Source organism: Pongo abelii, chromosome 21 (genome assembly GCF_028885655.2).
Source record: "Pongo abelii isolate AG06213 chromosome 21, NHGRI_mPonAbe1-v2.0_pri, whole genome shotgun sequence".
Classification (NCBI taxonomy): domain Eukaryota; kingdom Metazoa; phylum Chordata; class Mammalia; order Primates; family Hominidae; genus Pongo; species Pongo abelii.
In genome coordinates, this window is record NC_072006.2 from 37962949 (window position 1) to 38106386 (window position 143438).

General features: G+C 47.1%; 1 protein-coding gene and 1 pseudogene across 1 annotated transcript; one reads left to right on the plus strand and one right to left on the minus strand.

Moving 5' to 3' along the window:
- The first annotated feature begins 15001 nt into the window (after nucleotides 1-15001).
- Nucleotides 15002-58426, plus strand: CHMP4B (charged multivesicular body protein 4B). The gene is made up of 5 exons (XM_024239003.3): nucleotides 15002-15348; nucleotides 52578-52755; nucleotides 55056-55170; nucleotides 56184-56310; nucleotides 57555-58426. Exons 1-5 carry the CDS (start codon nucleotides 15159-15161, stop codon nucleotides 57617-57619), a joined length of 675 nt encoding a protein of 224 aa, XP_024094771.1. The 5' UTR covers nucleotides 15002-15158; the 3' UTR covers nucleotides 57620-58426.
- A 53458-nt stretch (nucleotides 58427-111884) lies between these two features.
- On the minus strand, nucleotides 111885-129574 carry LOC100439563 (tropomyosin alpha-3 chain-like; annotated as a pseudogene).
- Nucleotides 129575-143438: the final 13864 nt, after the last annotated feature.

Sequence of the window (143438 nt, forward strand, 5' to 3'; positions counted from 1 at the left end):
GTCTGTTGTCCTCATTAGAAACAAAAGGTCCACAAAGACAACGACTTTTGTCTGTTTTGTTCCTGAAGTATCTACAGTGCTTAGACCTTCCCAGGAATTGTTCAATCAATATTTGTCAAATGAATAAACAACAGCACTTTGAGAGAAGAAGGCTCACTTTACCCACCTGCTCCTCTCACCCCAGGGAAGCCAAGGGAGAATCTGTCATGTAGACTGAGATATGACTGACCCAGAGTCCTGGGAAGTAATGTCTGATATAAAAGGATATCTTCCTTTGTTCAAAGAGGGAGCAGAGAATATCTGGGCCAAATGACTAAGGCAGATGGCTTGGAAGTCTCGGTCGACAGAGCAGGTGTCCCTGTGGCCCAGGAGAACTGGTTGGACTAGTTTTGTCTCCCTTGGGGAGGAAGGAGTGGAGGTGGCAGCTACTGGTGCTCCCAACCCCCAAGGCTGCCAGCAAGTGACCCCCCTTCCCCACACAAGGCTTTCAGGGCCCGAAGGGTGGTGATCAGGGAGGTGAGCAGGCTCCACCTAAGGATTGGCAGTGACCTCTTACTAGCTGAGGGTCCCTCAGGTAGGCTTAGGCACAGAACCCAGAGGCAGGAGGCCAAGGCCCAACTTTAGGGCCTTGGGTCCTTTGAAGAATCACAGAGAATAAACAGGCCCAGGGAGAGAAAAGGTCTTGTCCAAAGTCTCATCAAGGCAAGGCTGCTTCCCAGGCCACTGCTACCTCAGTCCACTTATTTATCGATCAAATATTTCTTGAGTACCTGCTACGTGCCAGGCACATAGTTCTTTGATGATACATCATGAGCAAAACAATCATTTGTGGAGATCCTTTGTGGAGGAAGCAGAAGATAAACAACAAAGTAAATAAGTAAGTTATAGATGTTAGGAGGTGACGAGTACTATAGAGAAGGAAAAAAAGTAGAGGTGAGTAGAGGTTTTGAAAGTTTGGGGGGTGCTGGTGTGTTTGAGGAAGAGTAGAGAGGCCAGTGTGATTGGAGTGAGGCACTGGAAAGGAGGAGGGCAAGGAGGTGACGGGAAAATCATGACATCATGTAGGGACTTGAGGGACGTTGAAAGGACTTTGGGTTTTACTTGAGGGATGTGGAGAGCCATTGGAGGATTGTGAGCATTCAGTGACTGGATCCGACATACATATATATGTCCAATGTCAAAACATATATACATATGTGTGTGTGTATATATATGTATATATGTGTGTATATATGTGTGTGTATATATGTCAGATGTCTCTCTCTATATATATATATATATATTTTTTTTTTAATTTTTTTTTTCCTGAGACAGAGTCTCTCTCTGTCACCCAGGCTGGAGTGCAGTGGCGTGATCTCGGCTCACTGCAACCTCCAACTCCCAGGTTCAAGCGATTCTCGTGCCCCTGCCTCCTGAGACTACAGGTGCTTGCCACCATGCCTGGCTAATTTTTGTATTTTTAGTAAAGATGGGGTTTCACCATGTTACTCAGGCTGGTCTTGAACTCCTGGCCTCAAATGATCCACCTGCCTTGGCCGGGATTATAGGGATGAGCCACTGTGCCCGGCCAAACACACATTTTTTAAAGGATACCTCTGCTTACCATGTAGAGAATGAGCTGGAAGGAATAAAGATGGAGACAGGAGGGCCAATGAGGAAGAGTATTAGGTTCCTCTTGCTTCTGTAATAAAGAATCAGAAACTTAGTGGCTTAAACCAACACAGATCGTATCACTCTGGAGGTCAGAAGTCTGATATGGTTCCCACTGGACTAATATGATATGGTTGGCAGGGCTGTGTCCTTCCAGAGGCTCTAGGGGAGAATCTGTTCCATTGTCTTTTCCGGTTTCTAGAAGCCACCTGCATTCCTTGGCTTGTGGCCCCTTTCTCCATTCAAAGGCAGAAGGGCAGCATCCTGCCAGTCTCTGACTCTGAAACCTCTTGCTTCTGTTTTGTGATTACATTGAGGCCAGCCAGATAATCCACAATAATCTCATCATTTCAAGCTCCTTAACACTTCTACAAAGTCCATTTAAGGTGAGATTCTGGGGATGAGGACATGGACGTCTTTGAAGGACCATTATCCTGCCCACCAGGAGGCTACTGCAATAGTGCAGGCAAGAGATGGTGGTGACTTTGACCAGAGTGACAGCAATGAAGATGGTAAGAAATGATAGGGTTCTGGATATATTTTGAGGATAGAGCCAACAGGATATTCTAAGGGATTGGATGTGGACTTTTCCTTCCTCGTGCAGGGAGACTTCTAGTCTACCTGTGCCTTGGGCCTGGGCCTGGGTGAGGATGAGGGTTTCCCTGGGGTAAAGTCCAGGGAGTCACAGTCATTGACTGGAGCCTGTATGGCCGTCTAGGGCCTGCTGCATGGCCTGCATGTGGTCAGACAAATGGGTATGGAGTAGGCCCTGTAACCCACCATTAGCACAAGTGTAGGGTCCTTTCTGGTCAATAATCTCACCCGCCTCCCCCTCACTCCTCACTTAACCCCTCAAGTTCTGCTGGGTTGGGCCTTTCCTGCCCCCGTCACTTACTTTGCCCCACTCCCCTGGGAGGTCAGACCTGCTCCCAGGCCCACCACGCTTTATTTATTTACCTGTTTGTATGTGTGAGTGTGTCTCTGTTCATTCATTATTTGCATGTAGGCAGAATAGCACAGTGGCTAAACTGGTTGCCTTTACCATAAGAATCCCAGCTCTGCCTCTTACAAGTGTGTGATCTTAGGCAAGCTGTCTAACCTCTGTTAATGTATAAAATGGGAACAATAAAGCCTACCTCATATAGTTGTTGTGTGGGCTAAATGAGGTAATGCATGTAAAATCCTCGGCTCAGTGTCTGGCTTAGCATAAAGTGCTGAATGAAGATTCTCTGTTATTTTCTCACGGTTCAAGTGCCAACCAGACCACTCAATAATGGTGTGATCTTCGGCAAGTTATTCAACCTCTCCAAGCTTCTGTTTCCTCAGCTGTAATCTGTAACTGCCTTATAGAACTGTAGTTGGATGATTAAATGAGATAATCTGGCTGGGCGTGATGGCTCACACCTGTAATCCCAGCACTTTGAGAGGCCAAGGGGGGAGAATTACTTGAGTCCAGGGGTTTGGGACCAGCTTGGGCAATATAGGGAGGCCCTGTCTCTACAAAAGATACAAAAATTAGCTGGGTGTGGTGGCACACACCTGTGGTCACAGCTACTCGGGAGGCTGAGGTGGGAGGATCGCTTGAGCCTGGGAGGCAGAGGTTGCAGTGAGCCATGATCGTGCCACTGCACTCCAGCCTGGGTGATGGAGTGAGACCCTGTCTCAAAAAATAAAGTAAAATAAAATAAAAATAAATAAATAAATGAGATATTCTATGTAAGCTGTCTGTCAGAGTGAGGGCTCCATGGATGTTAATGATTATTATTCCTGTTGTTATTATTTCAAAAATATCTGTTGAATACATATTCTGTGCTAACGCCTTTGTCTGTGTTGTCACTGAATCATCAGAATGGCCTGGTGAGGAATATAGTGTTATTTCTGTTTCACAGATAGGAAAAGCAAGGCAGGTAAAGCACATGGCTGAATGGCAGAGCCCCACTTCTGATCTAGGTCTGTGTGGTAGGCACCAAAACATGTTCCCTCTTCATTACTTCAACGCACTTTTAAAAATTGAGATAAGGGGCCGGGCGCAGTGGCCTGTAATCCCAGCACTTTGGGAGGCTGAGGCGGGCAGATCACAAGGTCAGGAGTTTGAGACCAGCCTGGCCAACATGGTGAAACCCTGTCACTACTAAAAATACAAAAATTAGCTGGGCGTGGTGGCGCATGCCTGTAATCCCAGCTACTCAGGAGGCTGAGGCAGGAGAACTGCTTGAACCAGGATTTGGGAACCGGAGGTTGCAGTGAGCCGAGATCGTGCCATTGCACTCCAGCCTGGGCAACAAGAGTGAAACCCTGTCTCAAAAAAAAAAAAAAAAAAAAAAAAAAAAAAAATTGAGATAAGGCCGGGGCGTGGTGGTTGTAGCCTGTAATCCAAAACTTTGGGAGACCAAGGTAGGCAGATCTCCTGAGGTCAGGAGTTCGAGACCAGCCTGGCCAAAATGGGGAAACCCTGTCTCCACTGAAAATACAAAAATTAGCCGGGTGTAGTGGTGGGCACTTGAAACCGGGTGGTGGAGGTTGCAGTGAGCCGAGATTGTGCCACTGCACTCCAGACTGGGCAACAAAGCGAGACTCTGTCTCAAACAATAAAAATAAAAATTGAGATAAAATTCACATGACATAAAATTCACCATTTTGGCCGGGTGCGGTGGCTGATGCCTGTAATCCCAGCACTTTGGGATGCTGAGGTGGGCGGATCACCTGAGGTCAGGAGTTCGAGACCACCCTGGCCAACATAGTGAAACCCCATCTCTACTAAAAATGCAAAAAATTAGCCAGGTGTGGTGGCAATACCTGTAATCTCAGCTACTCAGGAGGCTGAGGCAGGATAATTGCTTGAACCTGGGAGGCAGAGGTTGCAGTGAGCCAAGATTGCACCACTCCACTCCAGCCTGGGCAACAGAGTGAGACTCCATCTACCAAAAAAAAAAAAAAAAAAAATTCACCATTTTAACTAAAATATACAATTCAGCACTTTTTTAGTACATTCATAATATTGTGTAACCATCGCCACAATCTAGTTACATAACATTTTCATCATCCCAAAAAGAAACCCTGTACCCATTAAGCAGTCATTCTCCTTTTCCCCTCTCTCTGGACCCTGGCAACCACTAATCTGCTTTCTATCTCTATGGATTTGACTATTTTGGACATTTCATACAGGGTCAGCCTGGGTGACAGGGTCTCACTTTGTCACCCAGGCTGGAGTAGAGTGATGAAATCACAGCCCACTGCAGCCTCGAACTCCTGGGCTCAAGTGATCCTTCCACCTTAGCCTCCTGAGTAACTGAGACTACAGGCACACACCACCATGCCCAGCTAATTTTATTTATTATTATTTTTTTGTATAGCTGGGGTGTCACTATGTTACCTAGGCTGGTCTTGAACTCCTGGGCTCCTGCAATCCTCCTGCCTTGGCCTCCCAACGTGCTGGGATTACAGGCATGAGCCACAAGGCCTGGCCTCATACCTTTGCATTTGGATACCCAGCTGTCTTCGCACCATTTGTTGAAAAGACTATGCTTCCCCCATTTAATGGTCTCAGCACACTTGTTGAAAATCAATTGACTATAGATGTATAGGTTTATTTTTGTACTCTCAATTCTATTCAATTGATTGATAAACTTCTTTGATTATTGTAGCTTTGTAGTAATTTTTGAAATTAGGACATGTGAATCTTCCAACTTTATTTTTCTTTTTGAATATTGTTTTGACTATTCAGGGCCTCTTGCGATTCCATATGAGGTGTGGGATAAACGTCCATTTCTGCAAAAAATGCAGCTCAGATTTTGAAAGGCTTGTATTGAATCTGTTGAGCAATTTGGAGAGTGTTGCTATCTTAACAATTAAGTCCTCTAATCCATGGACATGGAACGTCTTTCCATTTATTTCGGTCTTCCTTAATTTCTTTCAACAAGGTTTGGTACTTTTCAGAGGACAAGCCTTTCCTTTCCGTGGTTAAATTTATTGCTAAATGTTTTATTATTTTTGATGCTATTGTAAATGGAAATGATTCTTAATATCATTTTCATGTTGCTCATTGCTAATGTACAGAAATACAACTGATTTTTGTGTGTTGATATTGTTGAACTATGCTGAACTCATTTTAGTTCTAATAGCTTTCTGTGTATTCTTTAGGTTTTTCTCTATATGAGATCATGTCATCTGCAAATAGAAATAGTTTTACCTCTGCTTTTCTAATCTGGATGCCTTTTATTTATTTTTCTTGCTTAATTGCCCTGGCAAGAACTTTCAGTACAATGTTGATTGGAAGTGATGAGAGTAGGCATCCTTATCTTATTCCTGATCTTAGGGGGAAAGCTTTCGGCCTTTGTCTTCACCATTAAGTGTGATGTTAGCTGTGGGTTTTGCACAGATGCCTTTTACCAGGTTGAGAAGTTCTCTTCTCTTTCTAGTTGGCTGAGTGTTTCAGGTTTTGTTTTTTTGTTTGTTTTTTGTTTAATCAGGAGAGGATGTTGGATGAACTCTTTTTTACAATTAAAAATAATCAAAGTCCTCTGTATTTAATTTGGTATAATTATGTGAGACCAAGTTTCATAATTAAGGTTTTATTTCATAATTTTTTTTTTTTGGGACGGAGTTTCACTCTTGTTGCCCAGACTGAGTGCGATGACGTGATCTCAGCTCACCGCAACCTCTGCCTCCCAGGTTCAAGCAATTCTCCTGCCTCAGCCTCCCGAGTAGCTGGGATTACAGGCATGCACCACCATGCCTGGCTAATTTTGTATTTTTAGTAGAGATGGGGTTTCTCCATGTTGAGGCTGGTCTCGAACTCCTGTCCTCAGGTGATCCGCCCATCTCGGCCTCCCAAAGTGCTGGGATTACAGGCGTGAGCCACCGTGCCTGGCCTCATTTCATAATTAATGTTTTCAAAGAAGGTTACAAATATATGGCTGGGTATCTTTAACCATGTGACTTTAGTCAATTCCTACTTCTTTGGGCCTCAGTTTCCTCAACTGTAAAATGGAGGTGGATAGTAATGCTTATTTCATGGGGCTTAGAGGGATGATGGAGATAAGATAGGATTTTTGTGTGCAAAGGCACTTTGCAAATAAAAGCTATTCTTCTGTTGCTGCTCTTATTAGAGATATTTTGTGTGTGTATTTTTTTTGTTGTTGTTCATTTTTTTTTTTTGAGAGAGGGTCTCCCTCTGTTGCCCGGGCTGGAGTGCATTGGCGTTATCATAGCTCATTGTAGCTTTGAACTCCTGGGCCCAAGCAATTTTTCCACCTCAGCTTCCCAAGTAGCCCAGACTACAGGCTTGCACCACCATGCCCAGCTAATTTTTAAATTTTTTTCTAGAGAAGAGATCTCACTATGTTGCCCAGGATGGTGTTGAACTGTGGCCTCAAGCAATCTTCCCACCTTGGTTTCCCAAAGTGCTGAGATTACAGGCATGAGCCGCCATGCCCAGCTAGAGATGTTATTTATTTATTTATTTATTTACTTATTTACTTATTTTTGAGATGGAGTCTTGCTATGTCACCCCGGCTGGAGTGCAGTGGCATGATCTCGGCTCACTGCAACCTCCACTTCCTGGGTTCAAGCGATTCTCCTTGAATATTGTTTTGACTATTCAGGGCCTCCTGAGTGGCTGGGATTACAGGTGTGCACCACCATGCTTGGCTTATTTTTGCATTTTTTTAGCAGACTCGGGGTTTCACCATGTTGGCCAGGCTGGTCTCGAACTCCTGAGCTCACGTGATCCACCCACCTTGGCCTCTCAAAGTGCTAGGATTACAGGCATGAGCCACCACGCCCAGCCTAGAGATGTTTTTTTAAATTGTAATATAACATGTTTAATAAGGTACATAAGATATGTAAAGGGCACTCATCTTAAGTATAAAAACTGATTAATTTGTATACAGCCACGTGAACACCTCTGGATCCTGCTATTGAACCTGTTAGCACCTCGTAAGGGTCCTCTTCCTGGTCTGTACCTCCCTGGAGGTAACCATTATTCTGATTCCTAACACCATAGATTAGTTTTGCCTGTTTTTGAGCTTCATATATGTGGAGTCATACAGGCTTTTGTATCTGGTTTCTTTCACTCAGCATAATATCTGTGAGTCATCCAAATTCTTGCATGTACCAGTGGCTCATTCTTTTTCACACAGTTTTGAATAAGTTAAACGAGTTGGTCAAAGTTTGAAAAGGCTGTGCATTTGTCTGAGACACCAGAAAAATACAGACCAGCAAAGCCCAGGGCTCTCCAGTATTGAGCCAGTCCACTCTGTGAATCTCTATTTATGGCAGCTGAATTCTCAGCCAGGATGGCAGCTACTTTGCCCTTGTGTCACCACTCCCCATCCCATACCCTGGGTAGACATCACAAATCCATCTTGAGCACTTTTTTTTCTTTTTTTGCGACAGTGTCTCACTCTGTCACCCAGGCTGGAGTGCAGTTGCATGTTCACAGCTCACTGCAGCCTCAACCTCCTGGGCTCAAGTGATCCTCCTGCCTCAGCCTCTCGAATAACTGGGACCATAGGTGTGTGCCACCATGCCCAGGTAATTTTTAATTATTTCTTGAGACTGAGTCTCCCTATATTGCCCAGGCTGGTCTCAAACTCCTGGGTTCAAGCAATCTTCCCATCTTTGCCTCCCAAAGTGCTGAGATTACAGGTGTGAGTAGCCATGCCAGGCCAATCTTGGCACTTTTTTTTACAAGAACTTCTGATGCAGCCTCAAAATTCTTTTCAACCCAGCGGTCCAAGTGGCCAACACTAATTGGTTGTAGTTGGTACTTGATATAGTTTGGCTGTGTCCCCACTCAAATCTCATCTTGAATTATATCTCCCATAATTCCCATTGTTGTGGGAGGGACCTGGTAGGAGACAATTAAATCATGGCAGCGGTTTCTCCCATACTGTTCTTGTGGTAGTGAATAAGTCTCATGAGACCTGGTGGTTTTATAAGGAGAAATCCCTTTCTCTTGGCTCTCATTGTGTCTTTGCCTGTTGCCATCCATATAAGACGGGACTTACTCTTCCTTGCCTTCTGCCATGATTGTGAGGCTTCCCCCATATGGAACTCTAAGTCCAATTAAACCTCTTTCTTTTGTAGATTGCCCAGTCTTGGGTATGCCTTTATCAGCAGCATGAAAACAGACTAATACAGTACTCAAGATTAAATCTGAGGTTTCTGCTGTCATATCCCCAAGATATTTTTCTGGGCTCCCAGAGTTAGAACATGAGGGGCTCTGTTATCACCCTCAGTTTACCCCACAGCTGTATGAAACTGATGGTGGTGAGGTCCACAGCATCTTCCTGTTCATATATCCTTTGGGTAATGGCTCCAACCCAGCAAGTGTTTTGCTACCTATGTGCCTGGGAGCAACTTGACTTAGATAAGAGGTGACGAGGCAGACTGCTTAGATGTGGAGGGGCTGCTGCACCCATGAGGTGGCTTGACTGAAGCCTCTTTGTTTTTCTCTTTTACTTTGCTAAAACATTGCAATGTCTCAATTACAGAACAAACACAAATGTGACTTAATGTTTAACAATTCATACTCCTGTGAATTCTTAACAGTTCTAACATGTCTCTCACATTTGAAAAACTTATTCCAACCACGAAATTGGGTGAAATGAACTCTACCATCCTCTGGGAATGGCTGCCTGTTTGTGCAGGGTTGGACGTTGTGGCTGATTAAAACAACAACAACATCCAACTCATGGCTTTTGTCCAAATGTAAATCATAGTCTGAGCGAGGAGATAAGACTCACATATAAACTAATAGAGGAAAAGTGCAGCTAAGCTCTCATTTATTTGAAACTCTGATCCTGAGCAACTTCACATATTTGAAAAGTACAGGAAGGAATAAAAAATACCTTTGAGAAGCTGTATTTTTCTTCATGGGAGAGCATTTCAGCTCCTCATTTAGAATTGGTTTATTCTTTGTTGTTGTTGTTGTTTTTTTTTTGAGACGGAATCTCGCTTTGTCACCCAGGCTGGAGTGCAGTGGCGTGATCTCGGCTCACTGCAAGCTCTGCCTCCTGGGTTCAGGCCATTCTCCTGCCTCAGCCTCCCGAGTAGCTGGGACTACAGGTGCCTGCAATCACGCCTGGCTAATTTTTTTGTAGTTTTAGTAGAGACGGGGTTTCACCCTGTTAGCCAGGATGGTCTCAATCTCCTGACCTCGTGATCCACCCATCTCGGCCTGCCAAAGTGCTGGGATTACAGGCGTGAGCCACTCCGCCCGGCTATTCTTTGTTTTCATGCAAGGTTAACACATGCAAAAGATTGGAAGCAGCAAACTAGAATGGCAGGCTTGGGGCAACTACTGGCTACTAACAGCAGCCTCACTGCTAATGGATGGAGAAATGATTTTTTTCCCCCTTTTTATCCACCACTAAGAGTCTAGAGAAGTGATGCTTGACACCAAAGACAATGGAAAAACAATGAAATGTGGTACCACAATTAGCTGCGTCTATTTATTGCAGGGGCAAAAAAGTCCTCAATGCTTCTGCTACTTTTGAAAGTTCTGAGTCTCTCCCTGGTTCAATTCTTATTGCCTATAAAGATGACAGAATACCTAAGAATAAAATACACATTTTTGAGCATCTGCTAGGTGCCAAGTCTATGCTAAGTAAGTACTTTACATTCTATATCTCACATAAGCTTGAGGTGGTCCTGTTATGATCATCTCCAGTTTACACTTGCAGGAAAGCAGGCACAGAGAGTAGGGGAAATAACTTGCCCAAGTAAGCAGTCAAGGCTGGGTTTTGAACCTTTGCTATCAAAGTTCAGTGCCAAGGCTCTTAGCTTCTGCTAGGTTTCAAAGGATCTGTTAGGTGGATGAAGAGTAGAAAGACATTGCAGGTAGAGGGAAGAACATTTGCAAAGACAGGGCTAGTCAGTCAGTCACTTGATTTCTCTGAATCTTGGTTTACTCCCCTATAAAACAGGAACAGTATTATCTGTCATAGGCTGCTTATGATAATTAAATGTGATTTTTTTTTCTTTTTTTTTGGAGACGGAGTCTTGCTCTGTCACCTAGGCTGGAGTGCAGTGGCGCAATCTCGGCTCACTGCAAACTCCGCCTCTGGGGTTCAAGTGATTCTCCTGCCTCAGCCTCCCAAGTCACTGGGATTACAGGCACGTACCACCATGCCTGGCTAATTTTTGTATTTTTAGAGAGACAGGGTTTCACCATGTTGGCCAGGCTGGTCTCGAACTCCTGACCTCATGATCCATCTGCCTTGGCCTCCCAAAGTGCTGGGATTACAGGCGTGAGCCACTGCGCCTGGCCAAATGTGATATTATATGTACAGCACTTTGCACAGTGCCAGAATGTGCATCGATGGTGCAATCACAGAATGTGCGTCAATGTTAATTATTGTTGTTTTTCAAATATAATAGTTCTCCTTTATCCTCGGGTGTACCTGCAAGTGGATGCCTGAAAACATAAATAGTACTGAACTTTATATATACTGTGTTTTTCCTATATATATACATCTATGATAAAGTTTAATTTATAAATTAGGCACAGTAAGAGATTAATAACAACTATTAATAAAATGGGACAATTATAACAATATACTGTATTCAGTTTTGTGAATGTGGTCTCTCTCTCAAAATGTCTTACTGTACTGTATTCACCCTTCTTGAGATTATGTGCGATGACAAAATGCCTATGTGATGAGATGAAGTGAGGTGAATGACACAGGCATTATGAGGTAGTGTTAGGCTACTACTGACCGTCTGAGATGTCAGGAGGACCATCTGCTTTGGGTGATCCTGGATCATTGAGCTATGACGATGTCAGTGGTTGGATATCAGGATCAGACGATGTGAACCGATGATTGGGGGTCCTTGGATAATTGTGTTTTTGCCAAAAACTTTTGGAAGAACATTATTACTGGAAGTTGTCTCTTTCTTTCTTTTTCTGAGACAGCATCTCGCTCTGTTGCCCAGGTTTCAGTGCAGTGGTGTGATCATGGCTCACTGCAGCCTCAACCTCCTGGGCTCAGGTGATCCTCCCTCCTCAGCCTCCTGAGTAGCTGGGATTGCAGGTGTGTGCCACCACACCCAGCTGGTTTTTTGCATTTTTTGTAGAGATGAGGTTTCACCATGTTGCCCAGGCTGGTCTCAAACTCGTGAGCTCAAGTGACCCGCCTACTTCAGCATCCCAAAATGCTGAGATTACAAGCGTGAGCCACTGCACCTGGCCATCTCTTTCTATTTAATTCTTTTTTTTTTTTTTAAACAGAGTCTCTGTCGCCCAGGCTGGAGTGCAGTGGCGCAATCTCAGCTCACTGCAACCTCTGCCTCTTGGGTTCAAGCAATTCTCCTGCCTTAGCCTCCCAAGTAGCTAGGATTACAGGTGCACGCCACCATGCCTGGGTGAATTTTTGTATTTTTAGTAGAGACAGGATTTCACCACGATGGCCAGGCTGGTCTCAAACTCCGGGCCTCAAGTGATCTGCCCCCCCGCTTCCCAAAGTGCTAGGATTACAGGTGTTAGCCACCATACCTGGCCTCTTTCTTTTTAATTCATAGAAGTGTGGCTGCAGAAGTTGTAATCCTTTGGTGACCACACGAGTGATTTTAATGCTGTGTTCTCTCTGAGGATTGTATTCCATAATTTTGTCCTTTAATGTCTGTGCAATTTGAAACACTCGGCAAATTTTGGTAACACCCATATTGCTGGTTCTGTTTCCGTTTCTCCTTCATTTTCCTCTTTCTCTCTAGATGACTTGACGAGTTCTTCCAATTCCACATTTGTTAACACTTCCCAGTGGCCTTCAATATGATCTTCCACTTCTTCATCAAGCATGTCCCCAAATCCTTCTCCACCAACTTGTCTTGCTGTAGCCTCTCCAGTAATATTTATTTATTTATTTGAGACAGGGTCTCACTCTGTCACCCAGGCTGGAGTGCAGTGGTGAGATCACAGCTCACTGCAGTTTCAAACTCCCAGGCTCAGATGATCTTCATGGCCCAGTCTCCTGAGTAGCTGGGACTATAGGCCTGTGCCATCACGCCCAGCTAAATTTTGTATTTTTTGTAGGGACAGGGTTTCGCCATGTTGCCCAGGCTGGCCTCAACTCCCGGGCTCAAGCAATGCACCTGCCTTGGTCTCCCAAAATGCTGGAATTACAGGCGTGAGTCACCGCACCCAACCTCCAGTAACTTTTTTTTTTTTTTTTTGACACGGAGTCTCACTCTGTTGCCCAGGCTGGAGTGCAGTGGTGCCATCTCGGCTCACTGCCAGCTCTGCCTCCTGGGTTCACACCATTCTCCTGTCTCAGCCTCCCGAGTAGCTGGGACTACAGACGCCTGCCACCACGCCCGGCTAATTTTTTTTGTATTTTTAGTAGAGACGGGGTTTCACCGTGTTAGCCAGGATGATCTTGATCTCCTGATCCTGTGATCCGCCCGCCTCGGCCTCCCAAAGTGCTGGGATTACAGGCATGAGCCACCGCGCCCGGCCTTTTTTTTTTTTTTTTTTTTTTTTTGAGACGGAGTCTCTCTCTGTCGCCCAGGCTGGAGTGCAGTGGCGTGATCTCGGCTTACTGCAAGCTCTACCTCCCAGGTTCACGCCATTCTCCTGCCTCAGCCTCCCGAGTAGCTGGGACTACAGGCACCCGCTGCCACCATGCCAGGCTAATTTTTTGTATTTTTAGTAGAAACGGGGTTTCACCGTGTTAGCCAGGATGGTCTCGATCTCCTGACCTCGTGATCTGCCCGCCTCGGCCTCCCAAAGTGCTGGGATTACAGGCGTGAGCCACTGCGCCCAGCTCTAGTAATTTTTTTTTTTCTTTTTGAGAGAGAATTTTGCTCTTGTCGCCCAGGCTGGAGTGCAATAGCGCAATTTCAGTTCACTGCAACCTCTGCCTCTCAGGTTCAAGCGATGCTCCTGCCTCAGCCTCCCAAGTAGCTGGGATTACAGGTGTGCGCCACCAAGCCCAGCAAATTTTTTTTTGTATTTTTAGTAGAGATGGGGTTTCACCATGTTGGCCAGGCTGGTCTCAAGCTGCTGACCTCAGGTGATCCACCCACCTAGGCCTGCCAGATTGCTGGGATTACAGGTGTGAGCCACTGTGCCCAGCCCATCCAGTAATTTTTATATTTTGCAGTCTAAACCTATTCCTAAGTCAGTGCAACCATCCATTACTTTCAGTAAGTGGCTTGGTGCCACTTGTTTTAGGAGATTCCTTGCTGAAGCCTTTATACAGGCTCAGTGCTTTCTGGGGTAACAGGTTGCTGTCAGTTGGAACACATTTTTTGTTCGTGTCTTCCACCTATAAGCTTAATGCTTTTTCTTTTCTTTTTTTAAAAAAATTATTTTCTTTTTTTCCCCTGTAAGTAAGGATACAACTTAATGCCTTTTGTATCTTAACTAAGCACTTATCACACACTGTGGCTGTAACTTTTGCAGTTTGAGGTACGATAGCAAAACCAGCATGAATTTCTTTTTCCTCTTTCACAATTCTAGGGCTAGAACATTCGTTCTTACTGCAGACCTCAGTAAGCTCAGCATACGATTTTTTTCTTAAGCTGAGAACTTCCACCTTTACATTTAAAGGAAGCACTTTACAGCTTCATTTTGGCATATGCAAACTGCCAGCATTACTGCTCTTGCACTTTGGGGCCATTATAGTAAAATGAGGGTTACTCGAACCAAAGCACTGCAACACCGTGACCGTCCATCTGATAACTCCTAAGCTGGTAAGTAACTAACAGATGGTAGTGGTATGTTGGACAAAGGGATGATTCACATCGCAGGTGGGATGGAACAGGATAGCACGAGATTTCATTAGGCCAATGGAAATTAAAAACTTATGAACTGTTTATTTCTGGAATTTTCTATTTAATACTGTCAGACCTTAGCTGGCCAAGCGAAACTGCTCAAAGTAAAATCGCAGATACGGGGAAGAATACCGTACTTAACTGGAGAAGATACTGCTTTGCTTCTGTGACCACAGAATTGACAGGTTGAAATTGGAAACAACTGTTGCCTTCACGTTTTTAAGACAACTTCACATGAATATACATGTAAAGTTCAAGCATGGCGGTATCCCATACTAGCAATAAATTTTTGAGCAGTGTTGCACACTTACTGTCATTTCTCTTACTGTTCTACCACTCCTACAGAGCGCAGGCCAAGGAGACTACATTTCCCAGCATGCCACACGCCCTTTGACCCCAGCTGCAGCAAAAATACGCGCCGGGGAGCGCCTGAAGGCGGAAGACTACAGCTTCCCGGCATGCAGAGCGCTTCCTTCCATTAAATTTGAGGCGCGGCCGGCGCGTTGCCCACCGGGAGTTGTAGTCAGTGGCGCGTTGCCCTGACGCCGGCCGGGCCGGGCGTGGGGGCCTGTGGGAGGTGGCGCGGCCGGGCCCAGCTGCGGGGCGGAGGCGGAGGCGGAGGAGAGGCCTGCTGCGGCAGGGAGCGGCGGGACTGGGAGCGGGCGCCGGAGCCAAGCCGAGCCGAGCCGAGCCGGAGCGGGCGGCGAAGGCCGGCGCGGCGAGCAGCAACCATGTCGGTGTTCGGGAAGCTGTTCGGGGCTGGAGGGGGTAAGGCCGGCAAGGGCGGCCCGACCCCCCAGGAGGCCATCCAGCGGCTGCGGGACACGGAAGAGATGTTAAGCAAGAAACAGGAGTTCCTGGAGAAGAAAATCGAGCAGGAGCTGACGGCCGCCAAGAAGCACGGCACCAAAAACAAGCGCGGTGAGGCTGCCCGGCCCCTTCAGACTTGCCACGAGCTCCCCCCAGGCTCCCCGGGCCCGGACTTCACCTTCGTCAGACTCGCCTCGGGGTCTGGTCTGACCCTGGAACTCTCCGGGTCAGACTTCTTGCCGGGTCTGGGACCCCCTCCCCGACTCCCTTCAATGTCTCCCCGATCCCTGGACTTTTCCATCGTCAGACTTATTTTGCCCTCTCCCCTCAGCCTCTCCACCCCGCCAGGCCCCTTCAGACCCCAATCTGACAGCACTTTTCCTCCGCCCTCACTCTGTCCCTTTCTCTTCCGCCTTTTCCTTCTCGCCTCACCCACCTGCCTAGCTACTGCCCCTGCCTCCTCCTCGGCTCATTTCTGCCCCCATCCTAGCATTTCTGTGCTTCCTGGTCCTACCTGTGCCCTCTCCCGACTCCTCGGTGGAATCTGTGAGCTGCCCTTGGCCTCTCCCCCATCCTCTTAACTCAGAATTCTCGTTGAAAAGCCTCCTTGCTGGAGAGAAAAGGGGACTGGGGGAGAGGAGACCCCCTGATTCCTGCTCTATTCACTTGCTGAGTGAACTTGAGCAAGTTGTTTTCCCTTTGGGGCCTCAGTTTCCCCATCCGTCAGCCAGGGTTCGGCCTCTGTTGAGGCCTAAGGTGTTTCCCAGCGTTGTGATTCACTTTTTGTTGCCTCATAGCTTGGCCTTACCAAAGTTTCCCGTGGTGCAAGCCTTCACCCCGTGACTCACCGCTTCCCCATCCCTCTGAACCAGAAATAGAGACTCCCGACTGCTCCCCAGTCCCCACTACTAGGATTCAGGGCCCCAGTATTGAATCTTGAGGCACTGCTTGTTTTACTTCCTGTTGTCGTATGGCTTTCTGGGCATTCTAAGTGCTTTGTGTTTTTCTTAAGTGAGATGAATGTGAAAATGCTTTAAAACTGTAAAGCAGTTTAGAAATGTTTGCTTTTTCTTGTTATGGCCATGTGAGAGTGAATCACAGAACGACATCCCTTCCCCTTGAGAAGGGTTTAGGATTGTGGTAATTCACTCAGAAGTCTGCTAGTGACTAGCAGTGTGACCTTGAGCTAATTTACCTTTCTGAGAGGAAAATCATGGATTTACAGTGCTCAGCACATAGTAGGGGCTAAGTCGATGTTTTCTCCATCCTAATAGGAGAACAAAATAGCCTATCTGGAGGATGCTTCTCTGCTGATAGTCAACAGATATTCTGGAAATTCTTTTTAGTGCCTGCTGCATGCGCTGTATTCATAGGGGTGAACAAAACACAGCCTCAACCCTAATGGGAGAGAAGACAGAAACAGGAAAATAAATGAAGAAAATATTGTCCGGGGGTGATAAGTACTAAACACACAAAAAGATGGTCTGATAGGGAGTGGTGGAGTGGGAGGGATGCCACTTTAGATAGAATGGTCAGGGAAGGCGTCTTTGAAAAGGTAAAGTTTGAACTGAGTCTGGAGAAGGAACCAGCTCTGTAAAAAAAAAAAAGGGGAGGAGCCTTCCCAGCATGGAAAGCCGCATGGGAAAAGGCTCGGAGGTTGGCAGGTTGTAAGAAACCGAAGAGAGAGACCCCTGTGTCCAGAATGTAGTGCTTGGAGGGAGAGTGGTATGGAATAAAGGGGGCGGGGCTTGGACTTTGAACTTGTTGGTGAAGAGTTTGGATTTTATTCCAAGTGGGTGGAAAGCTTTTGGAGGGTATTTTGCTGGAACGTGTCGTTATTGACAGAGTTTTTAAAACATCATCTGGCTGCTCTTTGGAGAGTGGGTGGGGGATGAGGGTGGGAGCAGGGAGAACAGTGAGGAGGCAGCTGCAGTGGTCCATTTGTGGCCTGAACTCCAGGTTAGTTGTGGAGATGGGAACAGGGTTATATTTTGCTGTCTCTAGCTTTTTCCTCTGATGACTCCCCCTCAGTCCAGATCCTCTGTTTATGGTCATCAGAATCAGTGTTTTTAGCTTTCTGCATTTTGGAATGCAGGAGGACGGTGTCAGTTTACCATTTTCCTCTGATCTTTTGGTCTGGAGCTAGCTTAGTTTCCGGAGTTTGTTTTTTTTTTTTTTGAGACGGAGTCTCGCTCTGTTGCCCAGGCTGGAGTGCAGTGGCACGATCTCAGCTCACTGCAACCTCTGCCTCCCGGGTTCAAATGATTCTCCTGCCTCAGCCTCCTGAGTAGCTCGGATTACGGGTGCACGCCACCATGCCTGGCTAATTTCTGTATTTTTAGTAGAGATGGGGTTTCACCATGTTGGTCAGGCTGGTCTCGAACACCTGACCTCATGATCTGCCTGCCTCGGCCTCCCAAAGTGCTGGGATTATGGGCATGAGCCATCGCACCCAGCCGTTTCTGCAGTTTTGGCGATCGAATTGACTTTCAAGGGGCTGCAGGAGAGCTCGCCAGCCAACTGTGGAGGACCAATCTCAGTTGTCAGACTTGCTGATGAAAGCAGGCTGTCTTCCTGAGTTTGCTTGAGAGGGTGGGAGCTATTGTAACCTACCCTTCTTTTTAGCATCCTCTAGGAGGAAGGTCTTGGTGTGGGGAGGTGAACACTACCACATTACCATTCAGTTAGTCTACTTATTCACCTGCCACTATGCTGGGACCTTGAGAGTCAGAGATGAAAATACACTGTGTCAGCCCTTCAGGAACTCAGAATTGGAAGTGTGGGGTGGGAGTGTATGTGCGTGTGAGAGAGCAGGAAATGATTATAACAGTGCAGAAACACGAGTGTGTACATGGGCTGAGGCTGCAGAGGAGGCGGCACCTGTTCGGGGGGAAAGGATGAAGACTTGGCAGAGGAAGGAGAACATGAGGTGGGTCAGCAAGGAGTTGGGTGTGTTTGGGAGGCAGTGACAGTGTCGCCTCTGGAGTCTGTGGGTGGGACAGGAGATAACACTGAGAGTGGCCTGTAGTCTTTGGACTTTGACCTGGAAGTGGTGAGGAGCCCTTAGCTGTCCTTTATTTTTATTTATTCATTCACTTTAAGCAACAGGGTCGCGCTGACATCCAGGCCGAAGTGCAGTGGTGCAGTTATAGTTCACTGCAGCCTGGAACTCCTGGGCTCAAGTGATCCTCTCACTTCAGCCTCCTGAGTAGGTAGGACTTCAGGCACATGCCTAGCTAATTCAAAACTTTTTTTTTGTAGGGACAAGGTCTCGCTGTGTTGCCCAGGCTGGTCTCAAACTCCTGGCCTCAAGGGATTCTCCCGTATTAGCCTCCCAAAGTGTTGAGATTACAGCCACTGTGCTCAGCCCTTGGCTGTCTTTTAAAGCAGAGAGTCATCATATCTGTTTGGAATTTTGAAAGAGCACTCTAGCAGCAGCTTAAAGGAAGAAGTGTAGACTGACCAGGAAGGGACTGGAGGCAAGAATCCCATCAGGGGCAAGGATAGTGCCTTTCAGACCTGGGTTTGAGCTGCAGCTTCATCATTTCCTTGCTGGGTCCCTGGGGCAGGTTACTCTGTACCTCAGATTCCTCCTCTACAAATCAGGGTACTAGTATCTGCCTGATTGGATGAAAATATGTTATGCATGCAAAGCTCCTAGAACAATGCCTGCCATATGGTAAGTGACCGATAAATGCTTGCCATTATCATTATTACAAGGAGACTTGCAATTCTTCAGGTGAGAACAAAGGGCCTAGTGTAGAAGCATGGGAAACTGGAAGAGAAATAATACATGTCTGAGACTTTTCTGAAGGAGAATCAAAAGAGACTTGGTGATTTGTTGTAATTGTGGGAGTGGGCAGGACGAAGGAGAGAGGGGAGTGGAGGATGATTCCCTAGTTTATAGCTTGGGCAGCTGGTTGGATGGTGATGGCATTCATGAAGTTGGGAAACAGGAGAAGGAGCGGGTACTTCATAATTGTATAGTCCTTGTAGGTTTGGAAAACCCCTCAGCATCCCCTGAGACTGTGAGGTCCACGAAGTAAGATGTGATAGTCACATTCATCACTGTGTCCCCACCACCTAGCACAGTGCTTTGCACGTGGTTAATGGTCAGCATTTGTTAAATGAAAAAAACAATCTTGTGGGTAAGTTCTGTTATTCCCATTGTATGAGAGAGGAAAATGAGGCTCACGACGGGACGAACTCAACTCAAAGACCAGTTCTGTTGACTGTGGGCATCTTGTGTTGTTTACTCCCGTGATGACCAAGGGTGTCATCATGACCATCACCATGTTCATGAAACACTCAGTTCATTCAACACCCACCTGTGCAAGGTGTGGTGCTGAGTAGGGGAAAAAGAAGTGAAGCAGAAACAGGCCATTCCCTGCTGGGTGTGTAGCCAAATGTAGATGCTATCTTTGAGGCATACACATTGGAAAGATGAAACAAACTTCAGAAGCTTTGAAACAGACCTCAGAAGCTTGAGTAGAGTATTTGCACTGTGTAGGTGTGTCCCAGGTAGTGGTTCCAGTGAGGAGCCTAGAGCAAAATTTGGATTGCATGTTTTTTCCAAATTTCATTTCTTTTTTTTTAGTCATATATTCATTCTTAAGCACATAGCAGGCCCTTACTGTATCCTAGGCCCCATTCTTGGTGCTGAGAATGTAGATGTGAACCAGGTGTGGTCTCTGCCATCCAAGGGACTTAAATATCATCATTTATGAAATAATATTCATCTCACATGGCTATGATAGGATTAACTAAGATAATATATGAAAGAGTGTGGCAAATTGTGGATATTGAGTAAGTGTACTTTTCTTTTCTGATGAAGTTATTGTTGATCAGACTTCTTTGGTTTAGTCGTCTCTTTCATTGAGAACCGGATGGAAACCAAGATCAGAGTTTAGGTGAACTGACAAAAATCACCCAAAGCTAGGTCTTTTTTGGTACCTTTCTAAACAATGCCCTTTGGTTTTCTCCCTAAGAAAGGTGATCCTACTTTTCTGGAGAACATGTGGGAAAAAAAAGAAAAGAAAAAAATGGAAGATGATCAGATATCAAAGGTTCTTTTCTTTTTAAGTCTTGGTAACTAGCTAAGGAAATACCTACTCTAGATGGTTCAGATTTCCCTTTTTTTCCTGTTTTAGTAAAGATGAAAACAGTTGTGGACAAGATCATAGTTTAACAAGAGAATTGTATAAGATTAGGAAACGGAGAGTGGCATCTAAAACACCCTACACTGGTACATTTCTGTGGATTTATGGATGCAAATCAGTTCATTTACAGGTTAATTTAGGTTTAGCTGAGAATGTCTGATGGATGCATAGAGGCCAGGAGCTCACAAGAGATATATGTTCATTAAGTTCTGCTCATTGCTGGAGTGAGGGTGGTTTTCTCATGTTTAGTAAAGTCTCTCTCAAACATGAGCATATGTGAAGACACCGTAATAAGTTAAGTTTATAGTGAACGTGGCTCTTTGGTTCTCTGGAATCAAGATCTCAGGTTGAAAAGCACAGTGTCTCAATGGTGCATGTGCCAGCAGTATCTCTTATCCCAGAGGCCCAGGGATAGAAAACTCGAAATCTACCCAGGGAAGTGAGCAGTGGGAATTTCCCTCAGTGACGCTTAAGTTTCTTGTTTGGAAAAATGGTTGACTAGATTGAGTTTGGTTTACTTCTTAAGACAGATGGAGTACCAGAGGCCCTATGTGTTGGCTATCCAAACATGCTGGGGCCTTTAATTCAAATGACAAAATCCTGATTTTGCCCCATTTGGCAGGGAGATTAGATATTTTTAATTGCCTGCCAGAGTAGGTTTATAATGTGATTTGTAACTCAAGATAGATTTTGTTTGGAAGTTTAACTAAACGTGAAGACCTGTGAGCAGGACTGTTTTGCCTGGAGAAACCTTGAGTTGTCCAGAGTTGGGTTTGAGTGTGGAGCGAGGTCTTGGAGAGCATCCTATGAAGATGTGTGCGAGCCAGCCATCTCTGAGGCGTAAAGCCAGGACCTAATTTGTTTACAGTGGTCCAGAGCCTTGACATGAAGCCAGAGCCCACCAGGAGGAGGGGCAGAGCTCTTGGGGCCTTGAAGAATTTCTTATGAAAACTTAGTCTTATTGCTCAGAATTATTTTGGGTTGTGCCACTGTCTTTAAGAGTGTGTGAGAGAGGATATTAGAAAACAACTTTAGTTGGTCATTTTGCAGATGGATGATTATATTTAGAAGGGGAAAATCTGAGCATAGCAATGGGAAACTACAGATCTAGCTGGTTATAGTACTGGCCTGTTTTTAAGCTGTTTGGCTCAAGTCAGCAATCATTTATTACGTTTCTTCTAGGAGGAAGGTGTGGTGATGTGGGCAAAAGATTCCCAGTTTGAATGCAGCTTTACCTTTCAACAGTAGTACCTTGGCAGTTACTTATTTTCTCTGAGTCTCAATTCCCCCTTGTGTGAAAAGGGAAATACTACCAATACTTACTTGTTAAGGCTCTTATGAGGATGTGGAATAAGTTGATGTATGTAGAGTGCCTCCCAGAATGCCTGGCAAATAGGCGAGATGAAACTGTTTCCTTGGCTTCCCAGAGATAGTCTTAGGGACAGTAAGGCTATAAAGATGGATAAGACACTGCCTTCTCCCCACAAGGGCCCACACAGTTCATCGAGGAAGACATACAGGTAAAAGTAACTATGAGAAAAGGCAAACCCCAAGTTTACAAATGAAGTGTTAGAGGAAAATACAGCAGGAAGAGTTTAATTCATCTCTGAGGTAGCAGGTTCATCTCACCAACCACCCATCCAATGCCCAGATTCCCTCTGTGGCATCCTGCCAAGTGATTAACCTCTGATTGAACCCCTCTGTTGACAGGATTTGTATTAGGTGCCCTATCCTCCCACACTACAGCATAGTCTGTCTCTGGACAGCTCCGACTGTAAAATCACCTTTCTTATTTGGGACTGATATCTGTCTTTCTATAGTACCTACCTCTGCTACAGGTTGGGATGATAGCTCCATAGGGAAGCAGCCTGGGCTGGTGAAAAGAATGTAGGATTTGGGGACAGAAGGGTTGGGGCAGATCTCGGGTTTGACACTAGACATTTGTGAACCAGAAAACGGGTTGTGATTTCTGCCTCTTGGGGCCACAGAGAGCAGGTCTGATCCCGCTTCTACATGACAGATCAAGGAAGATTGTACTTATGTCTCAAGCCTGCACTTCTCTAGGACAGCCATTCTACATTTCATTGACTGTCCATTTTCTGGTGCTTCTGTTCCTTCCTTTTTACCCTCCTTTGGATGTGCTGCTGTTCACCAGTGTTGCTCTTTTTTTTTTTTTTTTTTTGGAGATGGAGTTTTGCTCTGTTGCCCAGGCTGGAGTGCAGTGGCGCCATCTCATCTCACTGCAACCTCCGCCTCCCAGGTTCAAGTGAGTATCCTGCCTCAGCCTCCCGAGTAGCTGGAATTACAGGCATGTGCCACCAAGCCCAGCTAATTTTTTTTGTATTTTCAGTAGAGATAAGGTTTCACCATGTTAGCCAGGCTGGTCTTGAACTCCTGACCTCAAGTAATTCGCCCGCCTCGGCCTTCCAAAGTGCTGGGATTACAGGTGTGAGCCACCGCGCCTGGCCAGTGTTGCTCTTAAGGTGTGGAGTGGACAGAGCTGAATAATCTGAATATTCTAGCCAAAGTCTGAGCAGCACAACCCCAGAACAGGCAGGGCCGAGCCGTTTTAGGAACTAGTTTGGTTACGTGTGCTCTTTAACCCTGATACTTCCGGTATCACTGAGACAGGAAAAAGTGATCGTATTTTCCTGTGGCATATTCATTAGTAAAGAGATGAGCATCTAGGAACCCCTAAAGTTTGTTTGGTCCTTCTTAAGGAGTCTTAGCTGAAGGATTGAATGATTTAAGTTCTTAACAAGAGCATCTGCTGGCTTGATTCCCTGACAGCTGATATTTCTAGCTCTACCTCCTCCCTCTTCCTTTATAGGGCAAAGCTGGCTTGGAGGGCTTATTTGAGTGATGGAGGAAAGCTATACATCCCTCTGGTTGTGGTTGTTTAGCTCAAAAGGTCAGTGATGTGGTATAGTGGAAAAGGTGCTAGCTTTGGGGTAAGAAGGCCTGAGTTCACATTCCACCTCTGCCACGTGCTAGTTTGGTAACCCAGGGTAAGCCACCTCATGTCTCTGAACAACAGCTTCTTTAGCTACAAAAATGGAATACAGAATTGACTACACAGCTTTCTGCTCAAAGTGTGGGCTATGGAGACATCTGGGAAATTGTTAGAAATGTGAACTCTGGCCGGGCACGGTGGCTCACGCCTGTAATCCCAGCACTTTGGGAGGCCAAGGCGGGCAGATCACGAGGTCAGGAGATCAGACCATCCTGGCTAACATGGTGAAACCCCATCTCTACTAAAAATACAAAAAAAAAAAACAAAAACAACAAAATCAGCCGGGCGTGGCGGCTGGCGGCTGTAGTCCCTGCTACTCAGGAGGCTGAGGCAGGAGAATGGTGTGAACCCGGGAGCCAGAGCTTGCAGTGAGCCAAGATAGCGCCACTGTACTCCAGCCTGGGCGACAGAGTGAGACTCTGTCTCAAAAAAAAAAAAAAAAAAAAAAGAAATGTGGACTCTTAGGCCCCATCCTGACCTACTGAAGCAGAACCTGCATTTTATGAGATCCTCAGGTGGTTTGTATGCCCATCAAAGTTTGAGAGATTTTAAAACAGATCTGGATATTTTGCACTTCGGGGACTCTGATGTTGAGATCCCTAATCTTTGATCTTAATGCTGTATAGGTACACATTTGCATTTAATTTCAGTTGATCCATTTTCAAAGATGGTAGCTGGAAACTTGCTTCATTCATGAATCTATTTGATAGATAAGTATGTAGTAATTTGAGCTGTATGCCAGATACTGTCCTAGTTGCTGGGTAAATGCAGATAAAGACAGGTCATTGCCTCTGAGGTGCTTATAATCTAGCCAAGTGACACAAGTAAACAGATAACCAGGGTACAGTGTGATTTGTTCTAGAAGCATACTTAGGATTCAGTTTGTGACATGCAGTAGAGGGAACTGGAACAACTTCATTGTGGGGGGTGGGGGACTTCAATTTATGTTTTATCGAATAGTTATTTTGGGGAGTAATGGAATGTTAGAGCAGAAAGGAACTCAAAATGTATGAGTGCTTGAAACTTTGAATTAATAGGAAAAGTTTTTTGAGAAAGAAAAACCAGGAACTTGGAACTATTTGCAGTACTTTTAAAAAGTACTTTATTTGAATCAGAAGCCTCTTAGCGGGGACATGAGAATGGCTCAGTGTTTAACTTGGTCATAAAATAATTAGCTTTGGAATACTAAATTTAAAGTATAGTCTATTCTGATAATTAATTTGCTTAATTATTCAGCTAATGATTCAGTTAAAATTATAATTGTCTTCCTACGAAAGGAAGTAGAAACCAAGAAACCTGAGTAGTGGATTCTCTACTGTCTGCATAAGCAATCATTATAAATTCCTGGTTTGGCTGGGTTCGGTGGCTCACGCCTGTAATCCCAGCACTTTGGGAGGATGAGGTGGGCGGATTACCTGAGGTCAAGAGTTCGAGACTAGCCTGGCCAACAAGGCGAAACCCCATCTCTACTAAAAATACAAAAATTAGCCAGGCATGGTGGTGGGCACCTGTAATCCCAGCTACTTGAGAGGCTGAAGCAGGAGAATCGCTTGAACCATGGAAGTGGAGGTTGCAGTGAGCCAAGATCACACCACTGCATTCCAGCCTGGGTGACAGAGCAAGACTCCATCTCAAAAAACAAAAACAAAAACAAAAACATTCCTGGTTTGTAGTCTTTATAATATCTAATAGTTGTATAAATAAAAATAAGACTTTACACGTGTGTAGCCCAATCACTATTCCCTGCAGAGGTTTGGAGAGGAGTTGCTACCCAGACTAGGATTTACTCTGTGACTCCTCCAGTAGGGTGAGGAATTTGATCAGCATGGTGTGTCCCAGAGTTCCCTGGACTTGGAGACATTGACTGACAAGGCTGACATTTAAAACTCAGATTAGGCTGGGTATGGTGACTCACATCTGTAATCCCAGCACTTTGGAAGGTGAGGTGGAAGGATAACTTGAGGCTAGGAGTTTGAGACCAATATGGGCATCAAAGTGAGATCCCATCTCTATTTTTAAAAAAAAGTTAAAAATAAAAGCCCAGATTATTGCTAGTTTCTGTCTTTTCTTTTCTTTTTCTCTCTTTTTTTTTTTTGGCAGTCTTGCTGTCGCCCAGGCTGTAGTACAGTAGCAAGACCTTGGCTCACTGTAACCTCCACCTTCTGGGCTGAAGACATCCTCCCCCCTCAGCCTCCTGAGTAGCTGGGACTGCAAGTGTGCACCACCATGCCCAGCTAAATTTTTGTATTTTTTTTTTTTTTGTAGAGACGGGGTTTTGCCATGTTGCCCAGGCTGGTCTCAAACTCCTGAGCTCAAGCCATCCACCCACCTTGGCCTCCTAAGATTTTGGGATTACAGGTGTGAGCCGCTGCATGCGGCCTATTGCTATTTTGTTTATTTATTAATTTTTTTTTGAGACTACTGAGGTCTCGCCCTATTGCCTAGGCTGGAGTGCAGTGGTGTGATCTTGGCTTACTGCAACCTCCACCTCCCGGATTTAAACGATTCTCCTGCCTCAACCTCGTTAAGTAGCTGGGATTACAGGCACGTGCCACCACACCCAGCTAATTTTGTATTTTTAGTAGAGACGGGGGTTTCACCATGTTGGCCAGGCTGGTTTTGAACTCCTGACCTCAGGTGATCCACCTGCCTTGGCCTCCCAAAGTGCTGGGATTATAGGTGTGAGCCACCGTGCCCAGCCTACTCTCTTAATTCTCTATCAGGTGAACTAGTTGATTTCACCTCTCCAAAGCATGTTCTCCCTTTAGAATTTTGCACATAGGCAGCGTGTCATCATAGATTGCTTGGCAAGTCTGGAGGTGGGACTTTGGGTGTCAAGTTGTAATGGGCTCCGATAGCCTTCTGTGGCCTTGTCTAAGGAGGAAACTGATATCAGCCTGGCATTCAGCTTGCTGCTCCTAGCTGACAGGGCTGCAGGGCTCACAGCTGCGGACAGCCCTCCTCATGCTTAGATTTTAGAGGTAATTTTGGAGGTGTAAAGGACACAGCAATATAGGCCCAGACCCAGTTAAATAATTTTCTTTCTTTTTTTTTGAGACAGAGTCTCATTCTGTCACCCAGGCTGGAGTGCAGTGGCGCGATCTCGGCTCACGGCAAGCTCCGCCTCCCGGGTTCATGCCATTCTCCTGCCTCAGCCTCTTGAGTAGCTGGGACTACAGGCGCCCACCACCACACTGGGCTAATTTTTTGTATTTTTAGTAGAGATGGGGTTTCACTGTGTTAGCCAGAATAGTCTTGATCTCCTGACCTTGTGATCCACCCGCCTCAGCCTCCCAAAGTGCTGGGATTACAGGCATGAGCCACCGCGCCGGGCCCAGTTAAGTAATTTTCATCATGCTTAAAAACATTGTATTTCAAAGAAAAAATTTTTTTTTTCAGAAAAAGTATCCCCAGGAAATTAAAACATTTCCCCTATCTTTGGGAAATGCCATATACTTTACAAACTTGATCATGTTTGGTCTTTTCAGCAACTCCATGTGTGAGTGGTATTATCCTATTTTAGAGATGAGAAAGTCGAGGTTCAGATTATACGAGTCACTGGGCAGATCTAGCTCTGTGACTTGGGGATCCTGAGGTGGGCTGTATCACAGTGGATTTTCTGGTGTGTTTGATATTCCATAGGATCTCAACTCTGTCGCCCAGGTTGGAGTGCAGTGGTGTGATCATGGCTCACTGCAGCCTGGACATCCTGGGCTCAAGTGATCCTCCCACCTCAGCCTCCTGAGTAGCTGGAACTATAGGCATGTACCACCAAGCTTGGCTAATATTTTATTTTATTTTTCAGACAGAGTCTCGCTCTGTTGCCTAGGCTGGAGTGCAGTGGCACAATCTAGGCTCATTGCAACCTCTGCCTCCCAGATTCAAGGGATTCTCCTGTCTCAGCCTCCCGAGTATCTGGGATTATCGGCGTGTGCCACCACAGCCAGCTAATTTTTGTTTAGCCATAGGGTAAAGCCAATAGGGTTTCACCATATTGGTCAGGCTGGTCTCGAACTCCTGACCTCAGGTGATCCACCCACCTTGGCTTCCCAAAGTGTTGGGATTACAGGTGTGAGCCACCGCACCCAGCCTAATTTTTTATTTTTTATAGAGATGGGAGTGTCACTATGTTGGCCAGGCTGTTCTTGAACTCCTGGGCTCAAGCAGTCTTCCCACCTCAGCCTCCCAAAGAGTTGGGATTACAAGGATGAGTCACCACACCCGGCCCCAGATTGCTATAATCCTTGAGTGCTCATAATTTATCAATAGACAGAATCTTGTTATTGGAAATCAATTTTGATAATATTCCCTGTACAATATGACCACCTATCCTTATTCTGCAGAGGAATACTTCACAGTGTTTTATGGCTTCCAAAGAACTTTCACATACATAATCTGTTTTGAAACTCAGAGAAGCCATATGTAGGGCAGATTATGGTTTTTAGCCCCACTTTTTCCCCTTTTTTAGAGGAAGAAACTAAGGCTCAAAACAATTAAATGGTGTCCTTAGAGGCAGAGTCAAGGCTAGAGCCCTTCTTGAGGCTCCAAGTCTAGTGCGTTTCTGCCACTCTGTGCATCCACCCTGGCTCCTTCCTGTTAATGATGCATTTCAGATTCACCCCAGCTTCAGCAAGGCTGTGTCAGTAGTGGGTGTGGTCAGGTTGAGGAGGACAAGGTTGGGGTTGGGGTGTGGGGGTCCCAAGAGTGACTGGATTGTGTTATACACAGTGGGACTAGTGCCAAGGAGATGACTAAGAGGAGACTGTTCTTACATTCTGGAATGGTTTGAGAGCCTTTATTCACTCGTCTTCATTCATTCAATTTGCTACAACATCACCATTGTGCATTTCCCTGCCAGGTTTCTATCTTTTCCCGCAAAAAGCTCATTTTCTGTGTGGCCTCTAGAGTAGGGTTTCTCAACCTTGACTATTGACATTTTGGACTGGATAATTTTTTTGTTGTGTGGGACTGTCTTGTGTATTGTAGGATGTTCAGCAGAAGCTTTGGCCTCTACCTACTAGATGTTCTTAATACCTCCCGCATCCAGTTGTGACAACAAAAATGTCTCCAAATATTGCTGATGTCCCCGAAAGGGTGGGGGGAGGGTGGCAGAAGCTCCTAGGTTGAGACCCATGGCTCTAGGGCTTGTCAAGCCACTGCAAATAGAGCTCTAGAGTGTCAGAGGCTGATCTAAGGATAAGGGGGTCATAAAGAGCAGGGCTGGGTGGAGCGTGCTAGGTACTTTTCATTTTACCCTTTTGTTGTTCTGCTGGGGAAACCAAGGTCTAGAGACTTAGCCCAGGGCCACCTGGCTCTGCTTTCTGGAGGTCTGGCTAGGACTGGGACCTAGACCTGAATCCCTCCCACCCAGGAGTCTTTGATCAACCCATAGTCCCTAGTCTTTTCAGGTTGAAGAACTCTTTTCTAATTTCAAAAAATATCAAGAATGGGTGTATGATAATAGTTGTACTTTTAATACCCATTAATTGAGAAGATCAGATATTAATACAAAATTCCCTTCAACCGATATTCACTATATACCCACCGTCTTTCTTCTCTAGGACTGTGTCTGCGTAAATGGTAGATGGTCACATGGTAGTTGTTTTTATTATTGTGTGATATATTCATCATTTAGTGCATAGGCAGGGCACAGTTGGGCACATTCACAGAGTGCTGGAGTGACACTGAACCCCGTGAGCTCACAGCCCATAGGTTGGGAACTGATTGACACATTATAACAGGAGACTTGAGAGAACAGCAGGCCTGAAACTCTGGGCTTTTCCTGAAACCATGAGTTGTCTTCACACTTGAGATGGAAATCTCCACACTCTGGAAATAAAAAGCCAACAGGCTACCCAGAGTGCTCAGTGCTGCTCTCTCAACAGCTATACGCTAGGGCATTTGTGATAAAAGAAGAGGCATTTGGCTGGAAACAAGCTTTAAGTTTCTAGCATTAGTTGGTAAATGGTGCATGGGTCTAAGGGGGGTTTAAAATAATGGACTTGAACTTGGGAATCTGTGTTTGCAGAGCCTCTCATCTCAAAGCACTGAGCTTCTCTGATAAGAACCATTATTCTTATTTCAGAGGTAAGAGACAGAGAGGCCAAGCCCACACAAAGGGTCTCTGAAAAAGAGCCAGCTCCTCCCAGGTTTAGGAGCTTGGACCCCTGGTTGGCATCTTAGGGTGGAGCTGTTTGTTTTTATCAGGTGATGGTGGGAAAAGGAAAAAAGGCTGTTAAGTTCCACCCAGTTTGGCAAATATTTTGAGTGTTTACTGTGAAAGACTCAATTTGAAGGGACCGTGTGGGTCATAGTTCTCACCCTCCAGGAACTCCCTGTCTGGTGAGGGCTGTAGAGAAAGACAGTGCATAACTGTCTGTAAAATAAGGCACACCTACCATTGGTATTGAGTCAAAGTATGGTAGGAGAAGGAAGGAGGAAGAAGTGAATTCCAGCTGGGAGACTCTAGGGTAGCGCCAGGGGGATGGCAGGGATTCTGAGCTGGGACTTGATGAATGGGATTTGGGAAGGAGGAGGCCGGTAGGACCATTCGAGGCAGAGGGGACTGTGGGACCCAAGGTACAGAGACTAGCATATGCTGTGTTTGTATGTGGGAGGGTTGAGGGGTTATGGGATATAGATGAGGGGTAGTGGTGGCTCAGGTGGGGTGAGAGTATGGGTTGCGGCCTCCCTGAGGAGCCCTGGATGCCAAGCTGAGGAATCTGTGTTAGTTTGAATTTAGTGAGACACATACCAAATGGACATTTTCTGTCTCTAGAGAGCAGTTTGCTGGGACCAGCAGCCATCTCCCTACAGCACCCAGGTGAAGTTTCCCATTGGTTAGGCTGTCTGTCCATTACTGCTTGAGGGAACGAGATGTGTCTGGGGGCTGTTCCCTTATAAGGAGGTCCATCGATCACTACCCTTTCTCTTGTTTGTTCTCCTGGTTCCCCTTCTGCTTTATTTGAAGTCCAGCCATTCTGGGCAGCTTGGTAGAGGCAGAACAGCAATTTTTCTGTTTTCAGAGTATCTCAGGTTGCATGCCAAAGGTAAGCAGGCAAATCCTCTTTGCTTAAACTAGCTTGACCCAGCCTCATTTATTAATCAGGTCCTTGGCTAATATTGTGCATTTCACTCCCAGCTGGCTAGCTGGCTAACTCAATTAGTTGTGATCTTTGGGATTGTTTAATCTTCCTTTCTTGTTTATCTTTGGTTTAAGAGAAAACTAGTTATTCTTTTTAGTTGATGACAGTGACGTGTATTTCTGAGGCCATACATTTCAAGTTCGGCCCAGACTTGATCTACTGTCCCATTCCCAAAACTCTGAGTATGAACTCTTACCCTCCTCCCCCTTTCCTGAGCTCCTGGCCTCCTGTTAGCTGTCCTACCCCTGGATGCCCCCTCCATCGCTCAGATTGGTCTGGCAGACCCCTAAGACTTTGAGACGCTGCACACTAGTTCAGACTCTGTCACTGTATATCTTTGGACAAGTAAGGGCCTTTCTACCTCTGGGCCTTTGTTTTGTCAACAACAAAATGGGAAGATGGATTAAATGAGTGCTAAGATTTCTCTGCTGTAACATTCTCTTAGTCAACAAGTGCCACATTACAGTAACCTTACCCTCCAGACAGCCAGGTGTTGCTCCAAGCAGTTTCACTGCATAAAAAGATGGAGTAGCTCAGTCTTCATCTTATCTGTTAACAGCTTAGGTACCTGCCTGCTTATTGTAAAAGTTGAGGTCAGCCACAGGCTGTTTTGTAGAAGGTACTGGTCGTTTTTCTGTTTTGATTCCTTGGATCAGAGGCCAGAACTGAATAATGGTTTTTAGCTGCTCCCCTGATCCTGCATCCAGGCAAGCAGCGCAGATGCTGGAGGGCATCTTTTCTGGTACCTGAGCCTTGTTTGGATCAGTAGCCTGCCTCCGACTTTACAGCCAGCCTTTTGGCAAATCAGAGGCGCAGATTTCTGTTGGGGCTCAGCAGGTTCAAGCCCTACTGGACAAACCCCCAGCAGTGACCAGTTAAGCACACTGGGGTAAGACTTGTGATAGGACTTGACTTCCTCACTGACCCACCTTTGGGGCCACAGGATGTAGGGGATTTGTCTCCTGTGTGAGGATCGTGAAGAAAGGAACCAGCTGCTGAGGGCTGGCCTGACTTGAGTCATTTTAATTCAATCTGCTTTTTAGGATGGCGATCGAAGAGAAAATCAGTGGTCCTGGTGGTTTCAGAAAGAAAAGCGGGCTTTTCTGCAAAGGCCTCATGCTTAGCATAGGTCCTGGCTCCATCATGAGCAGCTAAGCCTCTTAGGAATATGGTAAGCATTTACCCACCTGGTTCTAAATTAGGCTCTTTAAAACCTCAAGTCTCCACTAGTGACATTAAAACAGCCCTCTCCCTTTTATTAACCTTCACAGTACATTCCTGTCTCTTAAGCAGTTGTGGAAAATCAAACTTTAGCACTCATCTTGTCCATACAGAGGGAAATCCCGGGCCCAGAGAGGTTAGGTGACCTGTTAAAAGTAATACAGCTCATTGAAGGGAAAGCTGGGACTGGAACTCATGACTCCTATCTCCTCATTACAGTGAATTCTGCTGTAGCCTCACCTGATTCTCAACAGACGCTGTGGTAAATGTGGCCAACCCTGCCAGAATAGTTTTGAAAATAAAGTTAAAGTGCCATGCAGACCAAATGTCCAACAATGATAGACTGGATTAAGAAAATGTGGCACATATACACCATGGAATACTATGCAGCCATAAAAAATGATGAGTTCATGTCCTTTGTAGGGACATGGATGAAATTGGAAATCATAATTCTCAGTAAACTATCGCAAGAACAAAAAACCAAACACCGCATATTCTCACTCATAGGTGGGAACTGAACAATGAGAACACATGGACACAGGAAGGGGAACATCACACTTCGGGGACTGTTGTGGGGTGGGGGGAGGGGGGAGGGATAGCATTGGGAGATATACCTAATGCTAGATGACGAGTTGGTGGGTGCAGCGCACCAGCATGGCACATGTATACATATGTAACTTACCTGCACGTTGCGCACATGTACCATAGAGCCTAAAGTATAATAATAATAATAATAAAAAGAAAAAAAAAAAAAAGTGCCATGCAGAAAGCCAGCTGACAGGAGAGATGGAGCAAACAGTTGCTATTTTAGGAGGTTGTTTTCTTTTGAATTATAACTGGCAGTCAGTGGTTAGGCGGGCGGGCACAGTTTGTGGTGGAGGATCACAAACTACAGGGTCTTGTTGCGCCTACATTTCTGACTCTCTGTGTGACCAGGCTGAACAAGGCACCGTCTTTCCCTGCATCAGAGTTTCCTCCATGCAAGGGATCAGAATAATTCCTACTTTTGGCTCATTTTACAGGACTCTGGGGAGGGTTAGGAAGTCTATAAAGAGACCTAAGAAAAAGTTGGTATATAAATAGTAATTTTTGGTGGTGCTTGTCTTTTTTTTTTCTTTTTCATTGAGGTATAACGTATAGTAAAGCAGATAAGTCTCAGGTGACATCTGAATGAGTTTTTTAAATGTATACACTTGTGTAACGACCACACAGATCAAGATATGAGAACATTCCAGCACTCAGCAGTCTGGAGGATTTATAGAAGTTTAGGACTTGAGAAGAGAGCAATATTTGTTTATTCTGGCCCCTTTTAGAATGTCAGAGGCCATTTATCCTTCTGTTACTCATTCAACATGTTTCCCAAACACCTTGTAGTACAGGGCACGGTGCTAGGTATTGCTGGGAGTACAGAAATGAAGAATTGTTGGCCTCTGTCTTGGGCTCACAGCCCATTAGGGATTATGACTTGAATCCAAGGGAGAAAGCGAGAAGAGCTGTGAGGAAGCTTGGAGGAGAGAGGCTGCTTCTTGCTGGGAGAGAGGAAGGTGTGTGGTATTTATGTAGACACAGAATCTTGCCCAGTTCTCTCTGTTTATAAACATAGGAAATGGACCAGATTATGAACTTCAGCCCCTTCTCAGCCAGTTCTTTGCATTCTCAGACCACGTTGGGTACTTGGAGAGGTGCAGGCCCAGCCGAGGATGCCCATCTGTGGTGTTTGCTCAGCTTTGCCTTTCCCTTGGGAAGCAGAAACAAACTCAGGCAAAAATAAGAGACACTTACCTCCCTTTCTTTGGCCCCTAGGCTCTAAGGAACTGATTTCCCTTCTGTATTGGGTCTTAAGGTTATGAGGCCACAAATCTGTGAATTAATTTTAGCCTGAATTTCTTTCTTTGCCCTCTTTGGTTGAGTAATTAAAAATTTCAATTTCTTATATGAAACCAGACCCCAGAAAGACGTTCCTGATCATTTTCATGTATGAGAAATAAGTTTTAGATTTTCTTTTAATTGGCTAATATACGCACATACAGCTCTGTGGTTGGTAGGAAAGGAGGAGGCTGTATCCAGAGTAGACACATGGTGATCCCTTTCCTTAAAGAGAGTCTCCGGAGATAGTTTAAGACCAGTGCCTAATGTAGGGTCAGCCTGAAGAGATAACACCACAGAACATCTGAGCATTATAGAGCCACATCTTGGTACATGTGTAGACAGTAGATAGGAAGGGAAGAAGGGCAGATGGCTCTGCCTGGATGAACCTTGTTCACGTTCTGATGAGTTACTGGGTCTTGGAAATATAAACGACTTGAGAGATCATCTGGGCCCATTCCCCCACTCCCATTTTACAAATGAGGAAACAGACTTTGATTTGACCAGATCTGACTGGCAGCAGAGCTGGAACCAGAACCAGGTCTCATGTGTGGTGGAGAATGAAGACATTCTGGTGGAGTGCTCAGCAGGATGTGGAAGGAAGCTTGGCTGGGAGAGGGTGGTGGTGAAGAGGAGGATGAAAGGAGTGGCAGAAGCATTTGATGGTTCCCTCAGCATATGGAGCCAGGAAAAGCAAGGCGCTGAGGTGGGAGAGACACTGAGGCTGTTAATCATCTTAGGGGAGGGACCTGAAAGCCCTACAGCAAGAGGGTATGGGGGATACCGTGGCCAGGCTGAAAGATTTTGAATGGCTTTGGCATCTATAGTGCGTATCTTCCTTGTATTGGTTAGCTTGGGCTGCCATAACAAAATACCATAGACTGGGTGGTTTAAGCAACAGAAATTTATTTTCTCAGTTCTGGAGACTCAGTTGATGGTCAAGGTGCTGGGTAATTCCGTTTCTGGTGAGAGCTCTCTTCCCGGCTGGAAGACAGCTGCCTTCTTGCTGTGTCCTCATATGGCCTTTCTGTGGAGTGTGTGTTGTGCATTGTGGGGAGTGGATAGAGAGCGGGGGCATCTCCCTATAAGGCTAACAGTCCTGTCAGATTAGGGCCCCACCCTTGTGATGTCAGTTAGCCTTAATGACCTCCAAAAGGCCCCATCTCCAAATGCAGCCACACTGGGGCCAGGGCTTCAGCATATGAATTCTGGGGGGATTACAGGTCATTGCATAGCACTCCTTAGCTTTTTGTTTTCTGATTGACTACTTTAGGACCCGTGTGGTATTGTTTTTCTTGGTAGGAAGGCTGCTTTCTGACATTCCTTTCTTTACATTATTTTCTAAACAATCAGATTATAATCTAGCACTGCGAATTAATTGTTCAAAGGAACAGAGTTTTTGTTTTTTTTTTTATTTTTTTGAGACAGGGTCTTGCTCTGTCACTCAGGCTGGAATACACTGGCATGAAAATGGCTCATTGCAGCCTGGACCTCCACAGCTCAAGGGATCCTCCCATCTCAGCCTCCCAAGTAGCTGAGACTACCTATGCTCAGCTAATTTTTTTTTTTTTTTTTTTTCAGACAGCTTTGTCGCAAGACTCAGGCTGGAGTACAGTGGCGTAATCTTGGCTCGCTGCAACCTCCACCTCCTGGGTTCAAGCGATTCTCCTGCCTCAGCCTCCCGAGTAGCTGGGATTACAGGCACGTACCACCACGCCTGGCTATTTTTAGTGGAGACGGGGTTTCACCATGTTGGCCAGGCTGGTCTCGAACTCCTGACCTCAAGTGATCCGCCCACCTCGGCCTCCCAAAGTGCTGGGATTACAGGCATGAGCCACTGCGCCCGGCCGCCCAGCTAAGTTTTGAAAGTTTCTGTGGAGATGAGATTTCGCTATGTTGGCCAGGCTGGTCTTAAACTCCTGACCTCAAGTGATCCGTCCGCCTTGGCCTCCCAAAGTGCTGGGATTACAGGTGTTAGCCACCGTGCCCAGCTGCCCAGCTAAGTTTTAAAAATTTCTGTGGAGATGAGGTTTCGCTATGTTGCCCAGGCTGGTGGTCTTGAACTCCTGGCCTCAAGTGATCCTCCTGCCTTGGCCTCCCAAGGCGCTAGGATTACAGGCATGAGCCACTGCACGTGGCCTCAGAGATTGTGTTCTCTCAGTGTTTCAGTGTCTGGTAATTCTGTGCAGTTTGGAGTTCGTTCTTTAATTTTATTATTTTCACATATACAGTTGTGAGCAGGGAAGATCGGGTAACAAACCCATGAACCAGACTGTTTTTGTTTTTTAATTGTGGTAAGGTATACATAACATTACAGGTGTGAGCCACCGTGTCTGACCTGTGCCCCATTTTTTAAGGACAAGGCAAGACTACCTTTTCCCAAAAGAGAATCAGCTTCCTGTGCCCTTTACCCCTTGCTGCCTTTTGGGCAAGGAAAATCATTTGTCTGCAACCCCCTCATCGCGTCTCTCTTGATTCCAAAAGCATAAAAGGCTGGTTGGGTTTTCCCTCTTGCCTTGCTTTTCTAACAAGCGTGCACATTGGAAGTATTTTTCTGCCGGCATTTCACTCTCTTCCCAACTTCCTCACAAACATCCCCAGCCCCCATACCTCCGTTGTCATCTCGGTTGCCAGGGTGCTCTCATGCTTGCTCAGGCAGAAGGAGGCCCTTGTTGGCATGGATTCAGCTGGAAGCAGAGGAAGAAAAGCCAGTCGGAAAAGAAAGAGTGCATCCCAGCCTGGGAACGGAAACCCAAAGCAGGCTGTTTCCCCTCTGTCCCAGCCAAGAACCTGGTCACCTCTCAGCAAGCCTGGCTAAGAGCATCCAGCCTGGGACCTGGCGGGTGGGGGAGGAGCTCAATCAGTGCCTTCCTTCCACCCGAGGGCCACACCAAAGCGCCAGTGCCAGTCATAGTCAGGTTGTTCTTAGTAAATGATTTGCTTCTTTAAATATAACTGCCTTTCCATGTCTGGGGATGAGGAATAAATGGGCTGTTGTTTTTGTTTGTTTTGATTAGGTAGTCATGTAAATGGTACATAATTTTAAAAGTGCCTTCGTTGCCTCAGTCACTCCCTTCCCAGAAATGACCAATTACAAGGCCCTGAGATAGTCTCTGCAATTAAAAACATATACTATACCTGTATATTCTCCTGAGACACGCCCATGTATGAATGGTACTAATTAGATTACCTTTGAATCCTGTGCTCTTTATGGTTTTACAATAAATGATTTTTTTTTTTTTTTTTTTTTAAAGAGACAGAGTCTCGTTCTGTTGCCCAGGCTGGAGTGCATTGGAGCAATCATAGCTCACTGTAACCTCAAACTCCTGGGCTCAAGCAATCCTCTCGCCTCAGCCTCCCAAATAGCTATGACTACAGGTGTGCACCACCATGCCCGGCTAATTAAAAAAAAATTTTTTTCTTTGTAGAGACAGGGTCTTACTATGTTGCCTAGGCTGATCTCAAACTCCTGGCCTCAAGCAAACCTCCTGCTTTGGCCTCCCAAAGTGCTGGGATTGTAGGTGTGAGCCACCACGGCCAGCCAGAAATGATTTAGATTTGACCCACTCTGAAGTCCCTGAACTCCGTCTTCCTCATATGGATTTAGAGAATGTTAATTCAAACTTCAGGTGCTAACTTGAATTTTGAAGCCCATGGCCACACAGGAAGATCTGGGAGAATAGTTTCTCCCTCCCTGCCTTATCTTCTCTTCCCTGAGTTACTAGTCTCTCTGAGAAATGGCATCTCCACCACCTGGTTGCCCCAGCCAGGAACTTGGAACATATTCCTGACTCAGTCTCCATTTCCTTCTGTTGTACATTCAAACAGGTGATACAGGCCCATGGTCTTCCCTCTTGGTATCTCTCAAGTTCACCCTCTCCTGGGCAGCCCCTCTGCTGTGGCCTCAGTTCAGGCTCTTGAAATCCACACCCTCTGGATTATTGCAGTGGTTGCCAGCCCCTTCTCCCCACAGCAGCCAGAGGGATCTTTCTGAAATGTAAATCTGATCACGTTCCTGTCCTGCTTTGAATCTTTCAATGGCTTCCTGCTAACCCTGGGATAGATTCCAGCAGCTCCTTAACAAGACATCCAAGTCTGTCCTTGAGTTTCTCTCTTTAGCTTTTATCTTTCCTTGTTCCCTCCCCTATTTTCTCATGCCTCTCTTTTCCTGCTGCTTGGACATATTCCTCTGGGCTGTCTCCTACCATCCTTTAAAATGCATGATAACCCCAAAGGTTAATTTCCCCCCCCAGGCATCCACAGTACGTGTCCTGTGCTGACCTCTGTCATTATATTACATTGTCCATATCTGCTGGCCTGTGAATTTCTTCAGCCCTGGGACTGTATCATTTTTGTCCCTAGTTCCCTAGCAGGGTATCATGAGCAAAGTGTAATTCCTGGTACAGTAGAATGAGCAAAGGAATTGCCTGTTTCATCTAAGCTGTTGCATCCTTTGTAGTATTGGTATGAAGTTGCTTCATCTTTTCTAGTATTGTCATGAAGTTGTTCATAATATCCCCTTTTTATCCTTTTAATTTTCCTGGAGTCTGTAGTGATATCACATCTGTCATTCTCGATACCAGTAATCTTTTTTTCCTGGTCAGTCTGGCTAGAAGTTCAATCTTGTTGAACTTCTCAAAGAGCCAGAATTTTATTTCATTGACCTTCTTTCTCTTTTGTTTCTTTTTTGTCTTTTATTGATTTTTCACTTTGATCTTTATTCCTTTTCTTCTGCTTACTTTGGATTTTGTTTGCCCTTTATTTGTATTTTTATTTTTTTTTGGAGACAGGTTATCACTCTCTCACCTAGGCTGGAGTGCAGTGGCACAATCATAGCTTACTGCAGCCTCAAACTCCTGGGCTCAAGTGATCTTCCTTGCCTCAGCTTCCCAAGTAGCTGGGACAGTACAGGTGCCCGCCACCGGCTAATTTTTGAAAAAAATTTTTAATAGAAATAAGGTCTTGCCACGTTGCTCAATCCCAAGCTGGTCTTTTTCTAGCTTGTTAAGGTGGAAGCTGAGGTCCATTTGAGATTGTTCTTTTCTAGTGTAGGCTTTTAGTTCCCTTAAGGTACCACATTGGTGGCATCCCACAAATTTTGATATGTTGTGTTTTTATTTTCATTCAGTTCAAAATACTTTCTGATTTCCCATTTCATTTCTTCTTTGACCTATGGCTTATTTAGAAGTATATTATTTAGTTTCTAAATGTGTGGGGTTAAATTTAACAGATTTTCTGTTCGTGATTCCTAATTTATTTTATTTATTTATTTTTTTTTGAGATGGAGTCTCGCTCTGTCGCCCAACCTGGGGTGCAGTGACGTGTTCTCGGCTCACTGCAATAACCTCCACCTCCTGGGTTCAAGCGATTCTCCTGCCTCAGCCTCCCGTGTAACTAGGACTACAGGCACATGCCACCACGCCCGGCTAATTTTTGTAGTAGAGACGAGGCTTCACCGTGTTGGCCAGGCTGGTCTTGAACTCCTGACCTCAAGGGATCCGCCCGCCTTGGCCTCCCAAAGTGCTGGGATTACAAGCATGAGCCATCGTACCTGGCCTATGATTCCTAATTATTAAATTCCGTCCCAGGTGATAGAATTAATGAGATTCTTTAAAAATATTGCTCCACTGTCTTCTTGCTAGCATTGTTTTCTATGAGAAATCTTTGTCATCTTTATTTCAGTATATGTAATGTGTATTTTTTTCTTTGTCTGCTCGTAAGATTTTATTACTGATTTTGAGCACTTTTAATATGATGTGCTTTGGTATATGTGGTCTTCTTCATGTTTCTTAAGCTCCAGGGTCATTGAGCTTCTTGTATCTGTGGGTTTAAAGTTTTCATCAAAGTGGAAAATTTTTGGCTGTTATTTCTTGAAATATTTATTCACCTGCCCTCCTCCTTTGGGGACTCCAGTTACATGTATATAGGTTACTTGAAGTTATCCCACACCTCACTGCTGCTCTGCTGATGTTTAAAATTCTTTTTTGTCTCTGTATTTCATTTTGGATAGTTTTTATTGCTATTCAAGTTTACAAATCTTTTCATCAATGAAGTGTCTGATCTGCTGTTAATCCATGTAATAATTTTAATCTCTAGAAGCTCGATGTAGGTGTTTAAAAAATTTATCTTAGTCTATTTGTGTTGCTATTAAAGAAATACCAGAGGCTGGGGTATGTATAAAGAAAAGAGGTTTATTTGGCTTACAGTTCTGCAGGCTGTATGAGAAGCATGGTGCCAGCATCTGCTGCTGGCGAGGGCTCAGGCTGCATCCACTCATGGTGGAAGGTGAAGGGGAGCTTAGGTGAGAGGAGCTTAGAGAGAGGAGGAGGTGCCAGGTTCTTTTTAACAACCAGCTCTTTCGGGAACTGAGTAAGAACTCACTTACTCCTGGAGAATGGCATTAAGCCATTCCTGAGGGATCCGCCCCCATGATCCAGATGCCTCTCACTAGGCCCCACCTCCGACATTGGTGGTGAAATATCGACATGAGACTTGGCGGGGCCAAACAAACCGTATCCAAACCATAGCAAATATCTTCCCTGTTTCTCCTTCGCTTTTTAAGCATATAGACTATAGTTATAACTGTTTTAATCTCTTTGCTAATTTTGACATCTGTGTTAGTTTGGGTTACTTGCAATTTGTTGATTTTACTCTGCATCATGGGTGTTATTTACCCATTTCTTTGCATAAATGGTAGATTTTGATTAGATGTCAAATGTAAATTTTGCCTTGTTGGGTACTGAATATTTCTGTCATCCTATATTCTTTATGTTTTGGGGCCACAAGTTTTTGGTAACAGTTTGCCTTTTGGGTCTTGGGTCTAAGAATTATTAGGCAGGCCCAGAGCAGTGTTTATCTAGTATAGGGCTAGTTAATCCCTACTATTAAGACAAGGCCCTCCTGAAGGCCCTCCAAGAAGAATTATGAGGCTTTTCTAATCTAGCTGAGGAAGAGGCATTATGACTGGCCCCATGTGAGTATTTAATATTATTTATTCTCTGTTATCCTTTTGAGTGGTTCTTTCCCTGGCCTTAGATAGCTTTTTCATACAGGGGTGCTGATCAGTATTCTGCTGAATACTTGAGGAGGACCCTCCGTGGCTCTCCAGGGTTTTCTGTCTCCATGCAGCTCTCTCCTCAGGTACTCTCATGAACTCCAGCTGCGTTGGTCTCCCCAGACTCTCAGCTCTATCTCATTAATTCAGGAAGTTGCTGGGCTCTGCCTGGGTTTTCCTTGCCTGCTCCTTGGCCTGGAAACTCTCAGCAATCAACTGGGTGTGATCGTAGGGTTCAACTTGGATCACTGTCCTTTTTTGCTTGATGTCCAGTGTCTCAAAAACTGTTAATTCATTTCTCGTGGGCTACGGATAAATCTAGTCCCTGCCATTCTGTCTTGGCTAGAAGCAGAAGGAAGAGTCTGGATTTGAATCCTGACTCTGCTGGTTGGTTATTCACAAGCTTTGAGATAATCTCTCTGGGCTTCAAGTCTCTTCATCTGTAAAATTGGCGAGTAAGACGAATTCCTTATTGTCAGGATTAAATACAAGAATAAAATACGAGGCTCAGAACAGGTGTTAGTTCATGTGAGAAAGGAAGAACTGGCTGGGCGCAGTGGCTCACTCCTGTTATCCCAGCACTTTAGGAGGCCAAGGTGGATTGGATTGCTTGAGCTCAGGAGTTGGAGACCAGCCTGGGCTACAGCTATTTGGGAGGCTGAGATGGAAGGATCATTTGAGCCTGGGAGGTAGAGGTTGCAGTGCACTGAGATTGTGCCACTGCACTCCAGCCTGGGCAATAGAGCAAGACCCTGTCTTACAAAAACAAAAAAAACAGAAGAACCCAGGATCAAGATTTTTAAGATTTGAGCTTCAACCATTAGGAATTGAGAAGAGGGAAGGACCTAGGAAAAAAAAAACCTCAAGAAGGAATGGCCTCTGGGGCAAGGGAACCAGGCTAGGGGATCCCTCAAGGCTGACAAGAGAGAGGAATTTCAGACAGAGGAGGGAGGCAGTGCCAGAACTTGTAAGGAGACGGAGGGTGAAGGTGTCTGTGTTCACATTCTAACTATAGTTACCTTTGCTTCCTGAGTGACATTGTGGCTCACATTGGATCTGAGTGCTACTTCCTCTGCCCAGTTGAAGCAGCTTAATTCAGAGGCTAAAGGGAGTTTCTGATCATTCTAACTCAGTTTGTGAAGCCAGTTAAAATAAGAAAGACTCCTTATTTCATTGGGCAGGAAAAACTTGATTATGTGAAGCAGTCAGGAAATGGAGCATATGGATGTTAATTACATTTTCTGGATCACACAAGATCAACCAGAAAGAGCCTTCTGTGTTTGTTTCAATCCTGTTACTGGAAACCTCAGAACTATATGGGTTCACCTATTGTTAGAGCTCGAGGAAGACCTAGAGAGAGCACCTAATCCGCCCTTCCTGTGTCCTTGATGAGGAGTCTGAGGCCCTAGGAAATGAGGGGACTTGCCCAGTGACATACTTTAGTCATGGCAGAGTTGGAACTAGAAGCCAGATTCGGGATCACAGGACCCGTGTTGCAGGTTGTGTCTAGATACAAGTCTCCTGTTCGGGGCACCTGGCTTGGATTCCTCCTTGTCAAGTACCTTTAACTTTGTTACTTTGAGCAGGTTGTTGAACCTTTATGATATCAGTTGCCTGTCTTTAACTTGAACACAGCCTTAACTGCCTGAAGGCAAGGGATTATATCAGATAACTCCTAGCAGTTTCCTCCGGACGTAAGATTAGTGTCAGGTGTTACAGGGATTGGTCAGGACATGTAAATGAGTAATGTGTCCAGGTAGAAGTTGGTGGGCAGTGGTGGGCTCTGAGATGGACTGGAAAGTATGTGCCCCTTCCAAAAGGGATGGCTGCCGCTCTGCTCTAGTGGATCGTTGCTAGGTGGCAGTGTGGGCTCAGTGTTGCCAGATACTCCATCTTTACAAAAGGAAGCCAAAAATCTGGATTTTTATGTGCAATATGTAATATTCAAATTTACGTATTAAGACATGACTTAAGACATGGGACAAATGAAGACATATCTGTGGGCTGCATGGGCGCTCAGTTTTAGCCTCTGATCGCTGTTTAAATGAAATTCTGCAGCCTGGCTGGTGTCTAGGAAAGAACTTTGGCCTTGGATTGCAGGGCACAGGCTGAGTGACTATGGCCCTCACTAACCAGGGGGAGGTCAGTTTCCTTCCCAGTATCCTGGTTTCCCCCTCCTGGCTCTGAGTTATCTTGATCACCAAGAGCTACCCCAGGGCTGCCTGCTGGGTCTAGGAAGTGAAACCCCTTCTCTTCCTGATCAGCTGCCCTTTGGGGAGCAGGAGGAGGCAGTCCAGATAGGCCTTGCACCATTCCCTTTGGTGACCCTGACTCCCGTGGCCATTTCTCTCCTTCCTTATGCCCTGGGCCACGCCTGCTGACCCAGTCTGGAATAATCTGCTGCTTACTTTGGGTCTCTGCTACTTCCCTCCAGGTATAGTCACAGGGGAGGTCCTAGGCTCATTGTCCCTAATCAATAATGCCCTGACCCTTTGGTTTTAGGGTTCTAGCAATTCCAGTGTGGGTTGACACAGGAAAAAAGTGGGCAAGTGACAGAGGTTCTTGTAGCTTTGGTCCCTGGGCCCTCCAGAATGTGGAGGAAAGGCTCTCTTAGGACCTGGGAAAAGATCTGGAAGCTATTATAGGGTGAGAGGACGGGGGCACCCACAAGTGAGGAAATGGCAGGGTCAAGTTGGGCGTTATGGAGAGCCCCTCCCTTCTCCCTGTCCCAGTGCTGTTAGAGGCACAAAGATGGAGGTTCCACCCTGGAGGAGCTTATGGTTTAGGGTAGACGTGAAGGAAGAAGACATTTATTCTTTAAAACAGGAAAAAAGCTCACAGCAAACTTTCCAGCTATGTAGAGTCATCGACCTAAGTGTAGAGAGGATGGTAATAATGGTTAGATTTTTATCCCATGTGCTTTTAACCAATTTAAAATCTACTAGAAAAAAAATTTTTTTCCAGGTAGAGGTTTTTGCTGCATACCGTCTGGACTGTCGCTAGTGGACAATTTGTGGGCAGAACAGGCAGCCCGCTGAATGCCTTTGGTGCCAGACTGCTGCTAACTTGTGGGGTCCATGGGGAGGGGAAGGCCTTCAGGGCTTTCAGATCCCCAGGCTCAGGCAGAAGCAGGCCCAGATGCCTGCTTGGTGCGGGGTAGACGCTCTTCAGCAAAGAAAGAACATGCCCTTTGCAGATAGGCAGCTTGGCTTTAATCCCAGGCCTGCCACTGCCTAACTGTCTGACTTGGGCAGGTGATAAACTCTTTGAGCCTCAATACTCTGACCTTTCAAGTGGGACAGTAATAGTACCTACCTCATAGATAGGTTGTTGGGAAGAACTAGTGAGCATGGAAAGTATCAATTTTTTATTGCCATGAAAGCACCAATCATGGCACCCAGGAAGCTTCTCATAAATGTTAGCTGCTGTTATATATTAACTTTTTCTCCACCATGCCATAACTGCATACTCTTTCTTAGACATACTGGGCTAGGAAAGGGGACGGGACACCACCGTGTGGTGGCGGGCGCCTGTAATCCTAGCTCCTTGGGAGGCTGAGGCAGGAGAATTACTTGAACCCGGGAGGCGGAGGTTGCAGTGAGCGGAGATCGCGCCACTGCACTCTAGCCTGGGTGACAGTGTGAGACTCCATCTCAAAAAAAAAAAAAAAAAAAAAGGTGGGGGGGGACAGACAGGGACAAGAAGATGCAGAGATCCCCAGAGACAATGCTGGACACAGGCAAGGAAAGAGAGGTGGGGGGGAAACAGGCAAGACAGAGGAGAGAATGCTCACATTCATCAAGTGTTTGCATAGTGATTATCTTTCTCGTCTGTCCTTAGGGTCGTGGTTTCACCCCCATCTTGCATCTGACAAACATGTTGAGAGATGTGAAATAACTTACCTGACACCCACCTTCAGGGCTGGGATTCTGGCCTGGTCTACTGGTACCAAGCCTCATATTCTTTTCTTTGTGCCCCAGTGCTGGCCGGCATCAGCCAAGGGCAGGGGTTGATGAAGCTGGCGTTGGCCAAATGATCAGGTGGTTTTAAATTGGTTTCTCCCAAGCTGTGTTTTACAGATGTCGGTGTGTGTCTTATTGGTTTTTCTTGTCTTTTCTTTCTCTTTCTTTTTTTTGGTGAGCCAGTTAGGTGTCGGTGTTTTCTTCCTATCAAAATAGGATCTGGGAAGTCCTGCAGTAAATAATACCAGTGACCAACATCTACATGTCATGCCCTGTGCCAGGTGCTTTACATACATACTTCATTTTAATCCTCACAATAACCCTATGAGGTGCATGTTGTTATCATGAGGGTTATTAGTGAGATTAAGTAATCTACTTGATGGTGGAGGTGAAACTCGAAGCTGGACAACTGGATTCCCTAAATGACCGTTGTAACTTGATGTGACCCAGCATTTCCTAAGCTTGTTTGACTGCAGAGTGTGTTTTATCATGCCTTTTACGGAACACACTTTGTTTGTATTGTTTAAATGATTTGGAGTGTTTGATATTCTGTTAGGTTGTTAGTTGTGGGGCTTATTTCTTTCATCTTTGTCCCTTTCAAACAGATAAGGGACTTCTTTCTTTCTGTCTAGAATTTTCCCTTGCAGTGAGTACTGTACTCCCTATGTGTTTGCTGATGAAGTCAGCAGGGTTTCAGACTCCGATTTCCTGGTCATACACAAGTACTTATTTTACCATCTCTAAATGGAGTGCATTAGCTCCAGGCCACGGAGAGCAAATTAGAGGAACAGGGAGATACATCACAGAGAAGGAGGCTGCTCTGGAAAAAGCTGTCTGCACCTCTAGCCTGAACTCTCCAGCTGTGTGGGAATAAATACAGCAATGTCAGGGACAGCGTTCCAAGGCTTTTGCAGGATGAGGCACTTGTCCTGCAGGTGAGCCTGTGACACTGTCAGAGCAATGATGGACACAAAACAGCCTCTGTCTGGGCTTCCAATGTTCATTTTGTGCATTTTGGTTTCTGATAACTTTGTTTGCCCATGCTGTCCCAGGCACCCTCACACAGCGTAGAGAAATGAGAGCCTAGCCCTGCCCTGCCTTCTGAAACTGCAGGTGTATCAACAGCACTCATTAGGGGAAGGTATTCTTCAGCCAGCCCGATTAGCACCTCTTTCCCATTCTTTTTTTCCCCCCTTCTATCTGGGGACTTAGGAGAGCAAACCAGGTAGCTTTTTGGTTCTTTCATGTGTCAGCATGAGCTTTAAAATGGAGTTTATCAAGGGCAGGGTTTGGAAACTGGATGGAAGAACATTAGGCAGACTGTTTTCCTTATGGCACGGGGAACTGCTGATTTATTTGTAGCAACTAAATTTGGAGACAACAGACTTGAGGTGGTGGAAAGAGTCCTGGGCTGGAGACCTGGGTTCTAGTCTTGGTTCTTTCTCTGTCTCACTGTGCACTGCGGGGTCCTGGCAAGCTGTGCCACCTGTTCTGGACATCATTTTTCTCAGTTATCCAATGAGGGGTTAGTCTTCGTTATCTCCAAGAGCTCCTCAAGCTCCCTCTATTCTTGATGCCATGATCGTAACTCTTACTTAGTCAAAGTTTGGTGGGATCTCTAATGCCATGTGGTACGAGGATGGTCACTGATAACCATCTTTACAGGAGAATGGGTTTCTTTGACATTGGTGGTTAACTGTGTTGTTTTGACTTTGTGTCATCCGAGATCAGACAAGATTGGGCATGTTCAGGGTGGTATGGCCGTAGACTTGACTTTGAGTCTTTTCTTGCCCATACACACAGGGCAGATGACAGATCACAGATGATACCCCCATCACTTCCTCCGTCCAGCAGAGCAACCAGTGGCTTGGGGGCCAGGCATAGTTCTGGCTAAGGGCACCCTGAATATCTGAGTTTATTCACTGGCAGAATGAGCCAGGAGGGGCTATCTGAGCGATTGCTGGAGGCAGGCAAAGTGGGGCCCCCTCAGCCTTGCTCGGCTCCCTGCCTGCCAGTAGCCCTACTGGGACCAGGCTGCTGAGGGTTCTTCAGAACGCTCACTTAGGCTGGAGTCCTGGTGTTGCATTTGTGTGTAAGTGTCCTCAGGACCTCAGGAGTGTGTTCATTTGCTTTGCTCTTCACGCTGAGAGTGGGAAACCAGCAGCCCTCTTCCCTCCCAGCCCTGTACCTTCTGTTAGATGACTTCAAATGTAGACTCTGGGGTCTTCAAAAGGACTGTAGACACTGCCGTTCGTTTAGTGAGAGCATATTATTGGGCCCTCCTTCCCTCCATGCCTGAATTTCTCTATACTAGTAATGAGTGTATAGTTATGACTTCTTGGCATCTATTGAGGTGCCCTGGGCTATTTGCCCCTATACTGAATGCCCCCAGATCTGGGACAGGCAGACTTGCCATCCTCAGCAGCTTTTCAGAGAAGTTGTGTTTGACTAGGAGAAAGGAACATCCTGTCTAGTTGTATTGAACGGATGTGTTCTCTGAAAATGGTTTCTGTAATCACTAACTGTTGCCTCACAGAAAGGGTTTCCATCCTGGGTGAACATTTTTTTGACTGGTCTCTGCTTCTTACGGTATCTGTTCTGTATCCTTTCTCTTAAATAGCTGTTTGGAGGGGCTAATGAAGCAACTGTCTGGAGACCAATGTTTATTTCAACATGGTTGGAGTTGTTTTTGCTTCAGCTTTCACAGCCAATAAAGCTGGTTATTAGATTCTGTAATTGCTGCTGTAATTACTCTCTTGGAACTGGCAAAGGCATAATTAAATATGGAGATTCCAAGGACTGTTTTTTCCCATCTAAAAGCCACCTCTTAAACTTCTATTGGCCTGGGTTAGATTTCAATTGTTAAAGCCATTGTGTTTATAAATGACGCTGGGGGTTCTCTGGCAGAAAATGGGTTTCTTTAGACACCTCTTTTTCGAATATTTGATTTAGATGAACAGCTTCTCTTTAACTCGGTACTTGTTTTTTAATCTAACCATCAGGAATCTGGAGAAGTTAAGGCAAAACACTAAGAACCAGTATATATTTAATATTTATGAAAATATTGGGTTGGTTACAGATAGAAGCAAATTTCTGTGGTCAGAAATGAGGTTGGCATGGAGGAAGTTTTACTAAGTGTAATAGTATTCAAGAAGAATGGCGTTTTACTTGTGGAAGCACTCTAATACCTCTGAGCCTTTAGTTTGCCCTGTTACACCTCACCACCGGAGCCATGCATTTGTAAGACATAGGAGATGGTTCAAGTGCTGTGAATATTTGTCTACATCTGTTTCTGCAGCCCAGATGCTGACCCCATGTCTATTTTCAAGGTAACTTTACTCATGAAGCATGTTTAGGTGTTTCTGTGGGGGAAAATTAATCATGTAGCCTTTCTCTTTGGAGTTCTCAACTAGTTGAGAAACACAGACAGCAGATGGATTTAGATAAGAAAAATCGACATCCTGGAGAGTTCACTGCATAGAGGGGAAGAGGCTGTGTGAACCCTGCAGGCAGGAAGGGGAGTCCTGGGGGGATACCCTGGGACTGTCCCTCATACTGTTTGCTCAGGTCCTGTCCCCAGTATGAGAGAGCACACCTTACAGCCGGGTGCTTATGGGAAGTCCCTGTTTTATGGGCCAGGAGGAATGCAGTGGAAGGATGCTGTCAAATGATTGTTCTAGCCTGTGTTCCAGTAAGACGTCAATTCTGTGGGTCAGAGGTGCACGGGAGATAAAATATGGGTGGATCCCCCATGAAGAACCCTGGATAGAATACATGAAAACCTTGTAAGACAAATGAAATTGGAGGTTCAATTTAGTAGATACTAAGCACTTACTGTGTATCAGTCATTGTGCTGGATTGCTGATCTGCAAAGATGAATAATATCAGCATTATTTCATTTGGGGTGGGGATGGGCTGTTGGTTTCCTCCCTGGTATATTTGCGTATTTGTTTCCAGATCATTTATTTGGGGGATTTTAGAAGTGGGAGGTGGAGGTCAGAGGAAGTTAGGATTGGCATACAAGGAGTCACTGCCAATGGAAAATGTATTGGAGAAAAAGCAGTTCTAAATCTATGATGTTAATAGGGAAATAACTTTGGTTTTAAATATAAGAATGTAGCTGACTGTATAAAATCAGTTTCATAAGCATTTTACCAAGCTCCTGCTACACTCGGGACGCTGAAAAGCAAGGCAGCTCTGTCAAAGAGTGTTTGCTCTTTTCCTTTTTTTGAGACGGAGTCTCGCTCTGTCGCCCAGGCTGGAGTGCAGTGTCGTGATCTCGGTTCTCTACAAGCTCTGTCTCCCGGGCTCACGCCATTCTCCTGCCTCAGCCTCCCAAGTGGCTCGGACCACAGGCACCTGCCACCACACCTGGCTAATTTTTTTGTATTTTTAGTAGAGATGGGGTTTCACCGTGTTAGCCAGGATGGTCTCGATCTCCTGACCTTGTGATCCACCCACCTTGGCCCCTCAAAGTGCTGGGACTACAGGCGTGAGCCACCGCGCCCGGCCGAGTGTTTGCTCTTATGAACAGTCTCAGAGTCACTTGCTGTCGTTCTGAGCCCGTGAGGAAGAGCATAGAGCTGTGAGTTACACAGACTACTCCCCTCCTCGCTTGGCACAAGGATGACTTGGGTGAGCTGCATCACCTTTCTGATCCCCAGCCTCCTTGTTCATTTGGGATCTCTGGATGATTAAATGAAATAGGAGGCGGATGGGACTGCTGTTGCTTGTTCACCATCACGCAGCAGGCTCTTGGAAGGCCTTGGTGAATCTTTTTTTTTTCCCGCTCCCGAGATGGAGTCTTGCTCTGTTGCCCAGGCTAGAGTTCAGTGGCATGGTCTCAGCTCACTGCAGCCTCCACCTCCTGAGTTCAAGCAATTCTCCTGCTTCAGCCTCCCAAGTAGCTGGGACTACAGGTGCGTGCCACCATGTTTTTGTATTTTTAGTAGATATGGGGTTTCACCATGGTGGCCAGGCTGGTCTTGAACTCCTGACCTCAGGTGATCCACCCACCTCGGCCTCCCAAAGTGGTGGGATTACAGGCGTGAGCCAGCGTGCCTGGTCTGGAAGGCCTTGGTGAATCTTAATGATGGGCTGGGCTGTGGGTGATGGAGCTGGCTGGAGGGGAGTTGGGAAAGGGGCACCTGTGGGACATTGGCACTTGATCTTGGAAGGATTCACAATCACTTGGTGATTAGAGTATGTCTAGGGTATGGCTTTTGTGGAAAAGGAACACAGCACCAAGGAAGTCACAGGAAGCAGGCCAGCAGCCCCACGCCCTGGGGCACTTACAGGACTCTCCCAGGACCTCTTCCCTCTGACATTACTGATGGCAAAGGCGGTTCTGTAGACCTTGTGCTAGGGCTCCTGGGACTTGGGCTTGTAGAGAGAATTCTAACGTCTTGCCTCTGCAGGACCTGGCAGGCCATATTAAACCATATGGCAAAGGGAGCTACTGAGGATTTTTCAGCAAAGGAATGGTTGGATTTGCATTCCCTCTTCTGTGTTCCCACAGTCCCCATGTCACTTCCTGCAGGACTGGACGATCCCACCAGGGCAGTATCCTACCTTTTTCATTAAGTTGGGGGACATAACGTAATGGCAGGGCAGGGACTTTCGGGTTCCATACCTGGTTTAAGTCCCCTCTCTGCCAGTTACCTGGACTGAGTCACAGGGCATCTCTGAACCTCAGTTTCCTCATCAACTAACCTTATCATCTAACCTTAAAGGGTCGCTATTTTGAGGCCCTTATGAAGTGAGCATGACTTAGTGCTAACAGAAGGTGAGAGTGAAGGTCTCGAGGATCCCCTGGTGTGACTGCAGGATGGGTTTCTTGAAGTCTTGGGCCATTCCGGCCTACATCAGAATCAAGGGAGATGACGGATTCAGTGGCTTTTCAGATTTTAATGAGGCACATTTCATTGTTGTTCAGATGTTTTACGAGTTCTCTTTATGTGTATATGTATGTATTTTGGTCAGCATTTGTTGGAAAGACTGGCTGGGAGAATTTTTCTGCTGCTTTTGGAGGAACTGTGTGCTATACGCAGGCCAAGCCGTTTTCCCTTGGCAAATGGTCCTTAGGACGGAATCCCAGGCCAACAGGGGGTGTGAGTAGAAGGAGCATGGGACCTATTCATGTGACATATGGAGAAACCACAGCCTCATGGGGGAGGGGGTTTTGACCTCCAGTCTGCAGGAGATGGCTGTGGTCCAGAACTCCAGGACACGGGGGAGTGTGCGTGCTGAGTGCATGTGTGTGTGAGGCTAGTGCTCCTGACCCAGTCCAGTCCAGCTCAGCCATTTCTTCTGACAGAGTCTGTGCTAAGCCTCCTTCCTAGCTTTTGATGCCTATTGCAGGGGAGCAAAAAATAGTTCCCTTCTAGTTTCTTTGGCTGGGCTACAAACTAAATTGATATAAGACAGATTAACAAGAGAAAAACCATATTTAGTTACATATGTACATGTGGAAATCCCACAAAATATGAGACTTGAAGAAGAGTCAGATGCTTGAAGCTTATATAGCATCCTGAGCTACAGAAAAGAATAGGGGCTTGGGGGTTGTTGTGGGGGACACAACTTATGGGAGGGTGAAGGGAAGAATTACTGTATGGTGAATAAAGGATGTGTTGTTATGCAGATACAAGGTCTCTTAGGTAATAAAAGTTGTCTGGAGCAGCCCTCTTCCTGGCACAGATACTTTTAGTAATGTAGATTTTCTTCTTAAATGTACTGTTTTTTTTTTTTAAACAAAAGGACAGCTTTTTGAGCTACTCTAGTTTCTTAGAATAACCAGCTCAAAATATGCCAAAGAAGTATATTTTGGGGGAGTGGTATATTCTGGTCTCCTACAGTCATATTTTGGGGTGGTGTGTCCTGTGCCCCAACATCATCTAAGATGTGTGCTAAAGATATTTTTCAGTGTGAAGAGTGGAACTGAGACCGTGAGGGGAAGGAAATCTGGGTTTCAAGTTGGGAGATGTGGTTTTGGTCCCAGTTGTGCCACAGATTCACCTTGGTCCAATTGCTTGCCTTGTCTGGACCTTAACATGAGATGATCTCCATGGTCTCAGCGTGCTAGGAAGCCAAGGTAGATGATGCCACTGACCCAGCCAAATGGCCAGACTCTAGGTTTGGCTGTGGCAAGGAGTTCTGTCTGGCTTGTTAGTTTAGTCTTGTTTTCGATGATGGAGGATGCTGTAGTAGCCATCTTCAGACATGGGGCTTCTTGCTTTTGAATACATTTCCAGAAGGAAATTAAAATTAGTGGGTCAGAGGGTAAGAACATCGTGATGGTTGTTGCTGTGTGTTGCCGTGTTACTTTTTGGAAGCATTGTAACAATTTACAGAGTTGTTGGCTATGAGTGAAATAGCATTTTTAACCCAAACTGATCTAGTATTTGGTGTAGTCATTATATTTATGATTTCTGTAATTTAGTTGGCATAAAATAGTACTTTAAAGTTGCTTTATAATAATGAGAGCTGCTTTTTTTGAGGGGCATTTGACGAATGTGCCAGGTGTTTACATACAGTATGTCATCTGCTGCTCACACTGACCCCATCTGGGAAGCCAAGTAGCTCACCTGAGTCTGTGAGCTGGGCTTTGACCCTAAGGGAGTTTGACCCCAGAGCATCTTCTTCCTCGGGTGGCCTGTCCATGCTTTGACTTGTGTGTGTGCGTGGTTACCCGAGGGTTGAACTTTGGCTTGTGTGCTTGTTTACTGGCCGTGTTTTGAGGTATGTGAATTTTATGTTTTTGTAGAAAATTGAATGTGCTCTTTGTGTAGAATTTATGAACCCTCTGCTATAGTGGAAGCAGCAACAGAGGTGCTTCCAGTAGAGTTGGGGAAAAGACTCAGTGACACTAGAACCTCACCCTGTGCCGGGACTCTCTGAAACCCTGTTTTCTCCCTCATGCAGCGGCCCTCCAGGCACTGAAGCGTAAGAAGAGGTATGAGAAGCAGCTGGCGCAGATCGACGGCACATTATCAACCATCGAGTTCCAGCGGGAGGCCCTGGAGAATGCCAACACCAACACCGAGGTGCTCAAGAACATGGGCTATGCCGCCAAGGCCATGAAGGCGGCCCATGACAACATGTATGTGTCCACCCGCCCCTGCGCCACAGGGCAGTGCTAGTCCCGGAATGCCTCGTACCCAGGCCATGGCCTTGGGTAGACGGATCCCTTGACTTACCTATTTGAGCCCCTGAGTTTGTTTTAATTCTCATTCTTTTTTGGAACTCCGAAAATGGATGATGTGCCTTTGGAAGCAGACCTCATGGGATGCAAAAATACTTTCTGAATAATTCAGGGTTATTGTGATGAGCATAGTTTCAAGCTGGAAAGGCCTTTAGAAGGTCCTCTTGTCCAGACCTGTGAATGTGAAGGTGGGGAAGCTGTGTCCCAGAGAGGGAAGCTGATTTGCCCTGTGTGACATGGGAGCTTGGCTAGAACTGGGATTAGAATCGGTGCCTATGATTTTTCCCTGATGCTGTCAGGGGCCCTGAAACGTGTGGTTCATCCAAGGGCTTTGGATCTCTCTGTTCCTATGTCTGCTTTTGATGGCGTTTTCTGCCTCCTCCCTTGCTCTCTGGCTGTAGCTGTCATATTGATAGTGATCTTGCCCTCAGCAGTCCTTCTTCCCCTGTATGGCTACCTCTCATGGCAGTGACCTAAGAAACTAGATAACCAAGCTTGTTACAGTTGTAACTAAAGGCCAAGGTAAGGAGGCTCCAAATGAAGTCCTCTCTCATGAATACAATCCGCATTTGGGCTGGGCGAGGTGGCTCATGCCTATAATTCCAGCACTTTGGGAGGCTGAGGCAGGCAGATCACCTGAGGTCAGGAGTTCGAGACCAGCCTGGCCAACATAGTTGAAACCCCATCTCTACTAAAAATACAAAAATTAGCTGGGTGTCGTGGCATGCGCCTGTAATCCCAGCTACTGGAGGCTGAGGCAGGAGAATCGTTTGAACCCAGGAAGCGGAAGTTGCAGTGAGCCAAAATTGCGCCACTGCACTCCAGCCTGGGCGACAGAGTGAGACTCCATCTCAATTAAAAAAAAAAAAAAAAATTCAGAAAATCTGTATTTGTTGTAGTGCTCAGATTTGGCAGCATATATTTGGGGGTGCTAGGAGCCTTTTTTGCTTCCTTTTGGGTACTCAGCTGTGCTGTCCAATGGGTGGGAAAATGCACCCTCTGGGCTTGCCATCTATTTTTGTAAATAAAGTTTTATTATTTGAGACAAGGTCTTGCTGTGTCTGTCACCTGGGCTGGAATGCTGTGGCCCAATCCTAGCTCACTGCACCCTCAAAATCCTGGGCTCAAGCCATCCTCCCACTTCAGCCTCCTGAGTAGCTAGGACTACAGGTGTGTGACATCATGCCTGGCTAATTTTTAAAATTTTTTGTAGGGATGGGGTCTCACTGTGTTGCCCAGACTGGTCTCAAACTTCTGGCCTCAAGTGATCCTCCCTCCTGGGCCTCTCAAAGTTTTGGGATTACAGGTGTGAGTCACTGTGCCTGGCCTTAAAAGTTTTGTTGAAATACAGTCATGCCCCTTAATTTACATATTGTCTGTGGCAGCTTTTGTGCTACGTAGCAGGGTTAAGTATTTGCAACAGAGACTGGCCATAAATTCTAAAGTATTTACTATCTGGCCCTTTTCAGAAAAAGCTTGCTGATCTTGCTTTAGAAATGTGAGGTTGCAGGAGAAGTAGCCTTCAAATAAATGAGGTTTTGTCTGAGGGTGGATGTTCATTGGACCGAGCTGCTTGAATGAGAACCATATATGCTTCATTTCTGTGTTCTCCTAGAAACCTAGCAGAGTGCAGCTCATTAAATACTGTGCAAATGTTGACATATATGTGTATATATTGGCTTGAGTAAATATAGGTTTATATGATTGTCAGCGTGTAGAAGAAAATTCTGCATATTTGCAGAATTTGCCTTTCCTTTGGGGTCCTAGAGGATCCATAGGTGGACTGAGTAGATGGAAGGCCCATTAGACGGCATGGCTGTCTTCTGTGATTTGTGCTTTTACTTCCCCCTGTACAGAGTTACCCCTCGACTTGAAAAAGAGCTATTGGCCCAGGAGTTAAAGCCCTGCGGTCTTATCTGATACCTTTACTAATTTGCATGTAGGACCTTGATAGTGCCACCTGTAGGGTGTTGGACTGGGTAGTGTCTTAAAGACATTCCCGTCCCCTTGAGTCTATGATTCTCTATTTTAAAGGGGAGGAGGCAATAATGCCAAGTAACCCCTCACAGGGAGTCATTGCAGGGGGTGTGGCTGGGAAGCTGATTGTGTGGGGCCCAGTTTCTGCTCCTGCTTTGCCTTGCAGGCACTCTTTACGCAGCCTAATCAATTGATATGATACCTGTCCATTGCATTTGCAGGGACATCGATAAAGTTGATGAGTTAATGCAGGACATTGCTGACCAGCAAGAACTTGCGGAAGAGATTTCAACAGCAATTTCAAAACCTGTAGGGTTTGGAGAAGAGTTTGATGAGGTGAGTAGTTTTGTACAGATCCCATAAGCTTCCCAAATGACACCCTGAGGCTGTCCCTTGATGTGCTCTTGAAGGCTCTCAGCAGGGAGCATTTGGACTTGGACAGAGACAGGGCATGGTGTTAACCCTCCCTGAATTCTACATTTTGAGGGACACTTTCCCTATTTGGGGTAGAAGCTTAGGTAGGGTAAAGGAACATTCGTCAGGACCCTTCAGCAGGTTTCAGGTCACTAACTAATTTGAACAAGTAGCTAGCCTGCACCTTTCCAGGGTGGGGCCTGGCACAGAGCTGGGCAGCAGAGATGACCATGCCCTGGAGAAGTTCACAGGATTTGCCCTGAGACAGCTCCAGCATGAGGGAAAGGTAGAGCAAGGAGGGGGCACTTACCCCTGACCCGGGGTATCTGTCTGGATCTCGGCCACCTGCCAGTTTCTTCTGTAGCAATTTGGGACCTTGAGTCTCTTAGGTTTTTAAAATACGGTACCAGCCCCTGTTGAAGGTACTTCACTGTGTGCTAGATTTGTGTCTCCTGAAGGTCAGGTCCTTTCTGCTGGACCTTTCTTTGTGCTTTCTGACCCCCGCTGTGTAACTGAGAAAACAGCCTACAGCTCTTACCTTTGGCTCTCAACACCAGGGTTTTCATGTTTTCACACTGGAGTTTGATGGATGAATCGAGTTCATTTCAAATCAGCAAACATTTCTGAGCATTCACTCGTGTGCCCAGCTCTGAGCCAAAGAAATAGGAAGGCAAAGATATGATCCCCTCTCCCAGATGCTTACAATCTAGTGCAGGACACCAGAGGTCTACATCAGTGATGTGCAGCAGTGATACGTTCCCCAGTAGAAGCTGCTTTAGGATATTTGAATCACAGGGTCTGGAACCTGGAGTTCACCTCCCTGCAGACCTTCTCAGAGGGGTGTGTGTCTCCATGAGCATTAATTAGGTAGGAGGCATGACCGCGGGGGCTGGGATTCCCAGGGAGGGCACTCACTTTGTGTTTCCTTTTACTAGGATGAGCTCATGGCGGAATTAGAAGAACTAGAACAGGAGGAACTAGACAAGAATTTGCTGGAAATCAGTGGACCCGAAACAGTCCCTCTACCAAATGTTCCCTCTATAGCCCTACCATCAAAACCCGGTGAGTGCTTCTAGAGTCATGATACACCCATGAGGTCATGTGGCGGGTGATCTTGTGGTCAGTTGGCTTTGGTTTGTGTCCTGAGCTTGCCCAAGATTGAGAACCAGACAGGATCCATTGTAGTGGCCACAGAGGCCATGTCACCTGGCTTTTTCTGGTTTCTCTCTGGAGCAGGGTTTCTTAATCTTGACACTATGGACATGGCCGGATACCTCTCTGGGCCGAGAGATGGAGGGTGGGGGCGGGGTTGTCTGGTGCACTGTGGATGTCCAGCACCATCCCTGGCCTCTGCTAGATGCCAGTAGCAACCGCCCTGAGTTATGTCAACCGAAAATGTCTTTAGACATGGCCAAATGTCCCTTGGTAGGGGTTGGGAGGATCACCCCCAGTTGACAGCCTCTTTTGTAGAATGATTTTTCCTATTTCACTAAAGAAGAGAAAGTTCCAGGCACTGTGAGAACGTGTGAGAGCGTGAGTCCAGGACAGCTCTTTCCCCCTCTCTAGCATCCTGTGCTGTGCACACCTGCAAAAGCCCTGGCCCCTAGAGGCAGCCCCTGGGGGAAGGAAACAGCTTTGACTCCTTTAGAGACCTGATTCTATAAAACCTTCGTTTCCTCCCTTCAATTCTTCCCTTCTCCCATCCCCTCGCACAATATTTCACCCCCAGGTAGAAGTAATCCACACAGAACTTCCAGAAAAAGTGAGGCAATTTGATGTGGCATGAGAGAGAACCCTGGGGGCAGTGCATGACCAGCTGTGGTCACCTCCCTCTCCCGTGTATAAAGAGGAAACGGCCCCCTCAAGTAGAGTCAGCTGCCTGGAGTCCTGTGTAGGCAGAGGCCGTCAGGCAAGCCTCCTGGAGCTGTGTGGCCGTGGGTCAAGCCACTTGAGGTGGAGTTGGCAAGGATTAGATCTCTTGTGGGGTTCTTCCCACTGTCCTCCCACTTTGGAGGCTCTGGGACCGAAGCCTCGTGGGAATCCTGAGGGCCTCTGTGTACAATCCTTGTTTGGTCTGGGCCTGCTGGAGGCGGAGGGTGGGTGCTGCCAAACTGTGCTTGGTTTTCCAGAGTTGTATGTTGCAGCTTTCAGGCACCAAGGAGCAGTCTGCCTACAGCCTGGAGAGGAGGCTGGCCACAGGGCAGGGCTGTTTGACAGACACCATGGAGCACAGGCAGCCCTCATTTCCGGCCAGAACATGTTGAACGCACCAGTCATCCTAAATAGCCTTTTCTGTCTTCACACAGCCAAGAAGAAAGAAGAGGAGGATGACGACATGAAGGAATTGGAGAACTGGGCTGGATCCATGTAACGGGTCCAGCACGGGCTGGGCCCAGACAGACTGTGGTGGCCTGCGCAGCGAGCAGGCGTGTGCGTGTGCGGGGCAGGCAGGATGTGGTGCAGGCAGGTTCCATCGCTCTAGACTCTCACTCCAAAGCAGTAGGGCCGTGTTGCTGCTGACTCTCTGCATAGCATGGTCTGCACCTGGGGGGACGGGGGGGAGGGAGGGGGGCGGGTGGGGTGGGAAGTGCCTGCTGTTTATAATGTTGAATTTCTGTAAAATAAACGGTATTTGCAAATCCAACATTGAGCTTCTGGACTATGCTGACTCCACTGCTGAATCCTCAATGGAAAGGGTCAACCGGTTGCAGTTGAAATGACCTGAAATGTAGCCTCTGTCCTTGTAAGTCAGTTGACTTGCCGCACATCTCTTTGTGTACTTGTATGGTACTGGCAGAAAAGTCATTTTTCAAAAGCCATAGGCTTTTCCTTGCCCTTAGCTGTAATAATGCATCTGATTTTGATTTCCTCCAGAGCTGTGTTTCTGTCCATCACCTGTGTATTGGCCCTGTGTTTACCAGTCTGGCCCACTCCTCACCCCCTTGCTCCCCTGGTCTTCTGGAGTTTGTGACATTGATTTGAAATGGATGGTGTTCTCTTGAGAGCAAGTGAGATTGTTAGAATTAAGTTCCAGCTATACAGTTTTCTAACATAGCTATAAGGTCCTTGTTGCTGTTTGTGATAACTGATAGATAACTCATTGGAAACATGTGCATACATTTATATTCAGATGAAATTATGGTTTGCACTGTCTATTAAATATCTCGATTAATTTTCATACTTTGCTGTTGTGTTTAATCTATCATTTGCCTCGGGAGCTGACCCTTTCCAGACCAGCAAGGTGTACAGTGGAGTCTGGAAGCATGGAAGACTTAACCATGACATGCGTCAACAGTTTGAACCAAAGAGCAGAGGTTGTCTCACTAGAAGTCTGTTCAAGTTCTAGATTGGCCCTCACCTTGCCTGGGGACTCTTTGGGTACAGTTCAGGGTGAGTTGGTTCTTGGGCACTCCAGGTTCTTCCCTGTTTCTTCTCTGCCCGTGTTGATGGGCAGTGCCAGCAGGAGCCTTACCGTTGGAAGCCATGGTGCTCCCATCAGACAAGGCTCATCGGGAACATTGAAGAAATGGCCTTTCCCATGGGAGGAAGTTTAGGGCAGTGACTGAGAATCTAGGACACAGAGGTCACCTCAGGATTGCTGAGACTCAACATACGACTCTGGTCCAGCCCCTTCCACTCTGTCCCCTTTTCTTTGGTCTTGTATCCCCTTGAGAGTGTGATGCATGCTGCGGACCCTCTTCAGAAAGGTAGATCTCTACATATTTATCCTTAATTTTGCATGCAAATTTGCAGTATTGAGAGGACATCCCTGTCCTCCTGTGCTCGCTCCCAACCTTTTAAAGTAAAACCAACCTGAGTTCATAATGAGACACTATCATTGCTCACCGGGTGCCCTGGGGCAAGTTGCCTACCCTCCCTGGGGCTCCTGTTCTCACCTGGAAAGCAAGGGGACGGGAGCAGATCAGTCCTGAGGTCCTGTCTGTGTGGAGCGGCTCATGCCCTGTCCCTCACCCCTCCTTGCGTCATCCCAGGGCTGCCACACTTAGAACTGGGAGGGACTTGAAGACAGTGGCTTAAAAATTCCTCACTTGTGTGGAGTTTGGGTCTGGCTAGTCTCAGAAGTTCTTTCACCTCAAGACAAATCTAGTGGCAGTGCTTGCTGGCAGCTTCCACCCCCTCAGTCTGCAGTTGGTGTGGCCTCTGGGTATCACTGGTGTGGGAGACCCAGTGGACTTTCTTTTTTTTTTGAGACGGAGTCTCGCTCTGTCGCCCAGGCTGAGATCGCGCTCACTGAAAGCTCTTCCTCCCGGGTTCACGCCATTCTCCTGCCTCAGCCTCCCGAGTAGCTGGGACAACAGGCGCCCACCCCCATGCCCGGCTGATTTTTTGTATTTTTAGTAGAGACGGGGTTTCACTATGTTAGGATGGTCTTGATCTCCTGACCTCATGATCCGCCCACCTCAGCCTCCCAAAGTGCTGAGATTACAGGCGTGAGCCACTGCGCCCGGCCCCCAGTGGACTTTCTTAAGCTCTTCTCATCAGCTGTTACAGGGCGTCTTGCCCTAGGTCTGTGTGAGGGGAACTTGCAGACTCAACCCTCCAGCTCTGGTGAACCCAGAAGCCAGGTCCAGGGCAGGCCTTGTGACTCCTCTGAGCAATAGCTGCTTATTTCTACTGAATGTGGGTCTTGTGCCAGGGCCTGTGGGGTACAGTGTTCAGTAATACCCAGCCCCTCTCCTGTTCTCAAGAGGTTCTTGGGGCCAGAGAGAGAAGTTACTGAGTCAGGATTCCTTGGCTACAAGCAACAGAAGCCTCAACCCACTGGTATAGGCAATGGAGACATTTACTTATTTACGAAAACTTAGTCAACAAATATTTATTGAGCACCTACTGTGTGCTAAGTACTGTTCAAGGCGCCAGGAGTACAGGCATCAGAGTCCCTGCCCTCAAGGTGGTTACAGTCTAAAAATCTCAGGACAAGAAGTCTTGGTGGTGGGGCGAGGGGGCAGTTCTGGGTTTGGGGTAGTGGCTGAACCATGTCCTCAAGGACCAGATTCTTTGCATCCTTCTGCTCTGGCATCCTGCACACATAGAGGCTTTTTCCTTTTTTTTGAGACAGGGTCTCACTTTGTCACCCAGGCTTGGGTACAGTGCTATAATCATGGCTTACTGCAGCCTCAAACTTCTGGGCTCAAGCAATCCTCCCACCTCAGCCTCCTGAGTAGCTGGCACATGCCACTACTCCCAGCTAATTTTAAAGTTTTCTGTAGAGAGGGAGTCTCACGATGTTGCCCAGGCTGATCTCGGACTCCTGGGCTCAAGCGATGCTCCCACCTTGGCCTCCCAAGGTGCTGGGTTTACAGGAGTGAGCTACCACACCTGGCCGGAAGGCTTGCCGTCTCTTGGTTGTAAGATGGCCCTTCCTCACATGCCCAGTGTCAAGAAGCAGCAGGCCCAGCACCCACCAGCTTTTCCTTCACCTGAGCCCATGTTAACAGGCCAGGTTTCCCCAGAGTCATCTCACAACTGGTCCCTTATGCCTCATGGACCATAACTGTCACATCGCCACTTCTTGCTGCAAGGGAGTCTGGAATGTTTGTACAGGACGAAAGGGACAAATAGGGCTCTCCCGTAGGGCTAGGGGTGGAGCCTCCCTTCCCTGCATATATTAATGCCCACTAAGTTGATGCTGGATAGAATTGGGCTTCTGGTAACAAGGAAGAAGGAGGGATAGTTGCCGAGTAGGTGGCACCGACAGTGTCCACCATGGAGGCAGAACCAAGAACATAAGACAGGTATGTAGTTGGTGCTACCAGTTTCTTCCAAAAAGTGGATCTGATCGTGACACTTGGTCCTTTCGAATCCCTCAGTCTGCCTCCATCCTCTCCTGTTCTGGGCAGAATAAGGTGCGTCACCATTATCCAAGGAGCTTGTGAAAAATCCCGAGCTGGGTGGAGACTCAAGAATTGCATTTTCACTGCTAGGTGTGCGGTGGCTCATGCCTGTAATCCTAGCACTTTGGGAGGCTGAGGCAGGTGGATCACTTGAGGCCAGGAGTTCGAGACCAGCCTGGCCAACATGGTGAAACCTCGTCTCTACTGAAAGTACAAAAATTAGCCGGGCGTGGTGGCACATGCCTGTAATCCCAGCTACTCGGGAGGCTGAGGCAGAAGGATTGCTTGAACCTGGGAAGCAGAGGTTGCAGTGAGCTGAGATTGCACCACTGCACTCCAGCCTGGGCAACAGAGTGAGACTGTCTCAAAAACAAAAATTGCATTTTCACAGACTCCTGAGGTAATTCTGATGTAGGTGGGCTGGAGCCCACACTCAAACACTCAACGTTGACAGGATCAAGTCCTCAGAATGGCTAACTTGACCTCATGACCTGGCCCCCATTTTCATCTCCCTTTGAACCTCAGATCCTGTTACCCAGACTTCCCTGTCTCCTGGAGCATGTGCTCTGGCCCTGTGGCCCTCCCCTCCTGGACACAGCCCTCTCTGTCCTGCAAGAGCTGCTGCTTCCTCCTCTGCTGCCCACCTCTCAGTGCTGTCTCTTCATCATTTCCCACTCCCTTACCAGATGGCGAGGTCACTGTACTTCCTGGCCCCTAGGTCCACCTGGCACAGATCAGGTACGAAGACATTTATGTGAACACCGGTGTGGTGGAAAGTCAGAGGGAAGTACTGTCGCCAGGGTGTGCCAGGAGGAGGTGGGATCTGACCTTGCACGTGAAGGAGCAGATTTTCCACGTATGCCTGTGAGGGGCGGAGCACTGTAGACCAAGGGAACCTGCTGAGGGAGACATGGCAGGGAGGCCAGGGGCTGCCTTGGGAGGAGTTGGCTGGGGGAAGGGGCTTGCTTGGAGTGGGTGGGAGGTAGAACTGGAGAGGGTGGCTGGAGCTAGATGGGATGAAGGGCATGAGACTAAGGCAATTGCAGGCAGGAAAGGACGAGAGGAAAGGGAAGGAAGAAGGAAAGAAGGAACAGAAAACAAAGAAAGGGAGAAAGGAAATCAGGTTCTCAGGCAATAATTTGGGGCCAGGAGAGGATAGAGACGAAGCTTCTAAGGTTGCCTTCCATTTCCCTCAGTGATGTGGAGACAGCTTTGCAGCAGCTGCGATCCTGTGGAGTCAAACCCCACTGCTCCAAGTAGAGATAACACCGGGCAGGTGCGTGGCCAGGCCACCTCAGCAGCCTGTAACGTGGACACACCAACTTCAGTTAAAACAACAAATGTATTTTCTCACAGTTCAAGGGATCAGAAGTCCAAAATGCTGGTATCAGCAGAGCGTCTGGTGGAGGAGGATCCTCCTTGGCCCTTGTGGCTTCTGGTAGCTCCCAGCATTCTTGGGTGCTCCTTGGCCGGCTGCTGCACTGTCCCAAGCTCTGCCTCCACCTCCACGTGGCCTTCTCTGTGTCGTTTTCTGTCTCTTATAAGGATGCCTGTCATTGCATTTGGAGCTGACTCTAATCTAATATGATCTCATTGTGATCCTCAGCATAGTTACATCGGCAAAGACCCCATTTCCAAATAAGGTCCCATTCTGAGAGTTCGGGTGGATGTGAATTTTGGGGGACATTATTCAACCCACTCTAGCTGTGAGCTGGGGGCCTATAATCCCGCAGCGGGGTGGAGAGAGCTCAGTTGGGGAGACACAGGAAGCACAGGTCTCGCGAGCCCCATGTGCTGGATGTGAAGCCCAAGGCTCAGAGAAGCTCCAGGGCCCACTGCTAGTCAGTGACAGTGAAGAAGCCATGGGTTCCTTAGCCTGTGAAGGCTATTCATTCATTCTACAAACATGTTTTGGGTACTTCTATGCCAGCTGTCTGGAAGCTCACAGTTTGGTGGGAAAATTAGAAAGGCCGTAGCCATCCACTTCTTCATCATCATCACCACCACAGGCTGGGTCCTCTGTGTAGTGAGTCCCACTGGGAAGAGGGCTCCTGGCTCAGGAGGGTTTGTGGGAGGAGGTGCTATCTCAGCCAAGATCGGAGGCTGATGAGGTCTCAGCAGGGGAAAAGATATAACAATAGAGAGGTCGGAGGGTCACGTTCAATGCCTGTGCAAGAAAGGCCTGGAGCCACCCTTGGCCTGCTTGTGAACTCAAGATGAACCATGACACACAGTCACCAGACCTGCAGTAAACATTTACGAAATGAATTACAGATGAGGAGGCCGAGGCGCCAAGGTGCTTCCAAGTGTCACAGCCAAGTACCAGCAGAGCAAATTCATGAACCCAGTTCCCCTGTCTCCCCATCCACGTCTCTTCCGGTCTGGCCTGGGCACCCCGCTTCAGAAACTGCTTCCTTCCTTCCTGCTCAGCTGTATGCTGGCCTTGCCCAGACCACAGAGGAGCCAGGTGGAGCTGGGTTAGACATGCAAGACTTTGGGTCTTGCAGCTGAGACTGTGCACCAATCCCAGGCTAGATTTCCACGAGGCACTGGCTAAACTGGTGCAAATTCCCGCAGAGTAGCTCTGAGGGAGAAGCAGAGGAGGATCCCCCTTCAGAGTGGAAACATTTAGGGAACATAAACGAAGAACAGACAATCTGTACCTTCTCACTGAACCCACACAAGAACTATTTCAGGGCAGAACCATTCGTTACCCCATTTTGCAGCAGAGAAAGCCCAGGCTCAGAGAGAGAAAGTGATTTGTCCAAGACCACAGTTGTGGAGTCACAAGAATCCAGTCACACACATACCTCCTCCCCAGGCCTTCCCTGTCGCTGTGGTGGGGGAGGAGCTGGATCACAGAGATGCATCCCTGACTCCCTTAGAAGGTGTTGACCCTGAATGTGACCAAACCCTGGGATTTTAGAGGCCAACCCTCTCCCACGGCCACTTCCTACTGACAGTGAAAAGGCCACAGGCAACAGGACCTGGGATCACCCAGGGTGACCTGGAATGGAACGGCAGGGTCAGCCATGCAGAAGAGTTGGGTCTCCTGTCTTTTCCACAAGGGGCTGATGAGGGGATCCGCTCTGGAGCTAGGTCTCCCTTCCCACCCTGAGGACCTGTCTGTTTTCACCCAGACAATCTCACTGATTGTCTGACAAAGTAAAGAAGCAAATGAATTACTTATTCTATGAAAGCCATTCATTCAACAATTTTTTTTTTTGAGATGGAGTCTTGCTCTGTTGCCCAGGCTGGAGTGCAGTGGCACAATCTTGGCTTACTACAACCTCCGCCTCCCGAGTTTCAAGCGATTCTCCTGCCTCAGCCTCCCGAGTAGCTGGGATTACAGGTGTGCACCACCACACCGAGCTAATCTTTTTTGTAGTTTTAGTAGAGACGGGGGTTTCACCATGTTGGCCAGGCTGGTCTCAAACTCCTGACCTCAGGTGATCCACCCACCTTGGCCTTCCAAAGTGCTGGGATTACAGGCGTGAGCCACTGCACCCAGCCAAACAAATGTATTTTGGTTGGGCCTGGTGGCTTACGCCTGTAATCCCAGCACTTTGGGAGGCTGAGCTAGGAGGATTGCTTGGGCCCAAGAGTGTGAGATCACCTTAGGCTACATAGCAAAATCCTGTCTCTACAAGAAATAAAAAATTAGCCAAGTGTGGTGGTACGTGCTTGTGGTCCCAGCTACTCAGGAGGCTGAGGCAGGAGGGTTGCTTGAGCCCAGGAGGTTGAGGCTGCAGTGTGGCATGATCACAGCACTGCACTCCAGCCTGGGTGACAAAGCAAGACCTTGTCTCAGAAAAACAAAACAAAACAAAACAAGTGAACAAAATAAACAAAAAAAAATTTTGAGTACTTCTATGCCCGCTCTCACAAAGCTCCTTGTTTGGTAGGAAAATTCCTTCTCTCCCTCCTCAGCTTGGGCGCCTGTGTAGGGACACTTGGTTCCCTCATACAAAGCGTGGACAGACATCACGGTACATACTCATTGCTGTTTCGCTTCTCCATTGCTGCAAGAAACCCGCCCCCGAAACTTAGTTGTGAAAAGCAACTATTTTATTTTATATTTTATTTTATTTTTTGAGATAGAGTTTCACTCTGTCTCCCAGGCTGGAGTGCAATGGCACAATATCGGCTCACTGCAACCTCCGCCTCCTGGGTTCAAGTGATTCTCATGCTTCAGCCTCCAGAGCAGCTGGGACTACAGGTGTGTGCCACCATGCCCGGCTAATTTTTGTATTTTAAGTAGAGACGGAGTTTTGTCATGTTGAGCAGGCTGGTCTTAAACTCCTGATCTCAGGTGATCTGCTCGCCTCGGCCTCCGAAAGTGTTGGGATTACAGGCGTGAGCCCCCACACTCGGCGCAACTATGTTATTATGCTCACAGATTCTGTGGTCAGAAATTTGGAAAGAGCCAGTGGGATGATTTGCCTCTGCTCTGTGATAACCGGGGCCGCACCTGGGAAGACCTGAAGACTGAAATGACCTCCATGGCTGGAGGCTGGAATTATCTGGGGACCTCTCCATTCAGTGGTGTGCTATGTGTGGTAGTTGATGCTGGTTGTTGACTGGGACGTCCCCTGGGGCTGTCAGCAGGAACCTGAGACCTCTTCATGTGACTTGGGCTTCTTACGGCATGGAGACTTCAGTGTAGCCAGAGCTCAGGGCTCTAAAAGTGATTGTCTCAGCTAACAAGGTGGAAGATGCGTCATCTTTTGTGACCTAGACTTAGAAGTCATGCAGAATCACTTCACTGCATTTTACTGGTTATTAGTGAGTTGCAAACCCACGCAGGATTCTAGGGGAGGGGAATTAGGCTCCATCTGTTGATGGGGACATGGCTAGTTCTAAAAGAGCTTGGGGGACAGGAGATATTACTGGGGCTGTCTTTGGGAGCTAAAGTCTGCTATGATAGCTAACACAGAGCACTTAGTATATGCCAGGTATTGAATGAACTCATCTGGTCTCTGAACCCCTATCAAAAGAATATTTGTGAGTATATACCATATTTATTTATTAATAACATATAAATGTACCACTGTACTAATATATGGTGTAATAATACACAACTCCTTGAAGTTTTAAAAGGCTAGGATAGAAAAAATTATAATAAAAAATTTCAGTGTTTTCTTTCTGTATTCCTAAAGAGTTAAAGGATTTTTTTATTTTTTTTATTTTTTTTTGAGACGGAGTCTCGCTCTGTCGCCCAGGCTGGAGTGCAGTGGCAAGATCTCGGCTCACTGCAAGCTCCGCCTCCCGGGCTCATTCCATTCTCCCACCTCAGCCTCCCGAGTAGCTGGGACCACAGGCGACCACCACCACGCCCGGCTAACTTTTTGTATTTTTTTAGTAGAGACGGGATTTCACCATGTTAGCCAGGATGGTCTCGATCTCGATCTCCTGACGTCGTGATCAGCCCACCTCGGCCTCCCAAAGTGCTGGGATTATAGGCGCGAGCCACCGCGCCCGGCTGGCTTGTGTTTATTTAAGGAATGGAAGCGTTCACTCAAGCCAGACTTCAGGGGCAATTGTACATTGGGAATCTCCAAGGGACATCTCCCAAACTACCTGACCAGGGTGTGGGTTCCGCCGAATATCTTTTGGGAAACTCTGTGCGGGGGTCCCTAGAGCGTGTGGCTCCTCCCCATGCCTCCTCCCGGGTTTGAGGGGCCGACGCGGCAGCGCGCCCAAGGGCCTGCAGGTGGCGCCATGTTCCAGGCTGTGAGGCCCCGCTCCCGCCGAACCGCGGGGAGACAGTGGTCCTCCCGGGTGGTCTGCGCCTGGCCCAGGGAGGGGCCTAGAGGAGGCGGTGGAGTGGGGTGGGGAGGGGTGTCTGCTTAGCATCAGAGGCTGCTCCCTTGCCCTCCCTCGCTTTCTCCTCTCTCCATGCTTCCCACTCCCCCCACTGCCCCCCTCACTTCTTCGTCCCTCGCCTGCCCGCAGGGACACCCCCATGGGTAGGGAGAGGGCTGTGTCCTAGCTCCTGCCAGGGTCTGGAGGCCGAGAGTCTAGGGTGTAGGAGAAGGGGGCCAAGCCAGCCAGGAGGTGGGGCCATTGTAACAACAATCATAGCAATAGTCACTATGTACGGAGGCCCACTCTGCCGTGCGGGGGTGGGGGGCTGCAGTTGTGCGCTGCTAGCTCATCTTCTAGGCGATCTCCCTGTTCCAGGTCCCTGTGCTGCCCCCAGGAGTCCAGCAAAGCAGGACAGCTCTGTGGACATGGATACCTGTGTGTCCCCCACACCCGGCCCTGCATCTGGCTTAGCCGGAAGGTAACCCGCTCGTGGGAGGGTGGGAGTGGGTCCCAGGCTGGGGACTTCAGTTGTTGCCCTGGAGCTGGTTCTCCAAGAGCACAGACCCCAAACCACTGGCCTCTACTTCCCTGATGAGCTCCCCACCCCCATACCTTAGGCAAATTTCCTTTTCCAACCCCACTCCACCAATTTCCTCTGCCTCCTCCTTCTGTGAGGTTTGTGGGCCCAGTGTGGCCTCAGGGGGCTGAGGGGATCTCATGGAGTTGAGCTTCACCTTGCCCAGCGCCCAGCGAGGCCTGGGGAGGGGTGCCTCCTCACTGGCCTGCCTGCTGTTTCCCTGACCTCCTACAGACCATTCTCCACTCAGCAACCAGGGGTTGCTCTGGGCTGGATCTTGTCACTCCCACACCTGCCGTTTGTCCTTGAGAGCAAGGGCAAGGCTCCTCTGCCTGGCCTGGTTCGAGACACTGGGCTCCCCAGTTACATATCCTTATAGCTCCACACACATGTGTTCCTGCCTGGCTCTCTTCCCTGTAGAAACTACATTTCCTTGTATGATCTCTCCCTTTATACCACCAGCAGTGTAGTCCTGTGCTCAGCACCACTACAGGCCTGCACTTAGTAGATACTCAGTACGTGCTAAATTGAACAAAATGAATTAATTGATGAAAAGGACAATTGGATCAGGATAGGGCTGTTCCAAATGTTTTCTGGCAACAGGCTCATTTCATCAAATGAGATCTTACAGGGAAGCCCATGATATGAAACAGAAAAGGGCCGCTGCTTTGCCTGCAGTGGGAGGAGGGACCAGACACCTGACTCCAGAGGCCACGCAGTCACTGACTCTGCAGAACCTGGTTTGGTGGCACCAACATTGCCACTTTCCTTTGTTCTTCCTGCATTTAACCTTAGCCGACCCCTCCTGGCTGACATTGACGATCTGGTTTCTGTTCGTATTAGCCGCACCGGGAACTTTAGCTGTCACGTTGGCTGTACATGCGGATGATGCTCCTGTCTTCCCTTTTCCCTGTACCTGCGGATCGCTCGGCCATCGCTTGGCTCTGAGAACAGAGGCTGGGCTGAGCCACGGGCAAAGGATTTGATGTCCTTTGGGGAGGGGTGCTAATGGTGAGCACAGGGGCAGGGCTGCAGTCCCACCCCCCCACCGCCACCAGCACAGCCAGCCTCCCCCACTCCCATCCACTTTGGTCAAATGACCTTCCATGGCCAGGGGTGAGGTGCTCCCTCTCACTGACCTCTAACCTCGCTTGAACACCCACCAGCATTTATTGAGCGCCTGCTGGGTGCCAGCATGTTGCCAAGAGCTCCCTGGGTTTTATTTCCATGGGTCCTCATGACAACTCTTAGGAATGGCTGTTATCATGTTCCCCATTGTACAGATGAGAAAATGGAGGCTCACAGAGGGAGAGGACTTGACCAAGGCCACACAGTGGATGATTCAAACTTCCGACCTACCCTGGCCCATAATGGGCAGCCGAGCCAGAGACCAGTACTTTATGGATGAGAGGGGAAAGAGGAACCAGGACTTCATGCTGCTTCTGGTGGCCTGGCTGCATCCCCCGACCCTGGGACGCACTCCTGGCTCTTACCTGGGAGGCAGCATAGCAGGTGGCATTGGAAGCAGAGGGGCCTGAGCTAGAATCTGAGCTCTGTCGCTGACCAGTTTGGTGACCCAGTTATGTGGGGGTCTCACCAGCCTCACTCTCCTGCCTGAGCAAGGGAAGCAGAGATGTCAGTACCCGCCTGCCTGGGTGGGGGTAGGGGCAGGTGAAGGAGAGGTTGTCTTGGCACACGGCACATCCGAACACTCGCTGGAGTGGCTATGAGGGGTCCTCATGCTTTACCCACCCTGGGCCCATCTTAGAATGAAAGAAAATGGAACCCCCAAGGAGGTCTCTTCCTTGTCCTTCCTCAGTGCATCTCAGAGTGGGACCCTGAGGGGACCCTCTTCTTGGGGCTGTCCTGGGCTGGGCATCCTCCCCTCCCTTCTCCTGATGTGAAAACTCCCAGGGTGGGTGCCACACGAGGAGGGCCAAGGTGCTGTGTTCTAGTCCTTGCCTGGCCACCGGCTAGTGCCTAGACCCTCTCTGGACCTCAGTTTCCCCACCTCCAGCATGGGTCTCCTGCAGAGCCCGTGAGGCAGCAGAGGATGGATTTGAGCCCGGCTGTGTGCAGTCGGGGCACCTCCCATACGCGAGGGGCTCCTGGGGTTGCTGTGACAAATGACCATGAACTGAGTGGCTGAAAACAAGACACGCATTCACTCACAGCTGAGGTCAGCAGTCTCGTATCAAGGTGTCAGAAGGGCCAGGCTCCTGCAGACGCTCTGGGGGAGAGCCCTGCCCTGCCTTCTCTGGAAAAGATGCAGCGATCCCTGGCCTTCCTGGGCTTGTGGCCTCCGATCTCTGCTCTGTCTTCAGGTCTCCTCTGTGTGTCTTCTACTGTCTCTTATAAGGACACTTGTCATTGGATTTAGGGCCCACTAGGGTAATCCAGGATGATATCATCTTAAGATCCCTAACTTAATTATATCTGCAAAGACTGTTTTCCTAAATAAGGTCATATTCACAGCTTCCAGGGATTTGGATGTGGGCATATCTTTGGGAGCTATGACAGTTAGCCTCACCTCACAGGCTCGCTACCAGAGAAGGGCAAGTGAGGACCAGTGGATTCCTCTAAGGACCTTGGACAGTGCCGCATACAGTAAGCTCAACAAATGTGAACCCCAAGAAAGAGACATGGAGGCACAGGGAGGAAAAGATCATGGAAGAACTTGCCCTGACAGTGCTGAGACCCCTTCCCCCCAGCTTTGGGCCTTGTCTCTGGGGGTGGGCCAAGCCGGACCCCTCCAGGCCAGGGCGGCAGCACACACAGCCAGCCCTGCATCTCTGCATCCCATTCTGGCAGAGCACTACCCAGAAACATATTTTACCCATAAACGGGCCAATTAAGAAGGCAAATGTTTTCAAACAGGAGGATTTATTGGCATAGAATGTGCCATCCCTCTAAGCAAGAGGAGTGGGGGTGTGTGCGGAGCCATCTGGAGGGGAGTTGTTTATCATATTTATTTAGTTACAAGTTGCTGGTTTAGAACTGGCAGAGCTTTGTGAGGTGGGAGCGCAGATCCCTGGGAGGGCACAGGCTCGGGTGGCTTTGTGTACAGGGGTATGCCCTTGTCTGTGCAGACACGTATGTCTTTGTGCCTGAGCATATGTGACCGTGCGCCTACATGTGGGAGTTTGCCTGCCTATGCGTGTGCATACCCTTTATTGGGTCTGCTCTCTGCGTGTGCACACATCTGCCTCTGTGTGTAGAGGGGCATGCACACACGAGTATCAGCGGGCCTAGAGATGTCCTGGTGCATGCGTGTGCACATGCGTGTTTGTGTGCATGTGTGTGCAATTCTTCTTTGTATGTGGATACAGGCGTGGCCTTGTGTACACTTGCCTGGGACAGATCCTACCTTACCCGATTTGACTTCCAGGCAGTCTTGGACATCTCTGAGAGTTTCTTCCCTGGCAATTTCCCACATCATCCTCTTTCTTTGATCCCTTTCTCTTCCCTGTGTGTCTTCTCTTCTCTCTCTAGACCAGGGGACACCAGTAGGTCACGTGAATGAGAGAAGAAGGTCTGGCCTGGGCTAGGCCTTTGACGCAGACTCATTGTGTGTGGCAAAGGCAAAGGACTTGTCTTGGCCTCTGCAAACATATATGCTCTCCTATTTTACCTAAACACGTGGCTCTGACTCTCTGAGACTACTCTGTTTCCCAGCATTTGATAGAGATATGGGACAAAGAATCATTACAAGTGCAGAATCATTACAAGTGCTGTGATCACCAACAAGAACTACTTAGCCTGTGGTTCTGGGAGGCAATAGAGAAGGGTGGGGGCTGTGGTGAACAGGAGAGTGCGTGCCCCTGTCTAAGGGACAGCCAATCCTCGGTGATGGTTGCTTTGAGAGATTTCCAGCCTCCGTTGCCAGGTCTTCTGAGTTTCTAAGAAAAACCAGAGATTTGTATTTTTAAGAGAGTGTGCTTGATTTTTAAACATTGGCTGAAAGATTTTTGAAACATTGCAGGCCAGATGGAACTTGTGTGCAGGATGAATGAACAGGGTGCTCATCTGCAGCCTCCTCCATGCTCCATGTGCACCCCTCTGATCTGTGGCTGTAGGGATCATTGTCAAGCTCGTGACCAACATCTGTGCCTCGATTTTGAGTCTAGACCTACTATAAGTCAGATACTGTCATCCTGGGCTCATGTCTTGTGAGCACAATGAACCCAGCATGTCCACGAAGCAATGCAGCATCTTTCCTCCATCAGTGCCTCCCTTGAGTCCCCGAATCAGAGGCAGCCCCGCCATCAGCTCTGGAGACGGAATCTGGGTGTCATCCTTGGGTCCTCACTGCCCCTCAGCCTCCGTGGGCATTGAATCAGTCACCCAGTCCTGCTGGCTTTGCCTCCAGCACACATCTCTACAGCCTCCGTCATCTCTCTCTTGAATGACAGTGACAGCCCACTCCAGCTTCTCCAGGCTTCTAGTTGTGCCTCCCTGCTCCTTCCCTGTCCACCTCTCCAGCCTTGTCCTTCCCTCTCCCTGCTGGCACTTTAAGCTTCAGCAACACCAGACTGCTTTTGTTCTATTTATTGCCTCTTGCCTTTGCAATGACGTCCCCTCTTCATGGAATGCCTTTCCAGACCTTTCCACTTCCCCCGACTAACTCCTCTTTATCCTTTGAGATCCCATAGGAAGCTCCCTCTACAAAAGGGCGATAAATAAATCTCATCTGGCAAGGTTGTTCTCAGACTGCATGAGGTCCTTTCTGGCACAGTGCCCAGCACACAGTAGGTGCTCACTTGATGTGCGTGCCTCCCCATCCGCTGGCCTCCCCTGCCTGCCACTCTCTCTGGAGGGAGGACCGTGGGCACTGACTGGGCCCTGAGGGATGAGACAGAGTGGCCCCCAGACAGGTGATCTCACAGCCTTCCCCAGGCCTGGACCCGGTGACTCTCAAATGACATCAGCCACAGAACTTCACCAGCAGGTCAGGTGGGCTTTTCCTATCAGCCCTCTCCTGTTAAATAGGCATTTTGATATTTTCACTGGACGTACATTAGTCACGGAGAATTCTGATTTGCACAGCCTGTGTTTTAAAGTGTGATGTTCTAGGCTGTAAAGATAATCAGCTCTCATAAGAGATGGTTTCCCTGGTGCCAGGGGTGGGGGACTGGGGTGGCGACAATGTGATTGGAACTCTAAATGTCTAAAGTGACTGTCTGAAGTCCCCTGAGCCACAATTCAATCAGCCTCTCCAAACGAGAAATTCAACAGTGAGTGTTAAAAAAACGGTGGAGGATGAAAATGGAAAAAAAAAAACAACACTCAAAATGGAATTAAGTTTTGGGGGCATTGGATGGAAGTTTTAAAAATGAACAGTCACAGTCCCCCAAAAGGTGCATCTTCTCCAGCGCGGCAGAAGCAGGGAAGGGTTTGCTTTCTAGGATTCTGGAAGAACTTTCAAAGTTTCTTCTTCCTTTTTTCCACCTCCCTTCCTTCCTCCCTCCTTTATTCTCTTCCTTCCACAGATGTTTCCTGATCACCTACTGTGTACCGGGCACCATGCTGGGCACTGCAGACCTAACAACGGACAAGGCAGATGTTGTTCCTGCTCTTGCAGAGTTTATAACCCTCCCCTACTGTTAGGCCTGAGGGTCGTTTCCAGTTTTTCATGGTTGCAGATAATGGGGCAATGAACATTTTTGCACACATACCAGGATGAGGCATGGAATGAAGTTTTCTGTTGCCCCAGAAATGGTGCCTGAGGCCAAGCTACAGACAAAGGCATCAAGTACCCCATGTTATTTTTTTATTTTATTTTATTTTTGAGACAGAGTCTCGCTCTGTCATTCAGACTGGAGTGCAGTGGCACCATCTCGGCTCACTGCAACCTCCGCCTCCCAGATTCAAGTGATTCTCCTGGCTCAGCCTCCCGAGTAGCTGGGATTACAGGTGTGTGCCACCATGCCTGGCTAATTTTTTTTTTTTTTTTTTTAGTAGCCACGGGGGTTTCACCATGTTGGCCAGGCTGGTCTCGAACTCCTGACCTCAAGTGATTTACCTGCCTCCTAAAGTGCTGGGATTATAGGGGTAAGCCACCGCACCTGGCCAAGTCCCCCGCATTCTAAAGAGCACAGATAAAACTGAGGCCAGACACACCTTTCAGGGCTTATACAGTCCAGCCAGTTCGGTTATCCCCAGCGTCCCCTGGCTCCCCTGGCTCCTCGCCTCATTCTGCTCCATAAGCAGGAAACTGACAAGAGACGGAGAGAGGGGAATTACTGGATCGTAAGTTGTCATCCCTGGGAGGGGGTCAGTTATTGTCCCCTCCCTGTGGGAGAGGAGAGGGGATCTCTAAAGGGACCCCTTGCAGAGATGGGGGGGTGCAGACAGGCATCTTGGGCCACGTTAGAAGGTCTGTGTCTGCTTAGACAGTGGCCCAGCCCGTGCCCTGGGACGTCTGTGAGATTGGACTAGGTACTGGTGGGCAGGGAGGGGATGCATGGAGGAGGCTGTGGCCAAGTCGACCCAGAGAACAAGGCTGGCTGGGACTGTATGCCAGGGCAAGGACTCAAGGGGCAGCAGGGGGCTGGGTGTGATGCCTCACGCCTGTAATCCCAGCACTTTAGGAGGCTGAGGCAGCCCGATCACCTGAGGTCAGGCGTTCAAGGCCAGACTGGCCAACAGGGTAAAATCCCGACTCTACTAAAAATACAAAAACTAGCTTGGCATGGTGGCGAGAGCCTGTAATCCCAGCTGCTTGGGAGGGTGAGGCAGGAGAATCACTTGAACCTGGGAGGCAGAGGTTGCAGTGAGCCGAGATGGCGCCACTACACTCCAGCCTGGGTGACAAAGCGAGACTCTGTCTCAAAAAAAAAAAAAAAAAAAAAAAGACAGGGGTGCAGCAGGAGGTCTGGGGTGGCTGCGTGGGGTGCGAGTTGAGGGGTGGGAGAAGCAGGGCCATGGTGGTGGTCTCATGTCAGGGACCCTGAGGACACAGAGGCCCCAGGGCACAGCTGGGGGGCATCCTGCACACCGTCTTCCCTCACTTGGCCTCGGCTCCTGGACACTGTCTCTGTCTACCCTCTCTTGCTCCTCTACACTTGCCAGGCCAGGCCAGGGGCTGCCTCTGGGTTCTCGAGGCCCCAGGGTTCCTGCTGCCTCAGCACAGCCCTGGCCTGTCACTGCCAGGTCCATGTCCATCTCTGGTTGATAGCAGGGGCTTTGTCTCTTTCACTGCTGTATCCCCCGAGCCTGGCACAAGGCTGGTAAACAGCAGGCGCTTGCTATGTGTTTGTGATGAGACCTTTGTTGGAGGAGCACTGAGCTGAGGGGAAGGTCAGCTCAGGGTCCCCCGGCTGCAGGATACTGTCCTCTGTAGAGGGGAGGGCCGGCTCAGGGTCCCCAGGTTGCAGGATGCCATCCTAGGCAGAGGGGAGGGTGGGCTCAGCGTCCCCAGGCTGCAGGATGGGGTCCTCTGCAGAGGGGAGAGCGGCCTCAGGGTCCCCGGGCTGCAGGGCGCCATCCTCTGCCAGCTCTTTATTGTCCCTCCTCTTTATGCCCTGCCTTGGTCTGGCTTTCACTTTACAACCAAATAAATTAATCTTCATCCTCATAGAGAGTTTTCCTCTGGGCAGTGCTCCGAGGAATTGGAAATGCTCCCAGCCTAGGTTTATGGCAAAGGAGCTGCCGGGAGGAGATTTCTTAAGGCTGGTTGGGTGACCCCAGGCCTTCACCAATGCTGGGCTCTCTGCCAGCTGTGTGGGCTGAATACATCCTCCACCTATGAGGCCTGACCGAAACCCCACCTCCCCCAGGAAGCTGTTCTTGATCTCCCAGCTGTGTCGGGGGTTCTTCTATCCAGTCCTGTAAGCACCCTTCATCCCGGCATCATCAAAACAGGATTTTAGTTGTCCATGTCTGTCTTTTTCATTAGACCAGGCACTCCCTGAGGGCAGGGACTCAGCGCTGTGTCCCCAGCACACATCAGGTGCTCATCACGTGTTTTCGAAGGCGGTTGATTGCTTGAACCAGGCTAGAAGGTGATGTACAGAGTGTCTAGAAATGAGTTAGGTGTGAGGTTGAGATGAGGTAGGGCACATGAGGTGGAGAAATAAAGAGAGGGAAGGGCAGGCCAGGGAGAGGGCGTGGTGCGAGCAGAGGCACCGCAGCAGGACATAGCCTGGCGTTGCGGGGCTCTCAAACAGTGAGGCTGCCGGCTGAGCCCAAGCTCCAGGCATGGGGCGGTAAGCAAAGAGATGGTAACTAGGGTTAGCGCGGCAGAGTAGGTGACAGACTCAACTGAGGTCCTAGAGGTGAAATCCATGGGGGTGGTTATTGGAGTAGGGGGGTGGCCGGGATGGCACTCAGTACCCTGGCTCACAACTGGGTGGCTGGTGGAGACACAGAGGAGGAGTTGGGGGTGGGGGTGGGGAGCAGCTGTGCTCAATGTTGGGCCCTCCGAGTGGGACATGGGGCATCGGGGGAGATGCCCAGGAGGCCCTGTGATCTGGAGAAAGGTCCAGGCTGGAGAAGGAGCAAGGACACGGCTGGCAAGGGGGCGCCCGAGGCCGTGGAGTGGACAGAAGCCGAGGAGGAGGGGGACTTCACCCCGAGCTTACAGCTCCTTGCATAACTTAATTGCCAGTATGATTAAACATGTAAATATTTATTTAAAAATAAATACATTTAAAAACTTAAAATTTGGATTCAGGAACATTTTAAAGAAAAAGCACAGACGGCCAGGCGGGGTGGCTCATGCCTGTAATCCCAGCACTTTGGGAGGCCGAGGCAGGCAGATCATGAGGTGAGGAGATCGAGACCATCTTGGCTAATACGCTGAAACTGCATCTCTACTAAAAATACAAAAAATTAGCCGGGCGTGGTGGCAGCCGCCTGTAGTCCCAGCTAATCGAGAGGCTGAGGCAGGAGAATGGCGTGAACCTGGGAAGCGGAGCTTGCAGTGAGCCGAGATCATGCCACTGCACTCCAGCCTGGGCGGTAGAGCAAGACTCTGTCTCAAAAAAAAAAAAAAAAAAAAAAAAAAGAAAGAAAAAGTACAGACATAATAGTGAATTGCACATTGCCTTTCCCAAATATGCTCACATTATGTTCTGAAAAGTTCCCTCTGCTCCCTGCCCACTCCATCCCACTCCCCAGGGAGTAACTGATGCTTCTTTTCAGTGTGGTCCAAAGGGCTTGTCAAGGTTTTGCTGTCAAGTGAGTGATGTAAACTGTCCCCTCCACTAGCCCCAGGAGGCGTCTGTAGTGTTCACTGCTCACTGGCATGTTTCAGGATAAACTCTTTTGTGGAAACAAGAAAAGGAGAAAAGGAGCTTGGGCCTGTGTTGCTGGGAGTTCACTTGGGAGCCCCTGGAGCTAGAGAAGGTGGGACAAACTGATATCACACAACCCTCCTCAGAGGGGTGTCCTATTGTTCCCATTTTACAGAGTTGGCGACTGAGGCTCAGAGAGGTGACTCTCCTAAGGCCATGGAACTGATGAGTGGCCGAGCTTGGATTCAAACCCAGGTCTGCCCAGCTTCAAAGCCCAGGCTTTTGCTCATATTTTTAGGAGAAGACACAGACCAAGTTTGTTTTACGTCAGGATTCAGAGATTCAGGATCCTGGAGCTCTAGAGACCATTTGACAGATGGAGAGACTGAGACAGAATCAGGACTAGAACCCAGGCCTACTGCCCCTGAGTCTGAAGTTTTGACTGTCAGCAATCATTCAGGGCGAAGGGATCTTGCAGGAAAGATGACAACTTGATGGGGCCAGAGTTCAGAGGTGTGTGCAAATGGGAGGTTCAGAAGCTTCCCTGGAGGCTGCAGCCAATTCCCCCCACCTCTCCCCTCCATCCCCCACATAACACACTTGGCCCCCTGTGAACCCACAGTTCCTGCTCAGAGCAGGCGGCCAAAGCAGTGTCTTTGCTGCAAGCGAGGGGCTGAGCTGTTCAATGAAGAATCATGTCCTTCGTCTTGTCCCCTGCATTTTACACCACCATGTAAAATTTTCCAGTAATTCCTCGGAATAAAATGTAGTGGCTGTTAATTTTTGACGCCTGGGAAGTAGCCAGCTGAATGCCTTTTTATGCCTGAAACTATTTTCTACCATTAGGAGAGTGTAATAAAACGTTTTCTTTCTTTGATTTTATTTTTTAATTAGATGAGAGGGTTTAGGCAACTCTGCTGTCAAAGCTGTGGCTGGCAGCTGGGAGCCCAGGACGTGGCAGAGGAAGGACACGAACACCTTCACTCTCAAATACCTTCCCCACAGCCAGGCCTTGCCTCTGAGCCAACCAGGGGGGCCAAGGTCTGGCCCAAATCATAAAAAACCCCGAATCTTCATTGCTTTTCCAGAAAGGCTGTTTGCGAGAAGTAGCATGCTTCTGCGAGAAGTTTCTGTCCTGGGCTTTGGCTTCATACAGACGTGTGAAATTCCTCCTCTATGTCTCTGGGTCGAAGTCTTGGATCCTCAGCTTAATAGCTGAGGGACTTTGAGCGAGTCCCTTCCCCTCTCTGGGTTTCTTCTCTGTAAAAGCTCCCAGGGTTGTTGACTAAGGAGATATTGATTAAAGGAGAAATGGGTGTCAAGCATCTAGGCCACAGTAGATACCCTGGAAACAATGATAATGGGGGAATGTGTTTAAGAGGCAGGAAAGGGCCGGGCATGGTGACTTATGCCTATAATTCCAGTGCTCTGGGAGGCTGACACAGGAGGATCACTTGAGGCTAGGAATTCATAGACCAGCCTGGGCAACATAGTGAGATCCTACTCTAATTTTCTTTTTTTTTTTTCTTTTTTTTTTTTTTTGGGGACAGGGCCTCACTCTGTCATCCAGGCTGGAGTGCAGTGACATGATCTCAGCTCACTGCAATCTCCACCTCCCAGGTTCAAGTGATCCTCCCACATCAGCCTCTCAAGTAGCAGGGACCACAGGTATGCACCACCACATCTGGCTAATTTTTTCTATTTTTTGTAGAGATGGGGTTTCACCATGTTGCCCAGGCTGATCTTGAACTCCTGAGCTCAGGTTGATCCACCCACTTAGCTCTCCCAAAGGGCTGGGATTACAGGTGTGAGCCACTGTGCCTGGCCTACAAAATAAAAAAAAAAAATTAACTGGGCATGGTAGTGCACCCCTATAGTCCCAACAACTTGGGAGGCTGAGGTGGGAGGATGGCTTGAGCCCAGGAGTCAAGGCTGCAGTGAGTTATAATTGTGCCACTGCACTACAGCCTGGGTAACAGAGTGAGACCCTGTCTACAAAAAAAAAAAAAAAGGAAGTGAGAAGACTTCAGGCTTCTTCATGTTCCTTGATGGGGTTGTGGTGGGGCTGGGAGGAGCTGGGTCTAGGCTGGCAGGTGCAGGCAGAGAGTGAGGGGAAGGCTGGGCGCAGCCTCACCTGCCTGCAAGAGGAGACATGTGGGGGCAGGTCCTGCTTTGCCACTGGCACTTCCTCCTTTCAGGAGTGTGTGTTCCTCCTCTCTTCTGAGGGAACCGTCCCTGGCCGCTCCCCACTACCCGCTTGCCTGCTTTAGGATCCAGACGATGCCATCATCTCGTTTCCTACCCAGACTCCTGGGTCCATCCTTGCTGGGAATTTTTAAACTGGAGACAGGGAAGAGGAATCCCTTCCTCTCTGGTCATGTAGTCAGAAAGACAGGAGCCCAGAGCTACTGGTCACCATGCCCCCCACACTCACCCCATGGAGAAGCCTTTCTGTGCAAAGACAGGAGGGCTACGGACATGAAGAGAAGCAGAATGTGAGGCTCAAATCTCATCAGCCTGGCGAGGCTATAACTCAATTAAATGCAAATCCCGGTGTTGCTGTGCAGGTGTTCTGTATAGCTGTGCTTAACATCTATAATCAACTGATTTAAAGTAAAGGAGATCATTCCTGGTAATGTAGGTGGGCCTCATCCAATCAGTTGAAGGCCTCAAGAGCAAATCAGCTTCCCCAGAGAAGAAATTCTGCCTCAAGATTGCAGCATAAAATCCTGCATGAGTTTCCAGCCCGGGGCCTGCCCTTCCAATTTCAGACTTGCAAACCCCCACAACTGTGTGAGCCAATTCCTTAAGAGAAATCTAGCTGTCTCCTTTCCGTGTCTTCTATTGATTTTGTTTCTCTGGAGAACCCTCACTAATACACAGAGGAAAGAAGGAAGAGGGAGGAGAGGGATCCTGACAGTGGGAGGCCCTGTTTCCTCTTGTCCTGGAGGCCACCACCTCATTTGTTCACCACTGGGTGGACACTGCCAGGGCTCTGCCCACTTGCCCTTGGGCTATGCCTTTGAGGTGGGGACTTTCTTTTTTCTTTTTTTTTTTTTTAAACGGAGTCTCACTCTGTTGCCCAGGCTGGAGTGCAGCAGGGCGATCTCGGCGCACTGCAAGCTCCGCCTCCCGGGTTCACGCCATTCTCCTGCCTCAGCCTCCCCAGTAGCTGGGACTACAGGCGCCCGCCACCACGCCCGGCTAATTTTTTGTATATTTTTTTAATTAGAGACGGGGTTTCACCGTGTTAGCCAGGATGGTCTTGATCTCCTGACCTCGTGATCCGCCTGCCTCGGCCTCCCAAAGTGCTGGGATTACAAGCGTGAGCCACCGCACCTGGCCGAGGTGGGGACTTTCAATGCCTGCAGGCTTTCTCTGGAGGTCTCCCAGGGACGGGCCTGCCTGCTTCTCCTGCACTCGCCGAGGGACCAACTGGACTTGCCTCTCAGAAGACGTCTGTCTGAAAGCAGGAGTGGCAGTTGTGGGGGCGCTGGAAGGACAAAACACCCTGTGCTCCGGCTTACAAACGGCGACAAGTCCATCAACCTCCTCTGGGTTAGAGTCCTAATTCGCAGCCCCCACCCACTGCTGAGCTCAGGGCTCTGGAAACTGACTGCCTGATTCAGCCAACAGGATACATGGTGCTGGAGCCTGTGCTGATGAGCCCATTAGGGGAAATGGGGGCTCCCAGGCACGATGAGCTATTCCAGGCCATCTCACCAAGCCTGGGCCCGAATGCTCCCATGGAGCCCAGTGAGGAAGGCAGCGGGACGCTACACTGACTTCTTCCCTTGTAAAGGTGCGGGGTGAATCTGTTTGGAGCAGGGCGGGCAGAAGACATCTTCCTAAGATGTCTTCCACGGGGAGCGGTGGGCCTCTGGGATGCCCAAGGTCTCTGCCATCACTCTCTGGTCTCTACACTTTCAGAGGGATCGTGGAACACTGAATTGCATGAGATCTTAAGATTTCATCTACTCTGGGAGTTTTCAAAACTTTTTTTTTTTTTTTTTAAAGAGTTGGGGTCTCGCAGCCTGGAGCGGTGGCTCACTCCTGTAATCCCAGCATTTCGGGAGGCCGAGGTGAGTGGATCACAAGGTCAGGAGATCGAGACTATCCTGGCTAACACGGTGAAACCCCGTCTCTACTAAAAATACAAACAGTAGCCGGGCGTGGTGGCAGGCGCCTGTAGTCCCAGCTACTTGGGAGGCTGAGGCAGGAGAAGGGCGTGAACCCGGGAGGTGGAGCTTGCAGTGAGCCGAGTCTGCATCACTGCACTCCAGCCTGGGGGACAGAGCAAAATTCCGTCTAAAAAAAAAAAAAAAAAGAGATGGGGTCTCGCTTGTTGACCAGGCTGGAGCACAGTGGTTTGATCATAGCCCACTGCAGTCTGGAACTCCTGTTCTCAAATAATCCTCCTGCCTCAGCCTCCCAAGTAGCTGGGACTACAGGTGTGCGCCACCATACCCGGCTCCAAATTTATCTTTAAAAGTTGTTATAGGCCAGGCACCATGACTTATGCCTGTAATCCCAGAGTTTTGGGAGGCAGAGGTGGGCAGATTGTTTGAGCTAAGGAATTTGAGACCAGTCTGGGCAACATGGTGAAACCCTGTCTTTTCAAAAAAATAAATAACATTAGCTTGGTATGGTGGTGCGTGCCTGTAGTCCCAGCTACTCAGGAGGCTGAGGTCTGATGATCACTTGAGCCTGGGAGGTCGAGGCTGCAGTGAGCCATGATTGCACCACTGCACTCCAGCCTGGGTGACAGAGTGAGACTGTGTCTCAAAAAAACAAAAACAAAACTTGTTACAGAGCCCTTTCTCCAATGAATATCTTACATTGAAGCCAGATATATAAGAGAAACCATGAGGGACCGACTCTATTTGAGGTGGGGAACTGGGAGACCCAGCTCTTTGATGGCTCCCTTCACTGTGGCTGTAAGACCCTTGGAGAGATCAAGTTCAGCCACCTCATTTTCCCAGTCTGCTTCCACCTGCCTAAAGTCACCCCCAAATCTGACACTACATGGCACATATCAGTGGGATGCTTGAGGAATAAAAGCCAAGTGGGTGATCTGCTGCTGCTCACCAACCACACTGCAGTGCTGCGAGCCATATCCTGGCAAGTGTTCAAGGTGGCACTAGGGAATAGAGAAGGGATTGTGAGGGTGTCGTGGGCACAGGCCCCAGAGGGAGAGTGAGCTTAATAGGAGTGTGTGTGTGTGTGTGTGTGTGTGTGTGGTGGTGGTGGTGGTGGTGGTGTGGGGATTACAAACAGGAAGGTAATCTCATTAGATGGGCTGGGTCTTGGTCCAAAGACCAGATAAACTAGGATGTCACAGGTGGGGACAGAGTCCAAGACTCAATGTCTTCAGAACTCTCCTGATCAATAGTTATGAGATTCCATGATTCACAAAGACAGGGACCATGTTTCATTTATTTAACACATATTTATTTACCTCTGTCAAACAACAAGCTGGGGGAACCGATTTACTGATGTAGTTAGCATCCATGGGAAAGCTGGGGTGTCAATCAGGGCTCTTTTGGTTGAAAATGAGAGAACATTCTAACTCATTCCCCCTCCCTCAATGAATTGGGACTTTGGGCACCTGAAACTGAAAAGTTCAAGAATATCTTCAGGTTGAACTTGATCAAAGGCTCAAATAACATGACCAAGATGGGATTCACTTCTCTATCTCTTTAATCATTTTCCTTCTTGTTGAAGCACATCCTTTAATCTTTTGGTGAGGGCCTATGGGTAGTAAACTCTAAATCATGAATGTCTGGAAATATATATATATATATATAAATATAAAAATATAAATATATTTATATATATTATATATATATATACATTTTTTTTTGAGACAGAGTCTTGCTCTATTGTCCAGGCTGGAGTGCAGTGGCGCAACCTCCACACCCTGGGTTCAAGCTATTTTCGTGCCTCAGCCTCCTGAGTAGCTGGAACTATAGGTGTGCACCACCACACCCAGCTAATTTTTGTATTTTTAGCAGAGACAGGGTCTGCACTTGTTGGCCAGGCTGGTCTTGAACTCCTGGCCTCAAGTGATCCACCCACCTCAGCCTCCCAAACTGCTGGGATTACAGGCATGCGGCACCACACCCAACCTGGAAATATGTTTTGATCTCACTCTTCAGTGACAGTTTAGCTAGGTATAGAATTCTAGGCTGACAAGTATTTTTTCACTGTGTTTGGAGATATTAGTCTACTCTTTTCTGGCTCCTATTGTTGCTAATTAGAAGTCTATTTTTTAGTCTAATTGTTTCTTTGAAAGGAATCTGTCTTTCCCACCCTTCTGGCAGCTTCAAATTTTTCTCTTTACCCTTAAAGTTGTCCAAGTGCAATTAGACATGCCTAAGCATAGATTTTGTTTGTTTATTTTTGAGACAAGATCTGTCTCTGTCACCCAGACTGGATTGCAGCGGCATAATCATAGTTCACTGCGCCCTTGACCTCCTGAACTCAGGTAACCCTCCTGCCTCAGCCTCCCAAGTAGCTGGGACCACAGGCACATGCCACCACACCCAGCTAATTTTAAAATTATTTGTAGAGACAGAGTCTCCCTATATTGTCCAGGCTGGTCTTGAACTCCTGGACTCAAGTGATCCTCTTGCCTTGGCCTCCCAAAGTGCTGAGATTACATGTTTGAGCCACTGCACTCAGCCTAGATTTATTTTTATCCCACTCTGAACCATGGCTTTTCTCTGTGAAGACAGAGCTTTCTTCAATTTGAAAAATTCTTATATATTATATTTTACTATATTTTATTTTATTTTATTTTTTTGAGACAGAGTCTCACTCTGTCACCCAGGTTGGAGTGCAATGGTGTGATCTGGCTCTCTGCAACCTCCGCCTCCTGTCTCAGCCTCCCAAGTAGCTGGGATTACAGGTGCCTGCCACCGTACCCGGCTAATTTTTGTATTTTTTAGTAGAGACAGGGTTTCACCATGTTGGCCAGGCTGGTCTCGAACTCCTAACCTCAAGTGATCCGCCTGCCTTGGCCTCCCAAAGTTTTGGGCCATGCCTGGCCCCTATTATAGTTTCCTCTATTGCTTTTCCCACATCCTCTTTACTGTCTCTTATTGGAATTCCTATTCCTGTTGTACATCCTATTAGATATATAATGGATCATTTCATTTCATCCTCCATCTTAACTTTCCCTTTATGTTTCACATTTCTTTATCTCTCTGTGTGCTGTATTCTGGGCGAACACCTCTGATAGGTGTTCTATAGCCCCCAATACTTCTGAGTGTGATTATATTGGAGATAGGGCCTTTGAAGAGGTGATTAAGTTAAAATGAGGCTGTCAGGGTGGCCCCTAATGCAATCTGACTGGTGTCCCTATAAGAGGAAATGTGGATGCACCAAGGGGCAGGAAGGATGAGCATGTGCAGGGGAGACCATGTGAGGACACAGCGAGGAGGTGGCTGTCTGCAAGCCAAAGAGCTAGACCTCCGATAAAACCAAACACCAGCACCCTGATCTGGGACTTCTAGCCTCCAGAACTGAAAGTTAATAGATTGCTGTTGCTTAAGCCACTCTACTGTTTTATTATGACAGGGCCAGTAAATGCATATGACAGACTACTGTCAAACCCACCTATTGAGTTTCTCTCTTTTTGTTTTGTTTTGTTTTTTCAGTTTATCTTGGGTGACTTTTTTTTTCTATGGCCCAGGGCACGACACCTGCTTCTAGGCTGCAGCCCAAGGTTATTGGGCAGTTTTTCCAGTCCCAAGAAGAAACAGCTGATTTCCAGCTTTTTCCTGATGTAGGGAGACTAGTTTCAGCTGGAGGGTTCTCACAGGGCCAGGAGCCTTGTCTTTCATCCTCACAGAGGCATTCAAACCACAGCGCCATTCAGAAGTCTGGATATGGCAGCCCCAGGCGACTTAGTGGCTCCATGAAGCTGCCAGGGACTTGGACACCTTTGATCGTCACATTTCAGCACCCTTGGGGTGCGGCTTTAACCTTCTTGTTGCACTTCCAGGCATCTCATCTCCAAATGCCCCATGTCTTCTGTCTTTTGTTTGCTTCTTTGTTTTGAGACAGGGTCTCACTCCATCACCCAGGCTGGAGTGCAGTGTTGTGATTACAGCTCACTGCAGCCTCAACCTCCCAGGCTCAAGTGAACCTCCTACCTTGGCCTCCTCAGTAGCTGGGACTACAGGTGTGTGCCACCACGCCTGGCTAACTTAACATTTTTTTTTTTTTGAGACAGAGTTTCGCTCTTGTTGTCCAAGCTGAAATCTCAGCTTGCTGCAACCTCTGCCTCTTGGGTTCAAGCGATTCTCCTGCCTCAGCCTCCTGAGTAGCTAGGATTACAGGTATGTGCCAGCACGCCCGGCTAATTTTGTATTTTTAGTAAAGGCAGGGTTTCACCATGTTGGTCAGGCTGGTCTTGAACTCCTGACCTCAGGTGATCTACTGACCTCGGCCTCCCAAAGTGCTGAGATTACAGGCATGAGCCACCGCACCCGGAAATTTTCTTTTTTTCTTTTTTTGTAGAGACAGGTCACGCTATGTTGCCCAGGCTGGTCTCAAACTCCTGAGCTCAAGCGATCCCCCTGCGTCCGCCTACCAAAGTGTTGAAATTACAGCCATGAGCCACCACGCCCGGCCTTATGTGTTATCTCTTGCCACATAGTGGCCTCTGCTCCAAGGGAAGCGGGAAGAGTGAGTTTTTTCGGTGGTACTGTTCGTCCCCATCCTGAAAACAAATGTGATTCTCCTCCTAAAGAAGTAGAGCAAGTGGGTGTAGAGTTGTTAACATGCAATGTCTGCCACATAAAACACGATCCCCATTTTGGTGAGGAAATCACAGCCTGGAGAGGTGTGGTGATTTACACAGCCTGGATTCGATTGCACTGAGCCTGCCCCACCCTCACACTGCTCTGATTCAGGGACCCTGGCCTGGCTCTCATCTTTGGTGGTTGCTGTCGTCAAGGCACTGGCCTTGTATGATGGATGAGCAGGCAGCCTCATTAAACACAAACCGTTGTTGGTTTCCCAAAGCCCACAGGAGCAGCGAGGCCCGGGATCTGGGAGCAGGGAAGCTGAACAGGACCCCATCTGTCCTGTTCCCTCCGGCTTTTGCTCAGACAGGCATTTGTCTGCCATGGCAAGACGGCAGCCTCAGACACTTCATCTCTGGGCAATTAGGGGGCTGCACGCGGGAAGAGTAATGACTGGCCAGCGGGGATTTATCAGGGGCCAGCGTGGCTGGGCGGGGCTCAAGGTTTGACATCCACCTGTTTTCCGAGGGGAAGGAGCTGGTTAGCATCCCCGCCTGGCAGTGGAGGCTTGTTAGCTCTGCCTTCTACTGTCCCTTCCCCCTCCAACGCTCTGCTCCCCGTCCCACCTCCTTGTCTCTGCCCTGGATCAGAGGCCAGGCACTAGCTGGATGGTCACACCTGCCTCCTCCATGCTGCCCCCTGTGAACCACTCTCCGCACTGGCTGCTCACAAGTCTGATCACATCACACACTCCTCCCCACCTTTAAATCCTTCCTTGGCTCCCTACTGCCCAAATCATAAGCAGCTGTTGTGTTCCGGTGGTCCTAGGTGACCAGCTTCCCCACGGGCGATTTCTCTCCTTTGGTTTGATTCGTGTCAAAGATGAGTCTTAGACACGGCCTGATGCTCAAACGGTTTATACTTTAAAAAAAAAAAAAAAAAATGGGATCTTGCTGTGTTGCCCAGGCTGGTCTTGAACTCCTGGCCTTAACCCATCTTCCTCCCTTGGCCTCCCAAAGTTCTGAGTTACAGGCATGAACCATGGTGCCCGGCCTCAAGTGATTTATTTTGGCTGTGCTGTTACGAGACAGACATCAATGACCTGGGCCACATACACTTAAGGGGTCAGAGGACCAGCTGACCAGGAGGGTCTCTGTGTAGGGACCATCCTCAGAGTTTGGGAGATCCTTCTTCCTTTCCTAGACCTGGGTTCAGTCTAGGTTAGTTGCCAGGTGTTTCTTTCAAAAAAGAAGTTTAAGCTATTCTTGTAAGGGGAAGCTTTGTTTCAAGGTTTATGAAAGTTGCATCTGTGCTGAGGTGATCTTGTTTTCTGGAAATCCCCTGGCCAGGGTTGGAAATCCTGGGGCCAGGCTGCATCAACTGCAAAGTGACACCTGGTGTCCAGCACCTGTGAGATGCTTAAGTGGGTCCTATGGCTCTTGTTAATCTCATAGTTGCAGTATGTCTCTTTTTATACTATGACAGCAACCTCAGCCCTGGTGACCTCAGCTCCCACGCCACATCCTCTGTACTCTTGCTGTTCAATTTTTAAGAATGAGTTTCATGATTATGGGCTTCAAAAATTATATTCAGGACTGCGTGTGGTGGCTCATGCCTATAATCCCAGCACTTTGGGGGGCCAAGGTGGGTGGATCACTTGAGGTCAGGAGACCAGTCTGGCCAACACGGTGAAACCCTGTCTCTACTAAAAATATAAAACTTAGCAGGGCGTGATGGTGCACACCTGTAATTCCAGCTACTCAGGAGGCTGAGGCAGGAGAATCACTTGAATCTGGGAGGCGGAGATTGCAGTGAGCCGAGAACATGCCACTGCACTCCAGCCTGGGTGACAGAGTGAGACTCCATCTCAAAACAAAAACAAAAACAAAAACAAAAAAAATTCAAAAGGCACACAGTGAAACAAGGCTAACTCCTATATCATCCTCACCTGCCTAGTCCCCATCACCTGCCACATGCCTTAGTTCCTTGTGTGTCCTTCCAGTTTCTTTATGCAAATGTAAATAGGGCAAATACGTAGTCATATTTACCACCCCCACACATGCTTTATATACAAATGGTAGCTTATCAGGAACGTGGTTCTATACTTTCATTTTTGCACTTAATACATCTTGGAGATCTTTTCGTACCTGCAGAGAGAAGGCTGCTTCATTCTCTGGTACAGCTTGACCGTCATTTCCTTAGCCAGCTCCCAGGTAGTGGATGTTTGTGTGGCAGGTGCTGCTGCTGCCCTGTCTCGTATCTCCCACCTACCAGAGCTCACCAGCAGCCCTTTCATTTCTCCAGGCTTTAGCCCACACTGGTCTCTCTGTCTGGGATATGCTTCTGCTTCTTCATCTCGAATCAAGAGTCTGGCAGCCCCGCCAGAGACACTGACCTAACTAGTTCAGGCAGGGCTAGCACTTTGGGCCTCAGGGTTTCCCTTACCTCCTCTGCCTCAGGAATGATCACAGTGGATTAAATCCTCTCCTTACCTGCCTGCCTGGCTGGGAGCACCTGGGCAGGGGTCAGAGCTGTGGGGGGGCAATGGGGAAGGTGAACCAGATCCATCACTATGTCCCAGCACCTCTTACCACATCCCATAGCCTCTAGTGAAGCAGGAGAAGGATTGTATAAAACCCAAACTCCTTCCTGTGCCATCGCCCCCAACCTCAGGTCCAGCCAGTGTGGCCTTCTTGTTCCTCAAAGACCTCAAATTTGATCCCGCCTCAGGGCTTTTGTTCTTATACTTTCCTCTGCTTGGACTCTCTTTTCCCCAGATCTCCTGATTAGACCTCAGCTCAAATGACACTTCCTCCAAGAGGCCTTCCCTGACCACCTTGACTAAAATATCCTACTCACCCCTGCCAACTTTGGGAAGCCAAGGCAGGAAGATCAGTTGAGGCCAGGAGTTCAAGACCAGCCTGGGCAACATAGTGAGATCCCATCTTTAAAAAAAAAAAAAACACCCCCACTTTCTTAGCAGTTATGGGCTGAATTGTGTCCTTTCCAAAGTTTATAGGTTGAAGCCCTAACCCGCAGTACCTCAGAATGTCACTGTGTTTGGAGATGAGGTCTTTAAAGAGGTGAATAAGTTAAAATGAGGCCAGTAGGGCTGGGTCTTAATCCAATCTGAGTGGTGTCCTTTTTCTTTGTTTGTTTTGTTTTGTTTTGTTTTTGAGACAGAGTCTTGCTCTGTCTCCCAGGCTGGAGTGCAGTGATGCGATCTTGGTTCACTGCAACCTCTGCCTCCGGGGTTCAAGCAATTTTCCTGCCTCTGTCTCCTGAGTAGCTGGGACCAACAGGCACGTGCCGCCACTCCCGGCTAATTTTTTTTTTTTGTATTTTTGGTAGAGACAGGGTTTCACCATGTTGGCCAGGCTGGTCTTGAACTCCTGACCTCGTGATCCACCCGTTTTGGCCTCCCAAAGTGCTGGGATAACAGGCGTGAGCCACTGTGCCCGGCCTGGTATCCTTTTTAAAAGGGGGAAGCAACACAAGGGATGAGGGTGCACAGAGGCAAGGCCATGTGAGGACACGGGGAGGAAAGCCGAGGAGGGAGGCCTCCAAGGAAACCCTGCCGGCTCCTTGATCTTGGACTTGCAGCCTCTGGAACTATGGGGAAATAAATTTCTGTTATTTGAGCCAGGGGTCCTCAATCCCCTGGCCATGGACCAGTACCGGTCCGTGGCCTATTAGGAACCTAGCACACAGCAGGAGGTGAGTGGCCAGTGAGTGAGAAAAGCTTCGTCTGTATATACAGCCACTCCCCATCGCGTGAATGGCTGCCTGAGCTCTGCCTCCTGTCAGATCAGCGGCAGCATTAGATGCTCATAGGAGTGTGAACCCGGTTGTGAACTGTACATGTGGGGGATCTAGGTTGTATGCTCCTTATGAGAATCTAATGCGTGATGATCTGTCACTGTCTCCCATGACTCTCAGATGGGACCATCTAGTTGCAGGAAAACAAGCTCAGGCTGGACGTGGTGGCTCACGCCTGTAATCCCAGCACTTTGGGAGGCCGAGGCAGGTGGATCACGAGGTGAGGAGTTTCAGGCCAGCCTGACCAACATGGTGAAACCCTGTCTCTACTAAAAATACAAAAATTAGCAGGGCATGGTGGTGAGCGCTTGTAATCCCAGCTACTCAGGAGGCTGAGGCAGGAGAATTGCTTGAACCCAGGAGGCAGAAGTTGCAGTGAGCCGAGATCGCGCCATTGCACTCCAGCCTGGGCGACAGAGAGAGACTTTGTCTCAAAAAAAAAAAAAAGGAAAACAAGCTCAGGGCTCCCACTGATTCTACATTATGGCAAGTCATATAATTATTTCATTGTATATTACCGTGTAATAATAATAGAAATAAAGTGTACAATAAATATAATATGAATCATCCCAAAACCATCCCCCCACTATCCAGGGAAAAACTGTCTTCCTTGAAACCCGTCCCTGGTGCCAAAAAGGTTGGGACCACTGATTTAAGCCACCCAGTCTGTGGTACTTCGTTATGCAGCCTGAGCTGACTCTACATCAACTTCATTTCTTCCAATGCACTGTCTGACATGACTTTGTTTACTGTCTGCCTCCCCGTATAAGGGCAAGTCATTTAATTGTCTTGCTCGTGGTGTAGCCCCAGCTCCTGCAACAGAGCCTGGTACCTAGTAGGCACTCAATAAATATTCACAGGATGAATAAGCAAATGCCAATTCCATGAAGCAGACAGTGTCATATGAAGATCCCCCCAATGCTCACAAGCACATGTGTGAACGCATGCACATGTGTGCTCAGACATGTACGTGGACAGCTGGGCGCTCACACACATGCATCCTGCCCTGCATCTTTGCCTCTGACCATGTCCACTTCATGGCAAGGGCCATGTACACAGCCTGCAGGCTCAGCGGATGGCATGACTGTGCCTGTTCCAAGCTGGCTGTGCCTCTGAGCTGCCCTCAGAAACCCACGCCTGGTGCTCCTGTCAGGAGTGTGCTTAGATGCTGGGCCTCCCAGAGGGGTCACAAGATGGGGAAGAAGAATCTGTTTGCAAATGGAAATCAGAATAAGCTCTGCCAGGCACAGAGAACAGGGAAGGCAGTGGGCAGAATATGAGTTTTCCCAGCCCCTCACTGGGGGTCAGAACAATCAGCAAGTTCCTTCTGTGCCAGCCACATGACAAGTACATTATGCCCTGTGAAGTGGTGGGTTATTCACTCCCATTTTACAGATGAGAACACAGGCTGGTGTATCCCAGCATTTTGGGAGGATGAGGTGGGATGATTGCTTGAGCCCAGGAGGTCTGGTTTGCAGTGATCTGTGATCGTACCATAGCACTCCAGCCTGAGTGACAGAGTAAGACCCCGTCTCTTTCTCTCTCTCTCTCTCTCTATATATATATTATACATATATATATTATAATATATATGTATAATATACATAATATATAACATATATTATATGTTATATATATATACATAATATATAACATATATATAATATATATTATATATTATATATTATATAATATATATTATATAATATATAATATATAATATATATTATATAATATATAATATATATTATATATTATATATAATATATATTATATATTATATATAATATATATATAATATATATATTATATATAATATATATAATATATATATATGTACACACACACGGGATTGGAGAGAACAATTCAACCCATAATAGCAAAACTGTCATATATATGTGTGTATGTGTATATATACATATATATGTGTGTGTGTATATATATATATATTATTTTATAGAGTATAAAATACTCCCTCAGTATTTTTTTTTTGAGATGGAGTCTCGCTCTGTTACCCAGGCTGGAGTGAAGTGGCTTGATCTTGGCTCACTACAACTTCTGCCTCCCAGGTTCGAGTGATTCTCCTGCCTCAGCCTCCTGAGTAGCTGGGATTACAGGCCCCCTCCACCACACCTGGCTAATTTTTGCATTTTCAGTAGAGACAGAGTTTCACCATGTTGGCAAGTCTGGTCTCAAACTCCTGACCTCAAGTGATCTGCCTGCCTTAGCCTCCCAAAGTGTCCCCCAGTATTTTATGGAGGCCCTAGGTATAACACTGATGGCTCACTTATTTTGTTGAAGCAGATGATATGGTGATTAAGAGCCTCAGCTTGGGAGCCAGACAGCCTGGGTTCAAATTCTCACCCTGATAATTACTAGCTGTGTGACTTTGGGCGAATCACATCACCTGTCTATGCCTTCCTTTCTTTATCTGTAAAATAGAGTTATAATGGTACCTACTTGCTTGAGTTAATACATGTACAGGGCTTCGAATGGGGCCTGGCATATAGTAGGCACATTTCTTGAGCAATAAATGTTAGTCCTTATTCCTTATTTCTAATTGTATCAGGATGTTCCCACCGAATCCTGCTCCTCCTCCAGGGCTGTGCCAGCTGCCTCTCTTTCAGGCAGACCTTGAACAATCTTTGCTGTAACAAAGTATCACAAACTGGAAGGCTTACAGCTACAGAAGTGTATTCTGTTAGTGCTGGAGGCCAAAAGTCTGAAATCAAGGTGAGGGCCGGGCCTGCTCCCTCTGAAATCTTTCTTGCCTCTTCCTAGGGGAATCCTTCCTTGCCTCTTCCTAGCTCCTGGTGGTTTCCTGGCAATCCTCAGCGTTCCTTGGTGTGCGGGTGTGTAACTCCAGTCTCTGCCTTCTTCATCACAGGGCATTCTCCCTGACTTCACATGGCTGTTTTCTTAGAAGAACACAGTTCTATCAGATTAGGGGCCCATTCTACTCAAGGATAGCCTCATCTTTAATTACTAATTAAACCTGCAAGGACACCCTTCTCAAATCAGATCACATTCTGAGGTCCATATCTTTTATTTTTTTGGAGGAGTTTGGAGAGAACAATTCAACCCATAATAGCAAATCTCTCTTGTCTCTGGGGAAGCTGTGACTTTAAAAAGAGCTAGATGGGAAATAAAGAGATTTCAAAGCCAACAAGAAAAATGGTTTTGAAGTGGATGCTCTGGTTCTCCGTGTCTCTGGTTTATTGGCTGGACTGAGCTCCCTGGGTAGTTTTACTCTCCGATTGCTGCCGTCACACATATTCTGTCTTCCCTGTCCCTTCATGGGTTGCACGGACTGCCGATCACACTGGAGCATGAGGGAGTCCCGGCCAGTCTGGCCCAGTTGAAAGCCCCACCTCTCCTCTGGGTTAACATGGAAGAGAGAGGGCACAGGGAAAATGTCTCTCCCCTAACAGCTTCCTTTTGGGGACTCCCTCACCTCTTGAGGCCAATGCCATCTCTCAGGCCATCCCTGACTGGCCACCAGGGATTTCTCTGTCATTAGGGCCAGATGGCGGCTCTGGCATGGGGTGCAGGTCCTTTGGGGGATCCTTGGAGGCCTCTTTTCCCTGCATTCCCACAGCTGACTCTGTGTGCCCTCTTTTTCTCCCATAGCTCCCCTTCCCTGCCTGTTTTCCTCTGGGCCCCCTTGCCTGGTCAGCAGCCCTCTTTGCTGGCAGAGCAGCAAGAAGTCTCCCTCCCATGATGCCCCCTTGGCTCCTGGAAACCTCCCACTCCCTTGCTACCCAGTTGCTGGGGTGTGGGCTATTCCACGTATCCTCTCTGCCTGCCCATATTTTTTCATAGTTCATTCATAGTTCTTCTCCCCAAAAAGAGAGGCATGAGAGCAGGGGAGCCTAGGCAGACAGCCCACTGGAGAATGAGGTGTTGGACCCTCCTAAATGCAGCCCTGCTTTCTGAGATTTTGCTTGGAACCCCCTGCATTTGGCTTGAATTGGGGAAGTGAGAGTCCTTCTCCCTTCCCAGGCGAGGGAAACGTCTTAGTACCACCTGCCTTCTCCTCAGGCTGAGACACTTAACTCCAAAGACCTCCCCCAACTTCCCACCTGCTTATTTAAAGGGGGCCCAGGGGAGGTAGAAGAGCTGGTCTGGCTGCCCCTTAATAAGTCCTGAGGTGCCCCCCCCCCCCCCACCATCTTGGTGGTTATCTTGGAAAGGAGTTCAATGTCCTTTTGTCCTCTGCCCTGGGTCACATTGCACTTAACAACCCTTGGCATCTGCACTTCAGCGCATCCTCCATAACCTGAAGACTCCAGAAAGGAGGAAGGGCTAAGAGTATGGGATAAGCTACCCCCAAATTATTGGTGCCTCCTCTGTACCAACTTTGTAACAGGTGTTTGTCTCCATGGACCAACTGGATGCTCTGTGAGCTCCATGAAGGTCCCATTTTCCCAGGACCAGGCCTGGATCCTGATACATTATATATACTCAAGAAACATCTGTTGAGAGAGTGACTGTGGTGGCTTTAGTGGCTGTCCTAGGGTTTACAATATACATATTTAATTTGTCAGCGTCTACCTTCAAATAATATCATACCACTTTATATGTAGTATAAGAACTTTACAACAATATACTCTCCATTCCTCTCTCTCATCCACTGTGCTACTCTTATGCATTTCATTTTTACATTTGCTACAAACACACAGTACTTTGCTACTGTTTTGCTTTAGATGGTCAAATATATTTTAGAATAACTAAAAATATGAAAAAAGCAAAATTTATATTTATCTTCTTTTATGCCATTTCTAGCATTTCTTATTTCTTTGCATAGATACAAGTTTCTTTCTGGCATCATATTTCTTCTGCCTGGAGAACATCCTTTAACACATCTTATAGTGCAGGTCTACTGGTAATTAATGCCCTGATTTTGTTTGACTGAAGAAATCTCACACTTCTTCCTCACTTTTGAGAGATATTTCCACTGGGTATAGAATTTTAGGTTGACAGTTGTTTGCTTTCAGCACTGTAAAGCAGTCACCCCACTCTTTTTGCTCTGCATAGTTTCTGATGGGAAGTTGGCTGTAATTCTTATCTTTTCCCTTCTGAATGTAATATGCCTTTTTTCTTTGGCTGCCTTCAAGATTTTCTCTTTATCTTTGGTTTTCAGTAGTTTGAATATGATTGTGTCTAGGGTTGTAGGGTTTTTTTTGTTTGTTTTCTTTTTCTTTTTTGGTCTTGCTTAGTGTTTTCTGAACTTTCTGGATCTGTGGTTTGGTGTCCATCATTAATTTTGAAAAAATTCCCAGCCATTATCTCTTCAAATATTTCTTCTGCCCTATTCTCTTTCTGTTTTACTTCTCGGATTCTAATTACGTTATGTATGTTAGCTCATTTGATATTTGACATTCTTTCATAGCTCTGAGACACTCTCATCTGTTTGTTGGTCCCCCCCACCTCCCACTCTTTGGATAGTTTTTAACTGACCCATGTTCAAGTCCACTGATTCTGATTCTTTCCTTGGCTTTGTTAAGTCTACTGATGTGCTCATTTAAGGTTTTTTTTTTTTTTTTTTTTTTAAAGAGATAAGGTCTTTCTCTGTCACCTAAGGCTGGAGTGCAGTGGTGCAATCATAGCTTACAGAAGCTTCTAACTCCTGGGCCCAAGTGATCCTCCCACCTCAGTCTCTAGACTGAGGTACATACCACTGTGTCTAGTGAAGTTTTTATGTTTTATTTTTACAGAGACAGGGTCTTGTTGTGTTGCCTATTCTGGCCTTGAACTCTTGGGCTCAAGTGATCCTCCTGCCTCAGCCTCCCAAGTAGCTAGGATTACAAGTATCTCCCAAAGTGCTGGGATTACAGCTGCCAAGCCCAGCCTATCTAAGACATTCTTTATTGCTGATACTGTGCTTTCTATTTTTGGCATTTACATTTGATATTTTCTTCTAGTTTCTACCTTTTTTGCTGAAATTTCCCATTTGTTCATGCATGTTGTCTACTTTTTCCATTAGAGCCTTTAACATAGTAATCATAGTTATTTAAAAGTCCATATTTGATAGTCCCAACATCTGGGCCATATCTGAGTCTGGTTGTTGATTTCTTTTTTCTTTCTCTTCCTTCCTTCCTTCCTTCCTTTCCTCCCTTCCTCCCTCCCTCCCTCCCTTCTTTCTCTCTCTCTTTCTCTCTTTCTCTTTCTCTCTCTCTCTTTCCTTTCTTTCTTTCCTTCCTTCTTTCTTTCCTTCTTTCCTTTCTTTCTTTCTTTTCTTTTCTTTCTTTTCTTTCTTTCTTTCTTTCTTTCTTTCTTTCTTTCTTTCTTTCTTTCTTTCTTTCTTTCTTTCCTTCTTTCTTTCTTTCTTTCCTTCCTCCTTCCTTCCTTCCTTCCTTCCTTCCTTCCTTCCTGACAGAGTTTCACTCTTGTTGTCCAGGCTGGAGTGCAATGGCATGGTCTTGGCTCACTGCAACCTCTGCCTCCGAAGTTCAAGTGATTCTCCTGGGGTGGAGACCAGGTGCCAAACAACTGGTAAAAATTCAGCTACAGTTTTAATAAGTTGCTAAGGCTGAGTATGGCTGGGATAGAAATATGGATCCACTGGGAGCAGCAGACACACGGGGAATTTGCACCAGCTCACAGGCTCATCTTCATGGATGGCGTTGGGTGCTATGAGAAAGACTGGGGATAGAGTGAGAGATGAGAGATGAGGCATCTTGTGGTGCAAGCCTAGGAGAGGGGAGTAGCAGCCACTGCTGGAGAAGAGCCATAAGACACTGGGAAAGGTTGGCAAATCCTGTTACCCTCAGTGCCCATTGCAGCTGGGAGAAGGGAAAAGAAAAATTCCTATCCTGATGGGCAAGGGGCAAGGGTGAGAAAGCCCCACTCCCAAGACCCAGGGACACAGTGCCTGCCTAAGACTGAAGCAGTACCAGGACAGCAGAGAACAAACAACCTCCACACAGTATACACGCACACCTTCCAGCCCCAGGCTAGCAAGTATCAAGTAACAAGTAGTAGTCTGCTGCTGGAGAAGGATCAAGAGCACATGGAGAAGCCAGGCATGGCGGCACGTGCTTGCAGTCCCAGCTACTCAGAAGGTTGAGGCATGAAGATCACTTGAGCCCAGGAGTTCAAGACCAGCCTAGGCGACACAGAGATGCAGGATCTCTGACATGCAGGATCATAGACAAAGTCTGGAGCTGAGGGTGGAATAAGATCATTGAGGAAAAAAACCCTCCTGGTTCCACCTTAAACACAAAGGATGCTAGAAGAATTTGAAGCCCACCGTGCACTGATGGTAAGCCAGTAACAACAAAGGCCAAACCCAGCTCCATTCTTGTCCCCTACACTTAAGGCCTAGCAAAAGAAAAGGCATACCCATTTCCAATCATAAATACCATTTACCTCATCTCTGCCATTCTGTGCAAGATGTCTGTCTGTAAACAGAAAATTAGAAGACATACAAAGAAGCAAGATAAAATAACATACTGTCAAGAGACAAATCAACAACCAAGGCCGGGTGTGGTGGCTCATGCCTGTAATCCTAGCAATTTGGGAGGCAGAGGCAGGTGGTTTGCTTTAGCCCAGGAGTTCAAGACGAGCCTGGGAAACATGGCAAAGCCCCGTCTCTACAAAAAAAAATTACAAAAATTAGCCAGGCATGGTGGTGTGCACCTGTGGTCCTAGCTACCTGGGAGGCTGAGGTGGGAGAATCACCTGAGCCTAGAGAGGTCGAAGCTGTAGTGAGCTGTGATTGCGCCACTGTGCTCCAGCCTGGGCGAGAGAGCAAGACCCTGTCTCAGAAAAATAAATAAATAAATAAATAAATAAATAAATAAATAAATAAACAAGAAAAGTATAAAATTGTAGATTATCTGGCCTTTTCTCGTTGTGAGGGTGGATGTGATACTCTTTCCAGCTTTCTCCATCCTAAGTGGAGGCTGGAGGGGAAACTGGGACAGTTGTGGAACATGCACACACATTCTTTGAATGCAGTGGAAGTGACTCTGCACAGCTTCTGAGGCTGTGTCATAGAGGGTGAGGCAGCTTCCACTTTGCTCACTGGAGTTCTGAACTACTATGTCAGAGGTTCAATTACTCCGACATAGCCATGCTGTGAGGGAGCTGATTCTCAGCTGTCTTATTGACACGCCTTACCTTGGAGTTCAAATCAGCCCCTAATCAAATTGGATTCTGTATTTCTGGCCATTAGGAAATCCAGGGAGATCAATAATAATAACAGAGACATTCAGAGAAGCACAGTGCCTCTCTGGAAAAATGAAGGGAGTTTCGTCCCACTCAGCCATGGCCCAGACAAAGACAATTGTGAGCAAATGGAGGTGATGATGGTTTTGTTGTCCTGGCACATCAAATAGCCAGTCCAATTCCCCCACACAAGTCTTAGCAACAGGGGAACGCAGAATGTCCTAAGATTGCTCAGTGGGGCCCAATTGTCATCACTGGGGCGGCAGCCATCTAGTGCATGATGTGATCATTAACTAGCCTGTGACAGAGAACATCTGATGGGTACAAGCTTTGTTTGAGGGCTGGGAGGAAAACCTCAGGGACTTGAGGAAATCCTGGAATCCTTGTCACAGATCACTTGGTCATCTATCTACAAGGTCCTTTGTAAAGTTTCTGTCCTTTTGGTGGATTCAAAGGAGATTGGAGTGAGCTAGAAGATCCCTTCCTCTGATATTGCTTTTGGGTCCAAGGTGTAGATGGGTGGTTTCATCTCATGTGATGAATGGCAGTCTGGAGTGCTGTGTTGAGAAGGATTCTGAGGTTCTGTCCAGGTTCAGCAGGAAAGAGCTCTGTGATCAATTCGTGATGTATCCCATGGAGGCAGGGAGTGGAAGAGGCATATTTGCTCCATATTTGTATGCTGTCTTAGGTCGGTTCCAGGGAAGCGGACTCTGAGGTGGGGATTTGCATGCAGGAAGTTTATTGGGGAGTGCATTCAGGAACATTTGCGAGAGTGAGAAAGCCAGGTTGGGCAACAGAGGCTTCCTCAGTCAATCCTATGGGCATCTCTGGAGTTGTCTTCCATTGAGGCCAGGCATGAACCAGCCGTTGATGCAGCCAACACTCCTGAAAGTTGGGGGAATGAGGTCCTTTTTCTTCCAGGCAACCATGTGCCCAGCTGCAAGGGATGAATGATGGGTGATCCAAATTATTATGACTACTCCATTCCTCCTTGCTAGTGACCAGTCTAGGGGTGGGCGTGTGACCTCTTCCAGTCAATGACATTTAAGGGCAAGTGTGCTAGGGGCTCCAATAAAGATTCTCCTTCTTGATAAAGGAGACATTAGAAGGAACGCTTTCTCCTCTCCTTTCTTCACTGGGATGTGAAGCTTGGAGTTTCAGCAGCTATTTTGAGAGCAGGAAGGAGACATTTCCCACACACCATGGTTGTCAGAGTCAAGGGCCTGAGTCTGGGTGACTTCACTGAACCATTGCACCAATCCTGATACCTCTCACCACCACCTTCCTTGGCATGTGAAATTAACAAGCCTCATAATTTAAGCACTTTAGTCAGGCATTCTGCTATTGCAGTGGAACCCTTCCTAACTGAAACAGTTCCCCTCAGAGGAACACCATTCAATGAGTACATGGCTGCCTGTATCCAAACTGAGTTCTGTGAGCCAAGAAATATGGGAATGGCTTGAGGATAGGACATCAGGTCTCCTGGAAACATTTCTTATTTTTGTTTTCCTAGCATAGTTTGCATCAGAGAAATGCACCTTCCATACTCCACATAATCCTGGAGGGATGTCAATCACAGACCCACATCCCCAGGCCAACAGGGCAGGCACTATTACCCAAGATAAATCAATCAGACTTCATCTCCTGGGAATTCAAACCTTAAATGAAGACACAGGGTGGGGACTCCCATGCTGTCTCTCCCAAGAACCTCTTGTTGGGTCCTTTTGCATCCTCTTTTTCTTTTTCCTTCTTTTCTTTTTTTTTTTTTTTTTAGATGGAGTCTCACTCTGTCACTACGCTGGAGTGCAGTGGTGTGATCTCAGCTCACTGCAACCTCCACCTCCCGGGTTCAAGCAATTCTTCTGCCTCAGCCTCCTGAGTAGCTGGGACTACAGGCACGCGCCACCATGCCTGGCTAATTTTTTGTATTTTTAGTAGAGACGGGGTTTCACCATGTTGGCCAGGATGGTCTCAATCTCCTGACCTTGTGATCTGCCCACTTTGTCCTCCCAAAGTGCTGGTTGCACCCTCTTTTCTCTCTACAAGTCTAACTCCACACTGCAGGCAGAGTTATCATTTAAGTGCAAATCTGATCTTGTCACTCTCTTAAAACTCCTCAGTGGCTCCCCAGGGCTTTTGGGATCAAGGCCACCATTCTTCTGGTGGACTATGGACAAGCTGATGGCCTCGCAGCCAGCTGGAGGCATGGGTTTATAGGTGAGGGATGGCAAGGATATGGGGATGTTCAAAGGAGGAGAAGGGACCCTGGAAGAAATTGTGATGTCATTCAGGACTACAGGATATGCATGAATGGAAGGGCTGTGTGTTGGGTAATTACTTTGTGCAGGCACCTGCCAAGTACAAGCACACCTGAGAAGCATGACTCTCCTCATTGTGTAGCGGAAGAACCAACACTCGGATGGGTTAGATAACTTGCCCAAGATCATACAGCTAGTCAGAGGTAGAATCCGAAATTGAACCCAGATCATTGTCCTCAATTTCAAAGTCTGCTACTTTAGCTACAAGTCCATCCACCACTTTTGTGACAGACATTATAATGTGCTCCCCAGGACCCCTTTAGGAATTGCTATAGTTTGAATGTTCACATCTGCTCCAAAATTCATGTTGAAACTTAATCTCCAATGCAACAGTACTAAGAGGTGAAGCCTTTAAGAGGTGGTTAGGCCATGAGGGCTCTGCCTGCGTGGATGGGATTAGTGCTTTATAAAAAGGCTTGAGGGTGTGTGTTCACCCCATTCATTCCTTCTCCCATGTGACGACAAGGTGTTTGTCCCCTCTGGAGGATGCAACATTGAAGGCGCCATCTCGGAAATAGAGAGCAGCCCTCACCAGACACTGAATCTGCTGGCACATTGATCTTGGACTTCTCAGCCTCCAGAACTATAAGAAGTATATTTTTGTTTTTTTATAAATTACTGAGGTTCAGGTTTTCTGTTCCAGCAGCATAAATGGACCGAGACAGAAATGAAGGATTTATTCCCATGGCTTCTGGGAACGCTGCCAGAAGGCAGCCCTCAGCTATTAGCCTTCTTTGGAGATTGCCTCAAGAGAAGAAAACGGTCTCATACCAAGGTCATGCCTCCTTCCAGAGGCAGCCTTCATCCAAGAACTGACCAAAGCTGGGGTACAGAGACCTGGTCCAGTTGCCTTAGTTCAGGTCAACTCCAAAGGGCCATCCCAACTGGAGAGCCCCTCCCAGAGTCAGCCGAACCTTCAATGAGACTCTGCAGCCCCACCGCTCCCTCTGCCCAATCCTGCCTCCGTCGCCTCCCATCCACAGGTGTGAGCCCAACAGCACGCCCCATAAACATCCTGCATACTCATCTCCATCTAAGTCTGCTTCCCGGGGAACCCAGCTTGTGACAGCCCCCAGATTTCTTACCAAGAATTTGTTTCTGCTGTTTCCTCTAACTGAAATGTGGTTCCCCCAGCTTCTCTCTCTCTTTTTTTTTTTGAGACGGAGTCTCGCTCCATCGCCCAGGCTGGAGTGCAGTGGCGTGATCTTGGTTCACTGCAACCTCCGCCTCGCGGGTTCAAGCAATTCTCCTGCCTCAGCCTCCCGAGTAGATGGGACAACAGCTACTGGGACTACAGTGCCACCATGCCCAGCTAATTTTTTGTATTTTTAGTAGAGACAGGGTTTCACCATATTAGCCAGGAAGGTCTCTATCTCCTGACCTCATGATCTGCCTGCCTCGGCCTCCCAAAGTGTTGAGATTACAGGTCACTGCGCCCGGCGCAGCCTGTCTTTATCAAGATGTTCCTGCTTATTCTCTGAGTGAGAGTGGCGTGAACACAGCTCTGCCACAGTCAGGCTGGTTTCTAGCCATATACCTCATGACTGTTCCTACTGTAGTGCCTTAGCTTGTGGTATACCCCCAGTCCTCCTGGAATGTCCTTCACCATCCTAACCCTACCACCTTAGCTGGACTCAGAGGAACAAATATATAGGACTGACAATTACAGTTGCTCAGGATGGTCACTGCACAACTCCCAGGGGGCACCATTCCCAGTTCAGCGATCAACCTATCCAGGATCACTTTGCAAATTATGCTACAGGAGGTTGAGAGCCAGGCTTTGGGTCAAAAGGACCCAGATATGAGTCCTGGTTCTGCTGCTTATTAGCTATGTAGCTTTAGAGGAAACATTAATTCTTGTTTCCTTGGTGTTTTCATCTGCAAAATGAGGGTATACCATATCGTATTGATTATTTTTATTTATTGATTATTTATTATAGAGATGGGGTTTCACCATGTTGGCCAGGCTGGTCTCGAACTCCTGACCTTGTAATCTGCCCACCACGGCCTCCTAAAGTGCTGGGATTACAAATGTGAGCCACCGCGTCCAGCCCACTTATCTCTTATAGACCCCAAACCTCCAACCAAGTTTCATCTCTGACCAAAAACCTCTCTGCCACCTTGCTGTACGGACAAAGATTCCATCATTGTCACGCTTTCCTGGCATCTCAGGCTGGCACATTCCTCATCTATTCTAATCTTCCTTCAGACACTGTTTCTCTCCTATGATACCATTAACTAGGAGTTGTCCACTCTCTACTTGAATGCTCCTAGCCACGAGGATCTCCCTCCCTCCTGAGACAGCCTCCTTCAGCAGAGTCCAACTGCCTCCTGTGCAGTTCTTCCTTATATTCAGCTCCTGCCTGACCCTCCCAGGCCCCCATGCTCAGTCCTAGGTCTGTCCCTGGGGCCACCCAGAAGTGGTCTGCTCCGCCTACATCCCCATCCCCACAAGGATGAAATGTTCCTTATAGGACAAGGTGTATCCACTATTTCTTTTTTTTTCTTTCCTTCCTTCCTTCCTTCCTTCCTTCCTTCCTTCCTTCCTTCCTTTCTTCTCTCTCTCTCTCTTTCTTTCTTTTTTTTTTTTTTTCTGAGACAGAGTCTCTCTTTGTCACCCAGCCTGGAGTGCAGTGGTGCAATCTCGGCTCACTGCAAGCTCCACCTCCCATGTTCAAGCAATTCTCCTGCCTCAGCCTCTGGAGTAGCTGGGGCTACAGGCACGTGCCACTAAACCTGGCTAATTTTTGTATTTTCAGTAGAGATAGGGTTTCACCGTGTTGGCCAGGCTGGTCTCAAACTCCTGACCTCAGGTGATCCGCCCGTCTTGGCCTCCCAAAGTGCTGGGATTGCAAGTGTGAGCCACCATGCCCAACCCATCATTTCTTTAAGAAAATAAAACACCTCTCTCTTTAAATATATGCCTTTCTTTTTTTAAGTGGAAAAGTAATCCATGTGTATTGATGAAAACATGAGAAATTTATGTCAAAGTAGAAAGATTAAAACTACCCATAATTCCAACTCCCAGAAACAACCACTATTAACTTTTACTTCTCTCTTCCTATTCGTTTTTCCCATAATTGAGTGCATAGTCCGTAGACAATTTGGTGCTCTGCTTTTTTCCACATAACATTATTACAGGAATATTTCGCTGTACCATTAAAATTTCTTTGCAAACATGATTTTTATTTTTAATGATTAGGTAGTACACCATTGTCTAGACAATTTACTGATCGTTCCCAATTGTTAGACATTTGGGTTATATTTAATTTTTAACTATTATGTCACAATGCTGTGGTTAAAAAAAAAAGTTGTATATAAAGTATTTTACCACTTTCAAATTATTTCCTTAGACTCACATCCTAGAAGTGTTACCACTAGGTCCAAGGGTTGTAGGTATTTTAAAGATGACATTCTCCCAACTTTTTTGTCTTTAACAGCTTTAATGGGATGATAAATACAGCTTGAGAAACATATTGTGTGACAAGATGTCACACCAATAGCCAGACTGTAAAACTGTACACAACATCCTTTTATAAAGTTTTATCATTTGTTTTCAATTTTGTAAAGATGTCTGGTCATTTATATCTTATCATTCACACACCAGCAGTAGAGAACCCAGGGACAGCGCCTAGGATTGAGGTGCTCCAAGGAGGACAGAGGCAAAGGCATGGCATTCTGCTGAGAAAAGACTTGTAAGAGCAATTCATTATTTTATTTTATTATTAAATTTGTTTTTAAATTGTTATTAAAAAATTTTTCATGATGGGGTCTCACACTGTTGCCCAGGCTAGAGTGCAGTGGCTCCATTACAGCTTACTACAGCCTCCACTTCGAGGGCTCAAGCAATCCTCCTACTTCAGCCTGAACAGCTAGGACAACAGGCGTGTGCCCCTATGCCTGGCTAATTTGTTTTAGTTTTTGTAGAGATAGAGTTTCACTATGTCAACCAGGCTGTTCTCAAACTCCTGGCCTCCCAAAGTGCTGGGGTTACAGATGTGAGCTACTATGCCCAGCCCAATTCATTACCTTAAAACCAATTTTTACTCATGCTAAAATCATATGAGTGGGCCGGGTGCGGTGGCTCATGCCTGTAATTCCAGCACTTTGGGAGTTCGAGGCTGGTGGATCACGAGGTCAGGAGATGGAGACCATCCTGGCTAACATGGTGAAACCCCGTCTCCACTAAAAAATACGAAAAATTAGCTGGGTGTGGTGGCAGGCGCCTGTAGTCCCAGCTACTTGGGAGGCTGAGGCGGGAGAATGGTGTGAACCCGAGAGGCGGAGCTTGCAGTGAGCCAAGATCGTGCCACTATACTTCAGCCTGGGCAACAGAACGAGCTCCGTCTCAAAACAAAACAAAACAAAACAAAACTCGTGTGAGTGTCCATTATATGTATTTTTTCCAACATTAAATGCTGTTTTTCAATATTTGCAAATTTGATAGGTAAAAATGAACACATTTTTCATTTTCTTCAAATTTTTAAAATTTTATTAATATGGAATACTTTAATATTTATTGGTCATTTGTATTTCTTCTTGTGCAAACTGTCAAGGTCGTTTGTCTCTCTCTGCTAGGGGTCTTACTAGGTGTTTTACTTGTTGATTTGTAAGAACTCTCTATATATTAAGGATGTTTTGGAAGCCAACTATTATCTCAACTTGTTGTTTGCCTATATGTTTCATTTGTGAGTTTCTGTAGAGATCATTTAAATTTCATGAGCCAAGTCTATCAGTCTTTTATTTTGTGATTCTTTTTTCTCCTTTGCTTTTTTTTTTTTTTTTAAGACAGAATCTCACTCCCGTCGCAGAGGCTGGAGTACAGTGGTGCATTCAGGGCTCACTGCAGCCTCAACTTCCTGAGCTCAGGTGATTCTCCCACCTCAGCCTCCTGAGTAGCTAGGACTACAGGTACATAGCACCACGCCTGGCTGATTTTTTGTATTTTTGGTAGAGACAGAGTTTTGCCATGTTGACCAGGCTGATCTCGAACTCCTGGACTCAAGTGATCTGCCTGCCTTGGCCTCCCAAAGTGCTGGGATTACAGGTGTGAGCCACTGCACTCTGCCTTCTCCATTGCTTTGGAATTTAGGAAGTCTTCCCCAACTTGATGAATATCTGTTTCTATTTTCTTCCAGGTTTTAAATATTTGCTTACATTTAACTGGATTCCATCTGGAGTTTATTTTTGTATACATTTTGAGGGAAGGATCTCTGCGGATCTTCTTTTTTCTTTATCCAAATAGTAAATCAATTATGCACGAAATAGTTTTGGGTGCCCCCACCAGCCTCATCACCCATGGAAAAAGCTTTCATTCTTTCATGTCCTTCCTAAAGTGTGGGGACCAGAACAGGAACAAATAATTCTTAAACAATTAAATGAAAGCCTAAGCTAGATTCGTTTCAGCCTTCTTATAACAACCCTGAGAAGGAGATTGATTGTCAGTCCCATTTATGGATGAGAAAGCTGAGGCTCAGAGACATAAAGCAACTTTCCCGAGGTAACACAGCTAGTCTGATCTGGAATTAGAACATACATTGTTTGACTACTATATCCCAAGGCCTCAGCATTTATAATTGGTTTCAGGTTGAATTAGCTCTGGGTTCTCTTTACAGAGGAACCACCTGACTTTGCTACTGGGAGATGAGCATCCAGAGCCCAGCCCTTCAGAGAATGGGCTTGGGAACCTGAGCCCAGAGGAAACACATGCCAAACCAGTTGGTGAATTTGTTTTTATTTATTTATTTTTCTGAGACAGAGTCTGGCTCTGTCGCGTAGGCTGGAGTGCAGTGGTGTGATCTCGACTTGCTGCAACTTCACCTCCCGGGTTCAAGCAATTCTCCTGCCTCAGCCTCCCAAGTAGCTGGGATTACAGGTGCCCACCACCATGACCGGCTAATTTTTGTATTTTTAGTAGCGACAGGATTTCACCATGTTGGCCAGGCTGGTCTTGAACTCCCGACCTCAGGTGTTCTGCCTGCCTTGGCCTCCCAAAGTGCTGGGATTACAGGTGTGAGCCACCACGCCCAGCCGAATTTGTTTTTCTTAAGTTAGCAAAATCCTACATTTTCACTGAACATATTTTGGGTGTTTCAACAATCTTCACACCTCTGGTTTCCTTTAGGATGAATTTGGTTAGGCTGGTTTGTTTTGTTTTCTTATTGCAAGGGACAGGTTCCCACTCAGTGGTTAAAATGAAGGGGCTTACTAAGGTCACAGAAACTAGGATGGAGCCAGATGTGGTGACTCATGCCTATAATCTCAGCACCTTGGAAGGCTGAGGCAGGAGGATTACTTGTGGCCAGGAGTTCAAGACCAGCCTGGGCGACATAGCAAGACCCTGTCTCTATAAAAAAATTGTTTTAAAAAAATTAGCTGGGTGTGGTGGTGTGTGACTGTACGCTCAGCTACTCGAGAGGCTGAGGCGAGAAGATCACCTGAGCCCAAGAGTTTGAGGCTGCAGTGAACTATGATCACACCATTGCACTCTAGCCTGGGTGACAGAGCAAGATCCTGTCTCAGAAAAAAAAAAAAAAAGAAAAAGAAAAAAAGAAAAGAAAAGAAAGGAAGAAACCAAGAGAGAAAAACACAGTTCATAGGGGCTTTAGGACAAATGCCAGCCCTGCCTTCAGTGCCCCTGGAAGTCACTGTCCTGCCTCTCTCTGCAGACTACAGGCTAGGCTGCTTCACAGGGTCCCACAGGGTGTCAGCCCCTGAGTTTGCATACAAACATACAAAACACAGATTTGGGAGTAGTGTGCTTACCGGATTTGGGGGAACTGCCAGTCTCTATGATTTTGCAACTCGAATAATCCTCACCTTAAAAAAAATTTTTTTGAGAGTATCCAATTTTTTGTTGTTGTTTTTGTTTGTTTTTTGAGATGGAGTCTTACTCTGTCACCAAGGCTGGAGTGCAGTGGTGCAATCTCAGCTCACTGCAACCTCTGCCTTCCAGGTTCAAGTGATTCTTTTGCCTCAGCCCCCTGAGTAGCTGGGATTACAGGTGCGTGCCACCATACCTGGCTAATTTTTGTATTTTTAGTAGAGACAGGGTTTCAACTGGTTGGCCAGGCTGGTCTTGAACTCCTGACCTCAAGTGATCCGCCCACCTCAGCCTTCCAAAGTTCTGGGATTACAGGTATGAGCCACCATGCCTGGCTCTAATTGGCTGTTGATCAACCAGTGAATTCACTGGGTCTGGTCAGGTGACCATCTCCGGCTCCATCAACTGTAATGGTGGCTGTGGAAGGTCGTGTGGTTCCCAGGACACCCCTCTCCAGAGCTTGAGGTGAGGCAGAGAAATTGACATCCCCGTCTCACCAGAGGTACCCAATTCTGTATTCCACAGGTGGTTGAATTTCCTTCATCCCATATTTAATGTTCCAAGGCAGAGCTGCTATTGCTTTATTTTGCCAAAAAAAGGTAATATTAAGCAAACAAACAACATGATCCCCATTTAGTATCACCACCATTTCAGAAACCATAGGGAACTTGCACCTTAAAACTAAAGGTTAGAGATAATCCCAAAGTAAAGGACAGCCTTCCTTGCGACGGATAATTGGCCACCTCAGGACATTCTTGCTGGGGACCATGGGCACAGGCACCAGTCCACGAACCAGTATGTGGGATTCAAGCTTTCTTCTCTTGCCTGCTCCCGTGGGTACACTCTTTCCATGAGTGCAACTTTTAGAAGATAAACAGGGGGCTATGGTCTCAAGTTAACTGCCTTCATGTTTGGGGGCAAAGAGCCACATGCTGCCACCTTTAACTCTGTTCCATTCCCTGGAACCTCATGTGGCTGACAGGTCAGCATTAGGTTAGGATAAGCTCCCGGGATCCCCAAGCCTGTCTCTAGAAAATACTTTAGACCCTCTAACCTCATTCCCACTTCATCCCTTTGGATCCAACTACGGATAAGACTTCCTGCCCTTGATCTCCTGTTTCCTGCAGGAGCTGGGGGCGGGGCCCACCTTTCCCAGCCCCTTGGGTTTGACCCATGGAGGAGCTTTGGGAGTAAATGTCCTGCGGATGAAGCACAGTTGGTGGAGTGGACACTGTTGGAGCGCTACCCAGCTGCCCTCGGATCCTCTTAGCATTTCTGTTTGCCCAGGTTCCTGGTGTTTTCATCTGACAGCTTCCATGTGAGATTTTTCTTCAGAGGATTGCCCTTGGGCTCCTGGAGCCACTGGCTGCAAGACCTGGAAGTTCCTGCAGTTTATTTCCCCGCCGGGTGGCCCTTGGCCATAGATGGGCAGATACACAAGAGTATGAGTCCAGCTCCTTTGCCTCCAGGCGCAAACTGAGCTGTAATTTACATTCCTTGGCTCCCAGTGGGATCAGACTGAGGCTGGGATGCTATCTGCTAGTGCACCCTTGCTTGGCTTTTTCTCTTTCCTATCTTCTTCCCCCACACCTGCCAGTTTCTCCTAGGAGCACTTAATAAATCACTTGCCCAGGAATCATTGTCTTTGGGTTTGCTGCTAAGCCAGTCCCCCTGTCATGGGGATCAGTAGGCTATGGCAAAAGTAATGCCCAGAGGAAAAGCAGGCTGTGAGTGTGCAGCACTTTCCCTAGCTCATGCTTGGGAGGGCCTGGACCAGCATCCTTGCATGCCCTAAATCAACAATGCTCCAGCCTTGCAGGTGGTCTGAATTTCAATAGGAAAGTATAACCTATTTTTTATTTTTTTACATTTAAAAATTATTTTAAAACTTACTTGGAGATTGTAAGAGTCACTTTTTTTTTTTTTTTTTTTTTTGAGACAGGGTCTTGCTCTGTTGCCCAGGCTGGAGTGCAATGGCGTGATCACAGCTCACTGCAGCCTTAAGCAATGCTCCCACCTTAGCCTCCTGAGTAGCTGAAGTACTGATGCACACCACCATGCCCGACTAATTTATTTTTTTGTAGTGAAGCAGTCTCATTATTTTGCCCAGGCTGGTCTCCAACTCCTGGGCTCTAGAGATCCCAATCCTCCCACCTCAGCCTCCCAAAATGTTGGAATTACTGGCATGAGCCACCTCATGCAGCGGAGAGTCACTCTTTTTGATGTATAGTTCTGAGTCTTGAAAAATGCATAGAATCAGAAACCACAATCACAATCAAGATATAGAGCCAGATTCTCTAATGTGGCCAGGGCCCTCTGTAACCAAACCTTCCCTTCACCCTGATCCCCTGGCAACCACTGATCTGTTCTTCATCACCATAGTTTTGCCTTTTCCAGAATGCCATATAAATGAAATCACACAGTAGCTTTGGCTTCTTTTAGGTAACACAATACCTTTGAGATTCATCCACATTTTTGCATGTATCCATTGCTTGTCCTTGTGGACGTTTTCAGTAATCAAAATGGAGTCACTTATGTTAACCCCTAACAAAATGGAGCCCATGGGCTGTGAAGGAAGGGCTCTCGTGCACATATGCCTATGATTGGAATGATTGTAAGGACTCTCTGAAAACCACAACAATTTCAAAAATTTCAGATAAGCCTCTTGCATAAGAACACTTGACTAACAATGGCTGCCTTCACCAATGAGTGGATGCCAACTATTGCAGGAGGCCCCTGTAACCAATGGTCCTTGTTTCAAAGCAGCTTTTGTGAACTTTTCCTTTTGTTTTTAAAAGGAAACCCCTTTGGATATGCCTGTGGTTCACCATAGCATGCATATCCCTCCTGCTATTCCCAAATAAACTCTTTGTTTTAGGTAATACAATATATTTGAAGTTTATCCAAGTTTTTGCATGTATCAGTTGCTTGTCCTGGAGAGCAATTGCTCTGGAGAGCAGGTCTCTCTCCTGTTTACTTAAGATAGACATCTTTTTTTTATTGCTGAATAGGGTTCCATTGTATAGCTCGACTACAGTTTATCCATTCCTCAATGGGGAAACATTTGGGGTTTCCAGTTTTTCATGATTATAATTAAAGCTGATATGAACATTTTCATATGTTTTTTGGTTCAACATAGGCTTTTGTTTCACTTGAGTAAATGCCAAAGAGATTTCAGGGTAGTTTGTTAAGTGTATATTTATCTTTGTAAGGAACTGCCAAAGTATTTTCCAGAGAAGTTGAACTATTTGGCCTTCCTACCAGCAACGTGTGAGAGTTCTTATTGCTTGACATCCTCACCAGTGCTGTACAGTCAGGGCTTGTTTGCTTGTTTGTTTGGGTCTTTTTTTGGAGGGACTGGTTCTTAATTTCTTTCTTTCTTTCTCTTTTTTTTTTTTTTCTTTTGAGACAGGGTCTTGCTCTATCGCCCAGGCTAGAGGGCAGTGGTGCAATCTCGGCTCACTGTAACCTCCGCCTCCCGGGTTTAAGCAATTCTCCTGCCTCAGCCTCCTGAGTAGCTGGGATTACAGGTTTATGTGCCACCATGCCTGGCCAATTTCTTTGTATTTTGTTTAGTAGAGATGGGGTTTCACCATGTTGGCCAGGCTGGTCTCAAACTCCTGGCCTCAAGTGATCCACCTGCTTTGGCCTCCCAAAGTGCAGAGATTACAGGTGTGAGCGACCATGCATGGCCTGGTTCTTTATTTCAAAAAGACACTCATCAGTCTTCAGTATCAAAACAGTTGCACTATTGATTTCTTTTTCTCCCAGTTGTCGTCAAAGAGGCATCAAAGGAGAGTACATTGTAAGCCAGTAAGCTGCAGTTTGTATGCCTAACAGACCTCCTAGAAACTTTACCAAAAAATGGGGATTAGGTAGGGAAAGAAACTTTAAAAGATCAGCAACCTGCCAGCCCACAGACTGTAGAGAGCTCTCACAGCCAGAGGGGGTAGCCAGGGTGCCAGAAACCCAAAGAAGCAAAGTTTCAAAATAATATGACATTTAAAAAGTTTTGTACACAAGCTATTCAAGATTTCTCACTGACTGATACAACGCACAATGAGATGGCACTTTTAGAGACAGCAGCTTCAAACCCAGAAAAGGGTAATGAGATGAATTTCATGTGGCTAAATCAGTGGCAAAAACATAATCTTTCTTTCTTTCAAGGAGGCAGGAGAGCAATCAAGTGGTCACCTCAATGTAAGGGGCACACGATCCACTCTGTAAGCGTCTGGGAATGGGGTGGAGATGGGACAAAAATTTGGTCTCAGAGGTCTCACCATCTTAATTTGGTCACTTCTGTTTTTTTTTTTTTTTTGTCCCAGATGTAGTCTTGCTCTGTCGCCCAGGCTGAAGTGCAGTGGCGTGATCTTGGCTCACTGCAACCTCCACCTCCCAGGTTCAAGCGATTCTCCTGCCTCAGCCTCCCGAATAGCTGGGACTACAGACGCACACCACCATGCCTGGCTAATTTTTGTATTTTTAGTAGAGACAGGGTTTCACCATGTTGGCCAGGCTGGTCTTTAACTCCTGACCTCAAGTGATCTGCCTGCCTCAGCTTCCCAAAGTGCTGGGATTACAGGCATGAGCCATTGCGCCTGGCTTAATTTGCTCACTTCTAATGAAAAAAAAAAAAAAAGTAAAAATAACTTTGTCCAAAGGTATCTTAAAGCTGAAAACCTGAACAGCACATTTTTTGTTGCTGTTGTTTTTGGGCTAACTCCTGGAATCACCTTTCTGGTTTGGCTGGTACTTTGTGCAAAGCTATGATTTCCCAGAGTGGAGTCTTTCCCTGGGCTCTGTTTGGTTCTCAGTAAGGCAGGCTCACACCTTTTTCCCTTTTCTCTAGAGAAAGCAATATACAGTAAGCTAAACAGTCACCTTCCAAAAGGGAGAAAGGGATTAGATTGCTGCTTCAGAGCTGTGGAACTATTTGGAATGTTTTACAAATGGTTGCTACAAAACAACAAAAAAGCTAATTACGAAATGTATACAACACAACATGCTTTTAAAGACATTATGTGTTGCACTCACATTAGCTTAAATGTTGTTCCCAAAGATGCTCAGCCTCTAGCGCAGCTGGAATCTCTGGGAAGAGGCAGAGACAGTTTGGCAAAAAAGACACATGGGGGAGGTGGGGGTGGTGAAAGGAAAAAGCAGCCTTCCAGTTAAAGATCAACCCTCAGTTAAAGGGCAGCTTTGGGCAGGCTGGCCTAGGTGGAGTTGGGGTCAGAGGGAGGAGCAGCGGCAAGGTGGGACTGGGGTGCTCTGCATCTCATTCAGTCAAGCAAGTCTGGTCTGGCATCCTTTGTGTACAGAGGTGCTCCTCCTTGGTGCATTTCAGTTTATCTTCCAAGTCGTCAATTGTCTCTTCCAGCTTGGCTACCAATCTCTCGGCAAACTCAGCCCGGGTCTCTGCCTCCTTGTGTTTATCAGTAAGAATCTCGGTTACTTCCTCATATCTGTCTTCTTTTTGAGAGTCCTTTTCTTCGGCAGCACTCAGCCACTTCAGGTTCTGGTCCATCGATCTGATCTGCTCATCCATCTCTCAGCCACAGGACTCTGCCAGCTCAGCTTGCTCCTCTCTGCATCCCAAGTTTCCTTCAACAACCACCAACTTATGAGCCAAGCCCCATCTTCATGCTTCCTACCTATCTTCTGCAATGTGCTTAGCTTCTTTGAGTTGAATTTCCTGGAGTTTCATCTTTTCTTCATCTTTTTTTTTTTTTTTTTTTGAGACAAAGTCTCCCTCTGTCACCCAGGCTGGAGTGCAGTGGCGTGATCTCAGCTCACTGCAACCTCTGCCTCCTGGGTTTAAGTGATTCTCCTGCCTCAGCCTCCCGGGTAGCTGGGATTACAGGTGCGCACCACCAAACCCGACTAATTTTTGTATTTTTAGTAGAGTTTTACCATGTTGGCCAGGCTGGTCTTGAACTCCTGACCTCAGGTGATTCACCCACTTCGGCCTGCCAAAGTGCTAGGATTACAGGCATGAGCCACCGTACCCAGCCTTTTCTTCATCTTTTAAGGCTCGATTTTCAATAACCTTCCTACTTCTCCCACTCTCAATCAGCAGCTTTTACCACTTCTTCCAGCTTTTGCAGAGCAGTGGCCAGGCACACCTGAGCACGGTCCAGCTCCTTTTCAACCAGCTGGATCCTATGGTCCAAGGAGGTCACCTTGGCCTCAGCCTGTTCCGGGCCCTCCTTGCTCCCTCTACTCCCCGCTGGAGGTGCTTAGCTCTCTTCTCTCCATCATCTGCCTGTTGCTGCTGAACCTGGCTGTTGCGCTTCACTGCCTTGATGGTGGCGATCCCAGCCACGGTGCCCACCCAGCCCCTGCTTGTGCTCCAGGTCCTGCCTCTCCACTCAGCACTGCAGCCATTTCTCCTACTGTCAGTCCCCCCCCCCCACATTCCAATAGGTAGCCTCAGTTTTAAAAAATCAGGTCAATTGGGTCATGCAATTTCTTTGCTTCCACTTTCCAATGACTTATATCATGCTTAGAATAAAACCTGAATCCTTATGTGGCCCATAGGGTTGGCCTGCTCCTGACAGTCCCCCTGGCCTCTTCTGCTCTCCCACTCCAGCTATCCTGGTCTCCGTGCTGTTGCTCAGACATGCCCAGATGCCCCATCTTGCAGCCGGTGGCCTTGCAGCTTCCTTATCTGGAATGCTTATTCCTCAGGTTTTCCCATGGGCCACCTCCAGAAAAGGTGGCATCTCAAAGCTATCTCTGCAGAAGGGTCTTTGCTCCCCATCCTGTGGCCTGGTTTTATTTTCTTCATATCTTTCATCAACATGTGAAATTATCTTAGCTATTTATTATTTTTAAAATGTACTGGATCTCACTAAAATGCATGCTTTAATTGGAGTATAATATTAAGTGTATAGCTCAATGACTTTTTTTTTTTTTTTTTTGAGAGAGAGTTTTGATTCTGTTGCCCAGGCTGGGGTGCAATGGTGCAATCTTGGCTTACTGCAACCTCTGCCTCCCAGGATCAAATGATCACCCTGCCTCAGCCTCCCAAGTAGCTGGAATTACATGTGCCACCACGCCCGGCTAATTTTTTGTATTTAGTAGAGATGGGGTTTCACCATGTTGTCAGGCTGGGTTTGAACTCCTGACCTCAGGTGATCCACCTGCCTCGGCCTCCCAAAGTGCTGGGATTACAGGCGTGAGCCACTGCACCTGGCCTCTATGACTTTTTACATATGTGTGCTTGTAACCATTCCCCATATCTGGACATAGAAGTTTCCCAGACACCCCAGAAAGCTCCCTCGTGTCTCTTCTTCTCAAAGATAGCCACTATTCTTATTTCTATTTGGTTTCTATCATAGATGAGTTTTGCCTGCCTTTGAGCTTCATGTAAGTGGAATAGTGTAATTTGGACACTTTTTGCCCAAATTCTTTCATTCATCATTGTCTGTGAGATACAGCCACATTTTTGCATGTGGATAAATGCAACAGCAGTTTGTTCTTTTTGTATTGCTGTTGCGTGGAGTACTGCATAGCAATACCCCATTGCACAGCAGTGTTCCATTGTGTCAGTATAACACAATTCATTTATTCATTCTTCTGCTGGCCGACCGTGGGTTGCTTCTGACTGGTTGCTGTCGAATAACACCGCTGTGAACATTTTTACACGTCTTTCCATGGAGAGATGCACTCATTTATTTTGGATATATGCCTGAGAGTAGAATTGCTAGATCATCAAGTAGGCATATGTTTATCAGCTATTTATTCTTTTACTTATTTATATTATTTTTCTCTTCCTGGACTGTAAGTTCCATGAAGGTAGGAAACAAGCTTGTCTTGTTCACTATTGTATTCCCAGTGTGTAGCACAGTGCCCAGCACATAGTAGCTGCTTAATAAATATTTGTTAAGTAAATGAACAAACTTAAGCTACTATCAGCTCCAAGTAAGTTATGACGAAGAACCCAGGACTAGCTACAAATCCTCCTGACATTTGCCCTTTGCAAGCTGATATTTGAGAGCCCAGCTGACTCAGAAGGAGGTAGAGCTGCAGGTGCTGGGTTATTCAGCATCCTGTTATTCTTTGAAGTGGCTCCCCCTCCCTCTCTTGGCCTGCATTGTCACGGCTTGAAATATTCTTTTGATTATGAGAACATTTCCCATTAAGTGTGCATCTCCAGCTTCCCCCCCAACCCCCCAGTATTTATGAGCTCATAACTCCAGAATCTGTCACAATCAGTGTTGCAAAAGTGTATCTGAATGTAATGAAATAATTTGATGAGAAACGTGGCGGGGAGACAGTTGGAATTTTCTCCTGCCTTACAAACCATCCCCAGGGGACAGGTGTATATAAATCAACACCTCCCTTAATTAAGTAAAACATTTTAGGGAAAAAAACAAATTAATTACCACTTCATGGCACCACCCCAGCCGATTACCCAAATGGTTCACATTCCATAAACCTCGCTTGAATTCAGAACTAATTATCACTCTTTTGGTTGGTTTATGCTTCCCAATCTACAAAGATCTGTATTAAAAGTGGGTAGTGTGGTATGGCTTTTTCACTTTACTTTCAGGATGATGTAAGCTGTCAAAAGAATCAAGAATTAAGTCTTTAAAAAAAAAAAGAGCTGAAAATGCAGGGAACGTAGAATGTGGAATATTCAGGGTAGGAAATAAACATCACCTTGGGGTGTTGCTGGGGTGGTGGAGAGAAGCCTATAGAGTGTAGGATGTGTGGGGTCTTGTCCTGGCTGAGTCCCTGACTTGCTGTGAAATGTTGGGCATGAACTGGACGCCTCTGGTCTCTTATCTGGGGACCATTGTCCATTACCTGCCTGGCCCCCAGGGGGAGCCCTCGCCTCCTGCCATGTGGTCCCAATAGGGAGTGAGAATCCCGACATCTCTGAGCCTTCATTGTCCATCCTGGCCTGATGTCTTTCCTAATTATCCTTCCTGCTGACTCTGGCCTCCCCCTTGCCCTGTGGGCCCGATCAATTCTCATCTCTGATCCTGCAGGGCCCCGTGGCCAGGGTAGCTGCTAATAGCTTCTCCTATTCCCAGTCCGTTCAGCTGCCTTCTGATTGGTTCACTCCCCGAGTGGAGCAGGCTGCCCAGGCCTGGCCTTGGCTCTTTTGGACTATGTGTGGGAGTGGGAGTCTCAATGGCATCAAGAACAGTTGGCCTTGGTAGTCCCGTCCGGCTGTAAGCCTTGTAAGTCCAGAGTCCAGTGCCGGCTAAGCCAAGGCCTAACCTTCCCTTGTTTCTGCCACTTGCCCCACTTGAGTGGGTGTGTACATTGTAAGTGCTCAGTCAGTTCTCAGTCACTATCTGAATCTTAATGAAAGACATGGATGACCAGAAAGAAACAATCCAACTCTTTAAAACATTTTTAAGGCATGAATTGCACATAGTAAAGTGCATAAGTTATACATGTACAACTCAGTGAATCTTTACTTTGTGTACACCTGTGTAATTCCAACCCAGGTCAAGACACAGGTCATTCCACCTCCCTAAAAGGTTCCCTTCCAGTCAACGCTCCTCAAAAATAACCATTATCCTGACTTCTATCACCATAGATTGGTTTTGTCTGTTCTTGCATTTCGTATAAATGGAATCATCTGGTATCTAGCTTTCTGTGTCTGGCTTGTTTTGCCCATTCACTGAGTCTATGAGATTCATTCTTATTGCAGATAGCAGTAATTCTTGAACTCTTTTTTAGACTGAAGTTTTAAAAAGTGATTACTCGAGCGATTACTGGTTGTTGGTATCTAGCTTGACAGTATGTTGTCCTTTTAAAAAATAACCACATACCAAGATATTTGTGGGCCTAATACTGTCATTACCATATGTACAAAAAGAATAATTTAGCTCCTGCAAGCACTCGAGTGCATTCAAATTCCAAATGGAGCAGGGATGAATTTGATTAGGAAGGTGTCTGACTACAGCCCTCCCCTCTTGAGAACCTTCCAGGGCATTTTCTTATTGCTTTAACTCCCATTTGCTGAGTGCTGTGGTTTGAATATTTGTCCCCCGCAAAACTCATGTTGAAATTTAATCGCCAATTTGGCAATATTGAGAGGTAGGGCCTTTAAGAGGTGATTGGGTCATGAGGGCTCTGCTCTTATGAATGGATTAATCTATTCATGGATTCATGGGTTAGTGGATTACTGGATTATCATGGGAGTAAGACTGGTGGCTTTGTAAGAAGAGGAAGAGAGGGATGAGCGTGGTGGCTTGCATCTGTAATCCCAGCACTTTGAGAGGCCGAGGATAGAGGATTGCTTGAGCCCAGGAGTTTGAGACCAGCCTGGGCAGCATAGTGAGACTTCATCTCTAATTTTTTTAAAAAAGAAGAAGAAGAGGAAGAAAGACTTAAGCTAGCACGCTCAGCCCCCTTGCCATGTGTGATGCCCTGCACTGCCTTGGGACACTGCAGAGAGTCTCCACCAGCCAGAAGGTTCTCAGTAGATGCAGGCCCTTAACCTTGGGCTACTCAGCTTCCATACCTGTTAGAAGTCAATCCCTTTTCTTTGCAAATTACTCTGTTTCAGGTACTCTGTGATAAGCAAGAGAAAACGAACTAAGACATTGGGTTACTAGAGAGGTTTAGTATGTTTTCTTAGGGTCATTTATTACCTGTGTAACAGGTAGGTCCTGCTGGGACCCTTTCTGAGGACTCCAGGGAGGGCGTGAGGAAGTTGGAGCCTGCTCCCTCCAGGTCATGTATGAGAGGGTGGGAATAATCTGGGTACACCCTGCAGGTTGTCTCCAAAAGGGTCAGTCACCCCCAAACCCAGGGAACATCAGTGCTGGGGCAGGTGGGGGAAGAATCAGGGTCCACTGTCTCTTGGGCTAGACCCAGGCAATGTCTGTCCCCATGGAACCCTCAGCCCCAATCCCTGCCTTCAGCCCTGAGAGCTTGTTAGCAAGAGGCTCTGATCCAGCAGGTCTGGGGTGGATCCAGGAATCTGATATTTTAAAGCTCCCCAAGTGATTCCAGGGAATGGTCTGGAGCCAGACTGCTTGCATTTGAATTCCAGCTCTGCCTGTTATCACTGTGACCTCAGCCAAGTAACTTTGCTTCTCTTGCCTTCATCTCCTCATTTGTACAATGGGGATTATAATCGCGCTGGAAGAATAAAATGAATCAATGCATTTATGCTTGAAAAGCACTTAGAAGAGTTCCTGGCACAGAGTAAGCACTCAAAAAGAGTTGGCCACCACCGCTATCATCATCATCATCACCATCCACGGCAGCACCAGTGCTTTACCAACGCTTTCACTTTACACACAGAAACTGAGAACCACAGAGGGGCGTGGACATATCCAGAGTCACACAGCAAGACACAGGTGGTACAGGGACCAGAAGCCCAGCTCCCTTTCCCCTTGGGATTGTGTTCTCTCACCCACGTGGCTGGCTAGCCATCCTGCCCAATGTCCCAGTCACATGCTGGTGGACAGGGTGGGGAAGATAGTCTACAGAGTAGGGACTTTCTGAAGGATTATATTAGGTTGGTGCAAAAGTAATCGCAGTTTTTGTTTTTGCCATTACTTTTAATGGCAAAAACCGTGATTACTTTTGCACCCACCTAATAGAACTGGAAGTGTTGGCATTTGCCTTTTGCCCACCATAGCAATTCTCTATCCTCCTCCTCACCCTTGAAGGGAACAGCCAGGCCCTCTTTCCCACTTTTGGAGTAAGAGGACGGGAATGACCTGAGTCACCTCTAGATTTCTGAAGTTAGGACAAATATCATATCGCCAATGATCAAATTCCACCAATTCTACCTCCACAATGTCTTTTGTATCCAAGCCCTCTGCCATACCTGAGGCCAGGCCGCCATCTTCGCATGCACCTGGGCGGCTGCACCAGCCCCTCCCTGGCCTCCCTGCTGCCAATCTGGCTGCTTCACTTCACTCTACATACCACCCTCCTCACCACCCCTTGGAGGGGTTGTTTAAACCCCCACCCCCCTGCTATGTATGAGTGGATAAAAATGTGATATCTACATACAATGGAACATTATTCAGCCTTTATTTTATTTTATTTTATTTTATTTTATTTTATTTTATTTTGAGACAGGGTCTTATTCTGACACCCGGGCTGGAGTGCAGTGGCATGATCCCAGCTCATTATAGCCTCAACCTCCTGGGCTGAGGTGGTCCTCCCACCTCAGCCTCCCGAGTAGCTGGGACTACAGGCATGCACCACCAAGTCCAACTAATTTTTTTTTTTTTTTTGTAGAGACAGGGTTTTACCATATTGCTCAGGCTGGTCTCGAACTCCTGGGCTCAAGCAATCTTCCTGCCTTGATCTCCTAAAGGGCTGGGATTATAGGCATGAGCCCTCACACCTGGCCTCCTTTTTTTTTTTTTTTTTTTTTTTTAGGCAGGGTCTCACTCTGGCACCCAGACTGGTGTATAGTGGTGCAATCATAGCTCACTGCAGCCTCGACCTCCTGGGTTCAAATGATCCCCCCACCTCAGCCTCCCAAGTAGCTGGCACCATAGGTATGCAGCACCACACCCAGCTAATTTTTTACTTTTTTGTAGTGATGGGGGTCTCACTATGTTGCCCAGGCTTGTCTCAAGCTCCAGACCTCAAATGATCCTCCTGCCTCAGCTTCCCAAAGTGCTAGGATTATAGATGTGAGCTCATGCCTGACTGTCCAGCCTGTAAAAAGAAAGAAATCCTGTCTTATGCCACAAGATGGATGAACCTTGAGGATATCATGCTAAGTGAATAAGCCAGCACCTACATGAGGGAACTAAAGTAGTCGAACTCCTAGAAACAGAAAACAGAATGGTGGCTGCCCAGGACGGGGGAAATGGGAAGTTGTTCAAGGGGGAGAGAGTTTCAGTTTTGCAAGATGAAAAACTTGTAGAGATCTGTTGTGCAAAAAGGTAAATACGCTTAATGCTACTGAACCATACACTAAAAAATGGTTAAGATGGTAAAGTTTATATGTTTTTTTCTTTTCTTTTCTTTTCTTTCTTTTTTTTTTTTTTTGCATTTTTAGCAGAGATGAGGTTTCACCATGTTGGTCAGGCTGTCTTGAACTCCTGACCTCAGGTGATCCACCTGCCTTGGCCTCCCAAAGTGCTGGGATTACAGATGTAAGCCACCATGCCCAGCCTGTTTTTTTTGTTGTTGTTGTTGTTGTTTGTTTGTTTGTTTTTTGAGACAGAGTCTGGCTCTGTCACCCGGGCTGGAGTGCAGTCACAGGATCTTGGCTCACTGCAACCTCCACCTCCCAGGTGCAAGCGATTCTCATGCCTCAGCCTACCCAGTAGCTGGTATTACAGGCGCGCACCACCACGCCCGGCTAATTTTTTATATTTTTGGTAGAGATGGGGTTTCGCCATGTTGGCCAGACTGGTCTCAAACTCCTGACCTCAGGTGATCCTCCTGCCTCAGCCTCCCAAAGTGCTGGGATTACAGGTGTGAGCCACTGTGCCCCGCCTGTTATATGTTTTTTACCACAATTAAAAAAAAAAAAAAAACGCCTCCAAGTCTCCCCATCACCTTTAGGGTGAACTCAGATCCCTTGCCTAGCTTTGGAGACCCTCTGCACTGTTGCCACCCTCCCACCAGGCCCCTCAAGCTACCATGTCCTCAGCCCACAGAGCTCTTCAGCTTTTCCCTGACACGGCTCACATTTGCTCACCAGTGAGTTTCTCCCTGACAGCTTTCCATCTGGAATGTTCTTCCCTCAGCTTGTCAACCTTTTGAAATTCTCATTATCCTTCAAGAACCAGCTCAAATATATCCTCCTCTGTGAAACCTTCTTTTAACCCTCTCCTTCAGGAAGAATTAATGCCCAGAGTGTGTGCCCCTGCTTTTTTTTTCTTTTTGAGATGGGGTCTCACTCTGTTGCCCAGGCTGGAGTGCAGTGGTGTGATCACGGCTCACTGTAGCCTCAATCTCCAGGGCTCAAGTGATTCTCCCACCTAAGCCTCCCCAGAAGCTGAAACTACAGGAGCGCACCATCATGCCCGGCACATTTTTGTAAATTTTTTGGTATAGGTGGGGCTTTGCCATGGTGTCCAGGCTGGTCTGAAACTCCTGGGCTCAAGAGATCTGTCCACCTCGGTCTCCCAAAGTGCTGGGATTATATATATGAGCCATTGTGCCTGGCCCCCCATAAATTTTTTTTTTTTTTTTTTTTTTTTTTTGAGACGGAGTCTCGCTCTGTCGCCAGGCTGCATGCAGTGCAGTGGCGATCTTGGCTCACTGCAAGCTCTGACTCCTGAGTTCAAGCGATTCTCCTGCCTTAGCCCCCCAAGTAGCTGGAACTACAGGCGCGCACCACCACACCCAGCTAATTTTTGTATTTTTAGTAGAGACAGGGTTTCACCATGTTGGCCACGATGGTCTCAATCTCTTGACCTCATGATCTAGCCACCACGGCCTTCCAAAGTGCTGGTATTACAGGCGTGAGCCACTGCGCCCGGCCCCTATAACTTTTCACATCACCACTACCACCACCACCACTGCCTCAGCTACCATTGAATGGGGGCTTTCTACATGCTGAGTACCATGCCAAACAAGCTGTATGCATCAGTGGCTCAGTTAATCTTCATGAAAACCCACACCATCCCCATTTTACAGACGAGAAAACTGAGGCTCAGATAGGGAATGTATCATGCCCAAGATCACACAGCTAGTAAGTTGTGGCACTGAGACTTAAATCTTCCTAATTCCAGAGAAAACTTCTGACAACTCAGTTCTGCTCCCCCACACACCAAAATAATTGCCTTGTCCGTATAATTATTTGTTTTTCTGCCTGCCCAATTAGGGGAGGGCTGCACCTTAACCCTTCTGGCTTGGATGCCCCATGCCTGGCCCAAGGCCTGGCACAAAGCAGGTGCTCATTTTGTGGGAGTTGTTTTGTACACCTTGGAGTAAATCAGTGTCAGTGCTAGCTCCTCTAATTTCACCACTTCTATTTCCCCTCCAGGAATTGGCAGGTTGGTGATCGCAAAAGAAACATCTCCCAGCCGATCAATAAATAATAATGTTGGAGAATTTAAAATAAGAATCTAGATTATTAAAGTTACAAATCTTTGGTCTTTATACCTTTAATAAAACATGCATCTATTAATAATGAATACTGGTTCTGGCCTGCTTAGGCTGAAAGGGAGAAAAAATGCCCAGTCAAAAGATGCTATTATTTTTTCTCCTTACCCGGTTTGGCTGCCAAGATGCTGCATCCCTGACAAATGGCTCATCATTTAAAAAGGTTTAAAAAGTTTAACTGCACGAAAGGGAAATTGAAGATGGGTTGTTCAGCCTTGTGGGCCCTCGGTGAGGAGAGATTGTTTCTTCTTGAGACAGTCTCTCTCTTTGGTTTTGGTGGGCCCACCTTCTGCTGGTCCTTCTCTTTGACCTCTGGTTGTCTTTCTCAGGCTCCTCATTTTTTGGTCAAACTCTATCCTGGGTTCCCTCCACTTCCCTCCCCTTCCCTCCCCTTCCCTCCCCTTCTCTCCCTTCCCCTCCCCTTCCCTTTCCACTTAACTCCCTTACCCTGAGTGACCTCATCCACTTCTGTGACCACCAGTCATCATCTTTTGCATGAAGGAAGTCACTCAGTAGGAGAGATGATCAGAGCGGTAGACGGGGGGTCAGACCATTTGGGGCCTTATAGGCCAGGGTTGACTTTGGCTTTAACTCCAAGAATCCTGGTGCCGCTGGAGGCACAGAGGATGGCATGAAACAAATCTCTTTGGAGGCTATGGTTAAAATAGACTAAAGGGTGACAAGGGCAGAATTAGGAAAACCAGTTAGGAGAATATTGCCGTAATCCAGGCAAGAGGTGATGGTAGTTTGGAATAGAGTGGAAGCAGTGAGGAGGTGAGGTTGGATACAGGATATATTTTATTTTTTTAAATTTTAATAGAGACAGAATCTCACTCTATCACTCAGGCTGGAGTGCAGTGGCATGATCATGGCTCACTGCAGCCTCGAACTCCTGGGCTCAAGTGATCCTCCCACCTCAGCCTCCCCAGTAGTTGGGACTGCAGGTATGTGCCACCGTCCCCAGCTCCAGGATATATTTTAAAGGTAGAGGTGATAGGATTTGCTGATTGATTGGAGTGGGATGGGAAAAAAAAAAGGGAAAGGAGTTGTCTCCAGGGTTTTTGGTCTGAGCAACTAAAAGATGAGTGTTTTCATTTTCTGAGATGAGGAAGCCTGTGGGTAGAGAAGCTTTGATGATAAGGAGTTGAGTCTTGGATGTGTGTTGTCTGAGATACCTGTTGGATATCTAAGAAGAGACATCAAATTGACAATTGGACATACGAGTCTAGAGTTCAGGAGAAAGGTCCAGGTTAGAGGTATAAATTTAGGCATCATGATCATAGATATGATATTTAAAATCATGAAGCTAGATGAGACTGCCAGTGGAGGTGTATGGCAGCGAAGAGTGTGAAAAAGGACTGGACTCATGACTTTCCTATGTTTTAAGGTTGGAGAGATGAGGAAGAATCAGCAAAGAAGAATGTGAAGAGGCCAGTGAGCTAGGAGTAAAACCAAGAAAGTAAAGGATCCTAGAAGTCAAACGAAGAAAGAGTTTCCAGAGGGGGAATGTCATTATGTATGTCAAGTACGGAAAATGGGTTAAATAAGGTAAGGACTGAGGACTGACCATTGGATCTAGCAACATGGAGGTCACTGGTGATCTTGACGAGGGCATTTAACCTCACTTTGGGCCACTTGATGGTGAAGGTAAAAAGGAAAGCCAGTGGATTCCATAACTCTCATTATTGTCCAAAAGGAAATCTACCAGTTGTTCAAGACACCCCAACTTGTCCTGGGAGCTTGTCATGTGAGTTCTTCAAAGGAGGCATTGAATAATACAGCTGACGCTTGAACAACACAGGTTTGAACTGCATGGGCCCTCTTATATGTGGATTTTTTTTCTACCAAATGCAGGTTGAAAATACAATATTCGCAGGATGCCAAATATGCATATATGCAGGGCTGACTTTTCCTATGCGGGTTCCTCAGGGTTGACTTCAGGACATGAGTTTGTATGGATTTTGGTGTGTGCAAGGGAGGGAAGGTATCCTGGAACCAATTTCCCACATCTACTGAGGGACGACTGCATAATGAATATTGTCAGCAAGAGTTTTATAGCAGAGCCATAGGTCAACATTCTACTCCCAGGATATAAGCAGTGCTGTGGGAAGCATGGAGTGGGAGAGGTTGTCATGTTGAGTATTTATCACTCCATTGATGCATGGAGTGTTCCATCCAGTTTGAGACTGGGCTCTGCCTCCTGGAGAAGCGACAGCAACCAGGTGCCACTCTCATGGAGACCAAGAGTTAGTGGCCTATGTGGAGGGTCACAAGGCCGCACTGTTACACAACTCCAGGCGACACATCTACATCATGGTCTGTGTGAAATGAGCTTCCTGGTGTTGTGCAGTGCACAAACTGCGCTGCTGTACGAAACAGGCCTGATGTGACAAGAGGCAGCTAAGGGTATCCCCAGAACTCCCAGAGGGATATTGGGACACTGTTGTCTGAAGAAGGGAAAGTAAGTGATGGAAGGCAAAACAAAAGATGCTCACATCCTAACACGAAGGACAAATTCCAGATGGAAATAAGGCACACGCTCTCTTTATTCTTTTATCCCCCAAACTTCAAAAGGAATTTTATTGTTTTCTTCCTGCCATCAAATCTGTGACTTGTTTTAGGGGAAGGGCAAGGTACGTGTGTGTGTGTGTGTGTGTGTGCATGCGTGTGTGTTGGGGTGCGGGGTTATATAGCCTCTACCCTTCTCTCCTTTCTCTCCAAAATTCCTAGCTGGGAGGATTTTTCTAGTCATTGGAGGAGAGGTGTTTGGGAATATATTAATTAGAGCAAGCCTAAGCCTGTGTAATAAAGAGGTCACAAAATACAGTGGCTTGAAGAAAAGAGAAGTTTATCCACTCTCATGTAACAGCCTCAAGGTAAGTAGTGCAGGGTGGGGAGATGGCTCTGTTCCACATGATCACTCAGGTATCAAAGATCCTTTCATCTTGTTTCTCTGCATCCTTCACGGTGTTATCTTCATCCCCATTGTTAGAACTTGGTCACAGCACATCTATGTTCAGGGAAGGAGAAAGAATGTTAGGAAAAAGGTGCCCCATCCTTTCTGTTCATGAGCCATTGGTGACAACTTAACCATGTGGCCACACTGGCCACAAAGAAGCCTGGGATGTGTTGTTGCTAGCTGGGGAATCACCATTTGTTCAGTTTAAACTCTATTACTGTGGAAAAAATTTAGAATGGATTAAAGTAAGTAACTGGCAAAAACTGGCTCTTTTTGCTCTCATCTCTTTTCTAAGCATTTTTATCTCTCAAATTTAGAAATGGAAAATTTGGGCCAGGTGCAGTGATTCATGCCTGTAATCCCAGCACTTTGGAAGGCCGAGGCAGGAGGATTGCTTGAGGCCAGGAGTTTGAGACCAACCTGGGCAACAAAATGAGACCCTATCTCTCCAAAATAACCTTAAAAAATTAGCCAGGCTTGGTGGCACATACCTGTGGTCCCAACTACTCAGAAGGCTGAGGCGAGAGAATCACCTGAGCACAGGAGTTTGAGGTCGTAGTGAGCTATCATTGCACCACTGTACTCCAGCCTGGATGACAGAGTGGGAACCTGTCTCTAAGAAGAAAAGAAAGGAAAGAAAGAGAGAGCGAGAAAGCAAGGAAAGGAAGGAAGGAAGGAAGGAGGGAAAGGGAAAGGAAAAAGGAAAGAAAGATATTGAAAATTTGAAGATTCTTTCCGTGGGTCCCTTTCTGACCATTGGACCTAGGTACATGTGTCAGCCCTGTGTATCCATTCCAGTCATAATGTGGAGGGTCCTGAGGTTAAAAGGTATATGAAAAAAAGTCTATCAGTCAAGCTCACATGTCAACCCACAATAATGACCATAACAATGAATAACAATTATAATTGTTAACATGTTTAGTTTACACATAGATGTATCACTTATAATGCTCTGTAATTTATTTTTAGTAATATGTACATGACTTTTGCCATAAGTCAAAATTCTTGAAGGACTGACTTTCTAGGGAGAAGAAGTGACTCACTTTGCCTGGAGAGCTGGGAAAGAGGAGCCACTGAGATGGGCTTTGAGAGGATGACTAGGAATCCCCAGAGAGAAAAAAGAGAGCAAATGGCATTTTACGAATGAGAAGAAATATTAATAGCATGTACGAACTCTAGTATGTACTTTCAGTAAAACAAAATTTTTCTTTTTTTCTGTTTTCATGACTTTGTTTCTCTTCCTCTTTCTCTCTCTCTCTCTCTCTTACACCCATTAATGGACACACCATGTAACTGTTAGAACTCTTGTTTGCAAGTGACAGAAAACTCACCTCAAAAATATCTTAAATCAACAAAGGGAATTTATTGGCTCATGCAATTGCAAAGTTCAAGGGTAAATTTAAGATGTGGCTAAACTCAGAGGTCCAGACAATAGTACCACGACCTGGTCTTTCTCCACCATCTGGCTCAGCCTTGCTGCATGCCGGATGAGCGTTCACACTCCACATGGTGCCAGGATGGCTGCTAGCTACGTCAGGTCTAAGTCGTCTTCATCTCAATGGAAATGATGGACAGCGTCTCTCTCCGTTGTGCCCCATTGGCTCTGATTAGGTCGGGTGATCATCCTTGCGATGCTCTCACAGGCTACAGCTGAGACTCTACCCCTACCAGCAGGAGTAGAGTCAACTGTGTCTAAAGCTAGGGATTGAGAACTGGGAGAGAGTGATCTGCTGAAGGAAAAATTTGTTACTGAAGAAGGGTGAGGCCAAGTGCATAGCTCATGCCTGTAATCTCAGCACTTTGGGAGGCTGAGCAGAAGGATCACTTGAGGCCAGGAGTTCAAGACCAGGCTGGGCAACAAAGGGAGACCCTGTCTCTACAAAAAATTAAAAATTAGCCGGGCATAGTGGTGTGTGCCTATAGTCCCAGCTACTAGGGAGGCTGAGGTGGGAGGATTGCTTGAGCCCAGGAGGTTGAGGCTGCAGTGAGCTGATTGTGCCACTACACTCCAGCCTAGCAGCAGAGCAAGATCCTATCTCAAAAAAAGTAAAAAAAGGCCGGGCACGGTGGCTCACACCTGTAATCCCAGCACTTTGGGAGGCTGAAGCGAGTGGATCACCTGAGGTCAGGAGTTCAAGACCAGCCTGACCAACATGGTGAAACCCCATCTCTACTAAAAATACAAAAATTAGCTGGGCATGGTGGCAGGCCCCTGTAATCCCAGTTACTTGGGAGGCTGAGGCAGAAGAATCACTAGAATCCGGGAGGCGGAGGTTGCAGTAAGCTGAGATCGTGCCACTGCACTCCAGCCTGGGCAACAGAGCAAGACTTCGTCTCAAAAAAAAAAAGTGAAAAGAAGAAAGGTGAATGGCCCTTTGGCCACAAAAGCCGTTTCCATCTTCCATGGAGTGGGATGCTGAGGATCTCACTGAGATACTGGATTCCTACCTATTATGGGGAAACTTCAGTCTTAATGACTGAATGGCCCTCAGAGCAGAGGAACCTGCAGGTGAATTGAGCTCTGAAGCACAACAAAGTGGAAGGCTGGGAAATGCTGCTGGTCCAGGGCTCAGCAGTCATCCAGCCTTTCCACTGGACAGATGAGGAAACAGATAATAGACGGTGAGGGACTTGTCTGAGCAAGTTGAGGCAGAGCTGGGACCCAAACCCCAGTGATGTGAAAGCCAGAGCCAGGCTCTGTCTGTGGGTCTGGCAGCTGCACATTCATTAGCTCACTGATATCTCCTTGTTTCCTTGTATATTTTTACAAGGTTGTTAATTACCAGCCATAAAGCTCGGCAAACATTTTGATAGGCTTTAAAGGCTCATGAAAACAGCATTACATTTTAAGGCATGGTCTCCTTATTAATCTAATTAACTGTCAGCCTCACATCCTGCTGGTTTCCAGATGAAGAGAGCTGTGCCTTTCAGCTTCCGATTCAGCCCCAGTGGACAAGGCTTGGGGCTATCATCGTCACAATCTCTGAGCCAGGAAAGCAGCTCACACAGGCCCAAGGTGTGGGTTGCTGAAGCAGTGTCTAGATGCTCAGCATCATGCTGATTTATATCCCAGGATGATCTATCTCTAGAACAAAGATATGATGGCTTGGAAATAGCCCAGATTACAGCAAGTACATGGATGCCTTAGCTCAGGACCCTCCCAGGCCATGGTGCAGACACTTTTGGGTGACCTTCCCCAGTGAGGCTCCCTTTCCAGAGCTCTGTCCTCATTTATAACCCTGACCCTGGCACCCTGCTATCCCACAGCAGCTGATTGGACTGAGATGGACACCTGACCCAAAGAAGGCTCAGTCACCTCTGACCTGTAGCCTGGCTTGAAAGGGGCTGGGCCAACCAGAGGCAGGTCTGGAGACAGAGAACTAGAACTGGGAAAGAGTGTCTTCATTTATGAGGGCTGCCGTCACAACTTACCACAGACTGGGTGACTTAAACAATAGAAATGGATTTCTCGCAGTTATGGACACTAGAAGTCTGAGATCACAGTGCCAGCAAGGTTGGCTTCTGTCTCCTTTTCTCTCTCTCTCTCTTTTTTTTTTTAGGTAGGGTCTTGCTCTGTCACCCCTCAACCTTGTTGGGCTCAAGCGATCCTTCCACTTCAGCTTCCTAAGAAGGTGGGGCTACAGGCATTGCCACCATGCCCAGCTAATTTTTTTTCTTTTTTCTTTTTTCTTTTTTTTTTGAGACTGAGTCTCACTCTGTCATCCAGGTTAGAGTGCAGTGGCACGATCTCGGCTCACTACAACCTCCACCTCCTGGGTTCAAGCGATTCTCCCTCCTCAGCCTCCTGAGTAGCTGGGATTACAAGCACCCACCACCACGCCCGTCTAATTTTTTTTGTATTTTTAGTAGAGATGGGGGTTTCACCATATTGACCAGGCTGGTCTGGAACTCCTGACCTCAAGTGATCCGCCTGCCTTGGCCTCCCAAAATGCTGGGGTTACAGGCATGAGCCACCGCGCCCAGCCCCAGCTAATTTTTTTATTTTTGTAGAGACAGAGGTCTCCCTGTGTTGCCCAGGCTGGTCTCAAACTGCTGGGCTCAAGCGATCCTCTCGCCTCGGCCTCCCAAAGTGCTGGGATAATAGGCTTGAGCCACTGTGCCCAGGGCTGGCCTCTCTTGAGGCCTCCCTCCTTGGCTTGCAAATGGCCGCATTCTCACTGCGTCCTCATGGGGTCTTTCCTCTGGGTGCACATCCCTGGTGTCTCTCTTGTGTGTCCAAATTTTCTCTTCTCCCAAGGAGAGTGAGCTCTGATTATGGCTGACCCTGATGGCCTCATTTTACTTAATCCCCTCTTTTTTTTTTTTTAATTTTTTTTATTTGAGATGGAGTTTCACTCTTGTCGCCCAGGCTGGAGTGCAGTGGTGCGATCTTGGCTCACTGACTGCAACCTCCGCCTCCCAGGTTCAAGCGATTCTCCTGCCTCAGCTTCCTGAGTGGCTGGGATTACAGGTGTGCGCCACCATGCCTGGCTAATACAATCCCCTCTTTAAAGGCTCTGTCTCCAAATATTGTCTTCAGATACGGAGGTACTGGGGATCAAGACTTCAATATATGAATTTTAGGGGACACAATTCAGCCCATAATAAAGGGCTTGAGATGAAAATTCACATGGCATCTGGGCTGGGGCAAGGGAGCCACCATGGCTGGTGCCCCGCCTATGTCTGCAAGACCCTCAGCTCTACCCCCTGAAAGTATAATCGCAAACACCTGCCACCTCCCACCTGAGGGCTTTTATCTGGCTGCTTTCTGCTGAGGGCACATCCACCTGAATGCAGGGAAAGCCTGCTAGAGGGTTAATGGCCAGGAGCAGCCCTCCACTAATGACCGATGGGATACAGACCCAGCTCCCTTGCCTGGGGTGGGGCAACTCTGCTTCCACGATCCACACTGTCTCCAGCATCCCCTGGCGGGACTGGGCTCCCATTGCCCACAGGGTAACTGGCTTGATCATGTGCCTTTCTTTTCTCTGTCTCACTTTGCCACTCCCCTACTTGTACTTCCTGGGATCACCTCCCAAGTAAATGACTTGCCCTTGAACCTCTGTCTCAAGGTCAGCTTCTGGGGGAACCCAAACAGTTAGGTGGCATGTGGACATGATGTGGAGACATGGGCAGAGGAAGCTGGCGGGGGAGGGGAGAGAGGGAAACGTGGATTCCAAGAGAGGGAAAGGGTTTCTGGGTTCCTGAGTCTCTAGTTCTGGTCCCTGTGAGCACTGCCCTGTGCCTCTCCCCTGTGGCTCTCCAAGTAGTTACATAAGTGGGATGTTAGGTGTTCTGGAACCTAAGCTAGTTTAGCCTCTTCCCTATCTAGATGCAGCAAATTCTCTTGGACTCTTCCAGATTCTTCCCTCAAATATGGAATTATCAGGCAAGTTGATGCCTCTTGCTCTGGGGGAAAGGTACCCTCAAAGACATTCTGTGGCTATGTAAATATGCCCTCCAAAATAAATCCATGGTTTGTAGAGTGAAAATTGAGCAAATCTGCATACAGGCCAGGAGCTACCCGTAAGGTCAGGAACCGAGGCCACATGCCCTTTCCTTTTGAGGTAAAACATGATCACAACCTTTCTGGTTAATTGTGATGAGCCTGACTGAGACCCCTGGAGGAAAAATGACGTAAAGACCCACAGAGAAAAGCACCTTACCTGTGGGAGTCTGCAGTAATGACCAGTGTTAAATACCAACCTCTTCCATAGTTGCTTCTGGTTATGACTTCAAGTATGTTTTCTCATTCTCGGCATAATTGAAAGTCGTCAAATGATTAACACCAGAGGTTAAGATCTAGAATAATTTTGTCCAACCTGTGGGGTGCAAGCAACCCCAGGACAGCTTTGAATGTGGCCCAACTTTCTTAAGATGTTATGAGACTTTTTTTGTGATATATAAATTATATAAGCTCTTCAGCTACCGTTAGTGTATTTTACATGTGGCCCAAGACAATTCTTCTTCTTCCAATGTGGCCCAGGGAAGCCAAAAATTGGACACCCCTGATCTAGAAGTTAGGAGTCTTTTGGGAAGCTAAGAATAGCTTACAGACACCTGATTCTATAACTCTATGAAACTTCTTAGATTTTTTGGTCTTAAAATAGTATTGGCCCAGTCGCGGTGGCTCACGCCTGTAATCCCAGCACTTTGGGAGGGTGAGGCAGGTGGATCACCTGAGGTGAGGAGTTTGAGAGTAGCCTGACCAACATGGCAAAACCCCGTCTCTAGTAAAAATACAAAAATTAGCCAGGCGTGGTGGCAGGTGCCTGTAATCCCAGTTACTCGGGAGGCTGAGGCACGAGAATCACTTGAACCCAGGAGGCGGAGGTTACAATGAGCCGAGATCATGTCACTGCACTCCAACCTGGGCAACAGAGCAAGACTCTGCCTCAAAAAAAAAAAAAAAAAAAAAAAATTGGAGTATGATCATAATCCTTGTAGGCAGGAGAGAGGAAGCAATGGAGCCAGCAGGGTCTGGAGTCAGAGAGGAGTGGTTGGGTTGGCTGGCTTCAAGACTAGAGGGGTTCTTAATAATACAGGGTGCTATAGTCACAAGTGGGGGTGCACCCCAGGTGTTAGCAGGGTCCAACCCTTGGGTCTAGGGGTAGCATGATATTTATGACAATAATGATGGTGAACATGATAATGGGCATGACCACTCCTGTTTACAGGTGAGAAAACTTTACCCCTCTCAGCAGGACTCTCAGGTCCAAGGAGTAAAATTGGACCCTAAAAAATAGGATTCAACAGTCCTATTTGGGTCAGGGTGAACTCTTTGGCACCAAGGCTCTAGACACTTTGAGGGTGAAGCCAGGTGCGGTGGGGCTGGCTCTGGGGAAGGGCTGGTTCTGGTGGCCTGAGACGCAGCAGGACTGAACAGGAGTGTCCTTCAGGAACCTCCATCCTTCCTCATCGAGCATGTCCCAACCCCAAAACTGTTTGGCACTCGCCTGATGGATTTAAATTGATGCCCTCAAAACTGCAAAACTGGGGCCAGTTCTCCCCCCTTTCTGTCCACTCACCTTCAAGAATTTAATGAGCTTGTCTAGGTTAAAATGTTTTATTCAAGCCCAGTGCTCGTGGTATCACTGAGGAAGTAAATCCCAAACTAATAGAAGTTGAGTGTAATGTAAAATAGCAATTAATCTCCATCATGAAGGGTAAGAAAAATTAAAAACCGCTGTTCAAATATTTATTAGCAGGAGAGACTGGACAGATATTCTTAGTCTATTACTGGGGGCAATTGAAATACAAGGAAACTGGGCTGGGCACGGTGGCTAACGCCTGTAGTCCTAGCACTTTGGGAGGCCGAGGCGGGTGGATTACTTGAGGTCGGGAGTTCAAGACCAGCCTGATCAACATGGAGAAACCCCGTCTCTACTAAAAATTCAAAATTAGCCGGGCGTGGTGGTGCATGCCTGTAATCCCAGCTACTTCGGGAAGCTGAGGCAGGAGAATCGCTTGAACCCGGGAGGCAGAGGTTTTGGTGAGCCAAGATCCTGCCACTGCACTCCAGCCTGGGCAACAAGAGTGAAACTCTGTCTCAAAAAAAATAAAATATATATATATATAAGGAAACTGTCTTGTCCATAACTGGGCATGGGGATGGGATGGGCTTAGGAATGATTCCAGTGGGTGAGGGGTTCAGTGCCAGCCCAGGTGGGTGGGGAGGGGTGAGACCTGTGGTCTCTTTGACATATTAGAGTGGTGGGCAACATCTGGATGCTTCTTCTCCCCTCTTCTTGCTGAAATCAGATTATGGTTGTTCAGCCTGACATGATGGTCATCTTCGACACAGGCAGGAGGATTCTGGCCCCTGCCCCAGCCAGAGGCTTAGCCCTGAACCCCAGCCTTGACCCCTCCTACCGTTGTCCTGCCTCTATGTTCCCTTCATCTACCTCCTCTTTTTGATGGCCTTGGCAATTTTTTTTTTTTTTTTTTTGAGATTGGAGTCTCATTCTGTAGCCCAGGCTGGAGTGCAGTGGTGCAACCTCGGCTCACTGCAACCTCCACCTCCCAGGTTCAAGTGATTCTCCTGCATCAGCTAGAGAATCGAGTAGCTGGGATTACAGGCACCCACCACCACGCCTGGCTAATTTTTTTTTTTTCTGTATTTTTAGTAGAGATGGGGTTTCACCATGTTGGCCAGGCTTGCCTCAAACTCCTGACCTCAAGTGATCCGCCCACCTCGGCCTCCCAAAGTGCTGGGATTACAGGTGTTAGCCACCGGAATTGGCCTAGGCAATTCTTAACAACTCTGGATTTTTCCCTACAAATGCTGGGCCACTCCCACAGGATTAGCAACCACCTGTCCTCCTCCTACCAATACCCCACCTAAGACCTAGATAAAGGTGACGATAAAGGCTGGCACCTGGAAAACAAGCGTTCAGGCTTCCTTTCCCAGCTGAGGGAAATGCCTCCAAAGATGGCCGCCAACAATGCCTCCCGTCCCTGGACACGCAGGCTCCCGTCAAGAGGTGGCACTATTTCTCCTCCCTAGAATCTGGGCTGGCCTTGTGACCTGCTTTCACTTGTGCCGGTTCCATGCCTGGCTTGTAAGAGGCCTAGAAGCTTCTGTTCTCTTGGAGCCCTGAGCCACTGAAAAAGAAATCCAACTAACCTTCTGGAGAAAGGCCCAGCCAGGGCCCAGCTGGTCCAAGTACTCCCTGACAACCAAGGCCACCACGAAGAGAGGGTAGAAGAAGGAACACAGAGGCAGGGCAATGGGAGGAGCCATTTAAGGCTGAGGTTCAGGGATGAGCCCCTGGATAGGGAAGGGGCCAGAAACTTTCTATGTGTGTCTTAAATGTTCCAGCTCCAGCTGAATGTGGGAGTGATCCCCAAAAATGCCTTATGGAGTAGAACTTCCCATCTGTGTCTGGACATCCCTTAGAACCATAAGAAATAACTGTAATGAAGGCCAGGCCCAGTGGCTCATGCCTGTAATTCCAGCACTTTGGGAGGCCGAGGCAGGTGAATAACCTGAGGTCGAGAGGTTGAGACCAGCCTGACCAACACGGAGAAACCCAGTCTCTACTAAAAATACAAAATTAGCCGAGTGTGGTGGCGCATGCCTCCCAGCTACTCGGGAGCCCGAGGCAGGAGAATTGCTTGAACCTGGGAGGCCGGAGGTTGCGGTGAGCTGAGATGGAGCCATTGCCCTCCAGCCTGGGCAACAAGAGTGAAACTCTGTCCCAAAAAGAAAGAGAAAGGAATATATATATATCCTATTTGTTCTGACCCTCTAGAGAACCGTGACTAATACAATAACACATCATCATTTTAAGCCACTGAGGTTTGGAGTGGAGTAGCGTATTAAATAGCAATAGGTAAATGAGACTCCAGCCCAGCTAGGACCAGAGTCTGGCTCCCCTCTGCCATTTTGGATGCTGCAAACTATACTTGGCCAACTTCAGGATCCCCAGTTGACACCCACGTGGGGCCTCCTGCTTCTGACCACCTGTCAGGGCTGCTCTGCCCACCAAGCTTCAAGCGGAAGCTCATGCCATTGTTCAACAAACATGGAGTTGCACCTGCTAGTTAAGCCAAGCCCTGTATTGGCTGCTGAGGATTCAGAGACACACTCCTGGCCTCTGAGGAGTTCACAGGCCCGAGGAGAGTCCAGCAGGAAGATAACATGCTAAAAGTCGGTGTGCAGAGTGTGAAATAGTAGCAGGACACAGTCCCAGGCAAGTTCAGGAGGTGGGAGTGGCAGCTATGCCCCGGTAGCCTTCATGGGGTGGGGTATTTGAGTGGTCAGCAGGGAATTCTCCAGGCAGGTTGATTTTGTGCTGTCCCCTGTGGCCCTTCTCAATGCCGTTGCCTGCCCTCTGACCCCCTGCTCCCCAGCCCTGGGCCTCTGTGCTTCACCCAGGCAGGTTTTGCCTTCACTGGAGCCAGGCTCTACAGTCAATGGAGGATTTTAAGCAGAATGACATGGTGGTTGATGTTAGGCGAGGATTGGGAGGAACCAGAGACCTGGCCAGAGATGGGGAGCTCAGTGACAAGGCAGCTGCAGTGGTTAAGGTAAGAGAATCGTGGTGGAAAAGGAGCAAAGATCTGTGCCAAGGATGGAGATCCTAGGATTCAGAGGAGCCAGGCAACCAGGTCAAAGTGCATGGACCCCCAATCCAGTGTTCATTCCACTGTAGAGCGAATAAAGAGTAATTTTAAAGGTTAAAAATACAGATGAGTATGTGGAGGTAAATACAAGGATGTCTTCAGTAGCTGTGATTGTGATGTTAAGAAGTTGGAAAGAATCTCTCTATCAAGAGGAAAATAATTACATAAATTATGGTAATTCTTATGATAGAACATTATCAAGGAGCTAAAAGGAATGAACTCAGGCATATGTAACATGAGTAAGTCTTGCAAATACACTGTTGCATAAAGAAAAGCTGCATAATGATATATACGGTAAAAAATCCACTTATTTACTAAAATATACAAAACAATATTATATATTTTCTATGGGTTCCTATAAAATGCATGAATATATTTTTGAAAGATCTGGAAGGCACATGCCAAGTTCAATATTTGGAAAGGGGCCGTGGACCAGGATTGCAGGAGGCAGGCAAAGAACATTTGTGCTCTGTTCATAATTTTTTTTTAAAGAATGGTTCCATTTTACTGACATAATTAAATATTAATTAAAAATAGAAAACAATGAATTAAGGATTTGATTCATAGGTATTGTTAGTCCCCCAAAATAATCAGCTCAGACCTTTACTCTGTGATCCCTCATGGGAGCTGAAGTCCTACTACCAGACACTCATTCTGTGCCAGCGTCTGGGTGGAGGAGTGTCACTGAGGAAAGGAGGGGACGAGAGTGTACCGAACCCCTGTTGTTTGGCATGTTGTTTGTAGGCACATGACAAATCTTGTGTCATTGAATTGTCACAGCTACCCTAAGCTGGGGGGGTGGGTCGGATATGACGATTCTTTTTGTACAGATGAGCTGCGTGCATTTTGGAAATTCAGTCAAATAAATAGTTCAAGATCACACAGCATGCAAGTGGAAAGATTTGAACCCAGGTCTGTATTGTCCCAAAAGCCATACCCTCTCCCCTGTACCAAGGAGGAACAAGAGGACAGACAGGCATGGAATCACCTGGGAGCTTTCAAAGCACACAGGTGCCAGATCCTGCCCTCAGAGATGCTGATGTGATTGACCTGGGGTGAGGCCTGGGCTTTTTTTTTTTTTCTTTTTTTAAAGCGATGACTATGCCCTGCCAGGCTTGAGGACAACTGCCTTAACTGGAGTCCAGCTCATTCCTCTCAGATCAGCCACCACGGGGTGACTCTCAACCGTGCCTCCTATTACTCAAGGGCTGTCCTTTTGGACAATGACTTTGTGAGAAGTGTTTATTACACTTGGGTGCATTTTTAAAAGGTGGCTCACAAACCCTGTCTTAGATTTGAGTTCCCATTTTCTCACTGTTTTTTTATTAGATAATTCAAGACAGGTTCTTCAAGAAAAAAATTACCCTAAGAAATAAATAACCACCTTATAGAAGGAGCAGGATCATGAATTAAAAAAAAAAAAGAAATTAAAAAAATAAATAACCAGTAACGATTTTATGTATTTCATTTTACTTTATTTATTTATTTGAGACGTACTCTTGCTCTGTTGCCCAGGCTGGAGTGCAGTGGCACACTGCAACCCCTGCTATAGATCTCGGCTCACTGCAACCCCCGCCTCCCAGGTTCAATCAATTCTCCTGCCTCAGCCTCCCAAGTAGCTGGGATTACAGGTGCACACCACCAAGGCTGGCTAATTTTCGTGTTTTAGTGGAGACAGGGTTTCACCGTGTTGGCCAGGCTGGTCTTGAACTCCTGACCTCAAGTGATCTGCCTGCCTCAGCCTCCCAAAATTCTGGGATTACAGGCGTGAGCCACCACACCCAGCCTAATTTTATTTATTTTAAAGTCAGCGTTTCCTAGACCTCAGGCATTTGGGAGACACCTTCACGTTTGCCATGTTTGTATCACCACTGTTAATTTACTTAGCATTTCACTTTAAATCAATACATATTTCATAAACTTAAAAACTTTTATTTTAAAAGATAACTGTGTATCATCACTAAAAATGAAAAGCAAAAATACTTGTAATAAACACATAACCGTAAAAATAAAACATGGTTACTTTGTGTCATACCTAAAATTTAGGAGCTCATATACCACCAATGATGTGTGTCCTGTATTTTGGGAAATAGTTATAAATACTAAATTGAAAAGACTGAAACTTTTAGATAAAATCTTAATGACTCCTAGGGCATTTCTCACCTGGATTATTGCCAGATCCTCCTAACTGACCTTCCTGTTTCTAAGCTCACCACCCCCATTCCCCACCTATTTTCCTCCCAGCAGACAGTGGTATCTTTTTTTTTTTTTTTTTTTTTTTTTTTGAGATGGAGTTTTGCTCCTGTTGCCCAGGCTGGAGTGCAATGGTGCAATCTTGGCTCACTGCAACCTCCCCACCTCCTGGGTTCAAGCGATTCTCCCGCCTCAGCCTCCCAAGTCATTGGGATTACAGGCATGCGCCACCACGCCTAGCTAATTTTTTGTGTTTAGCAGAGATGGAGTTTCACCATGTTAGTCAGGCTGGTCTTGAACTCCTGACCTCAGGAGTTAGTCAGGCTGGTCTTGAACTCCTGACCTCAGCCTCCCAAAGTGCTGAGATTACAGGCGTGCACCACCACATCGGGCCTGATATCCTTTAAAAATGTATATCAGATCATGTCATTTATCCATCCAAACCCTCCGTTGGCTCTCATCTCATTCAGGGTAAAAGCCATAGAACCTACTATAGCTGATACCTTTTCTACTCAAAGTGCGGTCCATCGGCCAGCAGTATCAATGTCATCTGAGAACTGGTTAGGAATGCAGTATCCAGGCATGGTGGCATGCACCTGTAGTCCCAGCTACTTGGGAGGCTAAGGCAGGAGGATCGCCAGGAGTTCAAGGCTGCAGTGAGCTATGATTGCACCACTGCACCCCAGCCTGGGTGACAGAGTGAGATCTATCTCTAAAATTAAAAAAAAAAAAAAAAAAAAAAGGCAGAATCTCAGATCCACCCCAGACCTGAATCAGAGCCTGCATTTTAACAAGATCCCCAGGTGATTCATAATGCACATGAAAGTTTCAGAGGCACCTTAGTGGTCTCCTCACCTACCACAGTCCTTCTCCCACTGCCTCAGCCACCAGGCTTCCTGCTGTTCCTCTGCCACACTAATCTTGCTCCTACCTCAGGGCTGTTGCACTTCCTGTTTCCCTGCCTAGAACACTTGCCAGAGCCTGGGTTCCCCAGAAAGCAGAGCCAGAAGAAAGCTCGTGGTTTGTTTTTTTTTTTCTTTTTTTTTTTGAGATTGAGTCTCACTGTGTTGCCCAGGCTGGAGTGCAGTGGCGTGATCTTGGCTCACTGCAACCTCTGCCTCCCAGGTTCAAGCGATTCTCCCACCTCAGCCTCCTGAGTAGCTGGGATTACAGGTGTGTGCCACCATACCTGGCTAATTTTTGTATTTTTAGTAGAGCTGGGGTTTCACCATGTTGGCCAGGCTGGTCTTGAGCTCCTGACCTCAAGTGATCCACCTGCCTCGGCCTCCTGAAGTGCTGGGATTACAGGCATGAACCACTGCGCCGGGCCAGCTTATATTTATTACGTCTGTGTTTACTTGGTGTGTAATCCCAAGGAAGGAGGACGAGCCAATACAAGGGTGCACCACCAACCAGGTCACCACTTGGCATAGAGCACGACTGATCGCTCCATCTCCTGGAAATGTCTTCTGTGAGACCACATGATAAAAGCCAGCTCAGGACAATCCACCCAAAGGAACAAAGGGAAAGGAAAGGAATTCATCCACCTACTTCTGCTCCCACTAGGTAAATGTTCACTAGTGGGGCATTGATATGGTTTGGATTTGTGCCCCCACTCAAACCTTATGTTGAATTGGAGGAGGGACCTGGTGGGAGGTGATTGGATTGTGGGGGCAGATTTCTCCCTTGCTGTTCTCATCATGGTTATGATGAGAGTGAGTTATTGTGAGATCTGATGGTTTAAAAGTGTGTGACGCTGTGAGATCTGATGATTTAAAAGTGTGTGACGCTGTGAGATCTGATGATTTAAAAGTGTGTGACGCTGTGAGATCTGATGATTTAAAAGTGTGTGACGCTGTGAGATCTGATGATTTAAAAGTGTGTGACGCTGTGAGATCTGATGATTTAAAAGTGTGTGACGCTGTGAGATCTGATGATTTAAATGTATGTGACGCTGTGAGATCTGATGATTTAAAAGTGTGTGACGCTGTGAGATCTGATGGTTTAAAAGTGTGTGATGCTGTGAGATCTGATGATTTAAAAGTGTGTGACGCTGTGAGATCTGATGATTTAAATGTATGACGCTGTGAGATCTGATGATTTAAAAGTGTGTGACGCTGTGAGATCTGATGGTTTAAAAGTGTGTGACGCTTCCCCCTTCACTGTCTGTCTCCTGTCACCATGTGAGGAAGGTACTTGCTTCTCCTTCGCCCTTCCGCCATGATTGTAAGTTTCCTGAGGCCTTCCAGTCATGCTTTCTTTTAAGCCTGTGGAATTGTGAGTCAATTAAACCTCTTTTCTTAGTAAATTACAAAGAAATTCTTGGGTAGTTCTTTATAGCAGTGTGAAAATGGACTAACACCGGCATTAACCCCCTCACTTTCCTAGTAGCTCAGGCATGGGCTCCCAGCAGGTCCCAGGTCATCTCCCACCTCAGTGTCAATAGGGAATCTCCGGAGCAGGAGGCAAGGGCAGGCGGCCCAGGCATGAGATCAGTGAGAGCCCACACAGAGCTGGCCACAGAGCAGCGGCAACTAAGCTGGAACCAGTGGCCAAATCTGTGGAGCCAGGGAAGGCCGGGAAGACCGGGAGTGCCCATGAGCAGTACTTGCTACCAAGCTCCTCCCTGAGATGGCTCTTGGCTCGATCCTCACTTTCCTTGTGAGGGCTCAAACGCTGCCCTCACAGAACCCTTCCCTGATCATTGTTACATTTTCTTGTTTAATTAAATTTTTTGTTTTGAGTTGGGGTCTTGCTCTATCATCCAGGCTGGAGTGCAGTGGAGTGCAGTGGTGCTCACTGCAGTCTCTATCTCAAACCATCCTCCCATCTCAAACCTCTCAAGTAGCTGGGACTACAGGCACGCAGCACCATGCCTAACTAAATTTTTGATTTTTAGTAGATAGGAGGTCTTGCTATGTTGCCCAGGCTGATCTCAAACTCTTGAGCTCAAGCGTTCCTCCCACCTCGGCCTCCCAAAGTGCTGGGATTACAGGTGTGAGCCACCGCGCCTGGCCCCATGATCACCCTTTTAAACATTGCAGCTCCCTCGTCTGCTTGAGTCTTGTCCAGACCACTCATCACCTTCTGATGAATGTGCAATTTACTTTAAAAGGAATGTGGTCCCATTGGGGGAAGAGATTTTTTTGGCCTGTTTGTTCACTGATGGGTCCCCAGTGTCTTGAACAGTACATGGCACGTAGCAGATGCTTGGTAAATATTTACTGAATAACTTGAACAAAGGGCGGAACTGGATGGAGCCTTTGGAAGTCATTGAGTTTGCCAGTCTTTAGGTTTATTTCCGATGAAATCTGACATGGAAGCCCCATGTTGAAACAGATAAAAGAGAGCAACAGCTGAGGCCTCTCTGCAGGTGTCCTGGGCGTACCCTCTCCTATGCTGGTGATGGAAAAACTGCTCAGAGAGGGGTTGTCCCTTTCCCACATAACTCTACACTCAAAAATCACAGATACAAATAAGCGAGAGTTTCTTTTTCTGCTTGAAAGGCTTACTTGAAGGCCTAAAAAGAAAACAAGAATGAGCACAGCCTAAATGAATGTTCCCTGGGCTGAGAATTCTCCCAGTATCTGCAAAATTCTTTCCTGAACAGGAAAGCCCAAGTTCTCTACGCTGAATTAGATTCATGGGAAACCAGAGGGATCAGTGTATTGATGCTAGAAGAAAACTTGTTATTTTATTTTAATTTTTAAATTAATTATTATTTTTTTTTGAGATGGAGTCTTGCTCTGTTGCCCAGGCTGAAGTGCAGCGGTGTGATCTTGGCTCACTGCGATCTCTGCCTCCCAGATTCAAGCGATTCTCATGCCTCAGCCTCCCGAGTAGCTGGGACTACAGGTGTGTGCCACTGTGCCTGGCTAGTATTTTGTATTTTTATTTATTTATTTATTTATTGAGACGGAGTTCTGCTCTGTTGCCCAGCCTGGAGTACAGAGGCACAATCTCGGCTCACTGCAGCCTCCACCTCCCGGATTTAAGCTATTCTCCTGCCTCAGCTCCCGAGTAGCTGGGATTACAGGAGCGTGCTACCATGCCTGGCTAATTTTTGTATTTTTAGTAGAGAGGGGGTTTCACCATGTTGGCCAGGCTGGTCTCGAACTCCATTGCTCCACTCACCTCGTCCTCCCAAAGTCCTAGGATTACAGGTATGAGCCACCGCGCCTGACCTATTAATTTTTTTTTTGAGACAAGGTCTCTCACTGTTACCTAGGCTGGAGTGCAGTGGCACAATCATAGCTCACTGCAGCCCTGACTTCCTGTGCTCAAGCGATGCTCCCACCTCAGCCTCCCGAGTCGCTGGAACTGCAGGCTCGCCACCACACCTGGCTAAGTTTTGTATTTTTAGCAGAAATGGAGTTGCGTCGTGTTGCCCAGGCTGTTCTCAAACTACTGGGTTCAAGCGATCCTCCCACATCGGCCTCCCAAAGTCCTGGGATTACAGGCATGAGCCACTGCACCTAGCCAAAACATGTTATTTTATAAGCGTGTGCCCATAATACTGTCTATAGGCAGATATTAGAATTCTTCCTTGAGAAAGAACTCCTCTTTTGTTTGGGAAGATATTTCAAGAGACCTATTGATTATGCAAAGAAATGCCTGGGGAGTGGGTGAGACACCTGCTAAGGGGGCCAGTGTTGCTGCGCTTGATTAAAGAACCGGGATTTTCAGCTCTCCCTAAGTACTTAAGTACTGTCTACGGCATTTGCCCCATGTATCTTTGCTCTTTTTCTATTGTTAACCTTTATTTAGCGCTTTGTTTTAACTGATTTTTGTAAATGGCATGCAGAGGCGAGATTGGCAACAGGCCAGGGTAAAAGGCGTGACATTCCCAGGTGGGGGTTGTTGGCTACAGCAATGTCTAACACTCAGTTCGAGAGATTATTTATTCTGTGACGGCACCTCCTTGTCTTTGTTCTCAAATCTTCAGTATCAGTTGAAACTCTAGTAGTGGGTTGAATTGTGGTCCCCCAAAAAGATATGTTCACATCGAAATCCACGGAAGCTGTGACTATGACTTTTTTCTAGAAAAAAAAAATGCTTTCACAGGTTTAATTAAGGATCTTGAGATGAGATCATTCTGGATTATCTGGGTGAGCCCTAAATCTAATGCCAAGCATCCTTATAAGCAACAGAAGAGGCCAGGTGCGATGGCTCATGGCTGTAATCCCAGCACTTTGGGAAGCTGAGGCAGGCAGATAACTTGAGCCCAGGAGTTCTAGACCAGCCTGGGCAACATGGTGAGACCCGTTTCTTTTCTTTTCTTTTTTTCTTTTTTTTTGAGATGGAGTCTCACTCTGTTGCCCAGGCTGGAGTGCAATGGCGCGATCTCAGCTCACTACAACCTCTCCCTCCCAGGTTCAAGTGATTCTCCTGCTTCAGCCTCCCAAGTAGCTGAGATTACAGGCACCCACCACCATGCCCAGCTAATTTTTGCATTTTTAGTAGAGATGGGGTTTCACCGTGTTGCCCAGTTGGTCTCAAACTCCTGACCTCAGGTGATTCACCTGCCTCAGCTTCCCAAAGTGCTGGTATTACAGGAGTGAGCCACCGTGCCTGGCCTACCCTCATTTTTAGAGTGTTTGTTTTTCTTCTAACCAGCAGACTCTTTACTAAGGCATGAGAGGTGAAAGGAGTCCAAGTGGAAGGAGGATAGAATGATAATTGTTTCCTTTTTCTTATTTTAATTTTTTGAGACAAGGTCTGGCTCTATCACCCAGGCTGGAGTGCAGTGGCAAGATCACGGCTTGCTGCAACCTCACACTCCTACGGTCAAGCGATTTTCCTCCTCAGCCCTTCAAGTAGCTAGGACCACAGTTGTGCACCACCACACCAGCTAAATTTTATTTTTTATTTTTGTAGAGATGAGGGCTTGCTGTGTTGCCCAGGCTGGTCTCAAACTCCTGGGCCCAAGTGATCCTCCTGCTTCAGCCTTGCAAAGTGCTGGGATTATAGGCAGGAGCCACCACACCTGACCGAGACTGACAACCCCAGCTCTGGGTTGGGCTCCTTAGGATGTAGCTCTTTGGGCTTCTCACTTTCCCACACTCCCCAGCCTCCACCTACTAACCCTGTCCAGAAACTGAGGTCTTAACAAATGCCTGCAGTACATAGAATATACCTCGGTGTTTCTTGTTATTTAATATTTATTGGAATGGAGTGAAATAGTGGATGCAGGGTTTGTAAACAGATCCCTGGATGTACGGAGTAGCTCTCCATTTCATAAAATGGATTTCGAATTTGTTGGAGAGGACTGGAGGAGTGGAGTGATGATGGGATGTGACCAGCGGGTAACTGCCCTGGCCACACCTCAATATACAATGTACGGTGGCCTCACAGTTTTCTCATTTGTCTTGACCCAGCACCTGGCACTTAGCAGGTGCTCAGTAAACGTGTCAGGCTGAACTGTGAATCTGGCATGCCATGCATGCTCAGTACTGTCCTTAGACCCAGGCAAGTGGGGACCCCTGCCCT

Coding starts and splice junctions, on each gene's coding strand:
- CHMP4B (XM_024239003.3), top strand. CDS start 15,159: ATGTCGGTGTTCGGGAAGCTGTTCGGGGCTGGAGGGGGTAAGGCCGGC. Junction 52,756..55,055: donor AAGGCGGCCCATGACAACAT/GTATGTGTCCAC, acceptor TTGCATTTGCAG/GGACATCGATAAAGTTGATG. Junction 56,311..57,554: donor AGCCCTACCATCAAAACCCG/GTGAGTGCTTCT, acceptor GTCTTCACACAG/CCAAGAAGAAAGAAGAGGAG.